At 40.2% G+C, this 118,021-nt stretch overlaps 4 protein-coding genes across 4 annotated transcripts; 2 read left to right on the top strand and 2 right to left on the bottom strand.

The window, feature by feature from the left end:
* Positions 1 to 13,597: 13,597 nt before the first annotated feature.
* Positions 13,598 to 21,341, bottom strand: LOC139454544 (pyruvate dehydrogenase [acetyl-transferring]-phosphatase 1, mitochondrial-like). Its single transcript, XM_071236326.1, has one exon. The coding sequence runs from the start codon at positions 21,242 to 21,244 to the stop codon at positions 19,688 to 19,690; it is 1,557 nt and encodes a 518-aa protein (XP_071092427.1). The 5' UTR covers positions 21,245 to 21,341; the 3' UTR covers positions 13,598 to 19,687.
* Positions 21,342 to 23,234: 1,893 nt separating this feature from the next.
* LOC139454545 (cysteine desulfurase-like) lies at positions 23,235 to 40,149 on the top strand. The gene is made up of 13 exons (XM_071236327.1): positions 23,235 to 23,394; positions 24,556 to 24,653; positions 25,654 to 25,770; positions 26,081 to 26,218; positions 26,708 to 26,806; positions 27,085 to 27,178; positions 28,033 to 28,167; positions 28,531 to 28,688; positions 29,051 to 29,156; positions 29,274 to 29,355; positions 33,165 to 33,248; positions 34,448 to 34,537; positions 36,630 to 40,149. Exons 1-13 carry the CDS (start codon positions 23,274 to 23,276, stop codon positions 36,691 to 36,693), a joined length of 1,386 nt encoding a protein of 461 aa, XP_071092428.1. The 5' UTR covers positions 23,235 to 23,273; the 3' UTR covers positions 36,694 to 40,149.
* Positions 40,150 to 44,399: 4,250 nt separating this feature from the next.
* On the top strand, positions 44,400 to 60,399 carry LOC139454546 (GMP reductase 2-like). Its single transcript, XM_071236329.1, has 7 exons — positions 44,400 to 44,660; positions 49,437 to 49,556; positions 50,730 to 50,813; positions 51,682 to 51,855; positions 53,489 to 53,677; positions 54,414 to 54,616; positions 56,164 to 60,399. The coding sequence occupies exons 1-7, from the start codon at positions 44,574 to 44,576 to the stop codon at positions 56,360 to 56,362; spliced, it is 1,056 nt and encodes a 351-aa protein (XP_071092430.1). The 5' UTR covers positions 44,400 to 44,573; the 3' UTR covers positions 56,363 to 60,399.
* A 6,521-nt stretch (positions 60,400 to 66,920) lies between these two features.
* On the bottom strand, positions 66,921 to 117,803 carry LOC139454547 (rhophilin-2-like). Its single transcript, XM_071236330.1, has 15 exons — positions 117,622 to 117,803; positions 89,200 to 89,315; positions 80,358 to 80,486; positions 79,458 to 79,533; positions 78,816 to 78,893; positions 78,336 to 78,460; positions 77,906 to 78,014; positions 76,671 to 76,820; positions 75,738 to 75,833; positions 74,953 to 75,109; positions 73,736 to 73,855; positions 73,215 to 73,335; positions 71,461 to 71,611; positions 70,986 to 71,135; positions 66,921 to 70,588 (listed from the first exon to the last, which is right to left on the bottom strand). Exons 1-15 carry the CDS (start codon positions 117,682 to 117,684, stop codon positions 70,226 to 70,228), a joined length of 2,004 nt encoding a protein of 667 aa, XP_071092431.1. The 5' UTR covers positions 117,685 to 117,803; the 3' UTR covers positions 66,921 to 70,225.
* Positions 117,804 to 118,021: the final 218 nt, after the last annotated feature.

Consider the following 118,021-nt stretch of genomic DNA (forward strand, 5'->3'; position numbering starts at 1 on the left):
GTTTGTCGGCTACCATTCAGTATACTCAGGAGTAGATATTTATTGCATCCTGTTTTCAGTACTCTATTCTTGTGTATTTAGACCGCCTCCATGGTCCGATGGATAGAGCGTCTGCACGGGGAGCGGAAGATCGTGGGTTAGATCCCAAGCCGGATCATACCAAAAGACGTTAAACGATGGTACTTGTTATTACCCTGTCTGGCGCTGGTCGGATTAGACCCCATTTCACCTCACCTCTTGTGTATTTCAGTTTTCACTTTATCAAGCGAGTGAAATCCACCCACCTCCACACCACCCCCTTTTCCTTTTGAGCCAAATTCAAGGTGAGGTGCAATGGAGCTTTACCTCCTCTGTTCAAGATAATGACACTTACATAGCGACGTGTGTGTGTGTGTCCCAGTTAACGTGAATACCCCACCCAGACACAGTATACCGAGCAGTCTTTGTTTTATCCCCAATATGCCGAGAGCCAGGCAGGGTAACAACAAGTACCATCTTTTACCGTATTCTTGTTATGACGTGAGGCTTGGGATCGAACCACCAACCTCCCGCTCCCCGGGAAGACGATGTATTCACTAGACCATGAGGTGGTTCAAATAGCACAACACTCAACATAGCCATCCAAAAGGAATTATTCTCAGGATAGACCGGAAGTCTGTGCTAGATTAGCGATGGGACGGTAGTGCTTTTGAGGTTACTTCCGATCCGGTAATTAGGTATATATTGTAACAGAATGAAGATGCATATACACTGTATTACTCGAGGATGCCCTAGAAAACTATGAAAGGTATCAGATGTGTTCATATGTAAGAGAATATGCTTTGTTCATTATCCCCCAGGTTTCAGTATGTCCGTCCGTCCGTCGGATGTACGTTTTCCGTTTCAGGAGCAGAACTCCTTAATCGTTTAATAGTTTTTGATGAAACATGCTATACAGATCGGTCTTAAGATAAACTGGTGCCTTTTGATGAATTGGGATATTGAAATATACTGAACAGCATTATTATTTTCTTCACTGAACCGAATGTCTCCGTCCAATGGCCTGTGATCCAAAGTGGGGTATAAGTAGCCGAACTGAATGTCCGTATTGCATATTTCACCTCCTAAAGATCCGGGGTAGAATAGATCTTCAGCAACCCATGTTTGCCGTAAAAGGCGACTATGCTTGTCGTAATGGGCGACTTACGGGATCGGGTGGTCAAGGTCGCTGACTTGGTTGATCCATGTCATCGATCCCAATTGCGTATATCGATACTCATGATATCAATCACTGGATTGTCTGGTCCAGACTTGATTATTTACTGACCGCCGTCACATAGCTGGAATATTGCTGGATGCGGCGTTAAACAAACAAACAAACAAAAAATCCTGATGATTCTTGTTTCAAAATTGTATTTCATATCAACATTAATCATTGTCCGATGAAGACTGTTGTTAACAGGCTGTTCACGTGCAGCCACAATATTACTGAGTGCAGTGTATATTAATTAAACAAAATATTGCTGAGGGACATATTGATACATCTAGTTTGAATACTTATTCCACTTCATTATTCATATCTATACTTATTCAACATGTTTATGAATGTGCACAGACTAAATTATTACTTCTGTTATATCCCTTGAGTTGTATCCTGTAGGTGTGCTGAAACTTGTGGTTGTGTGCTCTAATCCACACCTGACTTTGTGTCTGTCTCAGCACCAAACCCATAATTGCTGGGTTAAGTCGGTGAGTCACTCACTCACTGACTCACTGACTCACTCACTCACTCACTCACTCACTCACTCACACTCACTCACTCACTCACTCACTCACTCACTACCCGTGATGATCCGGGGTAGAATAGGTCTTCAGCAACCAATTGATTTTTGGTGTTTGTTGGTTAGATCTCTGCTTCAATCTTACCTCCCTGCATTCCACACATTGCTACGGAAGAGATAAGTTGATTTAAAAACTTAGTGTAGATATCAGTAGCTGGCTGTGTGCCGTGAGTTCTTGTCTGATCACGAGAATGTCGAAAGCTTATGTGTCCTTGTAGTATGTCGAAAACATTTGGCTGTATCAGTATCCTAAAATCGAACATACTAACTGAGTCATGAATAGAAGTGTATCTGTTATTGAACTAGAAATGCATTGCAGTTCTCCATGTGTTTATACATCAATAATGTAGGAGTTTCAATAGGTATAACCAACCATGCCCTTCTACACTACCAGGCCGCGGGGTAGCCTAGCTGTGAAGATCCGGGATAGAATAGGTCTTCAGCAACCCATGCTTGCCGTAAAAGGCGACTATGCTTGTCGTAAAAGGCGACTAACGGGATCGGGTGGTCAGGCTCGCTGACTTGGCTGATGCATGCCACAGTATCCAAGTTGCGTGGATCGATGCTCATGAAGTCAATCACTGGATTGTATGGTCCAGACCCAATTATTTACAGACCGCTGTCATATAGCTGGAATATTGCTGAGTGCGGCGTTAAACAACAGACAAACAATCAAACAACCGATTTCCCACATTATGTGAAGCCCATGCCTAGTGTCCCCGTCGTAATATTGCTGGAATATTGCAAAAGGAGCGTAAAACCATACCCACTCACTCACTCGTTCACTCACTCACTCACTCACTCACTCAAGCTCTGATAATCTTTTCCTTAACGACACACACTTTCTCAATATACGCCATGTTTAATGAGACATAACCTACCCTATCTGATGGGGTAACAATAACATCTATAAACATTAAAATAGAATGTGTTTTATTCTATTTTATTGTTAACAGATGTTGCTATCCTATTAGCTAGGGTAGGTTTAGATATCTTTGAAAATACATATGCGTGACTCAATATTTTCTTTTTTTATTGTTTAACATTTACAATTACAGTAAACTACGGTTATAACGAACACGCTTATAACGAACTGACGGATATAACGAACTACAATTTTAGTCCCGACTATTTGCTGTAGTTATGCTGTATATATGGTTATAACGAATTACGGTTATAACGAACTAAAATTAGTAGTCCCTTTGAGTTCGCTATAACCGTAGTTTACTGTAGCCTTGATTTCTGTTTTAAAAATGAATATGCGATTCTGAAAATTTAATATGTAATAAACCGAGTTAACGTTTTCATACAACACAACAAACACTAATCCTTGTGAATATATACATTGGTAATCTACAACATGAAATTGTTCTCGTCCAGTCTCCGTCCTGCTACAAGCAGACAGGCCGAGCCAGAAGAGAGTATAGAAGTGCGGTAATCATGAACACGACATTAAACCCCATTTCACCCCATTTTACAGAAATTTTACAGCCTCGGACCTATCAAGGCCAACAAACCTGATCTTGTCCTTTTTGATAAATCCAATAAAATCATTAATATTATTGAGTTTTCTGTCCCTTTTGACACGAATGTGATTGACAAGATTCAGGAAAAACGTGAACTATGCGGATCTCGCTTTCAAAATGTCGCGCTTGCATCCCAAGTACCAAGTTTTCCGACTCTCCATTGTTCTCGGTGCCTTAGGTTTGGTATCTCCGAATGACTGACATTGGGAGAGTACCCGGGTTTGCTGCCAGGAATACAGCCCTCCTGACAAACTGGGTAATGCAGAAGGCTGCAGTGTTGGAGAGTCTTCACATTCTCCGAAAAGTTCAGGGTGGGTTTCGCTTCCTGGGAGAAGTCCCTTCCGCTCTCTTGTTCAGTCTGTGCACTGTCACAGTTTTCTCACAGTTTTCTCACAGCTGCATATGAAACGATAAATGACCATGAAACCAATGTGAGCATGTTGTGTGATGCTACTGCTACATTCCAGCTACTAAAATACTGGGGACAAATCCTCACGGGGAGACAGGCATGGGTTGCTAGAGACAAATCCTCACGGGGAGACCAGCATAGGTTGCTAGAGACAAATCCTAACGAGGAGACGAGCATAAGATGCTAGGGACAAATCCTGACGGGGAGACGAGCATAAGATGCTAGGGACAAATCCTGACGGGGAGACCAGACAAAACCTGACGGAGAGACAAGCATAGGTTGCTAGAGACAAATCCTAACGGGGAGACCAGCATAAGATGCTAGGTACAAATCCTGACGGGGAGATCAGACAAATCCTGAAGGGGAGACCTGCATAGGTTGCTAGGGACAAATCCTGAAGGGGAGACCAGCTGGGTTGCTAGAGACAAATCCTGACGGGGAGACAAGCATAGGTTGCTAGGGACAAATCCTGATGGGGAGACAGGCATAGGTTGCTAGGGACAAATCATGATGGGGAGACAAGCATGGGTTGCTAGAGACAAATCCTGACGGGGAGACAAGCATAGGTTGCTAGAGACAAATCCTGACGGGAGACTAGCATAGGTTGCTAGGTACAAATCCTGACGGGGAGACAAGCATAGGTTGCTAGAGACAAATCCTGACGGGGAGACTAGCATAGGTTGCTAGGTACAAATCCTGACGGGGAGACTAGCATAGGTTGCTAGGTACAAATCCTGACGGGGAGACAAGCATAGGTTGCTAGAGACAATTCCTGACGGGGAGACTAGCATAGGTTGCTAGAGACAAATCCTGACGGGGAGACCAGCATAGGTGCTAGAGACAAATCCTGACGGGGAGACAAGCATAGGTTGTTAGGGACAAATCCTGACTGGGAGACAAGCATAGGTTGTTAGGGACAAATCCCGACGGGGAGACATGTATGGGTTGCTAGAGACAAATCCTGACGGGGAGACAAGGCATGGGTTGCTAGAGACAAATCCTGACGGGGAGACAAGGCATGGGTTGCTAGAGACAAATCCTGACGGGGAGACAAGGCATGGGTTGCTAGAGACAAATCCTGAAGGGGAGACCTGCATAGGTTGCTGGGGAGAGTCTAGGGTTTCACGCCATGCAATATTCCCGCAGTATCACGACAGGGCGTTAACTGACTATAAAAGCCCAGTTTCCACCCTTGCCTAAGCTGGAGTTACATTTTGGCTGGACAAACGAGCCTATGCATAGTCCAATTAAAATCGCGTAACGAACTAGACACCCGGTTCCCAAACAACATGGATTTCAACGTGCAGATTTCGGTCGACTGCAGGATTCGCAAAGCGTGTGTACTACCAGCTGCGCATCGACAGATATTTTGCAAATCTCTCCATGTTTTTAAAAAAGGAGCTCACGTTATTTGATGCACATGGCGCGGTGAGACCCGTTTTATTACAATATATATCTTGATTATCGATCAGTTCGCCATGACGTGACGCCGCCATGCAAATGCAAAGTGACATGAGAGATGGAATCTGATTGGTCAATAGGAAGGACATAGGTCGATCGAGTCTAGAAATTGCAGCCTAGTTCGGCAAGGGTGGAAACTTGATTTGAGTCAGTTAACGCCCTCGGGAAGATGTGTAAATACACGAACGTTTTGGTTCTGAAACAAAGCAGAAAAGCTGTGGAAATAATTTGAAGATAATACTGAAATAAAATAATGTTACTTTGGTTTTACAAACACAAAATAACTGTTCAATGAATTTCCTGACAAAATATTTGGTGAAAACAAGATCCCCTTTCAGTGCAATAGATCGTTTTCAGTGAGCGAATAAATATCTGAACAAACATCCCAGGCCCCCCTCAGAATATTAAATCATTAGGTGTCATTACTTGAGAAATCAGAATGGTTTATCGCTACTCTTAGCAATAGTCCAGCAATATCACCGCGGGGGACACCGGAATGGGCTTCACTCATTGTACCCTTGTGGGGAATCGAACCAGGGTCTTCGGCGTGGCGAGCCAACGCTTTAACCACAAGGACATGTTTGTTCAACACCTGTGAAAAGCCCCAGACCCGTGAAGACCCGGGCAGAGAATAGGTCTTCAGCAACCCCTGCTTACCGTAAGAGGCGCCTAAATGGATCGAGTGGTCAGGCTCGCTGACTTGGTTGATGCATGCCATCGTATCCCGATTGCGTAGATCATGTCAATCACTGGATTGACTGGCCAAGACATATTGCTGAGTGTGGCGTTAAACAAATACTAGTAACAAACAAACAAACAAACAAACAAACAAACAAAGAACACCCCAGCTTCCATTCCTTGTTTTGTCAGTGTTGTATACGATGTGGAAGTTTATTCATTAATTTATTCACAAGATATCTCATTTCATGCAGCATATGAATTCTTAGCCGTAATATATAAATACCCATGCACGTATGCTGCTAGCACATATTCAGTGAATGTGGGTTAACGTTGCTGAACACTAAATAGCTATTATTATGATGAAAAGGAAACGACAGCTGTTGATGTAATGGGAATGAATTTGTTTGTTTTTCCAGCTACTGTTTTATTCAGTACAAATTAGTCTACACATCTGCCTTGATAGTTCCTCTATATTAATGCCCATTTTTATTTTGTGTCGGTGGATGAAATCATGAAAATAAATTTTACTGAAACACGCGAGTGAGTCCAGTTTTCATGGCATGGGACATCGAGAATGGGTCTCACACTGCACCTGAGATGTGAATCCGGACTCCAGCTTGAGGAGTGAATTCTTGACACGAAGCCATAGTGCCACAGAAACAACACTACACCATAATGCCCCTGAAACCACACTAAGGCATTTTGCCCCTGAAACCACACTAAGCCATAGTCCCCCTGTAACTACACTATGCCACAGTGCCCATGAAACCACACTAAGCCAAATGGCCCTGAAACTACACTATGCCATAGTGCCCCTGAAACAATACTAAGACATGTTGCTCCTGAAACTACACTATGCCATAGTGCCCCAGAAACTATATTAAGCCACAGTGCCCCTGAAACCACATTAAGCCACAGTGCCCCTGAAACTACATTAAGCCACAGTGCCCCTGAAACTACACAAAGCCATAGTGCCCCTGAAACAACACAAAGCCATAGTGCCCATGAAACCACATTAAGCCATAGTGCCCCTGAAACTACACAAAGCCATAGTGCCCCTGAAACAACACAAAGCCATAGTGCCCCTGAAACTACACAAAGCCATAGTGCTCCTGAAACTACACTAAGCCATAGTGCTCCTGAAACTACACTAAGCCATAGTGCCCCTGAAACTACACAAAGCCATAGTGCCCCTGAAACAACACAAAGCCATAGTGCCCCTGAAACAACACAAAGCCATAGTGCTCCTGAAACTACACAAAGCCATAGTGCTCCTGAAACTACACTAAGCCATAGTGCCCCTGAAACTACACTAAGTCATAGTGCCCCTGAAACAACACAAAGCGATAGTGCCCCTGAAACTACACAAAGTCATAGTGCCCCTGAAACAACACTACGCTATAGTGCCCCTGAAACTACACAAAGCCTTAGTGCCCCTGAAACAACACAAAGTCATAGTGCCCCTGAAACAACACTAAGCCATAGTGCCCCTGAAACTACACAAAGCCTTAGTGCCCCTGAAACTACACAAAGCCATAGTGCCCCTGAAACTACACAAAGCCATAGTGCCCCTGAAACAACACAAAGCCATAGTGCCCCTGAAACTACACAAAGCCATAGTGCCCCTGAAACTACACTGAGCCATTGTGTTCCTGAAACTACACTAAGACATGTTGCCCCTGAAACTACACAAAGACTACACTAAGCCAAATGGCCCTGAAACTACACTATGCCAAAGTGCCCCAGAAACTATATTAAGCCACAGTGCCCCTGAAACTACACTATGCCATAGTGCCCCTGAAACTACACTATGCCATAGTGCCCCTGAAACCACATTAAGCCATAGTGCCCCTGAAACTACACAAAGCCATAGTGCCCCTGAAACAACACAAAGCCATAGTGCTCCTGAAACTACACAAAGCCATAGTGCTCCTGAAACAACACAAAGCCATAGTGCCCCTGAAACTACACTAAGCCATAGTGCTCCTGAAACTACACTAAGCCATAGTGCCCCTGAAACTACACAAAGTCATAGTGCCCCTGAAACAACACTACGCTATAGTGCCCCTGAAACTACACAAAGCCTTAGTGCCCCTGAAACTACACAAAGCCATAGTGCCCCTGAAACTACACAAAGCCATAGTGCCCCTGAAACTACACAAAGCCATAGTGCCCCTGAAACTACACAAAGCCATAGTGCCCCTGAAACAACACTAAGTTATAGTGCCCCTGAAACTACACTGAGCCATTGTGTTCCTGAAACTACACTAAGACATGTTGCCCCTGAAACTACACAAAGACATGTTGCTCCTGAAACTACATTAAGCCATAGTGCCCCTGAAACTACACTAAGCCATAGTGCTCCTGAAACGACATTAAGCCATAGTGCCCCTGAAACAACATTTAGTTATAGGGCACTATGCCCCTGAAATTACACTAAGCCATAGTGCCCCTGAAACTACACTAAGCCATAGTGCCCCTGAAACAACATGCAACTATATGGAAATAGTCGTGTATACACGGAGGGAACTCGTCTTGTGACAAATGGAACGTCACCAGCATACTGGACTCCTTACAGTACAGCCCCATACAATGAAAGGAAGCACGCTATTCAAATGAACCAATAAGTCCTTGAGTAGACCCCAATGTCCATTCACCTATTCAAGGCAAGCGTCTATTTTTTATGACAGTAAGCACTCCTTATACCAAGCAGATGGGGATTGTAATAAAAGGTTTGAGGTTTGCATTGTATGACAGCAGCTTTCCTTTTAATATGACTCAAGAAATACCAATATTTAAATATGCTGACCCGGCGTCTGTTCAATAACGCGACAAAACCCTTTCCATATCCAATAGACATCTCAGCATAAAGCAGTCGAGTGCGATTTCGACTATATCATGAGCATGTCTTTATGAATCACTATCAAATGGTAATGATACCAGGTGCTCGCGAAAAGGTGAGCGTATCCTACCCCATCGGGAGCACCCATCACAAACACATGCAAAGGCAAGTCATTTGTTCACCTGAAAAAACATGGTACAGTCAAAATAGGAATTGCATTGGACATCATTTTTGTCACTGATGCGTCAAATTTGGAAATGTCCTCCACATGTCTACCATAAAACTTTTTGAAAGCTTTACTGAGGCCTTGAATGTTGTAACCTTGATCAAACAACTTCTGAGCAAGAGTCGTAAGACACACTCTTGGTAGAAAGAGCATGCTCGATTGTATCTCAAAGGTTGTAAACACCATAGGCTGGAGCTGCTTGAATATTGCCCTACATGAAGGGAAAGTTGACTATTGGAAAGTTGAAGTCATCCGTCTTGTCATACAGTCTAGGGGCGGTCGGGTAGCCTAGTGGTTAAAGCGTTCGCTCGTCACGCCGAAGACCCGGCATCGATTCCCGACATGGGTACAATGTGTGAAGCCCATTTCTGGTGTCCCCCGCCGTGATATTGCTGGAATAATGCTAAAAGCGGCGTAAAATCAAACTCACTCACTCACTCATACAGTCTTGTGGAGAGTGTTTTGTCACGCTGAAGGCAAGCATTTACTCATTTCGCGAGTGTGTCAGACACGATGTGTATCTGTAGAAAGTGACTGATGATTGCTATCATCAGCAGTTTTGCAGCAATTTGCTAATTTGTAGCTCACTTCATTGTGCATGATCAAATCTCCAATGGCCACATTTATGAAATATGTACAGAGGACAAATGTGACAGTAAAAGTCAACATGTGTTGATGTTCCAATATCTGTTGGGTCAATGTGTTGATGTGCCAATATTTGTTGTGTCAATGTTTGTTCATGTGCCAATTTGTTTGTTAATGTGTTGATGTGCCAATATGGATGAGTCAATGTGTTGATGTGCCAATATCTGTCGGGTCAATGTGTTGATGTGCCAATATGGATGTGTCAATGTATTGATGTGCCAATATCTATTGGGTCAATGTGTTGATGTGCAAATATCTGTTGGGTCAATGTGTTGATGTGCCAATATGGATGTGTCAAGGTATTGATGTGTCAATATCTGTTGGGTCAATGTGTTGATGTGCCAATATGGATGTGTCAATGTATTCATGTGTCAATATCGGTTGGGTCAATGTATTGATGTGCCAATATGGATGTGTCAATGTGTTGATGTGCCAATATCTGTTGGGTCAATGTGTTGATGTGCCAAAATGGATGTGTCAATGTATTGATGTGCCAATATATGTTGGGTCAATGTGTTGATGTGCCAATATGGATGTGTCAATGTGTTGATGTGCCAATATGGATGTGTCAGTGTGTTGATGTGCCAATATCTGTTGGGTCAGTGTATTGATGTGCCAATATCTGTTGGGTTAATGTGTTGATGTGCCAATATTTGATGTGCCAATGTTTGTTGATGTGCCAATTTGTTTGTCAATGTGTTGATGTGCCAATATTTGTTGATGTGCCAATATGGATGTATCAATGTGTCCATGTGCCAATACACGTTGATGTGTCACTGTTGTTCATGTGCCAATATTTGTTCATGTTCCCATGTGTCAATGTATTCATGTGCCAATATGTCAATGTGAGTGGATATGCCAATATGTTGTGTAATTGTGTATTGATGTGCCAATGTGTCAATGTTTCTGCATTGATGTGCCAATGTTTCAACGTGTTGATTTGTCTGTGTTGATGTGTCAATATTTTTTTTATGTGCCAAAATGTGTTGATGTGCAAATGTGTTGAAATGTAAATATGTTGAGGTGTAGTTGTGTCATTATTTGTTGTGCCAATGTGTTTTGAAATGTGTTGATGTGTCAATATGTAAATGTGTTGATGTGTCAATATGTAAATGTGTTGATGTGTCAATATGTAAATGTGTTGATGTGTCATTATGTAAATGCGTCAATATGTAAATACATTGTATGTTGATGTGTCAATATGTAAATGTGTTGATGTCATTATGTAAATGTGTTGATGTGTCACTATGTAAATGTGTTGATGTGTCAATATGTAAATGTGTTGATGTGTCAATATGTAAATGTGTTGATGACAGTTTAAAGGCTTCATAAACTTAAAAGTGAATTTAGTATAACAAAACTAATAAATACTCTTGATGAGTCAATATGCAAACAAGTACCGGAGGACCTGACCCCTGAGGTGGTCTGCCGGACTGAGGCCAATGTGCCACTGTAATCACTAAAATTAGTTGTATACTGTGAGGTTAGAAGACACACTTTCTACAGAGCAACAGTGGTGAATCATGGATTATCCAGAGGTAAAACAAATGCCTGTGGTATGCAAATTAGGGAACTTTATTCGTCCAAAATAACAAACTTGTTCAGAGTTCTTATTTCCTTAAATTCAGAGGCATTTAATATAATAAGTAAAGGAGAAACCACTTCTCGAGATTACTTGAGATTGTAAACCCTGATGGGAGGGTACATACCCATGGACCATTGGACCATGTTCCTGAAAGTCAGGGTTTACAATCTCAAGTAATCCAACTCATTAAGCGGCTAATCACATAGGTAATTATTTTGTGTGTTGTTTCATATTTTCAACCAAAACCAAGGAGTGGTGTTTCGTGCAACTTATGAACGTTCTAAATGCACGAAATACCAGAAAAAATTAGAAAAATTTGAGATACCTTATAGTGAAACAATACTGCATGTCACGCTATAAAAAGGAATTTGATCAAAGCGTTTGAGACAAAAAAACACATGCACCATGGACCAAACAGATTCATGACATGTAAAATTCAACAACTTTTCACCACCTGCCCCGATGGCTCAGGGGGAAAACAGTGGGTCACAAAACCAAACACGATGTATGAGGTTGCAGGTTCGATTCCCATCATCCATAATGAAGCCTTTCATTTCTTGCCTTCCATTTCAGAACATTGGACGTTTAAAATACCAAGTACAATTTTTTATAATTTGTATTAGAAACTCCTCGTAGGAGGGTTTACAATCATTGTAAACCAGACTGCAAGGGATTACATCTAAAGTAGTGCGCTCTATGGAGGAAATCAGCCATTCCAAAAACACTTCACGAGGTAACACAAACATGTACGAGGTTCAAGATTTGTATTCAAGAAAAAAATGTTAACGACTAAAGCTAAGTAATAAGGCCTTCTTCTCAATGTTGGCTACGTTATCATGTTTATGTCAAGGTCGTCCTGGCAAAGCTTTAACATCAACAATAAACTGTAATGGTGTAGCAGCCGTAACATTTTCGAGTCCTGTGATGGGATTTGAACCACGGACCTTCTGATCAGAACGCCTTGTCCATATGCCTAAAGATGTTAACCCCGTCAGCAAGCTGACAAGGTAAGGATGTCATCTGTGGGATGACTCCATGTCCTGCTACACTGACAGGTAAGGATGTTATCTGTGGGATGACTCCACGCCCTGCTACACTGACAGGTAAGGATGTTATCTGTGGGATGACTCCACGCCTTGCTACACTGACAAGGTAAGGATGTCATCTGTGGGATGACTCCATGTCCTGCTACCATGGGACATTTTAATTTTTTCAATTTTGACCTTGGAACGAATCAGCCAGCCAACTAAGTTATCACATGATCTGCGTCATCTTCAAAACCTGGTGTAGCTACTACAAAAATAGATTTCACCAAAAAACACAGTGGAAAATCAAGCTGAAACTTCATTTCTAGCAACAAAACAAAATGCTAATCCATGATACTGACAGGTGTTGCAAAAGCACATCACAACAGATATAGGACAGACCGATGTTTTTCTTATCTTCTTGGAAGACTTCTAATAACAAAAAGTGTTTCAAAGTGTGCCATGTTGAAAGGAAAGTACGCTAATTGTTTATGATGTTTGGAAATGTGTTCTAATTGTCAATTCAAGCCTTGCAAATGAAAAACAGTTTCAAAACATGCAAACAATATCCTATATTCTTATTGTTAATATGTTAACAAAAACATTAAGAGTTTTTGGAGACCTCCTCCCCTCTGCAACATTGGCCTCAAAATTGAAAATCAACTCCATAATGAAACAAGAAAAATTGTCTGCCTGGCCTCAGGACATTTCAACAACTGTAATTTAAAACATCAATTTTTTTAAAAACAAGAATTTCACTGTTGCCATGCATTCTTACATATGGCCTGAGATAGTAAATATATATAAGTATTTGGTGTCCACTTAACATAAATACCAGCTGGACTTGTCTTAATAATCGAATGTTACATGACGTACAACTCTAGAAACATCTCAGGCTGAATCAACAATCTGTAGTAAGAATAGAACAGTGAGTGAGTGAGTATGGTTTTACGCCACTTTTAGCCATATTTCAGCAAAATCACAGCGGGGGACACCAGTAATGGGCTTCACACTTTGTGCCCATGTGGGGAATCGAACCAGGGTCTTCGGCATGACAAGCGAACGCTTTAAACACTAGGCTACCCCACCGCCCCCAGAATAGAACAGGGGCGGTGGGGTAGCCCAGTGGTTAAAGCGTGTCTCTGGTCACGCTGAAGACCTGGGTTCCATTCCCCACAGGTGTGCACTGTGTGAAGCCCATATCTGGTCTCCACCGCCGCTGGAATAATGTTGAAGCGGCATAAAACCATACTCGCTCACTCACAATACATCACTGACTGACTGACCGAGTATGGTTTTACGCCGCTTTTAGCAATATTCCAGCAATATGGGCTTCATACATTGTACCCATGTCCGGAATCAAACCCGGGTCTTTGGCGTGACGAGCGAACGCTTTAACCACTAGGCTACCCAACCGCCCCACAATACATGAACTGAATAAGCTTGTTAGTTTGTTTGTTTATGCATGCAGCACTCCTCTATATTCCGGCCATATCGGCAAATGATGGCCTGCATATAATTCAGACAGGACCAGACAAACAAGTTACTGGTATTAATTTAACGTGCAAAAATACAAAATAAAACAATCAAATGAAGAGCTTTGTGTACAGCATCTTCTGAGTAGGATCATGAAACCACCTGGACACCAGGGAATAAAATATCCCATCTCATAATGCTTGTCTTGCTGATAATGTTGTAACCATGGCAACATGTTGTCACGTTAATACTGAGAAATGCGATATGCTGCCCAATAAACTTGATAAAGTATGGAAGTATGCTTAATACATAGTAAACTAAAATGCATGAAAAACATTGGTTTTGAAACTGCACAGAAAATCGAAACATGAACAAGTTTGTGATCCTTGTGTCCCCAGGTGAACATTTATCACGTATTCATATAAAAGGTCATCACATACATCTATCAAGATCAGCTTTGGTACAAGTGTAAATCTTGCTCATGTTCAATATAAACAAAACAGCTTCCTGGTAACCTCTGAACGGGGATTCATCTAGGACTCGTAACTGCATGTAAGTGCCCTTGACATGCAATTTGGGAAATATTGTTATTTATGTTCAAAAATGGGATTTTTTTAAATTAGATTATTTCATAAATTCAGAGCATTTCGAGACTGCATTCAATGCAATAATGTAAAACTAATCATTAAAACCTGTTCCTATTTATTGGTCTTGTTAGAAGTGAATACAGGTTACTTCTACAAAGCCACAAAATTAGTTATCAGTAAAATATGTTTTTACATGGTACCATAAAGTGGGAAATTTTAAGTTCCAAATTGTGAATTTTTAATGACATTTGCTGCAGACAGAATATCAACCTCTGATCTGGTCTAGATACATCCCTGCTGAAGTCAACTGTTTTGACACATTAGGCTTACCTCTTGGTAACTGTAGCTCACCTGTATGTTGTCTACAGTTAAACATGTCAACAGTCTAAAAGATCATGACAGCCACTCAGGCCACATATTCATACAAATATGTTCTGCATAAATAAATAACACAACTCTGTAACAAAGACAGCCACTGTCGTTGATATTCATTCAAGTAGTTTCTGCATAAATAATAATAACCAGCTCAACTCTGCAACAAACCTGACAAAGTAGGATGGCACCATAAGGAGATATAAAAAAATGTCGAAGTTCAGCTCCCTTAGTCTGGCAATTCCAGAAAAGATTATGGTGGCATATATACACTTTGAGAGAATTTAAGATCGAGATCAAAACAAAGTAAAAATGTATCATATTCTAAACAGAACATAGGTCGAGCCCCATAACTAACTACAAATACCAAATTTCATTTTATTCAAAACTTGATGGGTAACTGAAAAATGTTTTTTCACTAAGTTTCAACTTTATCGGTCCAGTGTGTTTTACGAGAAGATATTTATGATGAATGACACGACTGACAAACAGGCAATGACACAAGCTCCCTTGACTTTCAGTCAGGTGAGCTATAAATGTAAGTGGTGAAAAATTAATGTATCTTCTCACTAAAAAACAACATGAGAAACACATCAGAGTCCTTATCTTACTTGTCCTTTATATTTGTTGATTGAAACGTCTGACAAAACCACTCCATGTTCTGAGAAAAACGTATTTACTTTCAATAATTCATCTGATTATAACACTCAAAGCATCACAATACATCCAAACTTAACTCTTACAGGTCTACTGGAGGTTCCCCTGAAAATAATGATAGTAGATAAGGACTATGCACAGTACGATACCCTGATGTCACGACACAATATACTATATACCGCAAAACTGTTCACAATGCACAAATCACAGGAAAACAAAAGCTGAGTATTTTCAAAGAACTGACACATCGAATGGACATATTATTAATGCATGTTTAGACTAAGCCATTATATGAGATTGAATTGACCTTGAATAATATAATAAGATGAGGTGAAATAAGATCATTGTACTCATATCGTACATGCACGTGTGTGTCGGGACTAATGTCGATTTAATAGTGCTAGCCCACCAAGATTCCATGCCACGGTTTAACATGAATACCCCACTCAGACACAGTAAACTGACTTTGAGAGGACCAGTCCTTGTTTTAACCCTTGATGCTGAGCGCCAGACAGGGTAACAAGAAGTACCATCTTTTGACGCATCTGGGGATCGGACCCCGGACCTTCCACTCTCCAGGGAGGCAAGCACTACCACTAGACCACGGAGACGGTCGAATAATATAATCAAGCCCAACTGCAGATCATTAGGCCACAAACATTTCTTGTGCTTCCGTTAAAACAACAGACCCACTGTTTCACTTGCCACCCAAATATTTTTTTTATTGCTGAAAACAGAAACGAAGAAACGCATATTTATACATTGAGAAAAAATTGTGTTTTTTTTGCCTATTATTGTTGCTGTAGCTATTTATTTTTTTCCAATCCTTTTTATTCCAGTTTCAGTGGTTACATACACATCGATATACATACACATACACATATTTAGCATTATTAACAATTTGACACCGCATATTTGGAGGATAGGTCTTGATCATGTAGGATCGAGCAAGATGTTCTGGCATGAAAGTAGTTAACACCATATTTATGAGCAATCGTAGAAAGATAAGCTAATAATAAAAGAATAAACAGTACCAAATTATAGTATTGTAATCCTTTATATCTTGGAGAAACATTGCAGTTTTTCTTTGGCAATAGAGTCAAAGTGATTGGAAACAATCAATAATAACACACAGTCAGCAATCTATGTAAGATTCAAGGCATCATGTAAACCACAATACAATATCCACTTTCTGTTATAAGTGCAAAGCTTATTGTTAGTTTTTGCTGACAGATATTCCAAATATATAGCATCTTTTAATACCTGTTTAAAAAACGTCCTTTGAGGGTTTCCTTTTCTTTAAACTAGAAATAAAAATGTGTCTCTTAGCTAACATAATAATATGATTATTTGCAGGTTTTACACTTATTTCACCAAAACATACATTAAATCTTGTAAAAAGTATATGATTATTTCCAACAGAATTCAAAAAAGACTACAAGTTTTGCCAGAATTCAAACACATATTCACAGTCATAAAATACATGCATCAAGTTTTCTTTCTCTATCTTGCAAAATTCACATAAATCATCGACAAGTTTCATTTTATAAAGTTCTTTTTTTGTATATATCATTCTATGCAGAAATCTAAATTGAAAGTCTATCGATTTTACATCTCTAATGTCTTTTCTAAAAGAGACAAAACATTTAGCCCATTCTAAGCATTCACCAAATTCAATTTCCCATTTCTTACATATTTTATGTTGTGAGGCAGAAAAAATAAGTTTATCATAAAAGAGTCTTGAACCTTTTTTACAAATCAATAAGTTCTGATAACATGGAAGAATATACATGTCAAAGTACAAATCTACATCAAATTGTTTTTTAATTGCTGTTTTCCAAGCTTGGGGAATAATTGAAATAAGTTGAACATAATGCAAAAAAGTCCCTTTAATATTGTATCTTTCTTTTAGAATTTCAAATGGAATAAAATCTATTTCCCTGACAAATATGTTTTAGGGACCAAATACCCTTATTATACCAATCTTTTATGAAAAGCTTTGGGGAGTTTAAGTAGTGGTTTAACCATAACGGTTGATTCATGATGTCTTCAATAAGAGAAAGGTCTAATTCATATTTTCTAAAATATTCACACAAACCTTTAAAAACATCGTTCCAATAAGGGTTAGAAGCTTTTGTGTAGATAAAAGCATTTGAACCTAATCTTAGTAAATCTTTTACTGGAATGTCATATTGCTAACATTTCTGATGTTTAATACATTTACTTAAAAAGGAGATTTTTAGAGATTTCACAAAAGTTTTAATATCAGGCATTCTTAGTCCCCCATTTTTATATTCTCTCTTAATATTTTATCTTTTTATTTTATTTGTTTTTCCGTTCCAAAGAAAACCAAAAAATATTTTATCTAATTTCTTAATAAAAGCATCAGGCGGAATTGGGAAAGCCATGAATATGTGAACTAGCTGTGGTAAAGCAAGTGTTTTAATAACTGATATTTTCTAATCTTTTACGAGTATTGATTACCCATAAATCCTTTCATTCCAGGTTAAGAATAATACCTAGAACTTCAAAGTCTCCAGTGTGCCACACCAAGTTGAGCTGATCACATATTTTTAATCTACTCCCAGCTGCTGTAGCTATTTTGACCTTCAAACTAAAATAAAATTTAACTATCATCTCATTTAAACAATACATTTGTGTTCAGCATTATCAAATTCGTATATTAATTCCTACCGACCCAAATCTATTGGGTACACGTTACCAGAAATACAGGTATTTCTTTCTTGACCTTACCCATTTTACTTGTAGACAATCCCAATCTCATTAAAATCAGATCTTAGTTCTCGCTATCACTAAACAAAGATCTGAGGACATCCCATCATGTCCCCAATGAAAAAACTAACAAGAGGTCGACATTGGCCATGATTAGCCAATCAGAAAGCAGCCTTCTTGATCTTTGCAGCACCAGTTTCAACTATATGCTTTGAACAATACTGAAGAGTAGAATATTCCAGAATGTCTAACAGGTTGCCATAATTGTATGACTGTACCTCCCACATGCTGTGGAAAGTCTCTTCCTTTTAATTTTTTTATCCCACTGAAGCGAGAGATAGATGATGATTTTGACGGAATCAGTCGTAAAGACAGTATCTATCATTTGGAATGACTAGAAAACACATTCCAAGCAGCACTCTCCCGATTTGGTAAGTGACACTCTGATTAGTTGGATGAAAGGTCATTCTGACAAGACCCATAACAGGATGTCCTCAGATCTTTGCTTAGCAGTAGCAAGTACAAAGATCTGATTTTAATGAGATTGAGAGAATCTTCATTGAAGCATTAATTCATGTAAGGTATATCCCACATGTATATATACACTGCATGTTGTGTATCATATCATTGAGATTAATACTGTGAGTAACTGGTGCATCATTTCATCATTAGGGTGCAGGGTTTGATAAATACATTGCCACGAACCAAATCAGGATCACATTATAATCAAGGTGGTCCAGCAGTCCAGTGGAAACAAAACAAATCGTCAGTATTTTTATTGTCAGCAACTTAACAAAATGAATTGCTAGAATATTCGTGTACGGTGCGGACAAGTCTAGATGCAATCAGGGTGAAGAAATGTGATTCAAATCATGATCATAGGTTTCTGGAACGCCTAAGGGATACAACTCAGCACAGCGAAATGCAGCACCCTTAAAATTTAGCCACCATGACCCCAGAACATCTGTGATACAAAGATGTGAAAATTCCTATAAGAGACTCAAATAAAATGTAAATGTTCTGTGATTTTCCCATGGAACTGACCATGATGGCTTCCTGTATTTGAATGACACTGTTGAGTGTCGACTTACACTAAGGCCACAATAAATTAATCGTTATATTTTCCTCCCCACCTGCCTCACTACGAAACACCAAGTCCCCCATTTTGTTCTTGTACCCATGTAGCTACGGATGAAGAAAATAGTCATGTGTTCGATTTCTTTCTTTGTTTGACGAAATACAACATAGGTATTAAAACAAAGATAACTGCATCAGGTAAATCACATCCATCAACTGTTATTGTACCCAGAAGCCGTGACCAGTTTGTCTAAATAAGTAAAATATCAAAAAATTCTTCTGGCCTAAGGCTAAATCTAATAATTAATATATTGTGGCCTAGCCATGCTAACAGTGGTATTCATTGATTAGTCTAATCGTTGTATATCCTTTGTGATGAGGGTATGATATGGAATAGCACTATCAGGCCTATACCAGTGTATACTGTGAAGAAATTTGTCTCGACAACTATCATCATAATCCTATTATGCAGTAAACAACTAACAACAGAGCTTTCAGTTCAAAGTCTTTCCACAGCAATAACAAAAGGTTCAACAACAGTTAACAAGTTTCCCAGCACAAACACTCACACAGAAGCCTTATCAATGATGTAGTCGGTATCGAAGTAAATCACAGTTACAGAAATATCATCTCTGTAGAATCTCACAATACTGTCCGGAAGGGTTAGCTGTGCAGAAAGTTGTCCATGATCCGGGCCCAAGGAGTTCCGAATCAAATGTGTAGCAACATTTGCATCCACGGTGATATTGGCAAGACTGGATTTCCGTCGTTTGAGCATCTCATTGATATCTTTCAAGGTCGCGCCCTGAGGGGGATGGAAGTTGACCCATACCTGCCGACCATCCAAGTGCCCTGCAACGAGTTGAACGACCTTCTCGGGTGATAACGTGTCCCACAACCCGTCTGAGGCTAGCACAAGAAATTTGTCTCTGGGTGTAAGACGATGGTGGATTATTTCCGGTTCAGCAGTCAGATATGGTGGGGTGTGGTAATTCCTCGGAATGAGTCGGTTGCCATAGATACTGATGGCAGACTGTGGTGACCGTACCGTATTTGCTATATGTTTCAAATCTTTAGAAGCCCACTTGTATCGAACATCGCCAAATGCACGCAGTGGCGCTAAGTCACCAAACAAACGCCCATTCTTTAAAATATTTCCTGATTCATTCGGGTGATGTCTGAACAAACGGTTCACTTCCGATTCATTATCAGCATTGTGTAAATTGCTGAGAGCAACTGCCTCCCACTCGTCTCCATGAGTATTAACACCAAGCACTGCCTGAGCGTCGCCAGCATTGGCTATATACAAATCTAGTCCATCCACAAAAGCCACACAACCCACAGCACCAGAGAAGGCTGAGTGCAGACAGTGAAAGTTCAAATTAGAGTTTTGTTCGGGTAAAGCTTCAGTACAAATATCTTGATCTAACCTGACAAAAGCATTTGTCAAATTGTCTACAAGAGTGTCTTCTTCTCCGTGTACTGCTAGGGTTTCACTTGCAAACTTTGCCAGACTTCTCTGTTGAACAGCTCCTAGATTTTCATTGTAATAGTCCAAACCACTCCTATACTGATGCATTAGTTCTTCATCCAAATTCATCTTATCATCCTTGATTTGATGCAGAATTTCAGGTGAAGATAAAGTCACCGCTATGTAGTGAAATAGACGTTCACGGACAGATTGAGCACAAGAATTACCTGCATGACCATCAAACATGCCAAACAAATACCGGCCGCCAACCCCCCACTTACTATGGCTCGTCAATAACCTTGCTTCACCGCGACGATCTTCTATGGGGTTATTTGACTGTAGTTGGTTTGTCTCAAATCCTTTGACAGGTCCGTATGTTTCTTCCACGGACGTTTCATTGGCTTGTAATATCGCTGTGACATGCTGTGGGGTCAGTCGTGGAAACTTCACTGGATCAGGGCCACGGAAACTTCTGAGTGTGTACCATCGAATTTGACCGATATTCAATGTCCCTCGCGTTGAAATTTGTCCAATGTTCTTGATATCATAGCACCACACTCGCGTTTTCTGACACCTTGACAATGTAGGCCTACTGATCTTTGACCACTTAAACTCACACCCACTACACACAAGCTTTAGTCGCGTATACATGACCTGATTAAGTAAACAGTCTTGTTATATTGTTCGGCACTCTCATTTTACAGGTGAAAAACACACTTGACTTGCACACTTGCTGTCAATGACATGAGTAACCTTCCCAGGTGGCGCTCTATAAAATATTTACGCACAGATATAATATTGATGCTACAAACGTCAGACGTACAAAGTGTATCCCGCATGCTCCAAAGGTGTTTTGACAAATATTTGGTGTCGTGATTTAACACTGGTTAAGGATTGTCATTTACTCAGCTGGTAATTATGGATTAGGATGTACATAATGTGCTTATAGCCTCGTAACAGATGTGTATAGGAGTAGGACTAATAATAATCACTGAACCTACCAGTTATTAAACGGATAAATGCTCTTGAAAATAGTTGTGTGGGGACAGGGGAATTTGTGTGTGTGCGGGTCACGTATTTTTAGTGTTCGTGGGGATGCGTTGGTGCTTGTTTTCACGTTTGCAGAGTATGAACTTCGCGATAGTTTTAAGTCATAATGAAAGTGTATTCATTATAATAGAAAAGATTGTCATTGACATCTTCTGTGTGTCAGCTAGGTGTAAGGTTTATATTTCAGTAAGTAATCATACCTACAAACACTTACATTCAATGAACAATGATCATTTATAAACATTACACTGTCGTAAATACGTATAGAAATTGTTTGTAAACCAGTCAACAAAAGTTTTGAAACTCGTTTACATTCAGATTTCAGTAATCTAAATTAACAAATTTTCTATGTTCATTATCAACCAAACAACAACACCCCAACTTTGCCGTGTTGCCACCTTCAGTGACTGTCTTCGTTTCTTCGTGGACCGCCTCCGTGGTCTAGTGGTAGAGCGTCCGCCCGGATGGTTCGATCCCCGGCCGCGTCATACCAAAAGACGTTAAAAGATGGTACTTGTTGTTACGCTGTCTTGCGCTCGGCATTATGGGGCTAAACAAGGACTGATCGGTTCGGAGTCAGTTTACTGTGTCTGAGTGGGGTATTCGTGTTAAACTGCGGTATGGTACCTCAATGAGCTAGCATTATAAATCGGCATCAGTCCGGACTAGTACAAGCAGCCACCATTATCACTTGCTTGATATCAAGTCTACAATTACTGTTATCAATCAAATGATCACGATGTTAGAACCTACACTGAAACGTCGCTCCTAATTGTAATATAGAAGTTGGTCATTCATGAATCTTATCCTTACCTAAAATTCAATTTGATCAGAGATGCGTCCTTCCGGACTTTTAGTATGGAGTTTTTGTGTTTCAGTGTAGGGCACAGGACGTCGGCATATGTTACATGTAAATAAGAAGTTTGACATGCATCCCTTTATCACAAGGCCTGACAAGGGGACTTTCATATTACTTTCTTACTTGTGTTCAAGATAGTTTCGTCAAGAAATATCAAAATAGCATAACTATTGCAACCAAGAATGTCATATCATTATTGTAATATTTACAACCCGAGGCAACGTCTGCCCGCCACGCTCACCAGCATCCTGAGCTAAATGAGAGAAGACGAAACTTTATGTAAACCAATAATCATATGTTAATTTATATTTTTAAATGTTTATATTTGTTTGTTACAGTGTCTTTTAGGACTTCGTAGCCTGGTATATTATATTTCAACAATGATCATAACATGGGATTTGATTTATTTAATGTATGACACTTGAATAAAACTTCTTCTATTTTGTCTTTAGTATATTAGTGTTTTGTTTCAGGGGTAGATGCTGGCCCCATTTAAATCAACGACTTCCAAAGATATGCAAACGATCTGTTTGTATTATTTGCTTTATGTTGTAATTGTTTGGGCCGCGGCCGACTATGGAGCGTGGAATGAACACTACATTTATACCCCACAAGTAATATAAAACTCAAACCATATCACGCAGAAAGCCTTACTCCTGTTCGGATAAGGGTGATGGTGCCGGTAAACTTGTAAAGAGAAAAGTACTATTATTTATATTAGTAATGGCAGCGCCCAAGAAGCTAGTTCTTGCGAATATTTAGTTTTCGTATATGCCCGTTTCCTTTCTCATCACGATGTTGACGAGGGTTGTACCATGTGTGAGACTACTCTACAAACACAATGGCTTGATAAGCTACAAAAGGGGATTGCACTCATCACCGTGTTTAACAGGTAAAGGAGAAACATTTTAGTTTACGCAATGATTTTTTTCAAGCATTTGTCACGGTATGTTTTGATTAGACCTTCCGTGGATAATATACACTTCAGAACTGGATTGGATTTCTTCTCTTCAACCCCTTAATATCCATCACAGTTTTCAATTACACTTTTACTCAGTTCTTCTTGGTCTTTATTTACCCACTGTTTTTCATATTTAGTGATGCGTTCATAAAATCCAGCTCTTGCCTCCAGCGAAACATCATACACGCCAAGAGTTCTCACGTCCTTCAGTTAACATTGTTTTTTGTCTGGTTGAAGTCCTGTTTTTAACCATGGACGTAAAAGGGTCCTTGTCATTGCCCAAATTTTCAGGACCGACTCCCCCACCACGCCTGCAGGTCAGTTTCTGAATTACAGATTAAGTGGATAACAACAAGTTTATGATTATGTTCATCATTTTTCAGGGGTGCAGGCTAAAACGGCACCTCAGCAAAACGTCACCGATTTCTCTGGCGAAAACGGCATCTCATAATTGACAGCTTATTGTAAATTACCGAGAACAATTACACCAATCAGTTATAACAACAATATTAATACCTCAACTCGGAATTGAATTGCTGTCAACACTGTCCTGGACCTGTTTTTTACGGGCCACAGAAAGTCCGGTTCCACATACACGATGGGTCCACTGGTCACAGGATACAGCATGTTGATTTTTTCTGACATTCTTCTCGCATACAACACACCGAAAGGCCATTGTGAATAATTGTGATCTGACAGCACCATGTTTGGCCTCTCAAAATACAGTTTCACCTTAAATTGAGTAAAAGTACTTAAAACTTCAACGCGTATAGTGTTTTCACAATAAGTTAACTGCGCCTACCAATCAGAGTCGGCGAGTAAATTGGAGAAGGGTGCTTATATCTTACTTGTTTTATGTAAGTTTATTATCATTTATTTGACCAAGGTGTAAAAAAATAAGGTGCCGTTATTCGCCAGGCAATGGTAGCCGTTTTCGCTTGAGTCGAGGTGCCGTTTTCGTCAATTGGTGCCGTTTTCTCCCGGTGACGTTTTGCTGAGGTGCTGTTTTCGCTATGACCCATTTTTCAGACATGCTTATTTGGCATGTTTAGTAAACATGGTTGAAACTGTTATCATTTAATCTTTTTACAGCATTAAAGAAGACAGAGAAACAGGAAGGATTTCGAAAGGACATGCCATCAGTTGACCAGCGTCCCCTTTATCTAGATGCCCAGGCAACAACACCAATGGTAAGGTGTGAGTGAGTTTAGGGTTTTATTCCGCTTTGAACAGTATCACGGCATGTCTTCTCAATGTGGGAGCAAAGCCCAAAAGGATGCATGTCACAGACATAAATAACTTTGGTGAAATCCCTGAGGCAAGTGTATGTAATGCACAAGCACGTGTATGAAATCCTTGAGGCAAGTGTGTGAGATTCTTGAGGCAAGTGTATGAAAGCCACAAGCAGGTGTATGAAAGCCACAAGCAGGTGTATGAAAGCCACAAGCAGGTGTATGAAAGCCACGAGCAGGTGTATGAAATCCTTGAGGCAAGTGTGTGAAAGCCACGAGCAGGTGTATGAAATCCTGGAGGCAAGTGTGTGAAAGCCACAAGCAGGTGTATGAAAGCCACAAGCAGGTGTATGACAGTCACAAGCAGGTGTATGAAAGCCACAAACAAGTGTATGAAAGCCACAAGCAGGTGTATGAAAGCCACAAGCAGGGATATGAAAGCCACAAGCAGGTGTATGAAAGCCACAAGCAGGGATATGAAAGCCACAAGCAGGTGTATGAAAGCCACAAGCAGGTGTATGAAAGCCACAAGCAGGTGTATGAAAGCCACAAGCAGGTGTATGAAATCCTTGAGGCAAGTGTGTGAGATTCCTGAGGCAAGTGTATGAAAGCCACAAGCAAGTGTATGAAAGCCACAAGCAAGTGTATTAAAGCCACAAGCAAGTGTATGAAAGCCACAAGCAGGTGTATGAAATCCTTGAGGCAAGTGTGTGAGATTCCTGAGGCAAGTGTATGAAAGCCGCAAGCAGTTGTATGAAAGCCACAAGCAGGTGTATGAAATGCACAAGCAGGTATATATTGCCAACAGACGAAGGAGCAACTGTAAAAACCCATGACAAGCAGATTATGGCTATGCACAAAGGGACATACCTCACACATACCTGTCAATGCTTGGTTGATAAATGGAGTTTAAAAATTCTTTATTTGTTATTGATGCTGTTTCTCCACTGAATTGCAGGATCCCCGCGTGTTGGATGCAATGCTCCCATACATGGTGAGCTTGTACGGCAACCCCCACTCGCGCACACATGCTTATGGCTGGGAGAGTGAGGCCGCGATGGAGAAGGCAAGAAAGGTAATTCACCTTAACGCTGTCAGTGTTTTCCCATATATTTCCCAACACCGATCTTCAGAAGATCAATCACCTGATGAAGGAGCAAGAAGTAGCTCTGAAACGTCATGAAATAACATAACAAAAGATGCTATCCATATAAACAAAGTGTCATGTATTCATGTTCTTCCTTATTCTAAATGCCTGTCAAAGACTTTGTAATGACTGGGTTGTTACGGCTGTTTTGTTTCTATGTAGTTATTGAACATTGACATTGTTGTAGTAAGGTGCACCTGTACAATCTGATGAAACTTTTTGCACTCTGTTTCCACAGCAAGTTGCAACAGCAATTGGTGCTGATCCAAGGGAGATAATCTTCACAAGTGGAGCCACTGAGTCAAACAATATTGCAGTGAAGGGGGTGGCCAGATTCTACAAGGAGAAGAAGAGGCATGTGATCACAACACAAACCGTAAGTAGCCAGTATTTCATTGTTCAATTCTAATACAACCAGATCATACTTGATAGTTTACCATGAGAATAAATAACAAGCTACTAGGAATTACAGTTCATGTCATGGATCTCTATGACATTAATTCCTGAGGGAAAGATAAACCATGTTGCGAGTTTCGAGTTCCCATCACCTGAAATGTACAGTGTAGTGATTGACTGCTAATTTTATAAATTTATTATTTTAACTGAATGTTTAATAGTACTAGCTTATAAGCATATCAGATCAGTCACACATCCAAATACTCATTCTACAGTCTCTTTATGAAAAACGTTTTTGTCTTCCAGCCCAAATTTGTCTCTTTCAGTAGAATTTAGTGAAAACTTTATTTTATCAAATATTACTTGACTGACATATGTTTTGCTAGAGTCAGGTTTCCAACAAGAGTCTAAAGCGGAAGAGTTATGAGATATAACAGGATATGTCAGATTCTGACTCCATGTCTTTCAGGAGCACAAGTGTGTATTAGACTCATGTCGGGCGCTGGAGGCAGAAGGTTTTGATGTGACGTACCTTCCTGTACAGACCAACGGCATCATCGACATGAAGGTAGGACTCTGTACTGAGTGAGTGAGTGAGTATGGTTTTGCGCAGCTTTGAGCAATATTCCAGCAATATCATGGCAGTGGACACCAGAAATGGGCTTCCTCCACATTGTACCCATATGGGGAATCGAACCCAGGTCTTTGCCGTGACAAGCGAACACTTTAACCACTAGGCTACCACCCCACCTCCCAAGAGTTGTCATGGAACTGCTCACGGAAGCTGTGCAAAAAATACCACCTACTTTGTCTCTGCAATATAGCAAGATTTCCTTGTTTTCCCAGTTGTTGGAGGAGTCCATGAGACCTGATACAGTCTTGGTGTCCGTCATGTTCATTAACAACGAGATTGGTGTCCGACAGCCTGTCAACGAGATCGGTAGGTCATCAGCTATCAAACCTCAGTGTTAAAATGCAACATAAGGACTTTTAAAAATATTTCTCAATTTTTATCGAAATAACAAGCTTTTCCCAATTTGTTGTTTGTTTGGTTGGTTCGTTGGTTGGTTTGTTGTTTAACGCCGCACTCAGCAATATTCCTGCTATATGACGGCAGTCTGTAAATAATCAAATCTGGACCAGACAATCCAGTGATTGATATCATGAGCATCGATCCACACACTTGGGATCGATGACATGCATCAACCAAGTCGGCGAGCCTGACCACCTGATCCTGTTAGTTGCCTTTAGTAAATGCCTGTAATTATGTACAAGGTCCTAACTAATGTGCCTATTGGTCTCAGCCTAATTTATTGTGTTAGTTACTTGTAACACTGATTGCAGAATGGATGCAGTCTATGAAATGTGATCGGAAAACAGAAATGTTAAGGACTTTTCTTGAAAAGTATTTTTCAATTCGATAAATAACAGGCCGTTGGACTTGGCAAAAATAGTATTGAGTTGGGACATTTTTCTTTCAGTTGGTTGTTTTCCACATTCTGCCAAACAGCCAGTTTCAGTTATCATAGAAACATTTGAGTTCATGTGGAGAGTCCTACAGAATATTACTGATAACTTTTGTATTTTACAGTGGTGATAAACTTTGTGTGTTTTCAGATTCTATTGTGTATTTGATGTCCAAAAATTTCACCACTGCTTTCAAATGAAATTTCTGGGTATCAAATACTCAATGTCACCCACCCATCTGAAACATACATGTGGACATATGGAATGTTTGTGATCTTGACCTTGAGATGTGGAAAGTTTTGTGACCTTGACCTTGTGCTGCTGCAGGTGAACTCTGCAGGTCAAGGAAGGCGTTCTTCCACACAGACGCAGCCCAGGCTGTTGGAAAGGTTCCAGTGGACGTCAACGACATGAAGATTGACCTGATGTCCATCAGTGGACACAAGGTGTATGGCCCTAAAGGTCAGTGGACAACTAGACTTGAAGTATTACCATGTGAAATGCATTAACCAGTAAAAAGGTGTAATTCCATCACATACTACTCAAGAAGAGTTAAGGACAACCCGATTCTTTCATATCACTATAGTTGATATGTGATGGCATGATAGAAATACTTTGGAAAAATGAAAATATTGCTAAAAGCAGCATAAAACCTTACTCACTAAGAGATCTGTGTGTGAAGCCCATTTCTGGTATTCCCCGCCATGATATTACCAGAATATTGCTAAAAGCAGCGTAAAACCATACTCACTCACTAAGATCTTGCAGGTGGGGGTGCCCTGTGTGTGGCGACGCCCCTCTTATCACATACACTTTATGTTGCAGGTGTGGGTGCCCTGTATGTGCGGCGACGCCCAAGGGTGCGTGTTGAGGCCCCTCAGAGTGGGGGAGGACAGGAGAGGGGGATGAGGAGTGGCACTGTCCCCACCCCCCTTGTGGTCGGGTTTGGGGCTGCGTGTGAGGTTGCAGTCAAAGAAATGGAAGTGAGTTGATTATAGTTATTTACTTGGAAGGACATAACGATGCTAACCATTTCAGCCAGTTCAGAGAAGCTTCCTCTCAACATTTTAAGCTTCTTTTAGAATGGAACATCTGAACGGCAATGACTTCATTAGCATATGTATAGTTGGTAGATATGATCACCAGGTGGTCCCGGTACTTATAAGCAGAACCAAATATTTGAGTGTAAAATTCAGTGATTGAGGTCATGTTTTGGAGGGACCTCACTCACAAAGCGGATCATGACAAACAATAAACCTGTCACAAGTCTATGTTAAAGTATGGGAGTTACGATAACGCTATGATTGTGGAATGAACCCGTTGAGTTTGTGTGTGTTGTTGACAGTACGACACGGAGAGGATCAACATGCTGTCCCAGAGGCTGATAGATCGGATCACAGCCCAGGTGCCGCAGGTCATCAGGAATGGGGATGCGGACCAAACCTACCCAGGTACCAGTGGATTGTTGTAGTTCTCTCAAGTTGTGATCCGTTTCCCACTGATGTTTACCTGGTATCTTCATCCAGGAGGTAATTAATGCATGAACTTACGTCCTCTTTGTGTTGCAGGCTGTGTTAATCTGTCCTTTGCCTTTGTGGAAGGGGAGAGTTTGTTGATGGCCCTCAAAGATGTGGCACTGTCATCAGGAAGGTGAGAACTGCACTTCTAGTTAATTATTTACTGCCACATTTACTAACTCACATCTTCTCCCATGCTTGTTTACTCACTCGTATCATCCTTGTTTACTGCACTAGCATCATGCACTCTTATCATCTTTGTTTACTGCACTTGTATCATCCTTTTTTACTGCACTCGTATCATCTTTGTTTACTGCACTCGTCTCATCCTTGTTTACTGCACTTGTATCATCCTTTTTTACTGCACTCGTATCATCTTTGTTTACTGCACTCGTATCATCTTTGTTTACTGCACTCGTATCATCCTTTTTTACTGCACTTGTATCATCCTTTCTTACTGCACTTGTATCATCTTTGTTTACTGCACTCGTATCATCCTTGTTTACTGCACTTGTATCATCTTTGTTTACTGCACTCGTATCATCCTTGGTTACTGCACTCGTATCATCTTTGTTTACTGCACTCATATCATCCTTTTTTACTCACTCGCATCATCCTTGTTTACTGCACTTGTATCATCCTTTTTTACTGCACTCGTATCATCTTTGTTTACTGCACTTGTATCATCCTTTTTTACTGCACTCGTATCATCTTTGTTTACTGCACTCGTATCATCTTTGTTTAATGCACTTGTATCATCTTTGTTTACTGCACTCATATCATCCTTGTTTACTCACTCGCATCATCCTTGTTTACTACACTTGTATCATCCTTTTTTACTGCACTCGTATCATCTTTGTTTACTGCACTTGTATCATCCTTTTTAACTGCACTCGTATCATCTTTGTTTACTGCACTCGTATCATCTTTGTTTACTGCACTCATATCATCTTTGTTTACTGCACTCGTATCATCTTTGTTTACTCACTCGCATCATCCTTGTTTACTGCACTTGTATCATCCTTTTTTACTGCACTCGTATCATCTTTGTTTACTGCACTCGCATCATCCTTGTTTACTGCACTTGTATCATCCTTTTTTACTGCACTCGTATCATCTTTGTTTACTGCACTTGTATCATCCTTTTTTACTGCACTCGTATCATCTTTGTTTACTGCACTCGTATCATCTTTGTTTACTGCACTCGTATCATCTTTGTTTACTGCACTCATATCATCCTTGTTTACTCACTCGCATCATCCTTGTTTACTGCACTTGTATCATCCTTTTTTACTGCACTCGTATCATCTTTGTTTACTGCACTCGTATCATCTTTGTTTACTGCACTTGTATCATCTTTGTTTACTGCACTCGTATCATCTTTGTTTAATGCACTTGTATCATCCTTTTTTACTGCACTCGTATCATCTTTGTTTACTGCACTCGTATCATCTTTGTTTACTGCACTCATATCATCCTTGTTTACTCACTCGCATCATCCTTGTTTACTGCACTTGTATCATCCTTTTTTACTGCACTCGTATCATCTTTGTTTACTGCACTCGTATCATCCTTTTTTACTGCACTTGTATCATCCTTTTTTACTGCACTCGTCTCATCTTTGTTTACTGCACTCGTATCATTCTTGTTTACTGCACTTGTATCATCCTTTTTTACTGCACTCGTCTCATCTTTGTTTACTGCACTCGTATCATCTTTGTTTACTGCACTCGTATCATCCTTTTTTACTGCACTTGTATCATCCTTTTTTACTGCACTCATATCATCTTTGTTTAATGCACTTGTATCATCTTTGTTTACTGCACTCGTCTCATCCTTGTTTACTGCACTCGTATCATCCTTGTTTACTGCACTCGTATCATCTTTGTTTACTGCACTTGTATCATCCTTTTTTACTGCACTCGTATCATCTTTGTTTACTGCACTCGTATCATCTTTGTTTACTGCACTCGTATCATCTTTGTTTAATGCACTTGTATCATCCTTTTTTACTGCACTCGTATCATCTTTGTTTACTGCACTCGTATCATCTTTGTTTACTGCACTCATATCATCCTTGTTTACTGCACTCGCATCATCCTTGTTTACTGCACTTGTATCATCCTTTTTTACTGCACTCGTATCATCTTTGTTTACTGCACTCGTATCATCCTTTTTTACTGCACTTGTATCATCCTTTTTTACTGCACTCGTCTCATCTTTGTTTACTGCACTCGTATCATTCTTGTTTACTGCACTTGTATCATCCTTTTTTACTGCACTCGTCTCATCTTTGTTTACTGCACTCGTATCATCTTTGTTTACTGCACTCGTATCATCCTTTTTTACTGCACTTGTATCATCCTTTTTTACTGCACTCATATCATCTTTGTTTAATGCACTCGTATCATCTTTGTTTACTGCACTCGTCTCATCCTTGTTTACTGCACTTGTATCATCTTTGTTTACTGCACTTGTATCATCTTTGTTTACTCACTCGCATCATCCTTGTTTACTGCACTTGTATCATCCTTTTTTACTGCACTCGTATCATCTTTGTTTACTGCACTCGTATCATCCTTTTTTACTGCACTTGTATCATCCTTTTTTACTGCACTCGTCTCATCTTTGTTTACTGCACTCGTATCATTCTTGTTTACTGCACTTGTATCATCCTTTTTTACTGCACTCGTCTCATCTTTGTTTACTGCACTCGTATCATCTTTGTTTACTGCACTCGTATCATCCTTTTTTACTGCACTTGTATCATCCTTTTTTACTGCACTCATATCATCCTTGTTTAATGCACTCGTATCATCTTTGTTTACTGCACTCGTATCATCCTTTTTTACTGCACTTGTATCATCTTTGTTTACTGCACTCGTCTCATCTTTGTTTAATGCACTCGTATCATCTTTGTTTACTGCACTTGTATCATCCTTTTTTACTGCACTCATATCATCTTTGTTTACTGCACTCGTATCATCTTTGTTTACTGCACTCGTATCATCTTTGTTTACTGCACTCATATCATCTTTGTTTAATGCACTTGTATCATCCTTTTTTACTGCACTTGTATCATCTTTGTTTAATGCACTCGTATCATCTTTGTTTACTGCACTCATATCATCTTTGTTTAATGCACTTGTATCATCCTTTCTTACTGCACTTGTATCATCTTTGTTTAATGCACTTGTATCATCCTTGTTTACTGCACTCGTATCATCCTTGTTTACTGCACTCGTATCATCTTTGTTTAATGCACTTGTATCATCCTTTCTTACTGCACTTGTATCATCTTTGTTTAATGCACTTGTATCATCCTTGTTTACTGCACTCGTATCATCTTTGTTTACTGCACTTGTATCATCCTTTTTTACTGCACTCGTATCATCCTTTTTTACTGCACTCATATCATCCTTGTTTAATGCACTTGTATCATCTTTGTTTACTGCACTTGTATCATCCTTGTTTACTGCACTCGTATCATCCTTGTTTACTGCCCTCGTATCATCCTTGTTTACTGCATTCGTATCATCCTTGTTTACTGCACTTGTATCATCCTTTTTTACTGCACTCGTATCATCCTTTTTTACTGCACTCATATCATCCTTGTTTAATGCACTTGTATCATCTTTGTTTACTGCACTTGTATCATCCTTGTTTACTGCACTCGTATCATCTTTGTTTACTGCACTTGTATCATCCTTTTTTACTGCACTCGTATCATCTTTGTTTACTCATATCATCCTTGTTTACTCACTCGCATCATCCTTGTTTACTGCAAAAGAACCATAGTTGGATCTCAAGTGGGAATACTAGTGTGGTATGGTTGACAGGAAGTATGTAACACAGGAAGTATGTAACACAGAAAGTACGTAACACAGAAAGTATGTGACACCCTGGTTCCAGGAGCTGAATGTATGGTTCTTGTGTTTACAGTGCATGTACATCAGCGTCTTTGGAGCCGTCGTATGTGCTGAGAGCTATAGGAGCCGATGAAGATCTTGCCCACTCGTCTATCAGGTCAGCAGGGTCAGGGGTTACAGGTCTCAAAAGGGACATACTTTTCCCTCGTGTACTATCCAGTGAAGAGAGGGTAGAATAGGCGACTATGCTTGTCATAAGAGGCAACTTTTGGGATCGGGTGGTCAGGAACACTGACTTGGTTGATGCATGTCATTGTATCCCAATTGTGTGGATCAATGCTCATGATGTCAACCACTAGATTGTCTGGTCTTTACAGATTGCTGTTGTATGGCTGGAATTTTGCATAGTGCGGCTTTAAACAACGAACAAACCAAAACCTCGTGTAATTTGACATCTGTTCTGGCTAATTAACATCTACAGACAATATATACAACAGAACTAAACGTTATCTTAATAGTGTCTCAAACCAGTGTCATACATATGTGAACGTCACCTGAAACCAGAGTGATTTGTATGATGTACTGAATGGATTGGTGCGATGTCAATCTGTCTGGTTTGGGCTGAGATCTTCCAAAATACCACCAATCAGATTTCAGCAAGATTACAGTAACCAGAAGTAACCATTACCACAGATTTCATACTTTGTATGCCACACTCAGCATTATTCCAACTATATGATGGAGGTCTGTAAATAATTGTGTCTGGACCAGATAATCCAGTGATTGATATCATGAGCATCGATCCACACAATTTGGATTTGATGACATGCATCAACCAAGTCAGCAAGCCTGACCACCCGATCCCATTAGTCGCCTCTTTTGACAAGCATAGTCGCCTCTTTTGACAAGCATGGTTACTGAAGACCTAAGTTTCCAATAATAAATTCAAGAGCATTATGAACATACATAAAATGTCCTGAATATTCCCAGTGTTATTTTTTATTTGTAACAATGTTTATAAAGTTACCTGCTCCTATTATGCCTTTGTCGTGAAGATCCAGGTAAGAATAGGTCTTCAGCAGCCCATGCTTGTCATATGAGGTGACTAACAGGGTTGGGTGGTCAGGCTTGCTGACTTGGTTGATGCATGTCATCATATCCCAATTGCATGGATCAACACTCATGATGTCAGTCACTGGATTGTCTGGTCCAGATTATTTACAGACCACCGTCATATAGCTGAAATATTGCTGAGTGCAGTGATAACAAAATACCAACAAACAAAAAATCCTTCCTTGCCTCTCATGATGGTGGTAGAAACATGATATTCACGTTTCATTTAAACAACTACTGCAGGTTTGGGATTGGCCGGTTCACTACAGAGGAGGAGATTGATTACACAGCTGACCGCTGTGTCCAACACGTCAAGAGACTCCGTGAAATGAGGTGAGATTCAAGGCAACTTTTCTAAACTTCAGGGACATTCAGGGAGGCTAGTTTTGACCTGGGAGTAAAACCTTTTTATCAATACATTCCCTTTGGGGATTCCATGTTGTGAAGATCCCCAGTATACCATGCTTGTCTCCTTATGGGCATACCAGGGTACAATACATCCCAGTTTACCATGCTTGTCTCCCTGTGGGTATACCAGGGTACAATACATCCCAGTATACCATGCTTGTCTCCCTGTGGGTATACCAGGGTACAATACATCCCAGTTTACCATGCTTGTCTCCCTGTGGGTATACCAGGGTACAATACATCCCAGTTTACCATGCTTGTTTCCCTGTGGGTATACCAGGGTACAATACATCCCAGTATACCATGCTTGTCTCTCTCTTGGTATACCAGGGTAGAATACATCCCAGTATACCATGCTTGTCTCCTTATGGGCATACCAGGGTAGAATACATCCCAGTATACCAAACTTGTCTCCCTTTGGGTATACCAGGGGAGAATACGTCCCAGTATACCATGCTTGTCTCCCTGTGGGTATACCAGGGGAGAATACGTCCCAGTATACCATGCTTGTCTCTCTCTTGGTATACCAGGGTAGAATACATCCCAGTATACCATGCTTGTCTCCCTTTGGGTATACCAGGGGAGAATACGTCCCAGTATACCATGCTTGTCTCCCTGTGGGTATACCAGGGTACAATACATCCCAGTATACCATGCTTGTCTCTCTCTTGGTATACCAGGGTAGAATACATCCCAGTATACCATGCTTGTCTCCTTATGGGCATACCAGGGTAGAATACATCCCAGTATACCATGCTTGTCTCTTTGTGTATATCAGGGTAAAATACATCCCAGTATACCATGTTTGTCTCCCTGTGGGTATACCAGGGGAGAATACGTCCCAGTATACCATGCTTGTCTCCCTGTGGGTATACCAGGGTACAATACATCCCAGTTTACCATGCTTGTCTCCCTGTGGGTATACCAGGGTACAATACATCCCAGTTTACCATGCTTGTCTCCCTGTGGGTATACCAGGGTACAATACATCCCAGTATACCATGCTTGTCTCCCTGTGGGTATACCAGGGTACAATACATCCCAGTTTACCATGCTTGTCTCCCTGTGGGTATACCAGGGTACAATACATCCCAGTATACCATGCTTGTCTCTCTCTTGGTATACCAGGGTAGAATACATCCCAGTATACCATGCTTGTCTCCTTATGGGCATACCAGGGTAGAATACATCCCAGTATACCATGCTTGTCTCTTTGTGTATATCAGGGTAAAATACATCCCAGTATACCATGTTTGTCTCCCTGTGGGTATACCAGGGGAGAATACGTCCCAGTATACCATGCTTGTCTCCCTGTTGATGCACCAGTGTACAATACATTCCAGTATACTAGCTTATCTCCCTGTAAGTATTCCCGGATTAAATACATCCCAGTATACCATGTTTGTCTCCCTGTGGGTACACCAGGGTACAAAACATACCAGTATACCATGCTTGTCTCCCTGTGGGTATACCAGGGTAGAATACATCCCAGTATACCATGCTTGTCTCCCTGTGGGTACACCAGTGTACAATACATCCCAGTATACTGGCTTGCCTCTCTCTAAGTATTCAATACCAGTGTACAATACATCCCAGTATACCATGCTTGTCTCTTTGTGTATATCAGGGTAAAATACATCCCAGTATACCATGTTTGTCTCCCTGTGGTATACCAGGGTAAAATACATCCCAGCATACCATGCTTGTCTCACTGTGGTATACTGGTTCACTGGATTGTCTGGTCCAGACTCGATTATTTACAGACAGCCGTCATATAGCTGGAATATTGCTGAGTGCAGTGAAAACAACAAGCAAACAAAACAAAGTGTACCAGGGTAGAACTAGAATTGATCCCAGGACTGACAAGGCACCAAGTTAGCCAGATTCGTCTCTGATGTGAACACAAGGCCAGGTAGATCTCGTGTAAGCTATTTCATCTCCCTGCAGTAGTTCAGTCATTGTTGTGCACTTCTCTTACCTCTTTTCACTCCCAGAACCTGATCTTTTGTTATTTCAGCCCCCTGTGGGAGATGTTTCAGGAGGGTGTTGATCTCAAGTCCATCAAGTGGACACAGCACTGAAACACAGCACCGAAACACAGCACCGAAACACAGCCCCGAAACACAGCCTTGTACAGCCACCAGTATCTGTGTGCCATACATGCAAGCAGCTGCCACGAAGTGGGTGTGATGTGGTGACACCAACCATCGACGCCCGCAAACATTGCCAGGTTCTCTCTATGTAATGAGATGGCAACAAGACATGATGCTGGGCTGTCATTTAATTAGAAGTCTCACTGGAGTTTTGACAAGACAATCATTAATATCCAATTGTGTAATGTTTCTACTCCATGCAATGTTTTGTGTGAATGTAATTACTAGAATGTGTGAAATCTGTAGGTGTGTTACTGTGTATTTATGCGGTATCTCCAAGTACAAAAATAATCTTAGCAAAATTACTTTTCTTGTAGCATGTGCAACATACACTACTCAAAAGAAGTTAAAGAAAACTTGATTTTTGTCATATGTCTACAGTTAAATTGTCATGGTTGTTGGGTATTGCAACACAATCTTCCAATTACTGGTAGGGCAGTTGGGTAGCCTAGTGGTTAAAGCGTTCACTCGTCATTCATGCCTAGATTTAAGTCCCCATTTGGGTACAATGTGTGAAGCCCATTTCTGGCATCCCCCGATGTGATATTGCTAGAATATTGCTAAACCTGGGGTCCAACCATCCTCATTTTCTCTCTCCAATTATGGGTGTTCTTTAACTTGTTTTCAGTGGTATACATTAAGATAGAATTCCTGAAGACAGCCCTTAAAGGGGGACTCTGATCCACAATCTGGTGTCCATTTTCTACCCAGGTGTAGGCACTGTAATTAAATCCATGTGACAAACTGACACAGTGTCTTTGTGTAGTTACAGGAATGAGAGTGATCAGTAGATGCTTATAGACACAAACAAGAAAGTATTCAGGGACTTGAATAAATTGGCTGGGACTGCCATGTTGAGCGGAGTGGAGTCCTCCTTTAATGATAGGTATACTGAACTTAGGTCCACGTCAAGTTAGCTAAGTTGTCCTGTGTACCTCTCACAGGTCTGAAATAAGGTGAAGCTAAGCAATGTTGGTCACAGAGCAATTCGTTGGGTGACCATGTTCAACTTCTCGACACCTGAGAGTTTCTAGGGCTTTGGTCCTGCCCCACACTGAAGCACACGTTACATGTTGTGTCTCCTTGGGCACGTGACTTTGTTAGAAATGTGCCTCTGTTCACCTAGCAGTGAGTGGGTACCCTGTAGGATGAGATGGTAATTTGACTGGTAACCTTCCTTACAATGCAGCTTGGGTTGTATACTCCCCGCGAAGACAAGGATGAAAGTCTAGAGCACACTGGTCCATTGACCGGGGTAATAATGTAGCCCTTAGAGAAAACCTTAGAGTGGCTTTTGCAATATTATTAATATGCACATTATTATTTAATATGAAGAATTATTTTCTAAATTTTGTCACATTGTAACCATGGTAACCAGAATGTATGAATTTATGTTAATCAACTGTGAGGATATAATCTCTATAATCAGTGCCTGGCTTGTTTCCCATAACCTAACAGAGCATGACCTGGAGTTCTAGATTTCATCCCTTGCTTAACATTTTGAATTGTTTGACTCTGTGGTCCATTGACTTTTATTCAGTCCCTTAATAATAAGCTTGGATGTGAGAAACCTCAGTGAATTTCACTGACAAGAGTTTGCCTCAGCCCTGTATGTGGCATATTCTTGCAATGTACACATAGATTTGTTGTGGAGTTGTTATGCAAAGGTGTCGGTAGTAGTAATGTTTGTTTTTTGTTGACTTTAAATAAAGCTGATATTGTATGTCCATCGCCATAGTTACCAACAGAGATTATATGGTTTGGGGAATCATGGGAACAGTCAATATGCTGTTCAAAGACATTTCAGCAGGAATGGCAACTTTATCTGGAACATATAGCTTTTCTCTAGTGTAAATTTTCATTAGTTGATCTCAGGGATTGCTGCATTTTCAAAAACATTTCCTAAACTGATTTGACTTGGAAATATTCCAATAGCTATTGCTGTCTAAGGGCATTGCTGTCTGAGGAAGGGCATAGCTGTCTAAGGGCATTGCTGTCTGAGGACGGGCATAGCTGTCTAAGGGCATTGCTGTCTGAGGACGGGCATAGCTGTCTAAGGGCATTGCTGTCTGAGGAAGGGCATAGCTGTCTAAGGGCATTGCTGTCTGAGGACGGGCATTACTGCTGGTTTGTATTGCTTAGTTGGTTGTACTGAAAACTTTCTAAATCAAAATGTTGACATGTAGAAAACAGGGTACTTGCTGTATTGCTAACTGGAAGCGATGTGCAGAGTGTATATTACATGTACGGTTCCACTTACATCCTTGAAATATGATGTAACTGTTACTAGGGCTGGGATGGGTACCTCGGGTATCCAGGTTAGGTGGATCCTGAGTCGGACCCGGGTACCCACAGGACTACCCGGACCTGTGGTTAGCCACATGATATATTGCTTATTGGCTGTAACAGTATGAAAAATCATTTGTTAAACCCCTCGCCTACACAGCTGTATTTTCTTGGAAAAAAACATGCACATTATACACTAAAAATAATGGTATATATTTAGAATCAGAATGTGAGTAAAGTAGCCGAATGTGAAGGTCATTTTATTGTGGGGCCCCTTGTTGGGACAGGTAATAGGGAGTCTGGTACCCGGTTCGTAAAGTCATCACAGCCCTAACAGTTGTGTTGCTTGTTGGGACAGGTAATAGGGAGTCGGGTACCCTGTTCGTAAAGTCGTCACAGCCTTAACAGTTGTGTTGCTTGTTTAACCTCATTAGGACAGACGTTTTCATTTCCAGGGTTACAGATTTTGTGATGAAAACTGGTCGGAAGGAGGACAAAACTAGATCAAACGGTTTTGGATTTTGTTCTTCAAAATGCTATCTGAATATGATTCCTTTGGAGACGGGTTATCCGTTTCCTGTTGGGTTTTGCAGTTTAGCCAAGTGCTTGCACAGTGATTGTGTGTTCAAAGTGGAGCAATAAAACAAAGGATTTTCAGATTTGATTTTTTTCACTATTTTATTATTCCTTTTTTTTAGAGTGAGGAATGTGTAAATCAGTATTTCTTTGAAAAATCTCACCTTAAACCCTAAAATACTGTGGATGTCGCTTTCCATCCTGGTTTCGATTCATGGGAGTACTTTGTCAGTGATATGATGTACGATGTTTCTTGTTTCTTGAAATTTGTGACCACAGTGACAAATGTCAGACAGACAGTGGACGCGGATACTAGAATAGGACGTGTTAGTCCAGGACGTGAGTTTGAGGAGTGGCAGGTGATTTCACTTTATTTTCCCGCTACCATGTACATTTGTGAAGTAACTGCTACCGACCAGTTGGCCTGCACCATGTGTACAGGGGTCTGTAAATAGTCTCATGTCTGTTATGACCAGGACATGCAACATGTACAGGATATATATATAGTCTGTTTGATCGTGAATACAGCTTTATGAGAAATCTACATATTGTCTCTTCTTTTTTTCTTTACAATATCGTCACTTGGGATCAGGGTACCGTTGTACAGATCAACGAAGCGATACGACATGTTAAGGTATGGGTGTTACGATCACCTTAGCGCTAAGATCCGTAGTACAGTGGCACTGGGGAACAAGGTAGATATGTAGAATCTCCTTACAGCAGCCATTGCAACATGAATAGGGGCGGTCGGGTAGCCAAGTGGTTAAAGCGTTCGCTCGTCAAGCCGAAGACCCGGGTTCGATTCCTGACATGGGTACATTGTGTGAAGCCCATTTCTGGTGTCCCCCGCAGTGATATTGCTGGAATATTGCTAAAAGCGGCGTAAAACCATACTCACTCACTCATTGCAACATGACTGGTGTGAACTGGAGCATTGTCCTGATGGAGAACACCACAGCCAAGTCTGCCACAACGCCTCTGTCTGTTTAATAGGTTGGCAAACTATTCACCTTTCACGGTTGTTCCCTGTGGTAAGTATTCAATGTGTATTATGCCATGACTGTTCCCAAAGAATGGGGGCATAACTCTCTCAGTGGATCCGTTGGTTGGTTTGTTGTTTATCGCTGCACTCAGCAATATTCCAGCTACTTGACGGCGGTCTGTAAATAATCAAGTCTGGACCAGACAATCCAGTGATTGATATCATGAGCATCAATCCACACAATTGGACTTGGTGACGTATTGGAGAAAACACACTCACAAGGTTTTGGTAGACAGAGTATGCCCTGGGGAGAGGGAAAGTGTTTTTCCATGCCTATATACCTGAAAAAAGAAACTTAAAACAACATTTATCAACATTTTTATGTTTCGAACATACTTTCCATGAACCTTAGGAAACGCGAGTAAAATATCTGTTGCTGGCGTACGGATCTTGAAAAGGACATTCTAAAAACCCGTGAGGCTTATCAACACCTCTGTAGCCTCGTGGTACACTCACTGGGCTACAGATATGAAGGTTGTGAGTTCGATCCTTGGGAATATAAAGAAAACATTTGTCATTTGATTTTACATTTCATTACATGTTACAATTTCAACGGAAGTTATATTAATAAAATACCCAGGACATTATATAAAATCCCTGGGATATTATATAAATTCCCAGGGACATTACAACGTCCCTGTTTATGAGATTTAACCCGAGATTTAATGCCTATAGAAAGAAGTCTCTTACTTAATAGCGATCCCAATGAATAGGTTTATAATGTTGGTTAGGGGCAGGGGTCCGGAAACCGTCATATGCGCCGGACATGTCCGATTGGGAATCTCAAATGTCCGGTTTAAAATATTGCTTACCGGACATTTAAATTTTTCTGTCCGGACATTCTTAAATTTTGACCGGACATGATCAACAGTTAGGACTGAGCAATTTCTGTCTGCAGTTGTAACACAATGAAGATTATCTAGGCCTACACTGACAAGCTTTGTTTGTTTTGATTGCTGTAAATACATCGTACTTAGAATGATATCCAATCAGTCAATCACTGTCATAGGCAATAAACTGAGTTGACACTGATTAATCGAGGATTTATTACTGAGAACATCTTGTTAATTTAGGGGAGACCTGAAGTGTTTCCACTCCATGGATTTTGTTTGCTGCCAGGTTCATAGTGTTTGTTTGTTTGTTTGTTTGTTGTTTAACGCCACACTCGGCAACATTCCAGCTGTATGATGGCAGCATGTATATAATTGAGTCTGGACCATACAATCCAGTGATTGACATCATGAGCATCGATCCACACACACTTGGGATCGATGACATGCATCAACCAAGTCAGTGAGCCTGACCACCCGATCCTGTTAGCACTGGATCCAGGTCTCATCACTCGTCACTGGCCTAAAATGAACATTTCTTACAGGGCATGAGGGATGGTGGAGCCTTACTTCATCCGATAGCATTCTAGGAACCCATCGGGCAAAAATCATTAACACATGTAGATGTTCATTAAGGATTGTTTCTACTGACCCATACAAGAGGCTTGTGGTCTCGATCAACTCATTGGACCGCCTCTGTGGTCTTGTGGTAGAGCGTCCACGCAGACAGCTGAAGGTCCAGGGTTCAATTCCCGGCTGTGTCATACCAAAAGACGTTAAAAGATGGTACTTGTTGTTATCCTGTCTGGCGCTCAGCTTTTAGGATCTAAAACAAGGACTGGTCGGCTTGGAGTCCGTATACTGTGTCTGAGTGGGGTATTCATGATAAACTGCAGCATGGTGTCTCAGTGGGCTAGCACTATAAATTGGCATCATTCCAGACTAGTACAAGCACACACACACACATGCATGCCCGTCACTATAGAAGTGCAATAATCTTGGACGTGACGTTAAGCCCCATTTCACTTCACCTCACCTCTAACTCATTGAGTGTAATGCCGTAAAAGGCGACTATGCTTGTCGTAAAAGGCGACTAACGGGATCAGGTAGTCAGGCTCGCTGACTTGATTGATGTATGTCATCGATCCCAATTGCGTTGATCGATGTTCATGATGTCGATCACTGGATTGTCTGGTCTAGACTCGATTATTGACAGACTGCCGTCATATAGCTGGAATATTGCTGAGTGCGGCGTTAAACAACAAACCAACCAACCAACCAGTATTCTGGTGACTGACCTTCAAGGGTAAAATATTTAATGACTGCTCTATACTCAACAAGGGAGAGAGTTCTATGGATTTACATCTTCTTTAGTACAATGAACGTGATGTTTTGGTGTAGATACTAACACCGTTATCAAACAACACATCAAATGCCTGACAACGGAATTCAAAGAACCCTCTCCCATGTTCATGATACCAACTGCTAAATGACAATTAAACTGGGTGGTCGGGTAGCCTGGTGGTTTAAGCGTTCGCTTGTCACGCCGAAGATCCGGGTTCGATTCCCAAAATGGGTAAAATGTGTGAAGCCCATTTCTGGTGTCCTCCGCCGTGATATTGCTGGAATATTGCTAAAAGCGGCGTGAAATCATACTCACTCACTCACTTAAAGAACTGCTCTACACTCAGTTTTGTGTATTTTCAATGCTAAGGAAAAGAGTACCTCATAGTCCAAGTCAGTTATCAGAAAGACTCAGGACTGAAGCACACCAAATTTAGAAAACTCAACAAACAATATATTGTTGGATCATAGATTTTCGGACATCATATGTTTTCGTATCCCGATTACTCAATCTTATAACAAGGGATATGACGTCATACAGACATTGTAAATACTCAGACGACGTCCGAAAATCTATAACATTGGGATAATACTATATATATTGACTAGTTTAGTCCTTAGAAAACATTGAGTAGTAGGTCACTTAACCTAGATATATCGTCGGATCATAGGTCTTCGAACGTTATGTTTTTGGACAGCCATGTTTATCGCGATTATTCGTGCAATAAAGGGGGAGTAGCATCACACAGACATTGTAAATACTCAGATGATAGCTTGTTTTTAAGAGAAAGTTTTCTTTTAAAAATGAATGAGATGTTTAACAGTTGTTCATGTGAACAGAGAGAAAAATATGAATGTTTCTTAGCGTCCGAAAACCCATAACACGGGGATGTACAGGCTCATTTCCTTCCGATATCAGCTCGTGATTCCATAATAGCACATAACATCATTGTGTAAGAAGAGTTATTAATTCCATCATGGCATAAAATGTGGAGAAACATCAAATAGGATAATTTAATTATGACACATTTGAGATAACCCCGTGTTATGGGTTTTCGGACGCTAAGAAACATTCATTGCTTTCCGCTAATCACAAGAACAACCATTAAACATCTGACTTACTTATAACAGACAACAATCATCTGAGTTTTTACAATGTCTATTTGACGCCACGATCCTCGTTATAGCGGGAGTACTCGCGATAAAAATAGCCGTACAGACATATGACCCGACGATATCACACATTATCAGTTGGTAAATGTGGCATTTTCACTCCAACAAAATGACTGTTTTCCAAATATATCCAATAAGCAATCTCAAAAAGTAGTCCAAAGAAAGATCACATTACATCTTGCAAAATTTTACATCAAGTTACACAATATCATATGTCATGCAAATCATCTGCCTTTGAAAATGAAATCCCACACCATTCCCTATTTCGGTGCAAGTTAACCCGTGTCTACAAGCTCCATCCCAACGCGTGACGACATCGACATACTCCGATTTGTAGAAGGGGATTCGGTATCGCTGTGAGGAGTGCCACCAGAGATCCATACAGTGCTTATACTATTGGATTACAGTAGGAAGATAAGGTTAGGAGTTAAGTAAGATGGCACGAATATAATAATTTGCAGAGGAAGAATTAATAGACCACGCGAGATCGCGCTCATACAAGTGACTTTGTCAGTGACCGGAGAGAGTAGACAGTAGCAGATCAAGCGTTTTCCAAAATGCCGAGAATCGACAATGATATCAAGTTGGATTTCAAGGATGTCCTAGTGCGTCCAAAGCGCAGCACAATCAGGAGTCGCGCAGATGTAAGTTACAGATCTACTCTTGTCACATGAGGCTAATTATATCGGTACATGTCTCGTCATGGAGAATCGGGCTTGCCGGTTTCATCGTCGCTTCTTAATATTATGCCCTTCCATTACATTATTTTTTGTTTAGTTATTAATTTACTTACATATCCAAGCAGTCCTGTGATGAAAACTAAATTCTCGATTCTCTATGAGAGCTTAGAAAGTCAATAAGACCTAAAGACTTCTATTCTAATGTGGTTGCAAATAACCCAAGGTGTAGAGCTCAATGTTAGCTAATCACTGTCAGACAGACAAGAATAGCTCATGCCTCTGGCCCTAAGACTAACAACAGTACCTAGAAAGTCATGATAAAATATGAAAATTGTTTTAGTTATATATATTTAGTTCAATATAAATTGAAACATTACCTGCAATATTTTCTAATTCTACATTCAAAACACAATGACACTGTAATGACAAAACAAATGCAAACTGTTTGGTTATGTGATTGGTGATTGGGAATTGGTTGAGCATAATTAATATTTTCAGTAGGTTTAAAGGGTGCGTTCAGGATCGTTCAGGAATGTTCAGGGATCACTAGTGAAGATTGGTTGTAATCTGCATATATTTTGCTTTATTTACCGAAATTATAAATTTCACCTTAATACTTGATCCACTTCAGTGAGGTATAATAAAGTCAAACAGGCAGATATCCTGTATTCGTTTTTGTTTTCAAAATGACATCCCTAGACAAAACGAAGCAATGTTTCTTATGTACTCACTACTATTTTGACTTAGTTCTACAGATGGGAAGTCCAAGCATTGTGACACAGTAGACATGATGCTACAGTTTGTCACAGAGTAGCAACAAATGTTCTGTGTGTTGATGTTTCGGAATTTTACAATACTTTCGTATTTGTTCATCAAGATTTTCGCCTCTCTTGCTGTGTATAATGTAGGAACCTCAGCATGTTATTTAGCAATGTTAATGAAAAAAGGATCAGTATTTGAATTGGGAAACAAGTGATTTGCAAAGACGTGCTTCTGATAAATATTTTTGGCAGTAATCAATGCAGCAGTCAGCAAAATCATAGTCTAACTTCCATTTTGATTACCGCTGGGAGACCACTCAGAATTCTAAGCAGTTTTCTAAAATGTATGAGTAGATTTTAAATTGAAGGTTTAATGACATGATAAAGCATCCTTTTTGTTTCATACAACTGGGTCCGGATCGAAAGACTTAGTGTTGTATGTGTGCAATTAGCCCAGTATATGAGCACTCTATAAAGTCTAGGTTTCTAGGTTTGTCACCATACCCTTGCTTGTGGGTTTTACAAAAGTGGTAAATGTCTGCGACCGCATCACATGGGGCTTTCCTCCCACATGAAGCTGACACGCCATGATATAATTGAAATACTGTTAAGCCCAACTCACTCTCTCACAGACACATAATAGCTGCATATTTCCTCAGCTGTTTCAAGTACCATATTAAGTATGACCTACAACTAAACAGCACCACCATCATAACCAAGAGGACATGATGGTAGCTGAAATTGTGTCTAATTAACAAAATATTGAAACACTGAAAGTTTTTTGTGGCTTATAGGATATTTTGACTAAATTATGCAGAATCAGATATCACTTGATATTGTGCAGTTGATGGTGGTATCATGAAAATGGAGATTGCCTTGTACGTTGTAGTAGAAATAAGTATGTTTTGACCGTCAATATATCAGTCGGTGTTGAAACTAGCCCAAGTCTACCAGCTTCATCTGTCTCTTGACATCATCATGATCATTGTCAGTAGATATTAGTGTTAATGTATGGTCTTCAGCAAACCTTACTCGACTGAAAGACATTTTACTCGACTCAGACTGTGGACAAGTGGCTGAGGTCAGTGCTTGAAATAATTTTAAAACCCAACAACACAGTCAGGCAGGTGACCCATAAATGTTGCCTGCCTATCTTCAAGGTTACCTTCCCGCATTCAGACATTTAAAAAATTTAAAAATCGTGAGAAATAATTGCCTCTGTTGAAGTAATCTAAACAAGGAGGAGTTCTGATAAAACGGAATACGTAGACAGGCTTAAAAATATCTGCCAGACAATTGGGCAAGTAGAACTTAAAAGAGAATATCATGGGGCCCGACTAAACAGTTACCAGCCGCCGGCAGGCAGGCAGTTATTTCGGACAATTGCTGTAGTCCCAGATATATTACACCAGACATGTGGTTAAAGCTGCAACCTTCCTACATCTACTGGAGACTCCTGTCTGACACTTGCTGTAGTCCCAGATATACTACACCAGACAAGTGGTTAAAGCTGCAGCCTTCCTACATCTACTGGAGACTCCTGTCTGACACTTGCTGAAGTCCCAGATATATTACACCAGACATGTGGTTAAACTGCAACCTTCCTAAATCTACTGGAGACTCCTGTCTGACACTTGCTGAAGTCCCAGATATATTACACCAGACATGTGGTTAAACTGCAACCTTCCTAAATCTACTGGAGACTCCTGTCTGACACTTGCTGAAGTCCCAGATATATTACACCAGACATGTGGTTAAACTGAAACCTTCCTACATCTACTGGAGACTCCTGTCTGACACTTGCTGAAGTTCCAGATATATTACACCAGACATGTGGTTAAAGCTGCAGCCTTCCTACATCTACTGGAGACTCCTGTCTGACACTTGCTGAAGTCCCAGATATACTACACCAGACATGTGGTTAAACTGCAACCTTCCTACATCTACTGGAGACTCCTGTCTGACACTTGCTGAAGTCCCAGATATTTTACACCAGACATGTGGTTAAACTGCAAGCTCCATCTACTGGAGACTCCTGTCTGACACTGGCCACCAGCTGGGAAGACACACACACTCTAGGCCATGTGCAGCACATGGCTTGAACAGGAAGTTAATTAATGTAAATTTATTATTGATTGTTGGTGTCATATTTCTAATTATATATACATGATATATGGGAAGCTGTTGTCACACAATGATAAGTTAACAGTACAAATATGTATGACCAGATGGTGTGGTTTTGTTTTTGAAACCAGCCAGAAACAAGAAGTTTTACTTCTCAAAGATGCACTACTTTTATTTCCATTATTTCCAATTACATAAACATGATGAAAGACAAAGATGTGAAGATGAAATTGAAATATTCAGTTATATTTGTCTACCGATGTGTAACATATTAAACATGTACAAAAGATATCATGATGATATCAAAAGGATCGCTATAAACAGAGAGTGAAATGTGGGGTGTCCAATTGCCCAATCGTCATCAAGCAGTGTTAGAAATAAACTTTGAGATGCTTGTAGTCCTTGACTGTATCATGGAGTATGTGAACACTTCACAGTGAGAACATGGGTTTAACTTGTACATTTAGATAATAATGTACCCTCTCTCACTCACTCAATCACTCACTCACTCACTCACTCACTCACTCACTCACTAGGGGGCACGGGTGGCCCAGTCGTCTAAGGCGCCGTGATTCGCTGTGCAGAGTTGCCTCCCTTGGGCACGCCAGAAACCTAAGATTGTGGGTTCGAATCCCGGTTCGCCCTGATTATGTTTCTAGGTTTGTCAGCACCATACCCGTGCTCGTGGGTTTCACGGAAGTGGTAAACGTCTGAGACTTGCATCACTTAGCGCTTTCTTCCCACATTAAGCTGACACGCCGCGATATAACTGGAATAATGTTAAAAGCCGCGTTAAACCCAACTCACTCACACAACACTCACTCACTCACTCAACAATAGTGGAACTTGAAGTAAATGAACACTAAACAATGAGAACATTGTGTAAATTCCACATTGTGTAAATGTGTCAGTCCATTATGCAGATGGACAAAAGCCCACACAGTACAATGAATTACAGATTGTCTGTCCACAGTTAACTAGTTTTGTAAATCTTGTTTGATTGTTTGTTTGTTTGTTTAACACTGCACTCATCAATATTCCAGCTTCATGGGACCTGTAAATCTTGAGTCTAGACAAGTGACTTGCAACATTTATCCACTGGGGCAAATCAATCTGTAATTATGTTTGTTGATAAATAAAAGATTTCTGTATGAGAGGGTCACAGTGTTAGATGAGCATGTGTGCAGGAATTTATCTCGGATTCAGATCAAAGTGCCCCTGGCAGGCAAACTGGGGAAAAATATCATTTAGCATAAACTAGTAATGATAACGTCGTTCAGTTAAATATAGATCAGAACCATTTGCCATCAAAGTCTTTCCATTGCTGTTTGAAGTGTTTCAACAGGTATGTGTGATTGAGTATCTCCTCGCCTGAGAATATTATCGATGCATTGATATATTGGTGAACCGTGACATCCCTATTATATATATTAACATGAACATGATCATGATGATGAATTTGTGATTGTTTTTATTCTGATTCATGAATTTTTAAAGATGTTTGCTGTAGACCTGGGGATGGTGGGGAAGCCTAGTGGTTAAAGCATTTGCTAGCCGTGCCAAAGGCCTGGGTTTGATCCCCCACAGGGGTACAATGTGTGAAGCCCATTTCTGGTGTTCCCCGCCGTGATATTGCTGGAATATTGCTAAAAGCGGCATAAAATCATACTCACTCACTCACTCACTCACTCACTCACTCACTGCTGTAGACGTGGGTCCTAGATAGATTCCTGGTGTACCTTGGAAGACACAGCTCTCTGCTGTCTCCTGGCTGTATTTTACACAGATGGTAGGGTTCTCACACCGTCAACCACTAGATCTCTCATTGACCTATGTTGTGTTACCATGGTTACAGGTTGACCTCACAAGGTCGTTTATCTTCCGCAACTCCGGCCTCACCTACACCGGAATTCCTGTCATGGCAGCCAACATGGACACAGTTGGCACATTCGAGATGGCCAAGGCATTTGCCAAGGTAATATTTGGACTGTTATTAATTCCGATAAAACTTGGGGCTGTCGGGTAGCCTAGTGGTTAAAGCGTTCGCTCGTCACGCCGAAGACCCAGGTTCGATTCCCGACTTGGGTACATTGTATGAAGCCCATTTCTGGTGTCCCCCGCCGTGATAGTGCTGGAATATTGCTCAAAGTGGCGTAAAACTATATTCACTCACTCACTCCGATAAAACTTGCTGACCATCAAACCACAAAAAATGAAAAGTGGAAAGACTGCTGGCCATGTTGTCTAACGTGTCTAAGGACCTGCATATTCTCATTGTGTTTCTCTGTCATGCCTGATTCCAGATTTATGCTTTAAATGACTACTCATGATTTCCCCAACAGTCAACCCAAGGGAGTAAAATATGTTGATTACTAAATGAAGACTATCAAGAATCAGTTTGAATGATACCATGAGTAAATACCCGATGGCTGTGACCTCCTGTGAGTCCAGGGTGGCCCATCAGTCAGGAAGTGCTGCCCTGGTCCGAACTCCGGCGCAGTGGTGACTGAGCATAACACCACTGCCACAGGCTAATTTACATATCACGTGACCAGACTTTTCTCTTGTTTGTAAACAAACACGCTTTTTCAGAAATCAGTGTAGAACGGACTCATGCAAGTATTTGGGGTCGCTTAACATATTGTTTTGCATAATTATATAGATATGCTACTACAACTGCGACAGTGAGTTGCATGACAATATATATTTATGCATCAAACTGACCGTATCGCCAGCTCTCCGTTGGGCTTCGATGACAGCATGTGGAGCCTTACAACCAATGTTAACAAAAAAATAACTACGCAAAAACAAGTAGATTTTCACGTATTAGGATACTTTCTTAATGAACCTTAACCATTTTGTGACGTTTGTTTATGAAAATGTGTTGACTTGTCAAACATGAAACGGATGAAAAGCATATTCAATATCTTGAATGGACTGTGAAAGATGTGACGAATCGTCACATGGCGCTGGCCTGTGGCAGAGGTACTATGCTGGCTGGCTGCCGGCTGCATGGAACTCGGGGTAGGAGAGTGGCACCAGATTATGATACTGTGAGTAAATACTCGATGGCTGTGACCTGTGAGTCCAGGGTGGCCCACCAGTCAGGAAGTGCTGCCCTGGTCAACACTAATTTGTTGTGTTTCAGCACCAGATGTTCACTACCATCCACAAACACTACTCGCCTGCAGCCTGGAAGGAGTTTGTGGACAACAACCCCGAAACACTTGAGGTCAGTCATACCCCACAAACTTGTAAGGTGGCAGCAGGGATTGCTGCTTTCAAAAGTAACTGGCCCTTCTCCAAACTAACTGCCCAAAAATGAAATTGTGGAGGCTACGACTGAGTTACCCAGAGGGATCCGATTTTTTTTTAACTTCTCACCCCTAAAACGTCATGTCCTGCACTATGAGATTTAAGGGGCGGTCGGGCAGCCTAGTGGTTAAAGTGTTAGCTCGTCACACCGAAGACCCAGGTTTGATTCCCGACATGGGTACAATGTGTGAAGCCCATTTCTGGTGTCCCCCGCCATGATATTGCTGGAATATTGCTAAAAGTGGCGTAAAACCGTACTCACTCACTCACTCTGAGATTAAATCTTAGCCTCATTGTGATTTTTTTAGCAAATAAAGATGTAGTCGTACAGAGTATTACAAAATGTCGGCCGGTTGGGTCATTCTACTGAAATGATCTTTGAGTTAACCATTCACACAACCTCAACCCCCCTATGAAATGTTTTATCATCAAAATTTCATGATTCGTTAACAGTGTCCAATTAGAAAAAATAAAGCATACACAGAGAAGAGGTGAAATTTGACTAGCCAGACGGCCTTTTGTATTTTTAAGTGCCCCGGGCCAACGGGCCAGTAGCTAAATTGCCCCCTGTCCCACAGTGCCTGTAGACAAGTCTAAGCTCACGTTTCACCCACAAGTTTCAGACTAAGTGAAGTATTTCTCACGTGATGTGAAAATATTAAGTGTCTGTAAAGTGTGATATGTGTATGACTTGAAAGGTATAGGTTTATGAAAGTAACACAAGGTTCATAAAGGACCTCTGAGATGTGCCAAGATTGTCAAGTCGGCAGTTTGTTTGTCTGCAGCACGTTGCCGTGAGCGCCGGTATTGCCGAGGGGGACATGCAGAAACTAAGTGACATTCTGGAACTGGCGCCACAGATCAAGTTCATCTGTCTGGATGTTGCTAACGGTTACTCGGAACACTTTGTGCAGTTCGTCAGGGATGTCCGCAAGAAGTTTCCCAAAAAGACAATCATGGTCAGTAGCCGTAGAAACTAACATTTTTAGTCCACTAATGATAACTTAAAGGACAAATTTCTGCTAGTCCTTATGATACCTTAACTTTAGGGCAGTTTGGCAAAGACTATTGGACTAGTGCCAATGTCTAATGTTGGGTTAGAAGTGAGAAGTTAGAAGTCTTAATTACAGGAGCGGTCAGGGAGCCCAGTGGTTAAAGCGTTCGCTCGTCACGCCGAAGACCCGGGTTCGATTCCCGACATGGGTAAAAATTTTGAAGCCCATTTCTGGTGTCCCCCGCCGTGATATTGCTGGAATATTGCTAAAAGCGGCCTAAAATCAAACTTACTCACTCACTCACTCTTAATTACAATCTGCTCATTTTATGTAGGGAGGGTGGGCGTTTTCATTCATGAGTTTGGTAACAAAGATGAGACTGTTCACCCAGCACTTTGCACCAATGTCCGTGATGCAGGTTTGCTTGGCATGCATTATTTGAGGACCGGTCATTCATTATAGGAGTGGGTGGAATCAGGGGAGGGTCCTAAAAAATAATGCCTATTTTTGGGGAGGGTCGTGTAAAAAATGGACATTTTATGATAAATATGATTTTGCATATCTTTTCTGGGATGGTCATTAAACAGATGTTCAAGGACATTTCAAAGGTCTTCCAAACTTAAGACAAGTATTGAGGGGAGGTTATTATTTTCAGTACATCAGTGCATTCCAAATCTCTGACCCACCCATAGTATAATAAATGACCGGTCCCTTAGCTCCTTTTTGTGACCAAACTTGTCTCCGGAGTCTAAATAATAAACGAAATGACTGCTTCTGGCCATGTGACTCAGTTCTATACAGTTGTTTAGGTAGGTAGGTAGGTATTTAGGTAGGTTTTGGTTGTTTAATAGATGGACAGAGAGACAAACATACTAAGTACTGTATGCCCCACTACATTATGTTGAATATGATAAAAAGATGAAACTTAATGAAAACCTTTTTCAGATGGAGCTTTTTTCTGCAGGATCAGGTAGGTTGCCCAAAAAATTGGGCACCTGTTGTAGAATTAGGACTATTATATATAATGTAAGTCTTTGTTGTTACAGGCAGGTAACGTGAGTCAGTGTTGTTACAGGCAGATAACGTGAGTCAGTGTTGTTACAGGCAGGTAATGGGAGTCAGTGCTGTTAGAGGCAGGTAATGGGAGTCAGTGTTGTTACAGGCCGGTAATGTGAGTCCATGTTCTTAAAGGCAGTTAATGTGAGTCAGTGTTGTTACAGGCAGGTAATGTGAGTTTGTGTTGTTACAGGCAGGTAATGTGAGTCAGTGCTGTTACAGGCAGGTAAAGTGAGTCAGGGTTACAGGCACGTAAAGTGAGTCAGTGTTATTACAGCCAGGTAATGTGAATCTGTTGCAGGCAGGTAACGTGAGTCTGTTGCAGGCAGGTAACGTGAGTCTGTTGTTGCAGGCAGGTAACGTGAGTCTGTTGTTGCCGGCAGGTAACGTGAGTCTGTTGTTGCAGGCAGGTAACGTGAGTCTGTTGTTGCCGGCAGGTAACGTGAATCTGTTGTTGCAGGCAGGTAACGTGAATCTGTTGTTGCAGGCAGGTAACGTGAGTCTGTTGTTGCAGGCAGGTAACGTGAGTCTGTTGTTGCAGGCAGGTAACGTGGTGACGGGGGAGATGGTGGAGGAGCTGATCCTGTCGGGGGCAGACATCATCAAGGTCGGGATCGGCCCCGGCTCCGTGTGCACCACCAGGAAGAAGACTGGCGTCGGCTACCCACAGCTCAGTGCCGTCATGGAATGTGCCGACGCCGCCCATGGCCTGGGGGGACATATCATATCGGTGAGTAACAAGACAGGCTTCTCTGGGTTTATTCTTGTTTTTAATATTGGATTTAAAATATTTAGCTTATGTCTTTCTTTTTCAATGCAGTGATGTTTGTGAAATCCTCATTAGTCCATCCCCTGTCAGCCAAGGATCCCCAACAATTACTACTTGTCTTATGTATTAGCTACTGGATCTTACTAGGTACCACAAGTTCATCTGGAAACTTGTTAACCGGGACAAGTTTAGTCGAAATGGTACCATCTGGATTTGGTCTACATGATTTTTGTTGATTTCAACCAAGTACTTGAGAATATGCCTGAGACATCTAAAGTGAGAGAGTATGGTTTTACACCGCTTTTAGAAATATTCCAGCAATATCATGGCGGAGGACACCAGAAATGGGCTTCACACATTGTACCCATTACGGGAATCGAACCAGGGTCTTCGGCGTGACATGCGAACGCTTTAACCACTAGGCTACCCGCCCGCCCCACGAGACATCTAAAGACTAGAAACCCTAAAATGAATGATTGACAATAGGTTCCAACCCCAATTTTGTTAGAATAGATCTTTTAGAGTAGCTAGAGGCACATCCTGTAAGTTTTTTCAGTTCTTATTTGAATTGTTTTACATGAAAGGAAAACAGAAATATTCTGTTCCATTATAAGTATAATTCTTGCTATGGTTCAACGGCGACATAGAGACATGCACCCGGTTGATGATCTGTGCGTCTCTCCCCTCTTCTCCACAGGATGGGGGCTGCACGTGCCCCGGTGACGTGGCGAAGGCGTTCGGAGCGGGTGCGGACTACGTGATGCTCGGGGGCATGCTGGCTGGACACAACGAGTCGGGAGGGGAAATGATCGAGAAGAATGGCAAGAAGATTAAACTGTTCTATGGGATGAGCTCAGCCACTGCGATGAAAAAACATTCTGGAGGGGTCGCTGAGTACAGGTAGGCCTCTCCATGTTCTCTCCATGGGTATATGCACTAAGGGGCTCAAGGTATATGCCAATAGAGGTCTCATGGTATATGTGCTAAAGGGCTCCAGGTATATGCCAATAGAGGTCTCATGGTATATGTGCTAAAGGTCATGGTATATGCAATAAAGGTCATGGTATATGCACTAAAGGGTCCAGGTATATCCACTAAAGGTCATTATATATGCACTTAAGGGCTCCAGGTATATCCACTAAAGGTCATGGTATATGTGCTAAAGGGCTCCAGGTATATCTACTAAAGGTCGTGGTATATGCACTTAAGGGCTCCAGGTATATCCACTAAAGGTCTCATGGTATATGCACTAAAGGGCTCCAGGTATATCCACTAAAGGTCTCATGGTATAAGCACTAAAGGGCTCCAGGTATATCCACTAAAGGTCTCATGGTATATGTGCTAAAGGGCTCCAGGTATATCCACTAAAGGTATCATGGTATATGCACTAAAAGGTCCAGGTATACTAGAGGTCTCATGGTACAGAGCTACAGATAAGCAGCGTATTTCCATAAAATACCCATCCCCCAAAATATTCAAAACCCAATTACTTTAAATTAACTTGTGGAAAGAAATGCATGCATTAAGTGAAAAACTCAAATGTATAAAAACAGCATGCGAAAATACCCAATGAAGCTTTTACAGCATGCATACAATGGAGCTAATATCCGAAACACAGTTATGAGCTAATTTACTTTCCGAGTCAAGCCTTTAGTTAGAACCCTTATATAAACTACTCAAAAGAAGTTAAGTATCACCTGATTCTTTCATATTACAATAGTTAATCTCTCATGCCATGACAGATTAACATTACCAATATGAAAGAATCGGGTGATCCTTAACTTCTTTCGAGTAGTATACATCTAAAACATCATTTCATATATTTTTTAAAGCTCAAAATGTTAGCTCATTTTGGGAAAACCCCAATAGAGTGATGAATAGATGAATGAAAAATTATTGGTCCACCCAATGAAAAATGTAATAACCCAATTAAAATAGAAACCTTCGAGTTAAAACTCAGTTGCTAAAAAAGGTATCTGAAGCTCTGTGGTATATGTACTAAAACTCTTCAGTATATGTGCTAGATGTTATGGTATATGTGCTAGAGGTCTCGTGGTATATGTGCTAGATGTTCATGGTACATGTGCGAGAGGTCTTCAGTATATGTGCTAGATGTTCATGGTACATGTGCGAGAGGTCTTCAGTATATGTGCTAGATGTGTCATGGTATTTGTGCTAGATGTCTCCTGGTATATGTACTAGAAGTCTCCTGGTATATGTGCTAGAGGTCTCCTGGTATATTACATATGTTTCAGTATTTTCGTTTTCATTCAAAAAGGTATAAGGTCAACACTACCATTCAAATTAATGTTTGTCAACTCCATTGACTTCATGAATTTAAAACACTGATATGTACTTCAATTCTAATCATAAATCTGCACTTAAGTGTTCAGAGGATTTCCAAAGAAGTGAACAATGAAGTGAACCTATTGTTGTTGTTATTCCAGGGCCTCTGAAGGGAAGACAGTTGAGATCGAGTACCGTGGAGAGGTCGAAGCTACAATTCAGGACATTCTTGGGGGTATCAGGTCCACCTGTACATATGTTGGGGCATCCAAGCTGAAGGAGTTGAGTCGCAGGACAACATTTATACGCTGTACACAACAGCTAAATGAAGTCTTCACAGCCTTTACCACCCAACATTAGCTGCTTCAATCCATCCAGCTTAGAGTGATCTCCCCTTGTTTAAAAACATGGCACAATAGTGGTGTTGATTGCTGCTAGCAAGCCATTTTTGGGTTAAATTATTTGTTTTTGTAAGCTAAGTGGACAATTAGATTATATTTCATGTATGGTAATATCTGTGCTTATACAAGTGAATATATTTTGCATCCTTTAACATCTCCAGTAGTCAAGCTCCTCACAGCGATAGTACGTTCCCGGAGCTCTCTATACTATCGCTGCCACCAGTCAAAACTCCCCACTGTGAATAGATGGCCACAACCATGCTTGGAGTTGAACTCGCAACCGAATGACCGTTATGTTTACAAACAAGTGACGACTGTCGTGACGCCGAATACACTTATCGCTGCTAAATTACTTTCTTCGTTTGTCAATTTGAATTTCTGTTTCATTAAAACTATTGTGTTATTGATATAGTAAGAATGTAAGGGAGAAGTTGGTTGATTTTCCGTTAGTCTGCAATCTCGAACCAATCTGATTATCAAAACAACAAAGTAAATTCATCTGGAAAACATGGTCAGTCGTAAACCTTTTCAAATTGAAATATGATGGCACTCCCAAAGACATAAACAAAAGTATAAACGTTACTACATATGGGGTTTGAGGGCAAATTTCAAGATTCTTGTAATGGCCGCGCCCACACTGGTGGCAGCGATGTTACCGAGAGTGTAACGAAGGTGTCACGCGCTGGGAAGGAGCTTGCTCCAGTAGTAGGCAAGGGGAGACCACTGAGATTTGCTGGTTATGGGTTGCTTCCCTTGACTATTCTGACATGTGACTGTTTATTGTCCTGTGCCATGTGTCGGAGGGCTGTGTGGGTAGTGAAGATAGTTTGGATGAATTGTCTGGAAGCTCGGCACCTTTTGATAGCATTTACTTGTTTGTATGAACACCTTTACTCTTGTAAATTGTATGGCAAGCTCAAAATTAGATTTGGGGAATTAATTATTAAATTGTGAATTTACGTATTTGGTGAAGCATAATATGAACAAACAATGAAACAAAGTTGAAAGAAATCTTGGGTGAGCATCTCAATGTACCCAAGTATTACTGAGGTATTATGACCAGAACAAACCGTGTCAATTATCAATCTTTTAATTCATATACAATCTTTATGTTTCTTTCTCAATGTTTCCCCCATCTTAATATGCGCAAGAATGTTAACTAGAGCTTATATTTTGTTTCTTTGTCCGAGAAACCATCATCAAGATGACTCCAAAATCATTTTATAGTATTTATGAACCATAAACATTTTATTGATTAACTCCCAAATAACTAAAGATTTCCGTATTGGGGATAATTTCTAAATTTTGTTTACTTTATATTTTGTGTATTCAATCTTTGATATGGAAGGACTGCTGAAATATTTATCAAAACATGTATAGGAAACATATTTGTCTTGTATGCTGTTGCCATTTTTAGAAGCCCATGGATATTTTGGGTTACCCTGGTAAAATTGGTTCCTGCAACCTATGCTGAAACAATCAAGTGGTCAGGTTCACGCCTGTGTTGATGGTGTTAAAGTGTTCTGACAACAAGATGACAGGTGCTTTTGCATGTCCAGTATATGACGAATTGTGAGATAATCACTCGGGTAGTGTTTGCCGTCAGTCCACGGCTCTTTTTAGCAGTTATGGCCTGATGTAACTTGTGGTTGGTTGGTTGGTTTGTTGTTTAACGCCTCACTCAGCAATATTCCAGCTATATGACGGGTGTGTGTAAATAATCAAGTCTGGACCTGACATTCCAGTGATTAATATCATGAGCATCGATCAATGCAACTTGGATCGATGACATGCATCATCCAAGTCAGAGAGCCGGACCACCCAATCCTGTTTGTCGCCTCTTAAGACAAGCATAGTCGCCTTTTACAGCAATCATGGGTCAATCAATCAATGCAATTGGAATTTGATCAACCAAGTCAGCAAGCCTAACCACCTGATTCCATTAGTCGCCTCTTACAAGCGTGGGTTGCTGAAGACCATTTCTAACCTGGGTCTTCACAGATAACATCTTCATTGACGTTTTTGTAAACATTTCCCAGCATTACAATCCAAGAATAAGAAGATGAGTGTTATCATGTAGACAGCTCCCAGGGCAACCAGAAGTAGTTGCTTTGTAGACATCTGAAAATGCTAATGCATTTTGGAAAACTTTTGTACACCATTTTTATCACAGTAACCAAGATGATTTCTGAACACTTGTATTTGTTGACGTAGACCGGTGACACTCCCGACTGGTAGTCTTGAGTTTCATCCTATTGTAGAACCTTTACGTCCTGTTAGCTATACATGTTTATTGTGGGCTCTACAACTGCTACAGTGGGTGTGACGTTTTGTTTAATGTTCATTAGCCATTGACCTTGAGAACTTACAGTTTGGAAATATATATGTATTTGTGTTTTTGGTGTGTATTTGTTGTTTTATCTAATCAGATAGTGTTGAAATGGTGAAAAATGAAGGGATACAGAGAGAGCTGCTCACTGTGATAGATTTGTAGGTGTATAGGTGTATGAACAAGGGAAGCAAAATCTGAGGGTAAAATATATTTTTTGGGGTCATTTTATTCCACATTTAGAGGGACTCCTGTGTTGTGATAATTATACAGTAATTATTTTTGGGAAACGTTTTCTGAGATATCTAACCGCAATCTTCTTTAATGTTGAATGGTTTGTACCCAAGTACAAGTGGTAGCAAGTTGTTTTGCAAACACCTGGTATCATCACTATTGGATAGCAATTCATAAACACATGGTATCACTATTGGATAGCGATTCATAAACACCTGGTATCATCACTATTGGATAGCAATTCATAAACACATGGTATCACTATTGGAGAGCGATTCATAAACACATGGTATCTTCACTATTGGATAGTGATTCATAAACACCTGGTATCATCACTATTGGATAGTGATTCATAAACACATGCTAATACAGTCATTATCTCCACAAATTAACAATGACTGATAAATCATTATGAAGAGGCACTAGGAATCTCACAGACTTCTATTTATGGTGTTAGTTAACAGTGTTGAGCATGTGAATCAGAAAGCAGTGATTTTGCTCAAGACAAAACGCAGAGGGATATATTCATCACATGTCAACTTGGGACATTCTTCTTTATCTTGATAAAATTTGAAAAATATCATGAGGACATTTTGTATGACAGTCGGAGGTTTGAAAACCCAGTAAGTGTTTCGATCTTGATGTTGATGTTCCAGAGGTATAGGAAAGTTCCACGAGTTCATTCTCAAGCATTCCCAGCCCAGCCCTGTATACAATGCCATATGCCTTGAATGTTTCAGTGAACATGATATACATCTGAGGGGCGGTCGGGTAGCCTAGTGGTTAAAGCGTTCGCTCGTCACGCCGAAGACCCGGGTTTGATTCCCGACATGGTTACAATGTGTGAAGCCCATTTCTGGTGACCCCCGCCGTGATATTGCTGGAATATTGCTGAAAACGGCGTAAAACCATACTCACTCACTCACTCATATACATCTGAAAATATCGAGATAAGGACTAAGTCTTAATTTGAAAGGCATTTAGAAGTGATCCACGTAAGACCATTTAGTTCACTGCAAAGACTGTCAGATAACGTTCTGGCCAATCAAATTACAGCTTTCTAAGGAGGGATGAAGTGTGAATATACTACCTTGAATGATAGTGGATGGCTGTTTCCACGGCAACATGTTACTTGTTTGTTATGAGAGTGTTAGTATTGTTTTGTCTGTTGGACTTGCATTAAAACCTGAATGCTGCCGAGTTGTTTGTCTCTTTATGATGGGCACAGGTGGCCCAGTTGGCAAAGCTGCTGCATTTCTCTGTGCAGAGTTTTGCCCTTAGCTGTGTCTGGATCCACTAGTTGTGGGTTTGATTAATTTGATTAACCATGACATTTTTCAATGTTCTGCACACATATCACAATTCATGTGTGACTTCATCGCCATGAAAGTATTTCCTTCTCAAAACCATTTTGATTACGAATAATGAATTTTAAATTATAAATGACTTACAATGTAAAGTTAAGTATTATGAGAAAGATTGATTTCTAATTGTTCAAAATGAATCGGGTTTTGATCATTCTATTGAATTTGGTAAAAATTGTTGTTTGAAAATAAAAGAGCCCATTGTGATTGAAGGCAGTCTTCATTTATTTATGAATTTTAAGATTCGACCCTCTGAAGATATTTAACTCAACCCACTATCACCAAAGAGATTCTTTTTTACTTATATAAAATTTATTTGAAACATGCTGAGGCGGATCTGTCTGGAGATTGATCTGTTCCGGCTGTGTCTCACTGGAATGGCCCACCCTTACAGCAAGAAGCATGCTGGCCCAGAGGTCTGAAGTCAGTCACCACAAGACCCTGAACACGAGACCAGCTGTTCTCAATCCCCATGAAAAGAAAAGCCAGAAATTTCATTATATTGCTTTTATTAACTCATCAACTGTCAAAAATATAATATAACACTGTATGAAACTATCGCAATAATGTAAGTATCTATTCACAAGCTTTGCAAAAGCCCCCTTCAAAAAGTAACACTGCAGGTGGACCACACCACTTATCTCCCCTTGACTACTCCTGTGCCAGCTTTCTCCACACAATACAGAAACGAGAGTGTTTGTTTCTGAGGAACATACAGTTTGGAGCAGGAACATGACTTCATAAGGGAGGCCGTTTCAAAATTTATTTGAATTTTTGCTTTTTTTTTTACCAATATTCACAAATTGTACCAATGTGGGAATGGAATCAAAACACCTTAACCACTAGGTTACTTCACATCTCCTGTTTTTGAATAATCAATTTGTTACACTCATATTTGCCGTCAAATATTGAAATAGTTGGTGGCATATTAACAAATCTCACAATAGATCATGGTATACATATTATATTCTTATATGAAATAATTTACATTACCAAACAGAATAGCATCTTAACCATCTCAAAACAAAGGCACTGGTGAAGTGGTCAAGGGGAGACAACTCTGGACACAATGGGAAGACTACATGAGAGCTAATATTGACAGGTGGAGAGAACACATGATAATTATGCTGTGTTGAATATGAACAACTAAACAAACATGACGCAAACCAAAAAAAACAAAACAACTACAAGCTACCGTGAGGAGGAGCGTCCATATTGCTAAAATTGTCTTCATTATGAACGTGAAGACGAACAAAGTGAGGACAGTCTTTACACATGTACAAACTGTTACAACATGCGTAGTGGAAAATAATACTCTTGGTACAATATACATGGCCACATACTGACCCATAGGTAGATAATAGAAAATAATATATCTAGTGATCTCACTGGCAAACTGTTAGTAAGGCAGAGAGCAAGCTAGCACTTCATGGAGTAACATGTACAAGCAGATCAATGAAAAATAATGTTTCTAACAATCGTATACCTATGTCCTCTTAAACAAGATGGAGTGTTACAAAACATTCAGATAGGACTATAAGGCTCAATTGGGATACAAAATAGCAAATCCTAAATTTGTTTCACCAGCAGCGGTATTTACACTCTTGTTTCAAGTGATCAGCGCATTTCTTGTATTTTCAAAATTCCTGTGAACTAATCATATACTACTGAAAAATTTAAGTACAGCCGATTCTTTCATATTACTATAGTTAATCTGTCATGTTGGGACAGATTAACTATAGTAAAATGAAGGAATCGGGTGGGCCTTAACTTCTTTTTAGTAGTATACATTGATGGTATTTGTTAAAGTGGTGAGTATTTCAATACACTCAAGGGGGCACGGGTGGTCCAGTCGTCTAAGGCGCCGCGATTCGCTGTGCAGAGTTGCGTCCCTTGGGCACGCCAGAAACCTATGATTGTGGGTTCGAATCCCGGTTCGCCCAGATTATGTTTCTAGGTTTGTCAGGACCATACCCGTGCTCGTGGGTTTCACCGAAGTGGTAAACGTCTGAGACCTACATCACTTCGGGATTTCCTCCCACATCAAGCTGACACGCTGTGATATAACTGGAATAATGTTAAAAGCGGTGTAAAACCCAACTCACTCACTCAATACACTCTAGAGACGTAGCATTAAGCTGGAAGCCATTCTAATATACTCAATGTGAAAAAAGTATGACATGAGTTGTCTAGCCAAGCCTGACTAGAATATCCTCATATGCAAAGTGTAATACTGGCATCAATATCACTAGTACTCAACTCAACACATTGCACATCAAGGGAAATGCTGTAAGTCTTAGTTTAAATGTCTGACGTGAGGCCACTTTATAATTGCATTTTGATTGGATGCTACACTACTTCAGCAATTACACCAAAGATTGCCTGTCAGGAATCTGCTGATGAGAATAGAACTTAACATTGCAGATTCAAATTAATGTATACTACTCAAAATAAGTTCAAGAACACCTGATTTTTTCATATGACTATCGTTAATCTGTCATGGCTGGTGGGTATTGCAGCACAGCCTACAACACAGCCTTCCAATCAACTTGTTTTGAGTAGTATATCATCGATTGTTAGCTAGGAATATATTTCATCTATATAAAACTGAAAATATAACATGCCAATCTTGTGAAATGTATTCACAAACACTGAAGTACCAGTAACAAGTGTTTTCAAACATTGCTCTAATATTTTATAGGTTTACATAATCTCATAAAATTCTAAAAATGCTTGAGAGACATAGTATGCATATCGACATATACAAGGCACATTATCAGCTAATGAAGGACAGACCGTGATAATTGGACAGATGTATTCAGTAAGGACAAAATGGTGTGGAGGGATGAGCACTTGCATAAATTGTAGCATATATGACGTATATTAAGTAAATAATGTAATTGGGATCACAAAAACACACTGATTGGTTAATCTTTTCCTAGACTTTCGACAGTGATTGGTCAGTTATTAAAGTATAGGGTCTGACAAAAATATTTTCTCCTCAATACATGAAGTTCTTTTCAGGTCTGGTACCTATCATAGTTAGTTGTACTGAGTAGCACATCAGCTGAGATGCTGACAACAAAACTGTTTGATGTTTGTATTATTTGTTGATATACAGTATGTTTCTATCAATAGTTGAATAGCATACCATCAATGGAGCTGGTTTGATAATTTAAACTTACAAATCACAGATATCACTTTCGGGATCAAAACATCAGTATAACTAAGTCCAACCTTTCTAACATCACAGGAATCAGTCCCGAAAATAGAATGTCAATAATGACAATAATATCCAATTTGTGGGCAACTGCATCAACACTTCTCTTTAAGTATATTTTCTCTAACGGTCATGCTAGCAAGGTTTCTGGATTAACAAAGACCCACTGTAACTAAGAGCAACACATACAGATTGCGTTGGTCCATCATTGGCAAGACTGTGGACAGACAAACGTCTAAACATCTCCAGCTTTATTATCATAAGGATGTCCTACTGTGTGGATGTGAGCCACATATTTGAGGCACCACATGTAAAAACCCACATAAACTACACACAGCTAGGAAAGACCTGCAACAAGGATGACCTGTATATTTCATTATTAAAATCACATCTTTTACCCCCAAAAATCTGCTAGCTGTTGTAACATAGTCATACCAGAGCTTGAAATCTGAACATAGAAATCTACAGAAATGGTTTACAGAACACTGCTACGATCTCCAACTAACATACACCATATCCTCATAAACAGACCACTTGAACAGAACAAACGATCGAGGCTCTCCTCCCTGCCATTGCGCTATAGCTATATACAACCAGAGGCCATATAATATATATTATATGGTCTCTGATACAACACAGGTGGGCCAACACATGCAATGGAAAAATACATTTGATTACAGACATATGAGTGGTTAGTGTATTATGAATAAATAGACACATCTGTCTGTACAATGTGAATTCTGCCTGCAGAATCCATTCACTAAAGCCGAGCAGTGTCCACCGGGCGTGCCACAGAGTAGAACAGTAGAACACGGATAGCGCGAACAAACGGATACAACGAACTGTTACAAAATCCCTGGTTTATCTCCTCTATATTGTCATATAAAAATATACATATATAACAAACTCTCAACCTATCGTACTGATATCTGATCAAAGGCAAAATACCAGTAATTAGTGACGTGTGCAGCGAATTGAGAAAACTCACTCACTGTAATGCTTCAAGATGGTGGACGTTCCCAAGTGAAAACTGATATAACGCCATTTTTTCTCGAGTCCCTCATAGTTCGTTATATCCATGTTCTACTGCATTATGATTCACAACAACCTCTTACGTGTCCAACTGGCCATGAACACACCTCAAAGTTCATATTGGGGTACCTGATGTGAAACACATCAAAAGCAGATCCAAAATTTTTGTATTTTTTCGTAAATTAGTATTCATGTAACATTTGACCATGAATTGATTTTTGAGAATTGAATCCAAAACAGTTTGAATTTCCAAAAATATTCCCTGAAGATGGAATGAATGGACTGTGATCACTGCTTCCAGATACTTAAGTCTGTCTCTGCGACAGCCACTGGTGACACCGGCAGACTGTACACTCGGCAAAAATCTGTGTGTTTCCCGTTTCCCGAAAGATCCAAATCTGGAGCTCCCAACACTAAGCCTGTTTTCTCAATTGGACAATCCTGGCATTGCCTGTACTACATGCAACTAGCATAAACTTGTTGCACCTTACTATAGATAACCGAATAATTATACTCATTTGAAACCAGGTCTTGACAGAAGTACTGCAAATTACTGTTTTCCAAGGAGAAAATATGACAATTGGGAAACAATACAATTAAACTCCGGCCTTTGGATGGGCTACAGGAAACACATCTTTTCGGGGCGTATTATGACAACATGTTTATGCTGGAGGTGTCTGCTGGGATGGGTACAATACTGACCAATACTTGGGACTTCTACAATACTGACCAGTACTAGGGACTTCTACACCAAGTGGAGAGGTATCGGGCTATGCAGTAAACAGGGGACAGATACCATGGTTAGTGATAATCTACCTCCATTACTACAGAATCTGGCCAGTAAATCACGTCAATGGACAAAAAACAGAAATTACATCACATTCTTAAAAGATTATCAAAGTCCATGACCTGTTAACATCATAATAATTCAAACAAAATACCATCAGGGGCCAGTTCCACAAACCCATCTTAGCTACAATGAGCGTAAGTCTATATTAGAGCATGTGAGTTACGATTGTCAAGGCGCTAATATCGCTGTGTGGAACGCGCCTAGGCATGTAGTCCTTCACTTTCCTCTCTATCTTTCATCTTTTCAAACCATCTCAGACTCCTTACTACCATTGTTTCTATCACTGATCTACATAGGCTTATAAGTGACAAATATGTGTCTATGTAACTGCCATAACTACCATCTAACTCAAGATTATATTTCATAAAAATGTAAAAAAAAATGACAAAAAGATAAATGAGTTCATTAATACATGTAGACAATGATTGTTTATCAATATGCACTGGCAGACTAGAAGGACACAATTTGATATTTCACAAATAAATAGTCACAATTTGACCATTAAGCTGCCAACCTTCCTACAATTAAATATCGAACCAACAACACACGTATGGAAAAACTGCATTTGTTCCTTTCAGAGGAACAAGTCATAAACATGCACCATGGGAGATGGGGACAAGGCAGGCACATACTACACAGCACTAATCTCTATCCTTCTTAATGTAGCGTATCATATATCCATGTTGAGAAATACCCTCCACCCATTTGCCACCATAGCTTCAGTTTCAGTCAGATAAAATTAGCAAGCCAATCAAATGGCACTGTTCTTTCATAAGTAAAACAAGCAGCGGTTTCACCAGTGCTTAACTCATCTAATCGTTCATCTTAAATACAACTAGGTACTTCTTGTAGCATATGGAGTTCCCTCCCCTTTGTTTAGCCTTCCGATTTGATGAAGCATATCAAAGTATCATCATCAGGGCTGCGAGTTTGAATGGTGATCTTTGCCGAATCATATTCGGAAGAGGCAGTTTGATTAGTTGTTGATTACAAGGTCATGAGCGGTGACGTCACCTGTAGAACTAAGCTATTGTAGCAGATAGGTCTGGAGTATTTATGACAGTGGAATGCAGATATACTACACCAGGTAATGGATGCCATAATCTCGCCTGTACTGACAGTATTCATCCTCCGAGGAGTGTCTGTACTCACAATGCTGTTAATGTTAAACCAAGTAAGTAAACAGTAAACATAGTAAACAAATACTTCACATTAGTAAACATGAGTTTACGCCATTCGTTAAAGACAGAGGTGCCACAATGCAGTCAATTTGTCACCTAGATACATGGTCTAACAATTCATGATATTACAATGCAATTCATGTTTGTTTGTTTGCTGGCGGTGTTAACGCCGCACTCAGCAATATTCCAGCCAAATGACGGCGGTCTGTAAATAATAGAGTCTGGACCAGACAATCCAATGATTTATCCAGATCTTCAAAGGTGCAGTTTGTTTTCTCAAATCAATACAAAGAAAGAAATGTCTTTTTTATGATTTGAGTGTAGACCTTAATAGATTAAAAAGTTGGAATGGAAATTTTTAAATATAGTGCAATGGTACAAACCTGTATCATGATACTGAATGTATGATGTTCATGAGGCAAGCATCGTGATACATAAAGGGGGGCAAGCAATGGTAACGTAGTACCCTGGCACCCTTATCATCGATGTGCGGGGAACAGCACACATGGTTGTCTAGATACTAATGGTTGACTGGAAGGGTATGATGTTATGAGTTCATCATGGAAGCGTAGGCTAATCTTGGCAATGTACGTATGGCTAGTTATCATCCCAAACTGGAGATATCCCCTGGGTGAGATCAAGCAATATCTACATTGTAGATATCACTGCAATGAAATTGCAACACAATGCTTTGCAGACCATTGTGATATCATTGGTTACCATGACGTCACAATCAAATGATATCACTAATGCTACTGAAGCTGTTAGCAGTACTTTTTACTGCTTTTACTGTCTACAAACTGAAAAAGTTGGAAGAATGATGTTGCATGATAAATGGAATCTCACCCTTATCTTTTGATATCAAACATATCAACTCGTGTAGATATATTTGATATCAAAAGACACTTCGGTGAGATTCTCCATTTATGAAGACTTGGAATCTACCTCACAATCCACCAAGTTCACAACAAACCCATCTCATTCCGGTTTGCATCTGAACCATGTCAACACCAACATATCTCCAATAGTAACGTAGCTAGAACTTAGCAAACACGTAACCTTACACATAGAAATCGTTACAACAAAATAACTAGCTAGCCACAATTTGAAACTTGTCGTTGATTAGTGGGTTGGATATTGTTGAGTTTGCTTGTTGTAGTTGTTGAAAACGCCTGGTTTGGTCACAATGATTCAGACTGTTCTACAATGTGTTGTCCAGAAAGTAGTATGGCAATATGTTTGTGATATCACTGTGTTAGATCCACAGCAATGGCCTGCTTGTGTTAGGGCTGTTTAAGACATGTGTTATAAGTGTTTATAAAAAGTACTGCGACATGTTTGCTTACAATCTAAATTTCCTTAGCTGTCAAGGAAGGGTTTCACAACACACCCACGTACTGTAGTTATGTGAAGGGACTGTGCTCCACAGTGTGGCGTCTATTATCAGTACATGTAATCGATGGCTTGTGTCAAACTGAGACACTGTCTCTCTGTACTTAGGACAACCATGAATGAGTGGGTGAGTGATTGAGTGAGTGGGTGGGTGTGTGGGTGGTTGTGTGGAGTTGATAATTAAGCCACAGTTCAGTCTGGAATGATACAACTCATCACTACATTTAACACTACATTTAGATGTATTTCAGGTTTGCTCAAGTGTGTGGAATGTAGGACTATATGAGTCTCCTGTCAATGAACAAAAGCATTTCTGTATGAAGCTTAACACCCATACTTCGATCCTAACAGAGTTACGTGTAATGATACATGTCACACCAGTCAAGTTAGATACGATACATACCATTATCCTGGAGTCAAGGTACGATACGTTTCCGATATATAAAACGCACATGGAATTCTTCATGTTGCATGTACACTGCGCATCAGGTTGTGGTCATGAAGTAACTCTTGTTGCAATTAAACAACTGGTCAATATAGGTTCACACTAATATCATCAAGCTGTCAGATTTAGCCACATGTTTCAGGATGGGCTGTAATGTAACAGTAGCCTGACTATCAGGACAGGTTATTGTAAAACTGTTTGAACATAACTTTGTAACTTCACACAGAATTACAATATGAATCAATACACGGGTAGGTGTATAAATGACGTATCGTCAGGGGTAACTTAGAGCATCGTGACACCCCTAAAGGACCCTGTTAAACAGTAATGGATGTAACGGTTATCCTATAGTTAAGTACAAAACCTAAACACTGCCTCAAATAACCTACTTCCCCATCAACCACCCACGTAACTGCAACCTCAAAACAACTCTGTTGGTCCGTGGTTGCACTAACACACTGCTTCATTTAGCCTTTGTTTGTTTGTTGTTTAATGCCGCACTCAGCAATATTGCAGCTGTATGAGTGTGGTCTGTAAATAATCAAGTCTGGACCAGAACATCCAGTGATTGACATCATGAGCATCAATTTCATATTATTACAATCTGAAACACCAAAGTCAAAGAACGTAAATCTGCTACCCTGAACTCGCATTTAAGTATAGATATTTCTTAAGTTATACGTTAGTTTATAAGTTACTGTTTAAATTATGTTTCAAGAAACTCTGTCCAGTTGTTCCCATCCGTAACACGAAGAAGCTGGTTCTCACTGTCAGGTTAGCATGAGTAGCAAACTCAAATTTGGGCAACGTCTACATCAGTTTCAAACAAGTATAAGTAACAACTGCTAGAAAAGCTAGAAAATTAGCATCAAATAAAACATTTGATAGTAGACATTCCCAAATTTTCACTTCAACACTTGGCACAAACACATTCATCTTCATGTGATCCCCACACCACACCCCTGTGACTGCCACACTGGGATGTCTCGGGGGGTGTCTTCAGTCTCCTCTCCACAAAGCAGCAGCCATCCTCCCTGACTCCAGTCAACACATAGCCCTAGCTATATAAGTAACAGAAAGTCGTTACAGGGCAAGCAAGTCTTGTAAACCTATAATACTGGTGGCACATTCAGTACTGCTGGCTACCATGAACACAATCATCAGCTGGCTATCTTTAACACAATCGTCAGCAGGATACTATGAAAACAATTGTCAGCTGGCTGGCTATCTTTAACACAATCGTCAGCAGGATACTATGAAAACAATTGTCAGCTGGCTGGCTATCTTTGACACAATCGTCAGCAGGATACTATGAACACAATCATCAGCTGGCTACTGTGAACACAATCATCAGCTGGCTGGCTATCTTTAACACAATCCTCCGCACAAACTGGGAAGAACAAAAACCTTCAAACAAGGATACGCTAGTTATAGCCAGAGGAAGATGGAATCCATTTTTCTCTCACAAGGGAATGTACATATTTCAGCTGTACCTTTCGACTTATAACCTCCTAAAATTCAACAATTGATCTTGTGAGGACAGCTAAGCGCTATGTCATAATCCCAAACACTGAACACAATGGTTGCACCTCAGCACTTAAACATGAATTAGTTTCCATGGAAACACAGCACTGTCGATGCAGACATTTCTTGGTGTGTCTCACAGACCAACGAAATCAAACACTGCCTTTCATGAACAAAGCCTTTCATGAACACAGCCTTTTGTAAACATGGCCTTTTATGAAGCAACTACGTTGAACATTTCAACAATGAGTCTACCTGGACACGATATCATCATCAAACTCATCCGATGACTTTCTTTTTTCTGACTTTTCCTTTGAAGAGTTCCGCCTCATGAAAATCCACGGTGCACTGAGGCGACTTTTGTTGCTCTTCTCGCTAGAGACACTGCTCTTCGGACTCTGCATTCTCACAGGTGACGCAGGTAAGCTGACGGTTGAATATGGTCGATCTGCATTAAGTCTTTCCAAAAAGCTCTGGCCCATGGGAGTAATCAATCGGAGCTCCAGCGAGCTCCCAGCCTGTCGAACCAGCTGAACCACTTGTTCATGCTTGGCCCACTTCGTATCCATGGTTCCGACTCCCACAACGAAATCCCCAACCTTCATGGAGCTCCTCTGCAAGGAAACATACCAATACCAGTTAGGAGGCAATGTATACTACTCAATAGTTGGTTGGTTTGTTGTTTTACGCAGCACTCAATAATATTCCGGCCATATGACAGCGGTCTGTAAATAATTGAGTCTGGACAAGACAATCCAGTGATTGATATCATGAGCATCGATCCACGCAATTGGGATTGATGACATGCATCAACCAAGTCAGCGAGCCTGATCACCTGATCCTGTTAGTCGACTTTTACAACAAGCATAGTCGCCTTTTACGGCAAGCATGGGTTGCTGAAGACCTATTCTACCCCGCATCTTCATGAGTCCCACTCAATAGAAGTAGGAGAATGCCCAATTATTTCATATTACTGTAATTATTCAACAAACCAACACAAGGAACACTTACGCCTGCTACACTGTCTGGTTCAATCTCAGCAACCATCACAGGCGAATCTCCACGCACGCTGAAGCCAAAACCTTCATCCTCACTGCGATCTAGTTGTACTCTCCGGGCAGCCGACCATTCATTCCGTGAATTGAATATTGTGATCGGACCCTGAAAGGCAACAGAACATTAAAACTATTTAATGACAACTCACAAATACATCAAATACATCACAATTGCCCCACTTCCCACACTGACTCACAATACTGCAAGTCCAAAGGCGGGCATATTGTAGATCTTCACGTCACACAAACATTTCACGGAACAGTAGTATTTGTGACCATGGTCACATGTGTCAGTATCAAGGTGACACAGTCTTGTATAAAACCTGTACAACCGTCTAGTGACACATCACACTAACCAATCATTTTATTTAATATGTTGTGTCCATTTGATACAATCTCAATGCCATTACATAAGGAATAAAATGTCTCACCAGAGTGGCAAATATGTCCAAGACCTTGACCTTGGAGAACTCAGGAGGTGTTGGGTTTGTTTCCCTGTCTGCCTTTCCCTCGATGTGAGGCACGGTCAGCAGCTCCGAGAAGTCGTCTTCTTCCTCCAGGCCCTCAAACTTCTCCAGCGTCCTGTGCATAGAGTGAGTGAGTTGATTTTATGTCACTTTAGTAATATTCCAGTAATATCATTGCAGACAGAGTGAGTGAGTTGATTTTATGTCACTTCAGCAATATTCCAGTAATATCACTGCAGACAGAGTGAGTGAGTTGATTTTATGTCACTTTAGCAATATTCCAGTAATATCACTGCAGACAGAGTAAGTGAGTTGATTTTATGTCACTTCAGCAATATTCCAGTAATATCACTGCAGACAGAGTAAGTGAGTTGATTTTATGTCACTTCAGCAATATTCCAGTAATATCACTGCAGACAGAGTAAGTGAGTTGATTTTATGTCACTTCAGCAATATTTCAGTAATATCACTGCAGATAGAGTGAGTTGATTTTAAGTCACGTTACCAATATTTCAGCAATATCACTACAAAGTGAGTGAGTGAATGAGTGTTTTTGGTTTCACATTAGTTAAGCAATATTCATGCAATATAGATAAGAGTGAGTGAGTGAGTGCGGTTCACTGTGCTGAGCCCATAGGTTAACAGATTTTAACAGCCGCTACTTCAGTTACATCACTGAGTGTGATAGCATCATAGTGTTTACCACGAGTCAGATGTTGTCGCCCCAAGGATCAATATCTGGCCAAGTCAGGGATACTAACTTATGACCACGACAACCTGGCAGCTAAGAGACATAACTCTAACCTTTCAAAGGCCGCGAAAGAGTTGGGTTACAATAGTGAACCTCTGTCAAGGGAATTCTGTGGCTGTTCGGAACAGGAAAACCATAGCTTGATGATGTGACAATCAATCAAAGCCACTGACGGACAAGGGTGATAACATACCCAAATCCAGGGTAACAGCTCTGTGTTATTCCAGACAGGTTCAAAACATGTAGTCTGACCCAAGGGAGGTCACTCTCATTGGACTATTATTTCAATCAACTTGACCAGCAATAGCCGTGCCTTCACACCTCCCTCCTTCAGCTGTTACAGCTGTAAATGGTCCAGCCCAGTGCTATTATTCATATTCTGAAGACATATTGTCCACCTGACCCCCATTTAAGTCACAGCTTACAAAATAACAAAATGTTGAGGGTCTTTTCATTTCCAAACATGTGCAATTTATATTAAAGTGTTTTCACATGAAAATACATGTGACCAGCTATGACATAAGAGACCCTGTTAGTGAAAAATCATTATAAATGACTTTTCATTATATTTTAAAACCACAGTATCTTCAGAATTCAAAAATACAATCGCAAGATTCAATTCATATTTATTACAGACATACATGACATCAAACATTTGGACTCATTTTCCGACTTATAACTGTTTATGTAATAATTGCAGTTTTGAGACATAATGTCTGATGATTTGAAAGCAGAATGGTTTTGAAATAATGTTTCTATTACATTACGAACTAAGAAGGGAAAATAAGATGTTTTCGTATAGTATTCACACATGGCGATCTTCACTGAAGTAAGTTGACGTCCAAAGTCTTATTACTTCACGGCACAATTGTATTCTAGCATAAGGTCCCTTTTCTCCTTGCGAGTCACATATGGGTTTTTTAATCACTTGTTTAACGCTGGTAATGACCCAGCTTTTGTAGCCTACCTTTCGTGAGCCTTCTGCAGTAGGTCCCGGAAGGTGTCAATCTTCCGCAGCTGTTTACAGAGGTCGTGAACCCGCAGGGCCTCCTCGTGGCTCAGCACCGACTCCCGCAGATGAGCCTTGCCTGCAACGCAGCGGTCAGTCAGTGAGTTGAACCACGCGTGGAACAGTACTTCAGTCATGAGCCCCCCAAAACTAATCAGCTTTCAAAGTTCACACTAGTCTGCGATCCCAAGGCCTATAATTTGTGCTGAACTACATAAAAATCCAATTATGGTAGTCCTCATTGACTAGTAGCATTTGAGGGCTATAATTCTGAACCAGTTCCCAAGGCTTCAATTTTGCTACAAACTGGAACGGAATAAATCTGATAGAAAATGGAACTATGGTAAAACAGGTTTGTCTCGTTCAAGCAAGACTGGCTACAAATTCTTGAAGACCAGTGAAGTAAGGTTTTAACAAAAACAACTTTTTAAGAAAATTCGCCAAGTGAGCCCCTACTGAAAACCCATCACTGGACTCACCTAGAATCTTTCTGTCGTTGTCATTTGTTGGGATCTTGAGGCCGTTGTTTTCATCTCGAATGTCGGCACCAACATGCAGCTTCTCCATCATCTGTTTCAGCTTGTCGAGGTCTCCACTGTCTGCAAGTCACAGTTCAGTCAACTCAGTTAATACTTGTACAATTGGTAACACGACCCGTCAAGTTCCGGGTTACAGTAGGTCTTCAGCAACCCATGCTTGTCATAAAAGGTGACTTTGCTTGTCGTAAGTGGCTACTGACGTGATCGGGTGGTCAGACTCGCTGTCATCGTAATCCCAATTGTGTAGATTGATGCTCATGATGTCAATCACTGGATTGCCTGGTCCAGATTTATTTACAGACCGCCATCATACAGCTGGAATATTGCTGAGTGTGGCATAAAACAATAAAAACAAACAAACAATTGGTAACAGACTGATTGTCCGTGTACATGTTAACATCTGACTGGATTAAAAAAAGGGTCAACTTTGAAGATTAATTAATTTGTAGACAAACTGTGGGTTTCTGAGTCACAATTTCTTTGACCACTAGTTCCATGTACAGCTGACAAATCATTGGGATCCGCTGATGCTCTGTTACTTTCAGTATCCACTCTGTCTATGTCGCATACCTTTCAACAGACCACGTTATTACAGGTGTGAAGACACGTTTTGATCTTATAATTCTTTTGATTACCACCGCACTCCACAAAATTCCAGCTATGACAGCAGCTTGTGTATTTGTATGTTTGCTAATGCCGCACTTAAGAATATTCAAGCTATTTGACGTTGGTCTGTAAATAATCGTGTCTGGACTAGACAATCCCGGGATAATATCATGAGCATGGATCTACTCAATTGGGATACGATGACATGCATCAACCAAGTCACCGAGTCTGATCACCCGATCCCGTTAATCACCTCTGATGACAAGCATGGGTTGCTGAAGATCTATTCTAACCTGGATCTTTATGGGTAAAAATGGCTTGTAAACAGTCCAGCTTTGAGCAGACAATCCAGTGATTGATATGATGAGTAATGATCCATGCATCAGGTTCAATGACACACAATCAACCAAGTCACAGAGTCTGACTCAAGTCATAAGTCGCCTCTTAGGGGGGGACAATTCCAGGAATCCGCATGGGGGCGTATTCATCATCAACAAACATCTGAAATGAGGCTGACTATCCACATCACTTGTCTATCACTTCAATCTTACCTTTCTGGTCCATGAGTGCCGTGGCAACTATTGAATGAGCAAGTCCCTTGTAGTAGTAGTGTTTGGTCTGCGCCATGGCTGTCCACGTGAAGGGGAGATAACTCTTGACAGGTTCAGCAGACATTAGTCTGTGAGTGACTCTGAATCTTTCAGAGACCTATCATCCAGAGAAATAATTGTGATTATAAATGCAGCAAAATTTGGATTCATAATCTTGTGTGTTTTTATCAACCTAAATATTTGAGGAAGACCCTTGTTGATAGTCTGTAACCGTTTCCAGTCTATATCTAGATGTTGAAATTAGTGACGTTTGTGAAATTTTACAATTTTTCATAAATAGGGTAATGATAAACCACAAGATTCATATCTTTATTGGCATGTAGAAGCAGGATAATATTATGACAAAGAATATTACAGACAACAACTTCTTTATTCTACTGTGAATTTGGAAATATAACTACACTAAATTTAACACTGAAACCTCAAGCTGCATGTTCGGTTCCAAATACAATCTAAAATCTCCAGGTAACCTAGCTCTACATTGAAAACACAGTATGTTAAATCTCCTAATAATACATACACAACATCGCATAAAAGGTGAATGAAGGGGCAAGAAGTAGCCCTGTAACATTGTATATATATATATATAAAAGAAGTTATTATCCATAATATTCCTTATCATGGATATATTTCCCTCAGAATATTTGAGGAGCCTCACAAAACATGTTTAAGTTCATGGTTTGAAAGAAAGAGTCCAGCCCACTTAAAGGGCAAAATCCACTCACATATGCAGCTTCCTGGGCGACCTTCACCAAGGACAGCACCCCGTCCATGAGGCCGTGGACGGTCTTACTCTCGAACACACACTCCTGGGCCTGGGCCTAAAACAAAGCACATCTCCGTGTAGGCCACTATGAATGTGCTGGTACTGGAATAATGGCCGACACTCACCTGGGACTCTATCACCATCAAGCAGCTCAATGATTTATTTGAAAAATTATGCATTTTCTTTATTTTGAAAGTTACTGACACTGTTATGTCACATAATTATTAACATTCCAAATTGTCCCAGATTTGATGTTTGGATGATGCAAAACAAATCTTTATCCCCTGATACTGATGCTTTGAATGTCAATTCTTGAGAAAAATATTTAATATAATTTAATTCAGATGTTCAATAACTCATTATAGTTATAGATAATTACACATTTATTAGCAACAATCAGTAAGTCATATATTATTTAAAGATTTTTGAAATTCATAACATAATATATACATGTCTGGAAAATACTCAAGTATTGCTAACGTCTAAAGTCAATGATCAATACATGAACCTCCTCATATTTTCAATTGGAGTGAGTTTGGTCTAATGTCGCTTTTAACAGTATTCCCGTTTTATCACGGCATGTCAGCTTCATGTGGTAGTCAAGTCCACAGTGATGCAGGTCTTAGACGTTTACCACTTTGGTGAAACCCACAAGCATGGGTATGGTGCTGACAAACCTAGAACCAGACTTAAAAACACGATCATAGGTGTCTGGTGTGCCCAAGGGATGCAACTCTGCACACAAATTGCAGCATCTTAGACAACTGGGCCATCTTTGCCAATTGGAAACTTAAGAGTACATCTAAATTTCAAAAACAATTATCTATAAAAAGTGAAACAAAGGTCAGCAGCCATCCTGACAGAGACTGGGTGAGTTAAGGGAGTTCCCTACCTGCAGTAGTTCCACCAGCATGGTGAGAGTCTCCGGCCTCATGTCCATGCTCGGGGCGTGTTTGAAGTGGGTTTCCAGATGGCGGAAGTACCCTGCTGCTTTCTCAAATGATCGAATCGCTTCTTCTGAACCTGCCGTGGACATTCGATCCTGCAACCCACAAGATTACTTCTATCTAAGTGACCTGCTGCTAGACAATTTTTATATTGAACCGGTATTGTACTGACTGATAATTCCTTAAAAAAAAAGATGCAGGGATAAAATATAGCACTAGCCAGGTAACCCAGACCAGTTAGATTAGGAAGGGGGGTGTGGGGGGAATTATCACTGTTCAGCCTAGTAGACTTTCTTGGATAATTTTCATCCCTTTAATGAATGCTCCACTTTTCTCAGCCTCAAACATATCAAATTGCTTGTGTGTCATATATCATAGGTTTTCGGGATGTCCATTTTTATCGCGCTATAATGGGAGAGTGTAGCATCACAGAGACATTGTAACTACTTAGATGGCTTGTTCATAAGTGCAAGTTTTTTATTATATGTGAGTGAGATCTTTTACAGTTGTTCATGTGATTAGAGAGAAAACTACGAATGCTTCTTAAGAGTCCGAGAATCCATAACACGGGGATAATCAAAACTAAATGAGGAACACAACGTTTCGGAGTATATGCTTACTCCTTCATTCAGCTGATAAAGGAGTAAGCATTTACTCCGAAACGTTGCATTCCTGATAATAAAGAAGTTGACATCCAAAAATGTTCTTCCTTATGTGTATCACTTCTAAACGCCTTTCAAAGACTTGAGCTTATTTAATCATTAACACAAAAATAACTATGGACAAGAATATGAAATCAGTGACATTGTTCAATACAATAACAACCCCAACACATTCTATCATAAGCCAATCAGGAAACAGCAGTCTGTGCAAAGGCGTGGCCTAATTTCTCTATGGTTTATGGAAATGGAAATGCAACAAGACTTGCTTGGTTCGCCAATCAAATGCAAAAGAAATACTTGCACAGTGGGGGACACATGATTTTGGCCTCACACATTGTACCCATGTGGGGAATCAAACCCTGATCTTTAGCATGAAGAGCGAATGCTTTAGCCACCATGCTACCCTACCGCCCCCTTATGGCTACATTCTAAGACTTGTGTTGTCCCCAAGGTCAATGGAGGCCTTCACCACGTTCCGGGGCTTCCCAGTGTCACGATGTGACATAATACCCACTGACCTGTTTACATGCAATCTGTGTACAGAGAGCCGCAATGTTGAACAACACACTCCCCTTCTCAAAGCCTATAGCCTTCTGTGTGTTGGGGACGCCAGTCAGGGAGTCATACCTGTCAACATGAAGCATTTACTGGACAAATACTCACAAATAGGTCAAGACCAAATAGCCAGGCAACAAACAAGGCAGACGCTACACTTTCTTACTGTCTGTCATCATAGGTTGTTTGTTTGTCGTTAAACGCCGCACTCAGCAATATTCCATCTATATGACGGCGGTCTGTAAATTAAATCTAGACCAGACAATACAGTGATTGACATCATGAGCTACCAGCTGGAATTCGATGACGTGCATCAACCAAGTCAGCGAGCCTGACCAACCAATCTTGTTAGTCGCCCTTTACGACAAGCAATTGCTATCCTGGCAAACATACCAGTGAAAGTGTATGGCCAGGTTTCCCTCTTCAGGGAAGAACCGCCTCTCCACGTAATACAGCTGGTTGAAGTACTCAGTGAGTAGCTCTACGCCAGACCAGTCCCTCAGCGGCGTCCGAATGGCCTGCAACACAAAACACAAGCATAAACACGTACTCCAGGATACCCCGATGTCGAGAGTGAGAGAGTGAACTGGGTAGTAGATCACAAAATGCAGACGTAATACACGGATAACTGAACCAGGGCTATTGGTGCCCACTATAATACATTCAGTTGTTTTATAAGCATTACTTAGAAGTTAACAGATGACAAAGTAGACACAATTTTGGAATAACAACTTCTTTATTTACTGTAAAAGTGACGTTTTGGTATAGATCCTTATACCGTTGTCAAGCAACGTCTACTTTATCATACATTGAAGCAGGGATGTTCAAATGGTCGACTATTTTGCAAATGATTGCTCCTCAAGAGGAAGTTACCTGTCTGAGGTCTAGCAGTTCCTGTATCTCTTTGTCAAACAGCCGCCCGTCCTCGCTGTAGTGCTCCAGTATTACATCCTGCAACAATTTTGAAAAGATTTACCACTTCTTTTCCAACTGCCCACTGTAGGCACTTAATTGGAATCCTAGGTTCTTCTGGAAGATTGTTTGTTTGTTTCTTTGTTGTTTAACGCACCACTCAGAAAAATTCTAGATATATAATGGCGTTCTGCAATAATCGAGTCTGGACCAGACAATCCAGTGATTAATATCATGAGCATCGATCCACGCAATTGGGATCAATGACATGCATCAACCAAGTCAGCGAGCCGTACCACCCGATCCCGTTAGTTGCCTCTTATGACAAGCATTGGTTGCTGAAGACCAATTCTACCCTGGGTCTTCACGGGTCTCTTCTGGAAGCATTCTATGTTCCTCACAAGGAATATTTCAGGTAGCCTAGTGGTTAAAGCGTTTGCTCGTCACGCCGAGGACCCGGGTTCGATTCCTGACATGGGTACAATGTGTGAAGCCCATTTCTGGTGTCCCCCGCCGTGATATTGCTGAAATATTGCTAAAAGCGGTGTAAAACCATACTCACTCACTCACTCACAAGGAATATTGCTTCAGCAACGTACTCACCATAAACGGCACCCTGAATTCAACATCCTTCGTTTCCTTTAGACCGAGGGGTATCATCGGCACGCATCGGGAACAGCTGAAACACAAACACTTGTTGATACTGTTGTTGAGGTATATGCAGAATAATACAACTAAATGTACATCTATTGATTGAGAGTCTTTCAAAGAATTGTTTCAAGATCCACAATTACACAGACGAGCAAACAAAGTGGAGTGTTAGGCTTTAACACAATTTGAAATAACCCCAACAAGAGAGAAGGGCAGGTGACCCACAAATGTCCCTGCCCATCTTTAAAGTTACCTGCTTGCATTAAGACATCATTATTATTCTAAAATGGCAAAAATAAGAGACAAATCACGTCTTGATTCAGTTGAAACAAGGGCAAAAGTGAGCGTGGCTTACTAATACCCCCGACCAGCCTAGTGTGTCAGTAGTTTCAAATTAAATAATGGATAGGGTTAGGGTTTGAAAAATTCATAAAAATGGAAAATTAATAAAAAGATTTTTTTTCTTTTGACTGCACCCCTCCATATAACACAGATTATATGTACTAAGTTTGAGATGAATCCACTGAATAGTTTAAGAGAAATCAGGAGGACAAAGTTTCCGGACGGACAGAACCTTGGCATAACTATATACCCCCGACCTAAAAGGTCTGGGGTATAATAATGCAAACAATTTCTTGAGAATCTACAAGGAATTATAAAAAAAAATGATTACATAAGTAATCTTAAAATTATCTGCCAGACAGTCGGGCAGGTGGAGGAAAATTTCATGCAGCCCGACAGAAAAGTTACCAGCCACATGCTGGCGGGCAGGCAGTTATTTCAGAGACTGGGCTTTAACCATGTTAAAGGTGAAGGGTGCCCATTTTGTGCCTTGTTCCTGGGGCGACTCACTTGTCATGCTGGTAGATCTCGACGCTGCTGTTGAGGCCACACAGTTCCTCCTTCAACAGCTGGATGTTCGAATTGAAGAATGACAGCTCCACAGCGACCTGCTCTCTTAGTTTCTTGTTGTCCGTGGCTCTGAAACATCATAGCAAAAACAGTGTTAGAGGGTCTAAGGGTCTTACAACATGTCATTATAACGACTAGTGGACTAAAACTGTCAGTTTCTATCGATGAAAAACAATGCACCTAAACAAAACGAAGAAAATCTATATGACTCTATCTTACTCCAGCCATGCACAAAAAACACCTTGGCAGTTAACTTTGGGAGTTATTTGCAAAAAAGAAGGGCGACTATTTTCAGTTGCTTTTAAGTCAGCCACTTGTGTTTTGTACAAAACATGTTCAGCAGCCATGACACCTGTCACACCCCGTGCTGGCAGTGGCTGGGACATCCTGATAATGTCAGGGGGCGACACGGCCCATACCATATCTAGTCGGCTTGTTCCAAGACTTGTGAAAATTCATTTAATTTCTTACAAATTCTAGTCTGAAAACCAACTGTGGACAATTGGATTATCATTTACCACAAGTTGCATTCACAACTGCGACCATGGTGACAACCAGTTAGATATCTGTCAAGAAACATTTGTTTATTTGTTGTTAAGTGTTGTGCTGTGCTCTGCAATATTCCAGCTATATGGTGGCCTGTAAAATATCAAATCTGGACCAGACAAGCCAGTGATTGATATTGTGAGTGAGTGAGTGAGTTGGGTTTAACTTCCAGTTTTATTCCAGTTATATCGCAGCGTGTCAGCTTAATGTGGGAGGAAAGCCCAAGTGTTGCAAGTCTCAGACATTTACCACTTCGGTGAAACCCAAGAGCACGGGTATGGTGCTGACAAACCTAGAAACATAATCGGGGCGAACCGGGATTCGAACCCACAATCAAACGTTTCTGGCGTGCCCAAGGGACGCAACTCTGCACAGCGAATTGCGGCGCCTTAGACGACTGGGCCACCCGTGCCCCCGATTGATATTGTGAGCAATGATGGGTAATGTTGGAGTACGATAGCATGCTGTCAACCAAGTCATCCAGCCTGACCAGCCCCTCCAATCTGTCACCTCTTATTAGACATGCATCTAAGGTTGCTGGGTGCAATTCTAACCTTGAATCGCCAAGGGGTCATTCCATGTCTCAAACTAACATGTGTGAATCATGAAAACATGGTTGCCTTGTATTCAATCATACAGTAGAACTAGGTAACCTTGGTAACCGGGACGAGTGTTACACACCATCTCCCCACAAAGTGGCCCACCTGTGGCTATGGTTGGAAGCCCAGCCTACGTATCATGAACCAGCCACAAATAATGAACCCCAATGTCAACGTGAAGGACGAGCAGACGGTCCCCGGTGACAAGAATACTCTGTCATATTTCTCAGCATGCTTGGGGATGAGATGAGCAGACGGCATGCCAGCGGTAGAAACTAACAGTTTCAGTCCACTAGTCCTTATAATGATAACATATAGTAAAACCCTTAAAAGTAGCACATTTCTAGTAGTCCTTAGGATACCTTAACTATTGGGCAGTATGGCATGGACTACAGGACTAGTGCCAATTTCTAACTCTGCATGCTCAGGCAAAAATGAATTAGCAGAGGGATAAACCATTTCTTTCAAACTGTCTCATATATACACGATACATACTATCTCTCTCACTTGACTCAAGTTTTGCAGCAGATTTAATTAGATAGTTTGTAAGAATCATCAACCGCAGTGAAATCTTACGGAGTGATGAAAATGGGCTAAACTAAAACTCTGGTTTGTAAACCGATTCCATGGCAACTGTACCACCCCTCATCATGAACTACATCATGGAAGTTCAACAATGTTATAGTCTGGAGGGTAATTTAAGGTACCGACGTTTACTACAATATCTGAATAACTATTGGATCGAAAGGTTGCACTGGAATCACGCACGCGCGAAGACGGTGTTAGCGTTGGGTGTCTCAACGTGCGTGATTCCCGTGTACCTTTCGAGTTGAGTTGATAGGTTCAACTGTGTCATATGGCCCTGTGACGCAGGGGTAGCATTATGCAGATGGCTGTTACAATGAATGCTCGTTCCACCTGTGACGAACAGGTCTGGTTGTTGATGAAATATAGTGATAGCTAAATAGACAGATTTTTTATTCATGCACCGATTGTCTTTAAATGTAATATCCAGTTATGTATGACCATTTACTTATCTCATACCAACTTTGACTGGAGTAGGCCCGATAGTTTTTCAGATATTGTAGTAAACGTCGGTACCTTAAATTACCGTCCAGACTATAACTCTATATCTTGTGATGATAGGCAGTAATAAAGGAGCATGTTCGCTTTAAAGTGAAGCCAACTATTGTATCCCCATGCACAAACCGAGGCCACTCAACTACTCTTCATGTAGTAGATCCATGAAGATCCGGGGGGGAATAGGTCTTCAGCAACCTGTGATCGAGTGATCAGCCTCACTGGCTTGGTTGATGCATGTCAATGTATTCCAATCGATTGGATCGATGCTCATCGCATTAATCACTGGATTGTCTGGTCCAGACTCAATTATTTACAGACCGCCATCATATAGCTGGAATACGGGGTAGAGTAGGTCTTCAGCAACCCTATGCTTGTCATAAGAGGCGACTAAAGGGATCGGGTGGTCAGGCTCGCTGACTTGGTTGATACATGTCATCGATCCCAATTGCGTGAATCAATGCTCATGATATTAATCACTGGATTGTCTGATTAGCTGGAATATTGCTATTTTCAATACCACTTTGAATATTGTGAGATTACAGAATAAAATCAGAAATTCTATAATAAACGGGGCTCAATAATATAATCATTGCTGGAAGGGACAACTTACAAAATCTGGTAGAAGCGTTACTTACAGCCTGTCTAAACAGCTTTTAGTTTGTTTGTTTGTTTGTTGCATAATATGCTTCAAGCATGAACAAGTTGGTCCTGATTTGCTTCAAGAACAAGATTACGTGTAAACTGTGACGCATACAACACAAAGAGGTCTTGAATTGACCCTCCACATGTTTGAGGCTTCGGGAGCAGACAATGGCATTATGTTTTCTTACATGCTTCGCTCAAAGATCAAAGGTGCAGACAGTACATCCCGCGATAAAGTACACTTTTAGTTATGTCATAATGGGCTGATGTCATGACGCTGTTCAAATTACCTCCCCCGTGTGATCTACCAGCTAACATACTTCCATATCATTCCAGTCAATAAAGATGTAGACTAACAAGTTGTCTATGAAATCTTAAATTACACAATACCCTTCTTGATTTAAAAATTTAAAAAATAACTTTCCATTTCTGATTTTATATGTGGAATAGAGCTAGCTAGAGCTGGCTAACTTTTGTATACATATCTTGATTGGTTTTTTTTCATAAAATAAATATATTCCAGTCATGGTGCAGGACTAATCAAGATGGTGTGGCCCCATTTATCTTTCGGTTAAATAGTTTCTTACATGAATCAGATCAAACACACCATGGTGTTGACAATCTTATGAAGAAAAAACTAAATCTATCAAAAAAAATTTAATGGTGACAATTGCCCTGTTAAAAGTTTTTAAGTCTACCTTCTTAACAAAATCAAACCAATAGCCTAGGCCCAATTCTTTCTTTCTACATCCCTTTCCACTCCAAAGTCGCATTGTTGGTATCCTCAGCATCCATGGGTGAAACCGTTTTAAAAGATCGTGTCAACCAACTCCCACACCATGGGTTATCCCAAACATACATAAACCACCGTGGCCTTGCCACAACAGCTGCAAACATGATAAAGTCAGTGCCCTAGGAATTTTGCCTGCCACTGGCCACAGGAATGGGCAATCCATGGAACGTTACATAATCACACCTCCTCAGTGTAGGGCAAATAACAATATACTGCATACACCATTTCCCGTCAGGTCACCTCGGCCCATGCCATCGACTCACGTCAGATACATGGTGCATGCAGCTCGGTAAGCACTCCATTTCATGGCCTGCAGTGATGCAGTCTGCTGACATTAATGGTCTTTTGGGTAATCCTCCTTCTGCATTAATTATACCAATACAGAGCAAACCTATACTTCACATCATCATCATCATCATCATCGTCATCATCATCATCATCGTCATCATCATCATCGTCGTCGTCGTCGTCGTCGTCGTCATCATCATTATAATTTATAATATTGCTATTTCTATAGCACAAAATTCCTTCCACATCACTGAGGGCCATGTTCAATGCGCAAAAACACAGCATCTGTACATATATATACAACAGAGACGGGACAGTAAGAGTGAATGTGTGTGAGTATGGTTTTACGCTGCTTTTAGCAATATTCAAGCAATATCACGGCGGGGGACACCAGATATGGGCTTCACACATTGTACCCATGTCGGGAATCGAACCCAGGTCTTCAGCGTGACGAGCGAATGCTTTAACCACTAGGCTACCCGACCGCCCCAGGAGAGTAAGATAGTAAAAATATACATATTCAGTTGCAGCGTTCAAACCGGTACATTTTGAGTCTAGACATAAACACAGTAATACTAGGTGCACTTTTGAGGCTGAAGGGATGGGAGTTCCATAGAGAGGCACCAGCATGAGCGAAGGATCGAACACCGAAGGACTTAAGTTCGCATTTTTGTATTTTGTACACTATGGACAGCAAACTGTCTTTCTTAAACAAATCATGGGGCAAACTTGTTGGGGACAATTTCTTCAAGCATGACTAGAGAAAATACATGGTGATATGTCCCCATCCCCATCCCCAGCAGTGCCTAGAATCATTTCGTTTCAATTCTGTTCTGTCTGTATTGTCATAACTCATTTGAATAGACTATAAATGTGACGACTATTACATGACCACAAACAGGGCTATTCAGCTAATTTAAGAATGTAGCAGTCAGTGGCATACCTTTATGTATACCTACTGTCAGTTGTCTTCATAAAACAAGCTGTAGAATGTTACTACACTATGATAATTCATGTGACCAGGCACAGTTACTATGTCATATGTATCAAGATTCTGTAGATCCCACAGTAGCCCTGACACAGTGACCTGAATACCGTTAAGTTAATTCATCTGATCTTTCACATGGGGTTCACACAATACATAGAGCACTATCTGTTATCTGTTAGATAATGGGTGATGCCTCTGATCGCACTTCCAACCATGACGAAATGTTTAATTCGCTTGATGTTCATGGTTCATCTTAAAGGGGCACTGGGGTAGCTCAGTGGTTAAAGCATTTACTCCCAAACCACTAAACTGAGTTCAATTCCCCCAAAAGTACAATGAATCCCATTTCTGGTTTCCCTCTACCATGATAGAAGCAGGATAAACCAATACCAACTCATTCATTTGAAATGCAATGTTTTTTATTGTTTGTTGTTTAACGTCGCACTCAGCAATATTCCAGCTATATGACGGTGGTCTGTAAATAATCGAGTATGGACCAGACAATCCACTGATTGACATCATGAGCATCAATCCGCGCAATTGGGATACGATGACATGCATCAACAAAGTCAGCGAGCCTGACCACCTGATCCAATTAGTCACCTCTTACAACAAGCATAGTCGCCTTTTACAGCAAGCATGGGTTGCTGAAGACCTGTTCTAACCTAGATCTTGACTGGTCTAGAAATACAATGAAGCCATACACCTGACTTATACATACAGTAAACTACTGCTCCCCTACGTTGCTACATACAGATCACACATGGAGCAGTTAACCTGGGTTGACGTCTTAAGACTTTCAGATGAAAGGCTTCCATGTCTGCATCTGGTTACAATATCAACGATTTGCATAATCTGATGGAGAATGTCTCCAAACCTGTAGGAAGGGCTTCATCTTATGTTAATGTACTACAACAGCTGGCTCGCTAAGTCCCATCATTAAGCTGCTCCAGGCCTACACCAGGCTCTGCTACGACTGACCTTTCATCGATGTAGTGCACAAAGGTTATCGGAACTTTCAATTTAGTCAAAGTCCAGGTATCCGGTTAAACCTATGGATTGGGTCTGTGGTACATGAACATCTGGCGTGCAGGAATAGATCACATTTTCATTCATTCTCTTAATTTGATGTGATAGATAGGGGCAAGTGAGCGAAGGAGTGAGTCTAGTTTTACGCCGCTTTTAGCAGTATTCCAGCAATATCACGGTGGGGGACACCAGAAATGAGCTTCATGCATTGTGCCCATGTGGGGAATCGAACCCAGGTCTTCGGCGTGATGAGCGAATGCTTTAACCACTAGGCTACCGGACTGCCCCTCAGGGTTATGTACTGGTCTTCAGCAACCCATGCTTGTGGTAAGATGCAACTCAGGGATAGACATGGCCACTAGTCCGCTAGTCCAAGACCAATGAAAATCTAGTGACTAGTCGTTTTCTCCCCTAATCTAGTTATTTTACACAACTCACTAGTTTGAAATAATCTGTGGACTAGATGGATATACACAATGGAGTAAACACCTGTGACTAACGGGATCGGAGGGTCAGGATCGCTGACTTGGTTGATGCACATCATCATATCCCAATTGCATAGATTGATGCTCATGGTGTGAATCACTGGATTGTCTGGTCCAGAATCTATTATTTACATACTACTGTCATATAGCTGGAATATTGCTGAGTGTGACATTAAACAACAAACAAACAAATCCAATTCTTGTTCATCCAGCTGTTTTTATGTGCCAATAAAGCTAAAAACTTGGAAATCTACTTGACCTCAGCACAATTTAGTAGTTTCGGGCTAGGGGACCTCGCGTTAATTTCGAAGGGTGCACATGACCCAAACGACAAAAAAACACCGAACCGGAGTCTTCAGCTCCAAGCACACAGAGTACCGTTGCTGTACTGATTCTCAAAAGTTGCAGTCCATTACAAGACTCAATACTAGTATTTATCATGAAGCAATGTATGGGTACAAGACATGAACATAATAGCAAAAGAAATCATCTTGGGACAAAGGTCTTGCTCAGAGTTTGACTTTCTCTTCACAATTTTCATACAATTTAGCCAGACTTATGTATTTGATCAATTATTTTTAGATTTTTTACGTTTCTGGCGTGCCCAAGGGACATAACTCTGCACAGTGAATTGATGACTAGGTCACCCGTGCCCCTTACAATTTAAACACCAATATGACAAGCAATAACCAACATGATCAACAGGCTTCAGGACCTGTATATTACCATAACATTAGGAACAGTGTGAGGTTCGGTGAGCAGGGGGCACCTGTTGGCTGCTATCTCTGCACAGGATGTGCTGCTGATGAGTCAGATATCACACCATCAAATGGGACTAATTACAACATAGCTAATGTGTTTTGGTTGACCTGGTTGCAGTATGATTACTCATTATCAAATACACTTCCATCATATGTAGTGGATGTAGTAGCCTTGCTCAAGTCTTTACTGAATGATAAGTGCATGGATGTATCATAATTCTATTCTAATAATCAGCAAGTCTAGATATGGATACCAGTCTTTTATAGGAACAACTTGTTCTTTTTATTTATATAATCTAGGAATTACGATTAAAACTAATACCAATTCTTTAGAGACTAGGTCAAGTCTTTACTGAATGATAAGTCCATGGATGTATCGTAATTCTTTTCTAATAATCAGCAAGTCTAGATATGGATACCAGTCTTTTATAGGAACAACTTGTTCTTTTTATTTATATAATCTAGGAATTACGATTAAAACTAATACCCATTCCTTAGAGACTAGGTCGAGTCTCCATATGGTTGGCTTAACCTCACCATGTTCCAAGTTTTTAAAACAACTGAGTACTAGCCATAGGTATGGCACATAGGCATAATTGTTTCAGTAGCTTTTTGTTTATTGAATGTCTTATCTTATGACATGCATCAGGAACTGGCCTTACAAGCTAGTAGTGAACTAATACTTGACGCTAGCCTCAGGACGGTGGTCATAATCAAAACTGTGCTCCAATGGTTTCTGTCTACATCCTAGCTTTCATTCCCCATGTGGGGCGGTTGGGTAGCCTAGTGGTTGAAGCGTTCTCTCGCCACGCCGAAGACCCGGGTTCGATTCCCGACATGGGTACAATGTGTGAAGCCCATTTCTGGTGTCCCTCGCCGTGACATTGCTGGAATATTGCTAAAAGCGGCGTAAAACCAAACTCACTCACTCCCTCACTCCTTCCCCATGTGCTGGGTACCATGTAAGAAACACATTTCAGTCTCAATCCTGGTTAGAAATAAATTAATAATTATGTAAGTCATCTACCTAATAGTGAATGTGGTAATCCACAAGGATATGTCCTCAATTGAACTTGACCATCGGACTCTGCTGTGGACTTGTCACACAGACAGTGTTTCATACTTCCACCCCTCCCGCCTTCTCTCTCCCAGGGGCTGTCGGGTAGCCTAGTGGTTGAAGTGCCCGCTCGTCACGCCGAAACCCGGGGTCGATTCCCCACATGGGTACATTATGTGAAGCCCATTTCTGGTGTCCCCCGCCGTGATATTGCTGGAATATTGCTAAAAGCGGCGTAAAACCATACTCACTCACTCACTCTCTCAGTCTACTCGCTCACCATCAACTGCTCAGCATCCTCACAGTACAGCATTAGAACCTGACACTAGTCCTATAGTCCTTGCCAAACTGTAGTAGTTAAGGTACCATAAGGACTAGCTAAAATTTGCCCCTTTTGAGTGTTTTGCTATATGTTATCATTATAAGGACCAGTGGACTAAAACTGTTAGTTTCTATGGCTGCACCATGCCCACAGCTTGCAGCATGTTCTCAACACTGAACTCAGTCTTACCTGTAGAGGTTCTCCGCCCCGGACCGCATCCGGAGCTCCTTGTTGATCTGGTCATTCAGCTTGGAGCGGCGTGACTGCAGCTTACCACGTGCCGTCTGAATCAACGGATCTGAACCCTGAAACACCATCACAACACGTCACATACTGGAACTCACACTATCTGTGCACTTCAGTCTACACAATCGTAATGTAGGAGTCTAACTGTATGATGAAAATATGCTAAATGTATTATCAAAATATGCTAAATGTATTATCAAAATATGCCAAATGTATTGTCAAAATATGAGGAAAATATGCTAAATATATGATAAAAAGATGCCAAATGTATAATGTAAATATGCTAAATGTATTCTCAAAATATCAAGAAAATTTGCTAAATATAAGATCTACATACCTTATCTAAATGTCTCCTAAGAGATCAGAGATTGAACAACATGCTGTTCAGAAAAATCTTAAAAATACACAAGTAGATCAAAACATGCAGGTCAGAATTCACAAGGAACTCTCACTGAAAACTGATGAGATACACAAGGAGAAGCAGCTGAAAATGGAAACACTGTTAAACTTGTCTACGAGCTGCCAGTCCTTGACCAATTAAAATCAAGAAGTGTAAAAATCTCAAGAAGTTACCAAAACAACTGGTCTAACATGATCCTTGGACAAGAAAGGTCAAACCCAATGTATCTACACCACTGAAACAAGTCATTCACTGAGACTGCTGCCTAAATGCAACATCTTCTAATCCCACTAAAAATATTCACGAAGACAGCAAAGCTAGTATCAGCTACTAACAACATACTGACCCTTTGAATAAGAAACTTCATCTTCAATGCTGAGATACTCTAAATGAACACAGACAAAATGATCAAGACATGCTTCTATCAGCGACCATAAGTCATTGTCGTCTTCACCAATAATTCATCTATGACTGAATTGTCAAAAACTACGCATAACTTGCATAACACAAGTAACAAAGAGTCTACTCTTGATGCAATAACACTGTAGTGGCCTTCGAAGCTGTCACGACACCGTCGTACTGGAAGTGCAGGTCACATCCGACATAAATCACAGATGATGTGACGAGAGTCTATACATCATAATACAGTCATCAATCTCACAGAACGCCCCCTGGTGGTGGTGCAGATCACACGGTGATAACTTCATCACGATTACACCATCATTAGAGTGCCAATCATAGTTGTACGCCTAACTCAATCTGATAAAATACTTGAGATAACATCCATCAATACTCCTGTTCTAGAACCTGTTTCTGCACTAATCATGTCATAACAACATCTCAAGAAAGGACACACTTACAGTTGACGTGCCAGTATGAAGAGTTCAACACTGAGAATGCAATTCAAAAGGTTCAAATTTGTTCAAATACTATGGCAGCAATCGTCAGACACCCTATGAGAGCCCTTCACCCCCACCCCCTTAGTTTGAATGGGTGAGTGAGTACAGGTTAAGACTGCTTTTGAAACCATTCCATCAGTATTCCAGCAATATTCCTTCAGGGACACCAGAATTGGGCTTCACACATTGTACCGATGTGGAAAATGAACCCAGGGCTTCAGCATGCCAAGTGAACACTTTAACCACTACCCTATTCCACTGTCACCTTATTAAGTGTCTAAATACTTAGATTGAACTAGTTTGATCTTTTTTATTCTTTTTTTTTAGGGTGCCTTAAGAGTTCACCAAATTTAGACTTAATAATAAAACTAACTATAAAACCAAACAATCAATTCATCATGTAACAATGTGTCAGCCATTACCATGGCAACTCAGCAATTACAATTTCTCCTTAATCCTTTTTAGTTACTCGACTTGACATGATAAACTACTGTGGCATACTTCATCAAGGTAACCATAATGGTTAATACTTCACAGCAATCACCAACTACACGGCAATGGACAAAAACTCCTTGAAGCCAACATGAAACACAAGATCTCATGATTAATGTGGCAACACGTCAGCCTCAAATAAATGTCTCCCCACAACAATCAACAAAAACACATCCCTCTAAATATGGGGTTATTAATCACCATGTCTAAGAACAGGATACAGGCAGAGGCTGTATAAATGTTTCACAACTATTGAGCGACAAGGTGTATCTGCATGTCCTATTGAAGACTGGCCTCTGGAATCCCATATAACACAACAATGCGTTACGAGATGTATCCCATGTTGAGCTGTGGGCAGTACGAGGGCTTGTAATCCCATAAAGCACACTAACTGCCAGCTGAGAGGGCAGGGATCAGTGTGCCCTGGGGCATGGAAAACCTGACAGACCTGTGTGCGACCAGTTTAATGGTAGGCAGTTGACCACGGTCCAGATCCATATTGGCAAAGAATTGCAACAATCTGAGATAGTGAGTGAGTTGGCTTAAAGTTTGAACAGTGATACTTTTCACTTTGCATCATCAAACGGTAGGTATAGTCTGGAAGGTAATTTAAAGTACCGACGTTTACAACATTATCTGAAAAACTATCGGACCTACTCTAGTCAAAGTTGGTATGAGATTATCAAACAGTCATACATAACTGGATATTACATTTAAAGACAATTGGTGCATGAATAAAAAATCTGTCTATTTAGCTATCACTGTATTTCATCAACAACCAGACCTGTTCGTCACAGGTGGAACGAGCATTCATTGAAACAGCCATCTGCATAATGCTACCCCTGCGACACAGGGCCATATGACACAGTTGAACTAATCAACTCAACTCGAAAGGGTGCATGGGAATCAAGCACGTTCAAACGTCCAACGCCAACGCTAACACATTCGTGCGTGCGTGATTCCATACCAACTTTGACTTGAGTAGGTCCAATAGTTTTTCAGATATTGTAGTAAACGTCGGTACCTTAAATTACCTTCCAGACTATAGTAACTCTTGTCATGGAACAGATTTCTATAAAGGCTTAGACTCCAGGCTGTATGAATGTTTTCATGAGTACAGACATAGATATGCGCTACACATTGTCACAATGATACTTCACATATGTCTTTGTATTTACAGACTTATTTACATATATAAACTGGAAAATATCAATTTCCTAACTGTAACCATGGTAACAGCACAAAGTTTGGGTTTTGTATGAAATGGCAGCTATTACATGCTGAAAACGTTACAAAAATATGAAATTTTATAAGGAATCAGAAAAAATAATGTGCAATGCACTAGTATTCTTAAAACAGGCATACACATGGCCACTAGTCTGTTAGTCCAAGACTAGTTAAATTTAGAGACTAGCTGTTTTCATCAAAAATCAAGTTAGTTTACTTAAACCTGTCTAGTCTGAATTGAGCTGCGGACTGGTTGGATATGACCAATTGTGCCTAACCCTGTCAAAACTATAGCTGGGTATCGCCTGGTATCTTTCAATATAATATGTATCACGATACAGATTGACGATACCACTGGCATCACAATACACCAACAAAATGTACAAAATGATGAAATCACTGAAATTTAACTCTAAAACCTCTTGATTCATACAATTACTTATTATCTCAAAAACAAAAACAAAAAATCTTTAAATTATGCGATGGTTATTAAACACAATAGTTTATTAGTGGGCACGCCCTCATTACCACATCCTCGTGTCCTGCCAAGCCTAAAGTTGCACTATGCTACTTCTGCCATTATGGGAGGTAACTCTATCAGTTTCTGTTCTATTTATAGTGAATAACAATCTCACAAACTGACGATTTAATATCATCTGTACCTTAGTATCGATGAGATCGTTACAGCCCTAGATAAGATATACTGTAATAACAGTAGACAGTAGAAACAAAAATGTTTCGTCCACTAGTCCTTATTATGATAACATATAGCAAAAACCTAAAAATGGCAAATTTCTAATAGTCCTTACGATACCTTAACTATTGGGCAGTTTGGCAAGGACTACAGGACTAGTGCCAATTTCTAACGCTGTAATACTTTAGTTATACGTCCATACTGCAGTCAACCGTATACCTGCGACACAGGGCATGTGTTATAGTCCCGCAACTACATGCAGCTTATAACCTTTAGTGTCACATTACTGCCGAACAGGAGACAGTTGTCAGGCACACAGCGACATGGACACTACTGTGGTGTCTTGGTCCAGCTTCAGGATGCATCACTCTACAGTTTCCTTGCTGCTGAATATGTCAATTGTCTAAAAAGAGCATTCACACGTATGTAAGTGCCAGACCAATTTGGCACCTGTTGCAGTGCAATATTCACAACCTGAACCGCTATGAATAGACCTGATCATGAGCCATCATTATAAATGTCTAATGGTACTGCTACAGATTTAATGGAAAGAATCTGTGTCAACTGTAAACAAACAAAAATTCCTTTACCCATTATGCTCAATATTTACATCAGAATCTGAGGTTATTTTCTTCATTAAGACAGACCTATTACTATTTTATCTTAAAGATGAGGCTAACCTATATTTTGCAAAATTAAAAAAAATAATTACAATTACAGCATCTTTTGCAAAATGTTATTTTTTTTAACATGTCAACATTTTTGTTTGTATTCTTTTAAAACTGCTCAAGATATTTTCATGACATTATCCTCAAATCAACATTTACTATCTTTCATATCTTATTTTGCCTCCCCTTGTATTTTGACTGAGAAAATCTGTCAAGCAAGAAGCTAAATTGACTTGGACTTGGAGAATCTTTACACACAGCAGCACAATTTCGGTGTTTGTCTACCCACACACCTCTTCATCCTGGAATACCCATAATCATGATAATAACCCCTCTTCACCACAATGCATCCTTTCTGGTTTATCACAATAAGCCTTCACCGCCTATCCGCTTTTCTCAAGGTTTTAATATCCAAGCCCTACCAGCTACATTGTAACACAGTATATTCATACTCCACTCTGTAGGTGGCTGATAACACAGTTAAACAGGTAGGATGAAGACACAATAGTGTCATGGTGGACCCTCCTCTGTCACCACTGAAGATCTGACAAAGCAAATGTAGACAGTGGGCTCTACCTTAGGTCAGACTCTTTCCTATTTTGGGTTTACCAATTTTTTTTCCTAAAACATTTAGGTTGGTGGTCAATTTTTTAAATCCAATTTCAAATATTTTGTCTACTCAGGGATTAAGACAGGATACTAAATGCCCTTGGTAGGCAATTTTTGAATAAATATTTATTTTGCTCAAAATGGTCGGTTAGCATTAGTTATTAATGCATAACATGAAATGGGAAATTTGTAATCACAAATTTTGAATTTTTACCAACATTTGCTGCAGACTTGAGGTAGAATATCTATAAATCTATACTACTAGGCTGAACTTGTTTTATTGCCTGACGTCAGTGATTATTATTGTTGATAGATTGACTATTACTAGTTCAACCTACAAATATTACTCAGGACTAGAGCTGAACATGCTCAATATGGATATTTTATATATAACAATTTTTCTCACATCATTTTATTTCCTTCCGGTAATTACTTTATGTGCATGATCTAATTATCACAAAGTAATCTTTCGTAATTTATTTATAAATCCTACATGACAAGTCCACAGACAGATTCCTTCCTGTATAATCATGATTGAGCTTAATTTCCCCATTCTCATCCAACAAACATTATTTGCCTAGTCAAACCAAACATCTTACTGAAACTACCTTGTATGGACATAAAACATGTTCAACATTGCCAATATCTACTAAAAGCTCTTGTGCTCTTATCAACCGATCAACCCATCCACATTCCATACATAACGTCTGTACAGAGATCACTAATACTGAATGAAAGTGATCCAGGCCAGACCCTCAGGGTGCATGACCCAGTGATATACATACGACTGTGAGACCATAATGAGTTGCGGATAGCCCCAAGAAAAATGAACAGTTTCTAATGCTGGTTATCACACTGAAAATTCATACAATTACTGGAGCTCTCACATTGAACAGTAAACGATCGTAATCGTTTCAAATTCCCATCTTTACATTCCAAAACACAACTTGAAAATGTGACAATTGGAATATGCTTCTTTTGAAATGATTGAGGCTGATATGAAGACAGAGCCCAGTTTACTGAGACGATTTAAAAATAAAATAATATGAACATCCACTTTGTAATAAAAACAAGTTGATTTCAACTATGACAACTGCTACAATCAGATTATTGTCATGTTTATTGAAATTACATCACAAAAGAATATATAGCCCATACCTATCCCAAACATACTCAAATTGCTAAACATTATAATCCGTATTGATTAGACATCACATGATGATAGTAGAATGGACATGGCTCTGACTATCCACACCAAATTATTTAACCCGACCAGCGAATCATTTCATGAATGGCCTAACATTTCACATGTACATATTCAACATGAAAAACTCATCAAAAAGCATATATTTAATTATTTTTTACTGTCACTTGATATACAAGGCTTTACACGATGAACCCTCATCAAACCAGACCCTGTTAATCCGGAAACACCAACATTCAGACGATTATCACTGGAAAAAGTAACATTACATCATCCCACCCATACTTTACTCGCCACAGTAAGCTTCACCAAGAGCTTCGTTTCAATAAACACTCAGCTTCACCAAGAGCTTCGTTTCAATAAGCACTCAGCTTCAGTAAGTGCTCTGCTACAATAAGCGTCTGCTTCATTAAGCACTCTGCTTCAATAAGTGCTCTGCTACTATAAGCGCTCTGCTACAATAAGCGCTCTGCTACAATAAGCACTCTGCTACAATAAGCACTCAGCTTCACCAAGAGCTTCGTTTCAATAAGCACTCAGCTTCAGTAAGTGCTCTGCTACAATAAGCGCTCTGCTACAATAAGCGCTCTGCTACAATAAGCACTCTGCTACAATAAGCACTCAGCTTCACCAAGAGCTTCATTTAAAAAAGCACTGTTTCAATAAGCACTCTGCTTCAATAAGCAATCTGCTTCAATAAGTGTTCTGCTTCAATAAGCACTCTGCTACAATAAGTGCTCTGCTACAATTAGCGCTTTGCTTCAATAAGTGCTCTGCTTTAATAAGCGCTTTGCTTCAATAAGAGCTTCGTTTCAATAAGCGCTTTGCTTCAATAAGTGCTCTGCTTCAATAAGCGTCTGCTTCAATAAGTGCTTTACTTCAATAAGCGTCGCCTGACAAAATTCCCGAACACTCTGAAGGAATTTTAATACATGATATAAGCACCCCCTTCTCGTACGAAATTTACAAGACAGTCAAAGATTTCCAGCATATATTACAGAAAAAAGCTGAATAGAAGGGATAAATTATTACCCAGGAACTATTATTAAAAACATTTTAGTTTCATCAACATTTGAACACTGACGCTCGATTTCTGAAATCAAACTTAACTTGTGTATGGTTTTAATAAGTGTCATGTGCACCTATTACAGCAATAACAGTAATTCATTACTCCTGACAACACGGACAATGTCTGGTGGAATGCTACCAGCCAGATTGACATGCTCCATGTACTGATGTGAATTGATATTGGTCAAGTGACCACATACTTTGGAAACTTTACTAACATATGGTCGATGAAATCTCTTACAGCACAATACATTTCTCTCCTCTAAAACATAATAAAAATAATAATTCCTGATGCTGATTGTGGAACAAATCTGGCTAAAGTTGCTGTTTTATAAATCTAGATTGGTTTTGTTTTCATAGAATGTACATATTCCAGTCATGGTGCAGGACTGCTTGGAAAATTATGGGTCAGGTATTCATGGCAACACGTAACAGCATTAATGGGACCGTATCGCTCAGAAATTGCGGACCATTTTTTGTTTTATTCTGGGGTCGCTGACCTCCTGGCAATCTGAAGGACTATTTTTCTAGAGGGACTATCAATCTAGAAGGACTACCTATCTAGAAGGACTATCTATCTAGAAGGGCTATTTAGTTTCCTGAAACATAAGTACATTGTTTGGCCTGAGGTTCAGCATGTTACTGCGGATTATGACATACCTGTATTGATTACATGGGCTGACAATCAGTCCTGCATCTGTCATGGTAGTCAACATACCTGGCTTATCATCGTACAGACTTCAAGGGTTTGTGTCTACCCCTTGCCGAGACCTCTCCAGCGATAGCATGTTTAAACTGGGTGATCGGAGCTACACAATGGGCAACGCCTTGTCGTACTTACAGCATGAATAACAAACTGTTTGCTGACCAAATAAAGTTGAAGTCATTTTAAAATTTATATGATCATACCTGTATTTATTTAGTGTTAAATTCATTCAAAAGATAATACTGTGTGTCTAGATACTGCACATACCCTGAACAAACTAGTGATTAAATCTAAACTCAAATCAGCATTATTTCAGCCATTTAGGGCTGATCAAACAAGACTTTCCTGATCACAAAGACATCTGTATAAAGGGGGGTTCGATTACCGACATGGGTACAATGTGTGAAGCCCATTTCTGTAGTCCCCTGCCGTGATATTGCTGGAATATTGCTAAAATCGGCGTAAAACCGAACTCACTCACTCACTCACTCTGTATGAAGGAAGAGAATTTATGGATGTCAACTTCTTTATGAGGAACACAATGTTTCACAGTATATGCTTACTCCATCATCAGATGAATGAAAGCTATGAGACACAGAGCATATATATGTACATGTAAGAACAACAAAAGTGATAAGACTACAAAAGGTGTTGTGACATTTAGTTCCTCATAATAAAGAAGTTGATATCCATAATTTCTCTTCCTTATGAGTATCACTTCTAAAAGCTTTTCAAAAACTTGACTTCTATATTGATAATTGAGACTACGCCTTATTGCCCAATTTCCCCATGTGTAATATTTCAAAGGAACACCTAAGTTTCCTAATCACGATGAATCATACTTAAATGTGGGAGGTGACCTATGACATGTACAAGGTAACTGGCTTACAATGAAGATTAATTTTTTAACAATGGAGTGAGCTGATATAAGCCTTGAGGAAGTGAAGTCTTGATGGGATTGGATTAAATGTACTTCATTCCAGATCGAACATAAATAACCTCTGTAATTCTAAAAGCTTAGATTATGAATGATCATGTAGTATTAGAAGAAAACATGTTAATGAGAGATATTTCATTAGTACTGATGTATTGAGTTAGTCATCCTAGGCTTCTAGTTAGGTGTCTTATGTTGTCTCGGACATTACAATATGTGGTACAAATACACTTTTTGTTTCTTTCTTTCTTTTTGTTTGTTTGTTGTTTAATGCCTCATCCAGCAATATTCCAGCTATATGACGGCGGTCTGTAAATAATCAAGTCTGGACCAGACAATCCAGTAATTGACATCATGAGCATCAATCCATGCAATTTGGCCAAGATGACATGCATCAACCAAGTCAGCGAGCCTGACCACCCGATCCCGTTAGTCGCCTCTTATGACAAGCATAGTCACCTTTTACGACAAGCATGGGTTGCTGAAGATCTATTCTACCCCGGATCTTCACGGTTCTGTTTCTTGTTTAACGCTGCACTCAGCAATATTCACACAATTTATCACATGATGCCCACCTGTAAAGAATCGAGCCTGGACCAGATAATCCAGTCAACAACAATCCACACCATCACGGTATGATGACTCGCTGTCAACCAAATCACCAAGCCTGAGTGAGTGAGTGAGTGAGTAAGTTTGGTTTAATGCCGCTTTTAACAGTATTCCAGTTATATCGCAGCGTGTCAGCTTAATGTGGGAGGAAAGCCCGAAGTGATGCAGGTCTCAGATGTTTACCACTTTGGTGAAACCCACGAGCACGGGTAACAACAAGTACCATGTCTTAACGTATTTTGGTATGACCCAGATGGGGATCAAACCCCGGACCTTCCGCTCTCCCGGCGGACGCTCGACCACTAGACCACAGAGGCGGTCTTGAGATATAATAGTACTACATACATAGTACTACTACACAGTTCATAGTAGTACACAGGAACATTATCCTTAGTCTATTGGAAAGTCTTGTTGCATCATATTGTACATCGCTGCTAGCAAATGGGGAAGACTCATGTTTGCCTTACCATAAACCGTCTTGAACTGTCATAGGGTTCGTGTACAGTGTGCCCTTCACACTCCATGAACGCATCACAAACATTGTAGGGGATCAGCTCCTCCATGATGCCTTTAGGACCTGCTCCAGAGTACCAGACACTCGATGCAGACAAGGACTTCACACGCATTTGACCATCACCAACCAGGTCTAGCAGGAACTACGACGACCAGGAAGCACTTCCACAATGGCCTGACTCGCACACACTCACAACAGTTCCAGGTAGGAAACAATACCAAAGGTCCACATGACACGATGATCCTCCAGTCAGCAGGACAACAAAACCAAGGGTAGATCCCCGACTAAGCTATCACAAACTAGAACCATGGAGACGGAACTATGCAGCGTTAACCGTTCCGTGTGTCGGGTACGGCAGTTCTAACACCAAGATATCATCCATCAAAAATAGCCACCCTGCCCGAAACACACCTTGTCAGGTATATGAGCCGTTCTGTAGACAGAAATCACTTCAGTAAACTATCCGAGGGTTCTCCCACGTAACGGAATAACATTTAAGCTTTCAAGTGCTCACAATTTGCCAATACTCTGCCGGCTGAAGATTTAGGATCCTAGTACAGGGGTCGAAGGAAGGTAGACGGGTGTTAGCTGGTATATGTAAACAAGGACCTCTGCACGAGCTGATGTAAGCAACTGATAATGTTATTAGAATACAGCGTTCAAAATTAAATCCAGTATTCTGAGTCCAGAAAGATTCAGGAAGGACCAGTGACGTTTCCTTGTGGACCACCAGGTATTAGGTAGATAGCACCTTTGAAGCGTATAATTTCGGTAGACTAGTGAAAAATAAATTTATTTCTAACCCTGTACAAGCAGGATAACAAGATTGCAAATGTTTTTGTTTTTTAAATATGCATAGAGCTTAATCGTTTAATAGAAGATGTTTTTCCAATCTCTTTGTTTTCAAATAATTAAGAACTGACTTCAATATTTGTAGTATTTATGGAGGCATAAATGTAAAAGATTATTTAATTAATTCTTAAAAACATATACACTTAACAGACTGCTTTTTAATCAACACACAAACAATGTAGACAACAGTACGAAATCAGTGAAATTGTTCAAAGCAACGATGCAACACACGTGCCGCCCACTCTATCATAAGCCAATCAGGAAACAGTAGTAGTCGTATACAATTACTGTAAACAGCTTTATTTCTGCGCCATTAAAATATTGCAAATGTCACACCAAAGACAATACTGAGACGAGATATTTTTGCGAACTGCCATGTTGAGATGACCCCTCGATTACCAAACAATAGACAGCTTCTCTCCGAAGCTAGTTAATTTTTGGCATATGGAAACAAATGCAAATAATATTGCTTGCTAAGCCAATCATATCTCATTGAATCACTTGCATTTTATGTCTATTGCAATGCTGCATCATTTATCTTGTTGACAGTGCTCCACAAACCCTGACCAGTACTTGTGAGAGTTTTCAAGTTCAACGGAAGACTGTACAGATTGATTGATTGATTGTTTGTTGTTTAATGACGCACTCGGTAATATTACAGCTATATGACGGCAGTCTGTAAATACTCGAGTCTGGACAAGACAATCCAGTGACTGATATGAGCATCGATCCATGCAATTGTTATACAATGACATGCATCAACCATTTAGTTACTGTACACATAGATCAGCACATATCATGTAGAGACAAGTATTTGTTTTGTGTGAGTGGTAAAATGTTGGCATTGCCAAAGCAATGGCAACTGCTTTCAAAAACAACCTTTTGTATGAATTGATATTTTTTGTCAGCCACTGAACTACTACCGGTAAATCAAATGCAATATTACTGGTATATTGTATGCATACAGAACCAAACATATTTGGGGGGATATTGCATCTGAACTTGTGTCATCAGTCTCACTACAAAAATATATCACCAAATATATTCACGATCAATAACTGTTTCGGTTCAGTATACATACAATATACATGTACCAGTAATATTGCACACACGTCAGAAAGCATTAATCAAGGTAAATAACAACACTATTTAAGGAGTAAATATGTAGGATTGAATTGTGGTTCAAGTAAATGTATTCAGCCTGGTTTCAAACATGGAGCTTCCAGTAAGATTAATGATTTAACACTGGCAAATAACTGGACATCAAGTACACTGGGAGAAGAAGGTATGTTAAACATCAACATTAGGCAAGGAATCGGCCACAAGTCCACTGAAGTACTTGTACTTGAAGTCTCACGCTGGTTTCACCTACATCAGCTTTTGAACTTTAATTTCGCGATACAGTGAACTACGGTTATAACATGTATAACGAACTCAAAGGGGCCACTAAATTCAGTTTGTTATAACCGTAGTTCGTTATAAGCATTTATAAAGGATATACACAGCAAATGCCCAGGAACAAAAAACAGCATGTTATATCCGTCAGTTTGTTTTAAGCGTGTTCATTATAAACATAGTTTACATAGATAAACAGGAAATAAACACATTTGAGACTTTTGTTTGTTTGTTGATTAACAATGATTAGCATTGCACTCAGCAATATATGTCAGACTGAAAATAGTTCAGATCAGACAATCCAGTGATTGATATTATGAGCAATGATAAAATGTCATTGGGTTACAATAACATACAATCAAGTCACTGAATCTGACCACCGATCCATCAAAGCATGGGTTGTTTGGGATCAGCTCTAACTCAGAATACCAACAGGGATAAAGCTTGATCTGCACTTCTACATCTCCATCTTCCTGAGGCAAGGGCGTTAACTGACTACAAAAGTCCAATTCCAACCAAAGCTGAACTAGGCCGGAATTTCCAGGCTTGATCGAGGTCCCGCAAGTGGCTATTACGAGTTGTGTCCCTTCCATGTCCCTCCTACTGACCAATCAGATTCCATCCCTTGCATTACTTGCATTTGCTTCAAACAAAATGAAGACGCCCAGTAAAATTGATCTGATTTATAATCAATATCTACATTGTAATTAAACAGGTTTTACCCCGCATGAAAAGATTTGCAAAATATCTGTCGATGCCCATTTGGCAGTACACATGCTATGCAATTCCTGCAGTCACAATCTGCATGTAGAAATCCATGTTGTTTACGAGTAGGATGTCTACTTTGTTAAGCGATCTTGATTGGACTATGCATAGACTCGTTAGTCCAGCCAAAATGTAACTCCGGAATTCAAGCCTACTTCGGCAAGGGTGGGAACAAGACCATCATAGTCAGTTGCCCTTGCCTCAGGAAGATGCTACACCTCTTTCAGTATATCATGAGCTTAGCTTGTTAGACCACTTAGGTTCTGACCCGTGAAGATCCGGGGTAGAGTAGGTCTTCAGCAACCCATGCTTGCTGTAAAAGGCGACTAACAGGATCGGGTGGTCAGGCTTGCTGACTTGGTTGATGCATGTCATCGTATCCCAATTGTGTGTATCGATGCTCATGAAGTCAATCACTGGATTGTCTGGTCCAGACTTGATTAATTACAGACCGCCGTCATATAGCTGGAATATTGCTGAGCGCTGCGTTAAACAACAAACAAACAAACTTAGGTCCTGGACATGTTTAGCAGGTGCTTGATATATACTAGTCAACAGAAGTTAAACAATACACGATTCTTTCATATTACCATAGTTAAACTGTCATGTTGTCAGGTCTTCCTTCACTACTTTTGAGTAGTTTGTTTGTTTGTTGTTTAACGCCCAACTCAGCAATATTCTAACTATATGAAGGCAGTTTGTAGATAATTGAGTATGGAACAGACAATCCATCATGAGTATCGATTCTTGCAATTCAGATACGCTAACATGCATCAACCAAGTCAGTCACCCCTAACGACAAGCATAGACACCTTTTACGGCTAGCATCTATTCTACCCCGTATCTTCACAGGTCTTTTGAGAAGTGTATTACAACAGAGCATGTAAAATTTATACACACACCTAAAAAAGGTACCCTGTCTCCCAATAAACACTATACATAAAACACAACACTGAACAAAAATTCATTTGTCTTCAGACAATGCAAGAGTCTTATACCATTTCACAAACTTCTGGAGAATGGTATATCTACAGGCAGCAAGGTGCTTCCCTAGGACCTCCAGGTAGGAATGTGCTGTTATAAGTCTGATAGAGAGGTTTAGTTTCCAGGTGATAGGGCCTGAATATAGGAAGCTTCCTCCAGGCTAACACCGCTACAGTGTGATCGAGGGGGTGGGTTTTGTCTCCAGGTGATAGGGCCTGGATCTAAGCGGTTCCCCCAGGCAAATACCACTCCATCTTGTCACCTCCTTGCCAAGAACTTAAACACACTGACAACAATAGATCCCTCTGGCTGTACACAATACACCGTCCCCACATATATCCCACACACCCGACAATCTAGGACAGAAGCTACGCTATCTGCTATCTGCCTTTCTCTAATTCCTTTGCACTAAGACACAGTTGCTGTCATTCCGACGGCTTCTCCACGCTCACCTGCTTACTAGTTCTCAACTAGTTCTGATACTGACATTCCTTACATACACATGATACATTCAGTTTCTGGTGTCTGAATCTCAGTTGGATTTTCCTTAAAATGACAAAAAAGAACATAAGCAATAAGTGCATACCTATCTTAAAACATAGTCTGACTAGACTAACATTTAGTCTATGAAATCTTACATTACACAATACCCTTCTCGACTCAAAATAATTTTCCCTGTGCTGATATCATGTGGAATAGAGCTAGCTAGAGCTGGCTAGACTTGCTTTTGTATACGTTTCTAGATTTTTCCATAAAATAAATATATTCAACAGTCATGGTGCAGGACTAGGTCTGAACTAACAACAACCTTTCCAGGTAATGTTATTGTGATAAGGACTTTCAAAAAGTTGTCCCCACCTATTAGCGCCTCAGGTAGCTTGGGATGTATACTACCCAGGGAGCTGAGAATGAAAATCGAGTGAGACAATAGTGAGTGAGTGAGTGAGTGAGTTGGGTTCTAAGCCGCTTTTAACAGTATTCCAGTTTTACCACGGCATGTCAGCTTGATGTGGGAGGAAAGCCCGAAGTGATGCAGGTCTCAGACGTTTACCACTTCGGTGAAACCCACGAGCACGGGTATGGTGCTGACAAACCTAGAAACATAATCAGGGCCAACCAGGATTCGAACCCACAATCATAGGTTTCTGGCGTGCCCAAGGGATGCAACTCTGCACAGCGAATCGCGGCGCCTTAGACGACTGGGCCACCTGTGCCCCCAGTGAGGTAATAATAATGTCATGCTGTGAGCATGCTCCTGTGTGGTGTGGAAATAAAGGGCAATATACAAATGGCCTTGTTATTATTTCTATTAAGGACATCATCATGAAGAGACACAGGCCTCCAATTGGACACATATAAAATGGCAGGTTACCCAAAACTTGTTTCAAACAATTTCATTTACGATATCAATTTCCAATTCAATATTAATTTTTAACAGATCAAAGCCTTTCTGCTTGATATTTTCAAACGAAAATCCCCAAAAGGAAGAGAATTTATGGATGTCAACTTCTTTATTATGAGGATCACGTTTCAGAGTATATACTTACTCCTTCATTCACCTGATGAAGCAGTAAGTAAATACTTGGAAAGGTTGTGTTCCTCATAATAAAGAAGTTGACATCCATAAATTCTCTTCCTTATGTGTATCACTTCTAAACGCCTTGAAAAGACTTGAAAATCCCAAGTATTACTTTTCCCATAGTAGCCAGAAGTTAATTTGTCCGACTCTTGTTGGTCGTCTACAGAAGTGAGTGTTAAGTCCCACTTCCTGCCATCCTGCTGGCGAGACCAGTCCCACACTGCCTGGTAATGAGTTGAGCAAACAGAGAGTGAAAAAACATTCATCCCCATCCGACATTTAAATGCCATGTTGGATATAGGCTAGGGTAAGTGAATCAATGGGGATTGAACTGTGTGCCCATGTCCTAACAGATTCCGCTGTCAAGCTGAGAACAGTACTGAAGTTATGCTTTCATTTTGAAAAGGTCCTTAATTAAAGTGGGGCTCAGCTCGGGCAAATTGGCAGGCCTAGCAAGTTTGAGTGAGTGAGTGAGATTTTACACTGTATGTAGCAATATTAAAGCAATATCACGGCAGGGGACACCAGAAATGGGCTTCACACATTGTATCCATGTTGGGAATCAAACCCGGATCTTCGGCATGACAAGCGAACGCTTTAACCACTAGGCTACCCGACCGCCCCCTAAAAAGTTCGAGTCGAGTGATAACGAAAACACTTTGTTACTCTGTACACGAAATAGTTCTGATGTGTATTAATCTAACTGTGTGTGATTACCCTAATTTCACAAAGAATACATCTCATGTTGACACAAGTAACAGATCATGAAAACCTAGAATTCCCTCTTTAAAATGAATAAATATATTTTATCATTTCGTCCGACTTTGTAAGTGAAATGAGAAAAAAAATATGAGACCTTATCATCACTGTTCATAAGAAATTGTGAATAATATATATTAAAATCTTTATTCTAACAAAGGACCACCCAACAATGTTTCAGTATCTTGCCATGTTAAAACCTGTTTGATTTTCATTCATCAGTAGCCATACGAATCTTCAAGTTTTTTCACAACCACTACATTGAATTTTAGGCCTAAGGGTATTAAAGTAGATGTTTTACACTACAATTCGTTGTATAACGCCATACTCAGCAATATTCCATATGGTGGAAGTCTGTAAATAATTGAGTCTGCACCAGATAATCCAGAGATTGACATCATATTAGCATCAATCTACACAAGTTCGGATATCATGACATGCAATCAACCAAGTCAGCGAGCCTGACCACCCGATCAAATTACTTGCCTCCTACGACAAGCATAGGTAGCCGAGTACCTATGTTCTTAGTCGAAATCCTCACAGGATATATAGACCTGTAGTTAATCAGTCTGGGCCTGACCCAGAATCTCCGTGGGTCAGGTGATATAGACAATATTGTCCTTATCAAAGACCAAGATGAGGAATATATGAATGTTATCACACATGTCAAAGTTCCACCCTCCAGCAATGTAATAATCATAAATGGACCAATGAAACATACCGGTAGTTTATTCTTATGACAATCGCAGTCATATTTCCTCCCATAAAGATGGCCATAAATTGATCAACTGCAGAAATGGATCCGGAGTTCAAAGGCTGCATATTTGACAAGTTATGTTCATCCACCTTTCTAGGTCTGTTTTATTGCAGTTGTGCATTACTTGGCAATTTGGAACAGAGGTTTATAGCTGAATATATATTTCCTTGAAGAGATATATTTGTGAGGTCCTGTCTGAGCTTTTGGGAAGTTGCCAACAGACAATACTTGGAGGGAAAGGACGGAGACCCTGTAAATGTCATATCATAAAGACATGGAACGTTTTGAAATATTGGTATGAACATTTTCGGACATGTTCAAATGGCTGACATCTTGCCTTTTCTTCTTTCTACCTCATACATGTTTGGAATTCTGGCATGATCAAATATATAATGGCTAGACTGAGTGACAAATGCTTATTTATTGAACTTCAGGAGAAAATCGAGGAATAAGTCCTTGACCCAAGAAGTTTTACCATATATTTTGTCTCTTAAGAAATTCAACATGGGTCAAAGACTTGCTTATGTTCAAATATCAGAAAGACACTTCGCGAAAACCTCAAAAATCAGCCTTTAATATTGACACATTCTAGCCTTAACTGTGCTTTTAATGTTATCATAAATCCCAAACATGCAATAGTACAAAAAAACATTCAGTGTAATTCTCATTCATATGTACACATCTGATAATTGTTATAAATCTTGTAGAGCTTTTCATCACTTCTTAAATCATTTACGTCTCATGTTCCAAAGAGTTTCCTTACCCTACCTTGGCCTTTAAAGAATTAACATAACATTGCAAAACATCTGTTAAATGATTTTGAAGTTTTAGTTATTCATAACCATGACAAGCACATCCACTACTTTCCAATACAGAAGGCAACAATAAAATTCTGTGGGGTTTTCAGGCACACTTAGTAGACAAGTGTTTCGTCTAAATGGTTTCTTTATACATGTCTGACCCGTGAAGATTCCGGGGTAGAAAAAGTCTTCAGCAACACATGCTTGCCGTATAAGGTGACTATGCTTGTCGTAAAAGGCGACTAACGGGATCGGGTGGTCAGGCTCGCTGACTTGGTTGATGCATGTCATCGATCCCAATTGCGTGGATTGATGCTCATGATATCAGTCACTGGATTGTCTGGTCCAGACTCGATTGTTTACAGACCGCCGTCACATAGCTGGAATATTGCTGAGTGTGGCGTTAAACAACAAACCAACCAACCAATTATACATGTCTAATCTGAAACAATGTCTGAACTCAGGAGCAATGTTGTCAAAACAAACGCAAGGGGCAATCCTACCCATGAAATGATGTTTCATTTACTTAAAATTCATGACAAAACAGACACACTCATTTCCAAAGTTAGAAACAGACAAGCGGTTACATTCCAGGACAGTGCCTCATGTCAAGTAAAAATGAATGAATGACAATGCAATGAATGCTTAGAATTTCTTCATATCAAACTGCTGAAAATTCCTCATTTCTAAAAACACTGTCAAGCTCTTTCAGAGCATCATATTAATAAAGAAGGTGGCAGAGTGTCTCTCTGCTGTACCCCTCTTGTTTACCCAATGTGTTTATTGAGTAAACGCGGACCGACCTGCTCCAAGACAGAGTTCTTTCACAAGTAACCAGTGGCAAACTTTTTACGATGGCTAATGCAACTCAAATTTGCTCAAGAATAAATTCTAATAGAATGAGGGCAACTCACGTGAGGTCCGTAAACAAATCTGGGTACAAATTGGCCACTTTTTACCATACTCAAATATGCTAAAATATGTGTTCAACATTACTTTTAATTTGAAAAAATGCAATGATTTGTAAAAGTTGTTAAATAAACACACTTGAGTGTGGGGAATCTTTGTTTGATTCACTGTTTACCCTCATATCGCAACATTGTTTTTCATCAGACAGCCTGTCCGGATGCCGACACAGCTGACAAGACACTGCAGAGAGAAATGTAGACTATTTTCCAGGTATTTCACAGCGTCACCTCCAATTCATCAACAGCATGTCAGTGCAAGTCACTTCAAAACCAGCACTGTATGTAAAATATGCAATTTAATATATATAGAAAGGAGGGATATATAGAAATATAGAGAGAGAGGAGGGAGATTGAGACAGGGAGGGAAAGGGGGGAGAGAGAGGGGGAGGGAAGGAGGGGGAGGGAAAGAGGGAGAGAGAGAGAGAGAGAGGGAGGGAGGGGGAGAGAGAGAGAGAGATAGGGAGAGGGAGGGGAGAGAGAGTAAGAGAGAGAGAGAGAGAGATGTTACAAAGAAAAAGAAATATTATTGTCACCATTTCTGTAGCAATACATGATGTAATGCTCTTCATCCTCAAGGATCTTACAGGTGCTACATAATCATTGTTCTAATGGTGTTGGTGTCTAGAATCAAGTACACACATTAACTCTCCAATATGAAGTTCCTTAGCAAACAGCACAAATCAGCCACCTCAGCTTGAAGCATCCTAAGTGCTCCGTGTCCATTAGAATTCCACTCAATGCCGTAAGTGTCTCTTCCAGGTAGATGATAAACATGGGAATGTGCCAAGCATGAAATTCTTCAGTCTTCACATTTCTCCTTTGCTTTGATCACTTTGTAAAGCACAAAGCAGGTTCTGAGGACCGGAAGTTCAAGCATGGACAATGTTTGGGAATCTTTTGTGGGAGACGTACTTTGAAGAATGGAGAAAGTGGGGAAAAGAAGAAAAGAGAGGGAAAAGAAAGGAGAAAGACCCTCTGTGATATGAAGTCTGAGAAAGTCAAACAGTTTGCTCAAGTTTCCCACAGAGTGAGTGAGTGAGTGAGTGAGTGGGTGGGTCGGTGAGCGAGTGAGTGAGTGAGTGAGTGAGTGGGTCGGTGAGTGAGTGAGTGAGTGAGTGAGTGAGCGAGCGAGTGTATTGTTCTAAGCTGCTGATACCAAATGTTCAGTAACATCATGGAGGAGAACACCAGAAGTGGGTTTTACACTTTGTACCCATGTGGGGATTCAAACTTGGGCCTTCAGCTTGACAAGCAAACACTTTCCCCACTAGGCTACCCCACCACCCATGTCAGTTAGTAAGGGGCATATGGTGGAAACTAGATAAAACAGATGGTAAAGATACAGCTGTTCAAATATTGCATACTGTTACATTACAATCCTGCTGTCAACACTGCTGTCTCTAAGCATCTGTTCGTGCTGCTGTTTGTTTAACATAGGGAGACATTTATTTACTTTTTTTTAGTTACCATGGTTACCATTGCTGCGAGGAAAATGGTGTTCAAGACTACAACCTCACAACAGGGTTTGAAATTAAAATAAGCCTGCTTGTTCGAGACTATCAGATTCAGGAAGGACTAGTGACATGTAAAGTGGATTACCATTTTTTTCTATCAGGAAAGGCTCTGGGAAAAAGCATTTTTATATGAGAGAATAATAAGTTGAAATCTGGTCTGAGATGTCTAAGGTGCAAATGGATGAAGCATGCTCAGCTTTTATTAATAATACATGGAATAGCAAACTAAATATGCAAAATGGAATCAACGCTGTCGCCAGAACAAAGATGAATCTAGGATACATAGTTGCGAAGTAGTCTCCCCCGACTCTGGCAGAAGTGGCATAAACAGTGTACAACATTCTTTGTTGAGCGTTGGTATTAACTGAAGAGGCTGCTCTCCCACAGAATGAAGTCGGGAAATATAATTGGGATGAAACTCATGATATTGTGACAGGTGACTCCCTAGGTCAACCCCCAAGGTCAATCTCTCTGCATTACATCCAATGCAAGATGGTTCTACTAAAATATATTTAATCTTGTAAGCATGATAAGTGTTACAAATATTGAAATTTGAATAATGATTTCTAACACTTTTTACTGCCTGGTAAACATATAACTGTATATTTTGCTATCTAGGGAATAACAGCTCCATCAAAATAGTCTTAATACCATGTATAAAATAGAGTATGATGAATCATGTTGATGCATGGTTCCTGACAACTCTTTCTGACATATTGATACACGACACAACTGCTCTGGAAGCCCCATGACCCTTGACCCTGAAGACTGACATTCAAGTTCCAGGCAGATTGAATAGGGGCGATTTATGCAGGTTCTGAAGTGTCACGCGACTCATCAGCCAAACAGCCTGTATACTGCAGATTCAAATCACATAAACTGAACAAGCATTCTTCTTTGTGCTGACTCAAAACAACCTCAAAAAGTGCAGATTAAGTTAAAAAGTCAATGAGTCATGTGTGGTTTAAATACAGACATCTACTGTTGCATCTTGCAGTAACCATGGTAACATGTCAATTCAATGATGATCTTCAAATCAGAAGGCATCATGAGCAGAAAAAAAATGTTATGACCACAATCAGTCTCACATTGTTTTAGCTAAAGACAAACATGTCAGGTGAAACACACACCGAAAAAGATAAAAACTCTTTTATATAATATCAATAGCAATAGGTCCATGTGAAATCTACTGCGTAATCCTTCATCACACACAATCAACAAGGCTGACAAAGACTGAAATACTCAAGCATGTTAACAGCTCAAGAGGCTGTGTTATTCCATGAAAGGGAAAATATGGTTGGAATGAAAGAATTAGCTCTGGGCAGTTAGGGGCTCTGCTTTCATTTGGGAGTTTAAGGCAACTACAGTATTGTTGGCACAGTTCTTGTCTGATATCCTCATTATGCTGGGGTCACCCCTCACAACACACCCCTGGGCCATGTACCTGCAGTACCTGGTGTATGTTGGGTAGGGGTGTTACCTGTCCGATACCTTCATTATGCTGGGGCTACAATACCTTGTGTATGTTAGGGAGGGGGAGTTACCTGTCCAATACCCTCACACACGTCCATGTACCTGCAATACCTGGTGTATGCTGGGGAGGGGGAGGTCGAAATACATGTAGTAGAAAACAGGAGATATTACTAGAGTGCTAAACAGAAAGTTTGTATTCTGCAAAATAAATCATTGATACATCTGAATTTGGTGACCATACTGTCAGTCAATAGTGTGTTAAGAGAGTGAGTGAGCCAGTTGGGTTTAACTTTTAACAGTATTCCAGTTATATCATAGCATGTCAGATTAATGTGTGAGAAAAGCCCGAAGCAATGCAGGTCTCAGATGTTTACCACTTTGGTGAAACCTACAAGCATGGGTATGGTGCTGACAAACCTAGAAATGTAATCGGGGCGAACCAGGATTCGAACTCACAATCATAGGTTTCAGCCGTGCCCAAGGGAGGCAACTCTGCACAGCGAATCACGGCGCCTTAGACGACTGGGCCACCCGTGCCCCCTAGTGAGTGAGTGAGTGAGTGAGTGAGTGAGAGAGGGTACATTATGCTTAGGGACGTAACTCTACACAGCGAATCGCAGCACCTCAGACAACTAGTGCCCCCATGTTAACATAGTCATAATGTTGGTACAAACAAGTCACGCTAGTCCTAAAATAATTTCTTAAGTGCTCAAATCTTAATTATACTTATTTTATCAATTAAAATACATTTACCACATACATGGATGAACAGAGGGCCTTAACTTACAAATTGTCACAGTATCGCACTGCACTATGTTGTACAATGCAGAGCTCCAGACCTTTTGAGCAATTGAGTTTTAACTCAAAGGTTTCTATTTTAATTGGGTTATTACAATTTTCATTGGGTAACCAATATTTTTTCACTCATCTATTCATCACTCTTTGGATTTTCCCAAAATGAGTGAACATTTCATGATTTAAAAAAAATGAAATAATGTTTTAGATGTATATAACAGTTCTAAATATACAGGCTTGACTCGTAATTGCAATTTGGAAATAAGCTCTTTTGTACGGATGCTGAAAAAGGTTCATTGGGTATTTACACCAGCTGTTTTTGTACATTTGAGTTTCTGCATGCATTTCTGTATGCAAGATAATTGGAAGTAATTGGGTTTTAAATATTTTGTGGGGGTATTTTATGCGAATACACTGCTTATCTGTAGCTCTGACAATGGGATCGATCGCTGCATTTTGCAGCATTAGAAATTGGCACTAGTCCTGTAGTCCTTACCAAACTGCCCAATAGTAAAGGTATCTTAAGGACGAGTAGAAATTGGCCATTTTAAGGGGTTTGCTATATGTTATCATTATAAGGACTAGTGGACTTAAACTGTTAGTTTCTAACCCTGATTTTGAACTGTTATGTTTAAATAAAGTCTACACCAACATGATCATGTTTATGTAAAAGATATTTGATTTCATTATATGCAACATTTTTTTTATAAAATCAATGACTTACTTGAAAAAACCATCAAGCATTAATCAACTTAGACTATACAGGCAACAAGAGGTGCAGGGTATCACCAGTAAACCATGAATTTAATACATGTCGCAATATATTTGGGTGAGTGAATGAGTAGGGTTTAATGACGTTTTGAACAGTATTCCAGTCACATCACGGCATGTCAGTTTCAGGAGGGAGGAAAGCTCGAAGTGATTGCGTTTTTCAAAATCATGCATATTTCATGCAGTTGGCCAAGTTAATGTAAGTGACAAGTCAAAATTGAAAGGATGAAACTCAAAATTAGGAACTGATTCTTAAGTAAGAGAAATTCACGATCGATTTCCTATATGCATGATAACGCAGTTGTCAAAAATATGGATTATATTTATTTAGGTTCTTAACTTACTGATGAAAGAATGCATGCAATATATTGTGGTTCAAATCTCAATACATGAATCACTACTGCAATAAATTGCTACATGGTCAGACCACTACGGATCACTACTGGCAACGGTGCATGTTACAACTATCTAACCCCATTGAAATTCATACAACTTGTAACAGTCTAAACATATCAATGTAACAGCTGTCAATTCGCTGTCACATTGTGCATCACATCCCCTCAGGTAATCCTCACATGAAAATACTATCATAATGGATGTGTTGTTGAAGCATTTATTTACAGTTAATGGTAATAGGTGCCATCACCGATTCACGCCAACAGGTAACGAACTACCAGTCGATGTAACCCTTTAGCCAGGTTTTGCTTGTTTGCTTGTTTCCTCAACACTTTTCTCAGCAATTTTCCAGCTATATGATGGCGGTCTGTAAATATTGAAATCTGGACCAGACAATCCAGTGATTTACATCATAAGCATCAATCCACACAATTTGGATATGGTGACATCCAATCAACCAAATGAGTGAGTGGGTATAGTTTAATGCCCCTCTTAGCAACATTCCATCACTACCAGGGGGGGCGGAGACTAGAAATGGGCTTCACACATTGTACCCATGTCGGGAATCGAACCCAGGTCTTCGGTGTGACGAGCGAACACTTTAACCAATAGGCTACCCAACCACCTCCAATCAACCAAGTCACTGACCCTACCACCAAATCTACTACGTCCCCAGATTCTTAACAGGAATCTTCACGGATTTTGCCAGGTAGCTAAATGCTACCAGTTGAGGTAACCCAACACGCCTCCAGTGACAGACAGAGGTCAGTGGTGATATGCGTGGTGACTCCCACTCGCTCCCTGGACACAATAACCTGCAGGTGTAGACAGGTGCCCCTGACAATAGCCATGTCACGCGGTCAGCTGACCACCCATGCATGAAAATTGCTCTGAGAGAACTCTTGGGGGTATTTCAAAGAGCCAGCAACTCCAGAGTTGTACAACACTCCTCTTCAGCATTAAACATGCTCAAGTCAATGTAAGTGAACATTCAGTGCAAATGAGTGAAAGAGTGTTAGTCGTTTAAGGACATCAGGCAACCATTACTATTAGCTCAAATATGATATCTTTTACAGACCTAACAGATATGGGTCGGTGGGGAGGGGTTTTTCTCCTTTAATTTTTTTAAATAATGTTTGACAATGATGGCTTGTTAAGAACTGATGCATTAACAGTAATTTGCTGCATACAATAATTACAATCATGTATTGCGGACAGACCATGTTAGCAGCCTGAAGACTTCAACGTGTTTAATATGTTACACACCGAACATGATCAAGACAAGAAACATTGTGGATAATAACTTCTTCTTTTTTTAAACATTTCAGGGTTACCACATAATCAGGTGAATACTGAGTACGCGAATAAGAGTCTAAATATAATCAATGCACAAGCAACATTTCCAGATTGGAAAATAATGTCCTGCAATATTTACATTGAAAGACTAACAACTCAATGACTTTACATGTGAGTGAGTGAGTGAGTGAGTTGGGTTTAACACCGCTTTTAACAGTATTCCAGTTATATTGCGGCATGTCAGCTTAATGTGGGAGGAAAGCACGAAGGGATGCAGGTCTTAGATGTTTACCACTTCGGTAAAACCCACGAGCATGGGTATGGTGCTGACAAACCTAGAAACATAATTGGGGTGAACCGGGATTCGAACCCACAATCATAGGTTTCTGGCGTGCCCAAGGGACGCAACTGTGCACAGCGAATCGCAGCGCCTTAGACGACTGGGCCATCCAAGTCCCCACTTTACATGTGAATGGTTCCATGTACACCCTTTCCACAGAAGTGTTCATTGATAGAGTGAGTGAGTGAGTTAGGTTTAACACCTTTTTAACAGTATTCTAGTTTTATCATGGCGTGTCAGCTTGACAGTCATAAGAGGGCATCTAACTCTCTGATTGGAAATAACATGAAGGTAAGTTACATGTGTACAAATTTGTCACAACTTAAATTCTGCTCAACGGTTATAAAATTATAATCTCTCAACATGAGGGGACACAAAGGTGATATCATTTGGGGTTTGTTTTAACAAGCCAATCCCCTAGTCAGGGTTAGAAACTAACAGTTTTCGTCCACTAGTCCTTATAATGATAACATATAGCAAAACCCTTAAAAAGGGCAAATTTCTACTAGTCCTTATGATACCTTTACCACTGGGCAGTTTGGCAAGGACTGTAGGACTAGTGCCAATTTCTAACATTGCTGGTATCCCATCACAGGAACTCATTCTTGGTCAGTGAATAAAATATGTATCTCCTGATTCTCTGCTCACATATAGGGGGTACATATTTTATTTACTGACCAATAACAAGTTCCTGTGGCCTGCTTCTACCACCTACCCTATGTGACCCCTCCCCCCTCCCATGAAGTAAAAGCACATCATGACACAATGTTACACATAGGCAAAACAAAACCAGAATAGTTTTAATTAACGGGGATCATTTCTTATTAACACAACACAAAATAATGTAATGGTTTTAAAATTATAATCTATCAACATGACGATAGATATTGGCATGATTGGTGAAAGAAACTTTTTTTCAAGTTTCATACTCTGACTAGCTCCAGATAAGCTGCGTATCTGCATAAAATATGCATCAGAAATGCAGAAATACATGGTAAAATATAATCCAAACGTATCAAATACACAATAACCATTACAGATACGCTAAAAGAACAAAAAAACTTGTGCGTATCATCAAAATATTGTGAAGTAACCTTGCGTATTCGATTAGCAAATCAGCAACATATTTTGAAATTATAAGCGAGCTTTCTGTCAACCTTGCCAAACTCCACGATGACAGTTACATCATGATCATTTGCCATCACACTTTCTTGTGGAAGTATCGTGGTATTTTTGAGTCCTATAAAGCTCTCGAACCCACACGACACCAGTTTGCAGGGACTAGATGAATAGTGTTTTTAAATATTTAACTTAAATACCCACATGTGTAAAAACTAGTGGGTAACAGAAATTTGAATACCCAGATAGAATTACTGATACCAAATGATTTTAAAATGCATGGGTAAAATACCCACAACACCAAAAGCTTAACTGGAGCTCTGTACACTTGCCATGTCCTACAATTGCAGCAGCAGTAATCATGGTAATACAATGTACTGAAATTATGATTCATGTCAAGACTGTTCCTCTTGTGTAAGTTAAACACAGCTCATCAAGTTTTAACGACTATCTCAACACAAACACATGCACTTGTTCACCCACTGATCTCAAATATCACACCCTATCATGACCGCGTACCATTGTATAACATGTCCTTATTTTCAACATAATTGGGCAATTGTTCCGGTTCAGTGGGTTGCTATCAGCAGACGACATTCCTGTGTATATTTAGACACGCCTTTGCTTTCATATGGTTCTTCCAACTTAATATGAATTACTTTGCATACACATTTTATATTCTCTCACTTTTTCCTCTTTTATCAAGGACAGAAAGCAGGTAGTTAACTAATGGGGTACATAATCTGTGTCAATATAAGAAAGAAATGTCACGGGTTTCTTGTCACTACTGGGATACGATGCATTATTTAAAGATCTAGCATGTTTAAGCGGTCACTGACATAAATACTATGACCAAAAACATCAATGCCCCCACTCACTCCCCCTTAATCTTAACACGGATATTTTTTACACAATTCACAGTCATTATCATAGAAATATGCATTTAAAGGCCATTAATTTATGCACACACAGTGTTAGAAATTGACACTAGTCCCACAGTCCTTGTCAAAGTGCCTAATAGTTTAGTTATCACATTATCATAAGGACTAGTAGAAATTTGCCCTTATTAAGGGTTTTGCTATATGAAAAACAGTTATCATTATAAATACTAGTGGGCTCAACTTTTAGTTTCTATCGCCCGTACAGATAAGAATTAAGGAAGAGATAGGCTTTCTAAGGGGGAAACATAGAAGATATCACTTAGGGTTGGTTTATCAAGCTAATCCCTAGTATCCCTGCATCAGAGGGACCTATTGGTCAGTAATAAAATATGGACCTTCTAATTTCTTTGCTTACATATAGGGAGTACATATCTTATTTACTGACCATATAACAAGTTCAAGTCTTCCCCCCGAAGTAATAACACAATGTTACACATTGGCTAAACAAAACCAGAATAGTCTAACTTATCCAGGATAATTTCTTATTAACACAACACACACTAATCTTCTGTGTCGTCTGAGAAGCAAATTCAACACACGAGCTCAAGAAATGCATCATTCAAAATGTTTTCAAACGGAACAATGCGTATTTCATAAACACTAAAATTCGTTGATGGAATATTGACCTAGATCCAACAATAACAATACACCAATAAGATAGGCAAGCAAACTGTCACCATAATATCACATACACAAGAGATGTGGGGGTGAGCATCATAAATACGCACACCTCTTCACCACCATCCAACCCCCGAGAGGCCAGGGCATACTATCACTTGATATGAACGTTTGACAGTCTTCATCCTGCGAGAAGGAGAGAATTTTCAAAACACTGACCTTTCTATTGTGTCTTTCATAGTTGTTCATCACATGTAGAACACTCTTGTGTGGTAAACTCATCCTGTAGCTATTGAGATAACTGTCACTGTCGAAAAACACACGAATTCTACACCATTTTCAACACCGTTCCTCTCCACACTAAATATACATGGCTGCGTAAAATGTCTGCTTCCTCTTGTTCTGACCTCTGACCTGTGTGACGTCACGCACCGGCTCGCTTCGTGACGTTATTGTAACAGGTGTCCGCTTTAGATTACAATTCTCCTTGATAAAACACGCAATCGTACGATGCACAGGTATCATTTTAATAATACACATGCATGAGACTGGCTAACAAGGAAAACATAGCGGGTTGTGTTGTATCTTGGGAATGTATTGCGCGTAGGTTTGTGTATTC

The sequence above is a fragment of the Haliotis cracherodii genome, unplaced genomic scaffold, assembly GCF_022045235.1.
Source record: "Haliotis cracherodii isolate W230 unplaced genomic scaffold, xgHalCrac1.p SCAF_10, whole genome shotgun sequence".
NCBI classification, from domain to species: domain Eukaryota; kingdom Metazoa; phylum Mollusca; class Gastropoda; order Lepetellida; family Haliotidae; genus Haliotis; species Haliotis cracherodii.

Excerpts from the sequence above, each read along its gene's own strand:
- LOC139454544 (XM_071236326.1), bottom strand. The coding sequence starts at position 21,244 with ATGTATACGCGACTAAAGCTTGTGTGTAGTGGGTGTGAGTTTAAGTGG.
- LOC139454545 (XM_071236327.1), top strand. The coding sequence starts at position 23,274 with ATGCCCGTTTCCTTTCTCATCACGATGTTGACGAGGGTTGTACCATGT. Across the intron at positions 25,771-26,080 it reads CGATGGAGAAGGCAAGAAAG|CAAGTTGCAACAGCAATTGG; the intron begins GTAATTCACCTT and ends CTGTTTCCACAG. Across the intron at positions 34,538-36,629 it reads AAGAGACTCCGTGAAATGAG|CCCCCTGTGGGAGATGTTTC; the intron begins GTGAGATTCAAG and ends TTGTTATTTCAG.
- LOC139454546 (XM_071236329.1), top strand. The coding sequence starts at position 44,574 with ATGCCGAGAATCGACAATGATATCAAGTTGGATTTCAAGGATGTCCTA. Across the intron at positions 50,814-51,681 it reads ACAACCCCGAAACACTTGAG|CACGTTGCCGTGAGCGCCGG; the intron begins GTCAGTCATACC and ends GTTTGTCTGCAG. Across the intron at positions 51,856-53,488 it reads TTCCCAAAAAGACAATCATG|GCAGGTAACGTGGTGACGGG; the intron begins GTCAGTAGCCGT and ends CTGTTGTTGCAG.
- LOC139454547 (XM_071236330.1), bottom strand. The coding sequence starts at position 117,684 with ATGAGTTTACCACACAAGAGTGTTCTACATGTGATGAACAACTATGAA. Across the intron at positions 89,316-117,621 it reads ATGAAAGACACAATAGAAAG|GGTTCAGATCCGTTGATTCA; the intron begins GTCAGTGTTTTG and ends ATGGTGTTTCAG. Across the intron at positions 71,612-73,214 it reads CTGCAGAAGGCTCACGAAAG|GACGCTGGAGAAGTTTGAGG; the intron begins GTAGGCTACAAA and ends CTCTATGCACAG.